At 36.3% G+C, this 144179-nt stretch overlaps 1 long non-coding RNA gene across 1 annotated transcript; it reads left to right on the top strand.

Annotated features, from left to right (window-relative positions):
- Positions 1-37988: 37988 nt before the first annotated feature.
- Positions 37989-104790, top strand: LOC135970774 (uncharacterized). The gene is made up of 3 exons (XR_010586625.1): positions 37989-38221; positions 39825-40167; positions 104679-104790. It is a non-coding gene; the product is annotated as an uncharacterized lncRNA (long non-coding RNA).
- Positions 104791-144179: the final 39389 nt, after the last annotated feature.

Raw genomic sequence — 144179 nt, 5'->3', positions numbered from 1 at the left:
TAGGCACATTACAGTACTTTTTTTAAAAAAAAGAATAAATAATATCTAACAATATTTTAACTTTTAAGCCAAAGTTAAAAAAATAAAGACTAACGCAGACAACAAAAGGCAGGTTATTTTCAAAGGAGGAGCTATAGTGCTAAGAAAAATAGTTGATTTGTAAACAGAAACGATGGAAGCCAGAAGATAATGGAATGACTTCTAAATTGTGGGGAAAAGTGTTTGCCAACCTAGAATTTAAATGTCACCAAAAACGTGCCTCAAAAATGAAGGTAAAGGTATTGCAAACTGCATTAGTATTTTCTTGTTGCCATAACAAATCGCCACAAATTTGGAGGCATAAACAATCCAAATTTATAATCTTATAATTTTATGGATCAGAAGCCCAACGTTAGTCCTGCTGTGCTACAATCTTGATGTTGGCAGGGATGCATTCAATTTTGGAGACTCCAAGTGAGAATTCATGTTCTTGTCTTATCAAAGTTCTAGAGGTCCTCCATATTCCTTCCTCCATCTTCAACATCAGCACAGCTGGCCAAATCTTTCGCAAGCTGCCACTCCTTTGGTTTCCTGAAACTGTCAAGGGTGCTCCACTTCTAAAGACTCATGTGATTAGACTGGATCCTCTGGATAATCTAGGATGATCTTCTTATCTCAAGGTAAATATTTTTAATCACATTTACAAAGTCCCTTTTGTCAGAAAAGGTAACACATTCACAAGTTCTGAGGATTAGGGTGTGATCATCTTCTGCGACCATTATTCCGCCTATCACATAGACAAACAAAACTGTGAAAATTTTTTTACCAACAGTCACTAAAATAAATACCAAAAGGAGATCTTCAGGAAGAAGAGAAATTATTCTTTAAAATAAGCATGACAATACAGTAATAAACAAAAGTCATCAAAAAGAATAAATACATGAATAGCATAAATGTTTAAGATGATAACATCTTGAGGAGTTGAAGGATATATAAGTTCCTGTGATGTACAGGAGCCAGCTAGCACTGGTTTGTAGAAACTTACTGCTAAACGTTCAATAATTCTGAAAGCTGGTTGTTAAATACCTTATTTTTTTAACCATTATTAAAAATTAAATTGTATACAATTATAATTAAATACATGATACGAAAAACAAATGTAATAAAAGTCATCACTTCCTAATTATTTTACTATATTTTATTATATCTGTGCTCCTGAGGTTATTTGCTTCTACTGAATCTTTATGATGATGGCCTGGGCATAGTAGCTCACACACGTAATGCCACCACTTTGGGAGGCCGAGATGGGGGGATCACTTGAGGCCAGGTGTTTGAGACCAGCCTGGTCAACATAGTGAGACCTAATCTCTTAAAAAAATATTTATGATGAAATTACTACATAATGGTATACTACTACTGCACATCTCTTCCCAACATGCATGTAGTGATGTTGCATTGTAATTTAGAGTTGGGTATCATGAAAGCATTTACATCATGGAAACTGGTAAACTGTACAACTCAAAACTTGGTTTATTGTCTTTATTGATTGTCCAGAAAGTAATGAAGAAAAAGTTGGTTATGCAGATTATTATTCAATTTTGCAAAGAAATTGTTCATGTCAATGTGTCAAATTCTGACATTGTTCAGAGTTTGATTTAAACATATCTTCATTGTTTCATTTTCATAGTGTTTATTAATATTACTAAGATATGAACCCATTCACATCATAACTATACTTTGTTCATCTATAACTACACTATATTAATCAATATCAACCATAGTTTAAGAATGCAAGAATTAGAAAAAATTAAATGTAGAGATTCTGTAAGAATCAATTGGCTATATGAAATTTACAATACACAGTACTATATATTTTATTATTTGTACACTTAGTACAAATATTCACCCTTTATATGAGGATAAAGTAAAATAAATTCATGCACATATATGGGCATGCACTTTCCCTAGATAACTGGTTGCCAAACATTTGCTAGTGCCTACTGAAACATCGTAGCCAAAAAGATAGTAGTAGCACTAAAGATGAGGTTAAAAGTCTTATTACTTGCATTGTCTGTGAGACAGTAAAAATTTTTAATTTAAGGTCAAGAATGCAAATTGTAATTTCCATTGAAGCTACTAAATGAATAGTAAATAACAGAGAGATGATAACCAAATAAGCGCTTCCATTTAGAAACAATAAGAGCCAGAAGGGTATTTCATCCATTTCCATTTAATGTAATTATTAATATATTTGGAAATAAAAAGATAATCTTATTATATGCTTTTTAAAAAAATTTGGTCTATCTTCTCTTTTTTTTCTTTTTCCTTTCTCTGTCTATGGAGCTAGACTTTAAAAAAATTGTTAGCATTTTTACATATGGATTTGTAGCCTCACTTTTTACTTCATGTCATACTGTATGCCATTAAATATTCTTTGAAACATTATTTTTAATGGCTACATAAAAATCTTATTATATGTACTATTATTTATCCTCTCCCTTATTGGTTGATATTTGCTTTTTTATGCGCTGTTATGAATAACGCTGAGGAACATCCTTTCCTGCACATTTCTTTGGCAAATTTCTGATAATTCCCATAGGGTAGATTTTTAGAAATTGAATAAAAAGATACCAATTGTTTTAAACTCTTCATACATATTGCTAATTTACTTTCAGAAAGGTTGTGCTAATTTATACATCCTCTAGTAAAAAGATGTTCCATTCTCACTACAATTTTTTAACATTGAATATTATTACTTTAAAATATGCTTGCCTGTTTTTAAATTGAAAATACATATATCGTTGCCATTTTCATTTTCATTTCTTTGATAACTGTTACAACGAAATAGTTTTGTGGGCTTATTGGCTATACACATATCTTCAGTGGATTGTTGGTTCATGTCTTTTACTTTTATTTTCTTTATTTTAATTTACCAAATGCCTTTATTCTTTTAAAATATTTTCCTGTATTTTTAGTGCTATAGATTGAATGCTTATATCCCCTCTAAATTCATAGCTTGAAATCTAACCCCTCATGTGAACATATTTGGAGGTGGGTCCTTTGGGAGGTGATCATGAGTGCAATCAGTACCTTTATAAAAGACACCCCAGAGAGCTCCCTCATCCATTCTGCCATGTGCAGACACAGTGAAAAGACAGCCATCTATGAGCCAGGAAGCAGGGTCTCATGAGACACAAAATCGCCAGTGCCTTAATCTTGGATTTTTTAGCCTCCAGAACTGTGAGAAATAGATTTCTTTTGTTTTTAAGCCACCTCTTTTATGGTATTTTGTTACAGCAGCTCAAATGAACTAAGACATTCATGACGAGCAACTGATCCATACAATTACATGTAACAATGTTAAGCAATTCATTAAATATCTACTGAGAGTTCCTAGTTTCTAGACCTGTGAGAGATACAAAAATATCTAATACTCCAAAGAGTCCATAAGCTTGGTGGAAGGATATTGATTCATCTGATAACCCTTCAGAATAGAGTTTATGACTAAGGGCCCAAACACATCATAAATAATAAACATACACAACAGGAAATAATAGGTATTGCGAACTCCAGGTTCTTCAGATTTGGAACGCAGACTGGCTTCCTTGCTCCTCAGCTTGCAGATGGCCTATTGTGAGACCTCACCTTGTGATCGTGTGAGTCAATACTCCTTAATAAATGTCCATATCCTATCAGTTCTGTCTCTCTAGAAAACCCTGACTAATACACTCCTTCTTTCCTAAAACCCACCCATGATGTCTCACCTCCAGGATATAAAACATCTACCAGGCATGAAATCTTCCACTCTCTCCATAACTACCTCTGTCCCCTACTTGCTTGTCCCTTTTTCACTCATTTTGAGTTACTTCAAGCCTCTGAAATTCCAAGCTCTTTCTCAAACAAGACAGGCCCTTTTCCTGAAACTCCTTCTCCAACATACCACCACCACCATACACACACAGATGTTCTCCTTCCCTCATTCAGCTTTCCACTCAATTCTTACCCATCCAGAGAGCCCTGCATGGCCATACATGACATTCCTTCCCCCAGCTCCTTACTACCTGCCATGCCTTAACTTCTGTTATTTTTCTTCATCATATTTATCATACCATTGTTGTGTTTGTTTATGGGGTACCTCTCTTCAGCAACATTTAAGCTTCATGAGTCAGAAATTTGTCTATTGTCTCTGCAGTTCTGTGTCCAAGGCTTGTATGTAGTAGGTGCTCAATAAGCATGTATTGAATGAATAAATGGTTGAAGAGAATTCCAGGAAGAGGATCGGTTAGTGAAGGGTTTATAGAGGGCTTAAAATGAAGAGCTCTGTTTAGCTTAAATAAAATGCCCAGAAGAATCAGCATGCACAACCACGTGAACTGCGGCACCAGGAACCAATTTTCAGATCACTTTGGCTACAGTGTGGGAGACCTGAAGGACAGCACCAGAAGACAAGCCAGTGACATGAAGAGTCTGGAATGCCAACTGGGGTCTTCTGTTCGTGGGCTTGACTTTTTAATGTCTCTGGAAGACCACAAGGGTAACTGACCCTGAGGGTCTTTAAGCAGGAAAGTGACTTGTTTAAAGTAATATTTCCAGAGGATGAATTGGGCATCAGAAAGCAGGAAGCTTCCTAAGTGTAAGACTCCAGGGGGTCGTCTGGGTTGAGTCCATTAGCGGGGCATGATGAGCACTGGCTCACTGTCCCAATAATACTGGCTTTGGTGATCAAAAGGAAAATCACTAAAGGAGGGAACTTTTTATCTCAACTGTTGTTTGCCAGGTATTAACTGTGGATTACCAAAGAGCTGCATACAAAGAAATTTGAAATATATTATTACCCTTGCAGGACACTTATAATTGTGAAAGATTTATTTTTTCTCCCCCAACTCCCAGGGACATCGTGAGCTCAATGCAAGGACCTAATAGAGACTTCTGCAAAAGTGTTCCAAAACCATTTGGCTGAGTCTCTCGAAGAAGAAAAATGTAAATTAGTGACCTTTGTGCTTTATTAGAATGAATAGCCCTTAATATGCAGATGGCACCTCATTTCCAACCTTGTTCTTGATAATTAGTGATTGGTCTCATTTAGTTATTTTTCAGAGTCCTTTCTGAGAAAGAGTTTCCATTTTACAGATGGGGGAACTGAGTCCCACAGATGTCAAGCAATTTTTCTGAAGTTCCACATTAAGTCAGCCTTAGGCAGGAAGTGGAATATGGCCGGTTTTTGTTGTTCTAAGATCTTTTTAGTCCATGAAGTCATGTTGACTTGGTTTTCTTGTTAACATAGAAACCCCGATATATATGCACTTGTACTGGAACATTGTACACAATTGTCAAGAAGAGACTAACGTTTTTTAGCACCTAGTTATCAATAATCAGAATTTATATTACCTAGGATAATAATAAGGTATTAAAAACAATAGCAATTAAATGCTAATAAAAGCCAGTTATTTGAAGCCTTCAACTTTCCAGACTTCCACATCGATTTCTTTCTTATAATATTTACTCTATCCCTAAGAGTTTAGTAAAGATCATCATTTTTTTTCTCCTATTTTACAGGTGGGTTAAACAAGACATAGCTTTGTTTGACTGCTTCCCAAATGTTTAGAAGTCCATATACTGTTCTTCCTTCATTCATTAAATAAAACATTAATTTTGTTTTTAGTTCCTTAGCAAATATTTGTGAGTATCAATTATTGTCAAACATTCTGATAAGCTCTAGATATATTAATACTTTAGTGAATCAAATAGATAATCCCAGGTCTTGTGAATCTTACATTTCAATTGGGAAGATAGGAAATAAGTAAACACATGGGTATTTGCAAAGTGAGTGAAGAGAGAGAAAGGGATCGGATGCAATAAAACATTGACATCAATAATTCTTCTTAGTTATCATAATTAGAGAAGTCCTCTCTGAGGAGATGATGTCAAAAGTCTGATCAACGTGGAGAAGAGAAAAGCTATGTAATCCATGGATGAAGATATTTCCAGGTAGTAAATGTGTGTAAACATCCTGGGAAAGAAAAAACTTAACCTCTGGGAATAATTGAAAGAAGGCCAATGTCTCTGGCGCATATGAATAGTATCGCAAGATAAGCTTAAAGAAATAGGCAGTAGTCCTATCATGAATGATAAGTCATAATGATTCGGGTCATAATAAGAAATTTGGCTTTCTTTCATATAGCATAGGAAGTCATTGGAGGCTTTAAGCAGAAGAGCGAGAAGATCAGAATTGTGGCTTAAAAAAAGAGCATGTTGACTGTAGTTCTAGGCGTAGATTGAGGTGGTTTGGGGAGGAGAGGAGTGAAAGCACAGTGTTAGTTACTTTGTGCTGCTATAACAGAATACCACAAACTGGGTAATTTATAAGAAATAGAAAACTATTGGCTCACGGTTCTTGTATTAGTACCTTGTTGTGCAGCTGTGGAGAAATATCTGAGGTTGGGTAATTATAATGAAAAGAGGTTTATTTTAGTTTGTGGTTCCACAGGCTGTGCAGGAAGCATGGCACTGGCATCTGCTCCCAGTGAGGCCTCAGGAAGCTTCTTATCATGGTATAAGGTAAAGACTGAGCCAGTGTATCACATGGCAGGAGAGGGAGCAAGAGAAGGGAGAGGTCCCAGACTCTTGTAAACAGCCAGATCTCACATGAATTAACTGAGCAGAAACTCATTCATCACCAAAGAAATGGCATTGAGCCATTCATGAATGCTCGGTCCTCATGATCCAACACCTCCCACCAAGCCCCACCTCCAACACTGGGGATTACATTTCAACATGAGATTTGAAAGGAACAAACATCCAAACCATATCAGTTCTAGAGGCTGGGAAGTCCCAAATCAAGGGGTCAGCATCTGTTGAGAGGCCATTTCCTGAGTCATCCCATGGCAGAAGGTGAGAGGATGAGATTGGAAGGGGCTTAAACACCTCTTAAACTTCCCACTTTTTAAATACTGTTGCATTTGGGATTAAGTTTATAACAAATGTTTTTATGAGAAACACATTCAAACCATAAGCTTACATCCCTGACTTCCAAAATTTTTGTCCTTCCCACATGTAAAATATATTCATTCCATCCCAATAGTCCTAAAGTCTTAATTCCTTCCAGCACCAACTCAAAAGATCCAAAATCCAAAATCTCATCTCAATCAGATATGGGTAAGACTCAAGGCATGATTTATTCTGAGGCAAATTATCCTCCAGCTGTGAGCCTGTGAAATCAAACAAGTTATCAACCTCAAAAATATAACGGTGGGAAAGGCATAAGGTAGACATTTCCATTCCAAAAAGAGAGAAATAGATCAGAAGAAAGGCGTAATAGGTTCTACTTAAGTCCAAAACCCAACTGTAAACCTAAGGCTCCAGAATTTTTCCTAACTCTATGTCCCACCTTCTGGGCACACTGGGGTGAAGGTTGTGTCACCAAGGCCTCAAGCTTCTCTGTCTCATGGCTTTGTTGTGATTAGTCTATGCAGCAGTGCTCACAGCTGGTAGCAAGTATCATGCCTGCAGCTCTCCCAGGCTGGAGTTGCATGCTGACAGCTCTACAGTTCTGGTGTTTCAATGGAAGCCCCACTCTTATGGCTCCACTAGGTACTGCCCTAGTGGGAACTCTTTGTGGTGGTTCTATTCTTGTGACAAGTCTCTGCCTGGGCCCCCAGGATGTCTGATACATCCTTCCAAATCCAAGTGGAGCCTTTCTTGGCCACCCACCTTGTACCCTCTGTAAAACCTGCAGAATAAACACCACATGGACATAGCTAGGGCTTATCACTTGCACCCTCTGGAGCAGCAGCATGAGCTGCACCCAGGACAACTTGAATCACAGCTGGTCTGGCCAAGGATCCCTGTACCAGAATGTGGAGAGCAGAGTCCAAGATGGCCTTGGGCAGCAAGCCTGTGGAGTGTGCCCTGGCTCAACCCCCAAATCCATTCTTCCCTCCAAGATCTCTTACATGTCTTTGGGGTCATTCTCCCATTGTTTTGAATAGCACCTGACCTCCTTTTATCTGTACTAATCTGCAAACTAAAAATAAAATCCTAAGCCCCCCAACTGACTGAATGAACCCCCTTTTGGACAAGGGAACCCCAGAGAAACCTGAAAAACAGAATTCTTGACAATGATGGAAAGAAAGGTCAGATATGCTTTATTATACCTCCTCTCTTTCGGACTTTAGGCACAACTAACCAGAAATAGAAACAAGACTGACAAAACAGACTCTTGTGGCAATAATTTAACAAGTTAAAAATAAAACCTAAGGCCATTGAAGGCAAGGGTTAAGTCATACCTGCAGGCCTTCAATCTTGCTACACAGCATTCTTAACTTAAAACATATGTTTCTGCTGACTCTAAATTTTAGACAGAGCCTTATTCCTTTAGCCAACTGTAAAGTAAAGAACCTCTAAATCCACCTGTAACCTGTGAGCCCCTGCTTCAAGATGTCCCGCCTTTTGGGGGCAAACCAATGTATACCTTCCATGTAGTGATTTATGTCCTTGCCTGTAACTCTTGCCTCCCTAAAATGTATAAAACCAAACTGTAACCCAACTGCCTCAGATGCACTTTTGCAGGCTATTCTGAGACCTTTTCCCAGGCCATGGACACTCATATAGGCTCAGAATAAACTTCTTTAAAATAGTGTACGGAGTTAGTTTTTTCCATTAACAAATCTCTTTATCACAGGGTCCCTTGGTGGCACCCTTGTAGGTTTTTTTTATTTTTTAAATTTTTTTATTTTTAATTTTATTTTTTTACATGACCAGGCTGCAAATTTTCCAAAGTTTTGTATTATGCTTCCCTTTTAATTATAAAGTCTGCCTTTAAGACATTTCTTTCCATTCTCATTTTATTGTATGTGGTTAAAGGAAGCTATACAGCTCCTTCAATATTTTGCTTCGAAATTTGTTCTACTAGATATTCTAGTTTATTGCTCTTAAATTCTGCCTTCCATAAAGCCCTAGGACATGGACACAGTTCTGCCAGGGTATTCTTTTTTTGTTCGTTTTTTCTTTTTCTTTTTTTTTTCAACTTTAGAGTAAAAATGGATTTTGCTCCAGTTTCCAATAAGGTATTCCTCATTTTCATCTGAGACTTCATCAGAACTGTCTTTACTATCCATATTTCTACTAGCAACCTGATTATGACCACTTTAAGTAATCTCTAAGAAGTTTTCCTACAGTTATTCTCTTCTTCTGACCCCTCACCAGAATTGCACTTACTGCTCTGTTCAGGGCAGTATCAGTTATTTCTAGCCTGCTCCTTCAAACTCTTCCAGCTTCTGCCCATTACCCAGTTCAAAAGATGCTTTCACATTTTTATGTATTTGTTATATCCATACTCTAGTTACTCTTGTACCAATTTTCTGTCTTATTTTATTTTGTGCTGCCATAACAGAATACCACAAACTGGGTATTTTGTAATAAACAGAAATTTATTTGGCTCATTGTTCTGAAGGCTAGAACATCCAAGACTGAGGGACCAGAATCTGGGGAGGGCCTTCTTGTTGCATCATTCCATGGCAAAGGGTGAGAAAGAGAGACAGAGAGAGAAGGTAAGAAAGCAAGAGAAAGAGAGAATGGGAGAGAAAGAGAAGGGGACAAAACTAGTCCTTTAATGAGGAACCCACTCCATTGAAAATGTTGATAATATAAATTTGAATGTTATCTACATTAGTGAGGGAGGCTCTGCTCCATGACATAATTTTAATACTGTCAATATTCCCACTTCTTAATACCATTGCATTGGGGATTCAGTCTCCAACACATGCTTTTTGGTGGAACATATTTAGACCATACCACACAAAAACACCAAGAGGGAAGTTTTCACGTGTGGACCAGGTGAACAGTGCCGATGGTAATAATGGGAAAGGTGAGATAGATTCAAAATATATTTTTGTAGGTAAAGCCAATAACAGATTTTAATGGATTTCATGTTGAGAAAAAACCAAATCATTATGGATAACCGCCAGAGTCCTAGCATCAGCAACTGATAAGTGGTAGAAACTTTAATGGCAATGAATGGGGAAAATCCAGGTTTTAGGAGTAAATACATTTTCATATTTGAGCAGACAAGTTTGGGGATGCCTACGAGACATTCAAATGGAGAAGAGGAGTATGTAATTGGGTATATAAGCCTGGAGCTTAGAGGGTATGTTACTGTTGATAATATGAATTTGAATGTTATCTACATAAAGGTAGCATTTAAAGTCATGGGAATGGAGGAGTTCGCTTTTGAGGAATTATAAGAAACAAGAAAGAGGGTTGAGGATGAAGCCCTGGAAATACTTCAGAATTAGCCAGTGAATAGAAGAGGAATATCCAGCTAAGAAAAATCATGAAAAATTATAAGAAAAGAGGCAGAAGGACAACCAGCAACGTGTTTTCATGAAAGTCCGGCAGAGAGTACTTCATACCCAAATCCTTACCATCTGCATGGCCGTCCATGCAAAGTTTAGCTCCTACTGTGGGTGTCCCCTCTTCTAGAATGTCCTTCCTTATAATCCCCTTTCCATTGACTCCCATACCCTTTTCGTTTGTTTGTTATTTTGAGAGAGGGTCTTACTCTGTTACCCAGGCTGGAGTGCAGTAGTGAAATCTCGGCTCACTGCAGCCTCAATCTCCCACCTCAACCTCCTGAGTAGCTGGGACTACAGGCGCAGGTGACCATGTTTGGCTAATTTTTATATTTTTTTTTAGAGATGTGGTTTCTCCATGTAGCACAGGCTTGTCTTTAACTCCTGACATGCTCCATTGTCGATTGACTTACAATGGTGTTACAAGACCAACCATGAGTGCCTGCCATTTATTAAACACTGAAAATGTACTAGCAGCTACACTATGCATTTTACATACATTTATTATCTCTTATGCTATAGTCACATACTTTTAATTTTTTTGGAGACAGAGCCTCACTCCATTGCCCAGGCTGGAGTGCAGCGGTGCAGTCTCTACTCACTGCAACCTCCACCTCCTAGGTTCAAGCGATTCTCCTGCCTCAGCCTCTTGGGTAGCTGTGACTACAGGCGTGTGCCACCACATCTGGCTAATTTGGTATTTTTAGTAGATACTTGGTTTTGCCATGTTGTCCAGGCTGCTCTCGAACTGCTAGCCTCAAGCAATCCATCCACCTCGGTCTCACACGGTGCTGGGATTACAGGCGTGAGCCACTGTGCCCGGCCCATAATTACATACTTGTTATGTACAATTGACTACATTTTCTTTCCCAACTTCAGATTTAGTAGATAATAAGATCTACTTTAGGACACCATTAGGAGACCAAAAATATTAAATCACATGCTTGGCATGTAGCTATCAAGTAGAAGAAACACAATCAGCAGTAGAAAATGATTATTATTCCTCTCACTAAAATACATAGTGCACTACAATTTATAAATTTACCTTTTACAATATACAATTATAAATTTACAATTTATAATTTTAGCTCCCTATAGACTGTGAGCTCTTAGAATGGAGAGATTGGTTTTATTCATCTTGAATCCTCAATACCTTTAACAACGCTATGTATGTTTTACGTGCACAAATAATTTTGTGAAATTATTTGTGAGTGGTTTCTTTCATATTGCAGAGGTAGAGTTCAAATTCTAGATGTGTGTGTTTGGTGGAAATGGATAATGTTGCTTTCCTTTTAGCATCTTTTTGACTCAGCATTAAAAATCACCATAATTTCAAACTGCATTACCTGATTTAATTACATTTTTTATGACTATATTTTGGAAAGGTGAAAAAGAAGTAGAGCTATCAAAATCCAGTTTGTTGTATAACATACAATTTTCTTCCAGCTTGACATGTTTGCAAGGCACCTTTGGAGCCAGAGAGTTATGCCCTGGTTGAATCTTATATTTAATTTTGAGGAAACTCTTGATACATCTCCATTTACATAAAGGAAATAATTCTTTCTTCCTCCTCGTTGAGAGACTAAGAACTTTAGTTATTCGCAATAGATCAATTTATGAAAGAGCATTTTAATAGAGCTTTATCTTAAGTAACAAGTGTGTGGTACAACCTGTTATGCTTAGGCTTATGTAAATCTTCCATATTACCTTTTAAATACATATTTTCAAATCAGTTTCATTTCTATTCTTTCCATTATTTAATTCTAGAACAAATAAAAATTGCTAGGATAAAACTCTAAATAACCCCCAGACATCGAAAATCAGAAATCTTTTCAAGAAAATTTTTAAGTGAAAAGATTTTTTTTGCATCATATCTGGAATATGTTACCCTGTAACAAACATGTTGGATGTTTGAAAGAAGACAGCGAAAGCCTAATTGTTGCCCCTGGATGTAGAATACACTAGAAGGCTGAGAAGCAACAGCCATGGCTGTGAGTGGCAGGAGCAACGGGCGAGATCAGTGGTCCCTCTGGAGTCATTTCTTGGCAGAAGAGATGCTCACCTTAGAAACTGGCTTGATCGAATTTGGTTTTCCTTTGTACTAAAGGAGTAAAGTGACAGGATCAATGGAAAACTCTAAAGTTCATTAGTTAGTTTTGCTGAATGTGTGCCATTTAATTCTTCCATTTTGATGGTTGTCACAGATGATTTCAGAGCTTAAATGGGGTTAATGTTTTGGGATGAGACCATCGTGTGGTGTATCATAAGCAAAAAGTGGGGTTCAAGGATGAGGTGAGGTTGTCTGTTGTGTATACCACTTGGAATAATAATTATGATAAAGTATCAATATTAATGAGTGTAGCTTGTAGAGCATCCTTGAAATATTTTTATTTGAGTATCATTAAAATAATTTAGTAAAACTATACATACATTTTTACATTGGTTGGCAGCTGAAATTTGTCATCATATATTTAAACACTTTCAAAGATGTCATTTCATGCATAGTGCAAATATTGACATTTAAAAATAAAACTGTTAGATCACGCTTTAAATTTTTCCAATACAATGTAAACACCATATTATTAAATACTCACCAGTATTCATTTAAAATACATAAACAGTTTTAAATATAACAGCATTAATTTTGCTCTTCAAGCTAACATTTTTATTCACTTTCTCCAAAATGTTTAATCCTAATGTCATGTATTGTATGCTTGAAAGGATTTTATTGATTACCTTAACATACTTTTCTAAAATATATTATGTGTATAAATGGAGACTTAATTTTTAAATGTTTCCTGTAACCAGAAGAGTGTTAAATGTTAAAAATATTTTCCACATTGAGTTATTGAAGTTGGCATAAGCACACCATTGATCAAAACAATGTATTATACTTCACATTTGATTAACAATGTTAAAGCATGAATTTAATATTTTATTGGATATTCATCTTGTAGTGAGGTAGATGTCTTTTATTTGTTCATTTGTTCTGATGTCAATGGGTGGAATATTACCAAGAATCACATAGTTGCTGCCTGAGTTCTGCTTCTATTTTGGGGTTTTACAGATATAAGCCCTGAGGAATCATATTCACATAAATAAGTGGGCATAAATGGAAGGAGCAATGTCACTCCATTCTTTGATCTCTTTTGGAGATATTTGCCCAAATTTACAGTCATCTAGTATAAATTACTTTTACTCTAGCTGACACCTTGATTAGGTCCTCCCCAATTTTGCTGAAAGCAAAGACTTGGAAACCATTTGACTTTCAAGAAAGATTTGTCAGGTAGTCATTAGAGTCATTCGGCTTTTTAGCATCTCCACCAAACTTTGCCCCTTTGTTTGGTGTCATAGAGGTTCATATACCCCAGGGCTCTTCACCAGAGGTAGATTCTAGATTAGTGAGGGCTACTCCTTTCCTTCCTAAAGTGGAAGAGAAAAAGTTTCTGTCAAAGAAGCTGGAAATAACAAATCTGCATTGTGCTTTTTGTGTTCTCAAGACTGATTTTAAGAAAGAATACCTAAGGAAGTTGGGAACTCAGAAGCTCTTGGAGAAATCTTGATGTAACAGTCGTGGTACGTGAAGCAGAGGTATCACAGACTGGATATCTCTAGTGTAGACCTCTTACCATTAGTTTCATGTGATTACAATCTGGTTAGAGTGTCTCTTATTGATTAATATCCACTTCATATATTCATATATTGTTTGGATATTAGTCACCTATGAAATATAAATTTGATAGTACATTGTAAAGAAGTGTGCCAAGGTGTCTTCGTTTAGAGAAATATTACATTAGCCAGTGGGAAATAAAGAATGTCCACAAGTATGGTAACTGATATCTTTGATACGGTTCCACATCTGAGAATCTACCTTAATAAAAATGTACTAAATAATGATAATCATTTGGAAGACAAATGTTTCTTGTAATATTATTTACAATGATGAAAAAAATTAAATCAATCTAAATGTTGGCTCATAATGTCCTCAAATAAAATATGGTATGGTTATTTAAGAAATATTTTCCAGACATTACAATTATGTTTATGAAGAATATGGAATCTTTTAATAAACATTATGTTAGTCAAATGAAAAAGTGGGATACAGAATTCTATGTGAAATATAATAAAATGTATTAGAAAAATATGTGTATGGGAAAAGGCTTCATAATATACACAAAGATAATAATAATAATCTTGGATTGATCTCCACGTGTGTTCTCCTCACCTTTAAATAGAGGCAATGTAATCATATTGCAAATGTGATTATGTTTCTTCTTCAAAGGTCTATATTATTAGGTGCATATAATGATTATATCGAACAATAAGAAGTTGTATACATTTACGTAGCATATATTGCACAACGTATCTATATTGTACCATAACATATATTGCACAGTGTATAATGTAATATATATTGTTATATATGATGTAGATTAATAGATATATATTTTTATTAATTTTTGTAAAGTAATAAATGGACATAGCCAAATAGACAAATCAAAAGCTTACAAAATAAAACTTTTTGTTAATTCAGCCTTTCAGGAAGCTACTATTAGTCACTACTTATTATACTTCAATGCATATACATGGATATCAATGTATATGCACAGAAATGAGAACATGTAATCCCAATTTATTTATGCACTTAACATTCTCCTTTCTAAAACCAATATTTCTCTAATTTGCTGTTTGTGCATTTTCATCCTGTTACTTTAAGAAGTTTATGTGCTCTTTTTAGTGTTTTGAAACATTGTCTTTAAAGTTTTATATATTAATTAGATTTAAATCTTTTTTTCTGTATATGTCAGCTTTAGATACCATAAATTGATCTCCTATCAACAAAGATGAGGTATCTAGTTAATTTCCATTCCTGTCTACCACATCTATTTCTCCAAACTAACCTCAAGTTTGGTTTGTCTATATTTCTATTTTTAATTTTTTTATAGGTTACTTCACACTTTTAAATTTCTAAAACTTGTATTATTTATATATTGAATTAATCTCCAGTTATTAAAAAGGAAGAGAAACAGCACACTTAAGATTTCTTTATTTTTTTCACCTTGAGATTTGTATTATAGTTGCATAATTTTACAATATAAATAATATTTGTACTATATTCCATAATTCCCATACCTCTTTATTTCTTATTATCTGTTTTTGTGCATTTACTACTCATTCCTATTTTCAGGCTTATTTCTTTCACTATGTGATTTATGAAAGAATGTACATCAACTTTTTTTCATTAAGAGCTCATGGGTGCTGTATTCTAAGAGTTCTTGAAAGTTGCATAAAACATTTGGGTTACACTTTTTTATTCTGAGGACTATGTAACATTGCTCTTCACACATTTCACAATTTTTAACTTAATAAAAGTGCCTGAAGCTAGCCTGAATTTTTCCCTTTTATGCATAAATTGAACATTTTTCCTAGATAACCCTTTCATTGTTTATACTTTATCATTTATTCTTTGTTTTTATCCTGTATAAAGTTTTTCTAAGGTACAATTTTCCTATTTGTTCTTTAGATTCACTTCTTTTTTAACTTTTGGAAAGTTTTCTTTTACTACATCCTTAATATTTCTCCTGTTTCATTTGTACTTTTTTTTTTTTTTTTTTTGAGACGGAGTCTAGCTCTGTTGCCCAGGCTGGAGTGCAGTGGCCAGATCTCAGCTCACTGCAAGCTCCGCCTCCCGGGTTTACGCCATTCTCCTGGCTCAGCCTCCCGAGTAGCTGGGACTACAGGCGCCTGCCACCTTGCCCGGCTAGTTTTTTGTATTTTTTAGTAGAGACGGGGTTTCACCGTGTTAACCAGGATGGTCTCGATCTCCTGACCTTGTGATCCGCCCGTCTCGGCCTCCCAAAGTGCTGGGATTACAGGCTTGAGCCACCGCGCCCGGCCTCATTTGTACTTTTTACTTCATCTGAAACACCAAGTATGTGCACATTATATTATCTTGTGACTGCCTTTCAGATCTGTCATTTTCTCTGTAATTCTTTTAAAATATTTTATTGTTTTATTTTGTTCAATTTTCTGAAGCCTATTTTGTTCACAATGTTTTTAGCAATGTCTACTCTTGTATTTGCTATTTTTAATATAATTTTAATAACTGAAGCTCTTTTTAAATTTTCCATTTATTGCTATCTTACTTTCCATCTTATTATTTATTTGTTTTTCTCTTTTTAATCACTGTTGTCTATACCTTTAACTCTCCTTTCAGGGTAACATTAATTTTTTAATTACCTTGATTTTATGAAAAAAAGTGCTTGTAACTCATTTTTAGTTATCTTTTGTGACCATTATGCTGATATTTATACTTGAAATTATTTACATTTCTTTGGTATTTCTCTTTTCTCCTGGCTGTGTCGTTGAGTAATTACAATGTTGGAGACTTTCATATTATTTTTTAAAATCTGGGACATTTATTCTGAGCCGCAGTTTGCTAAAGACTGTAGGTGGAGATTTACAAAGGGTGCTAAACAGCAGGCAGGTTGGATTTAATTTAGTTGACATAATCTACGCCAGAAACATGATTCTATTCCAAGTAATTAGAAGGTCTGCTAATTCTACAGCAAAAAAATCACACATTACAATTATTATTGTGGGCTTATTGTTTATGTTTAAGTAAACTGGCAAGATCAGTAGATTCGTATGTGATTACTCACTCTGGTTTTTCATTCATTTTGCCACAAAAGCAACCAGCTTCTTGCAAAGTTAGTTTGTGTGCTTGCCATCATTAATTTTATGTATCAATTTGACTAGCCCCAGGGTTTCCAGTTTAAACATTATTTCTGGGTATGTCCATAAGAATGTTTTTGAATGAGACAGGATCTGAACTGGTGGACTCAGTAAAGCAGATGGCATTTCTCAATGTGAGTGGTCATTCATCCAGTTCACTAAAGGCCTGAAAAGAACAAAAGCCGAAGGAAGGAGGAAATTTCCCCTTTTTTCTTGCCATACCACTTGAACTGGTACATCACATTTCATCTTCTCCAGACCTTGGGCTAATTTTATAGCACGGATTCACTGGTTCTCAAGCCTGGGGACTCAGTTAAATTACCTCTTTGGCTTTCCTAGGTCTCCCGCTTACAGACAGCAGATTCTGATACTTCTCAGCGTGTGTGTGTGTATGTTTGTAGGCAGTCATGTACCATATTTCAGTCAATGATGAACCACATATACACAGTTGTCCCGTACATATTATAATGAAGCTGAAAAATTCCTACTGCTTAATGATGTCATAGCTATTGTATGGTCATAGTGCAATGCATTACTCGTGTTTGTGGTGATGCTGCTGTAAACAAACCTACTGTGCTAGCATTCATATAAAAGTTTAGCACATACAATTATAGATAGTACATAATACTTGACAATGATGATAAATAGCTGTATTACTAGTTTATGTATTCACTATACTACACCTTTTAAATTATTTTATAGTGTACTCCTTCTACTCATTAAAAAAAAAAAAAGTTAATTGTAAAACAGCCTCAGGCAGGCCCTTCAGGAGGTATTCCAGAAGAAGGCATTGTTATCATAAGAGAGGGCAGTTCTATGCCTGTTATTGCACCTTAAGACCCTCTACTAGGACAATATATGGAGGCGGGAGACAGTGATATTGATGATCTTGACCCTGTATAGGCCTAGCCAAATGTGTGTGTTTGTGTCTTAGTTTCTAACAAAAAAGTATAAAAGTTTAAAAAATGAAAAAAAGCTTACAGAATAAGGACATCAAGAAAGAAAATATTTTTGTATGGCTATAAAATGTATTTGTGTTTTAAGCTAGGTATTATTATAAAAGAGTCCAAAATTTAAAAAAAATTAAAATTATACAAAGTAAGAATAGTTACAGTAAGCTAAGGTTATTACGGAATTTTTTTTTTTTGAGACGGAGCTTCTCTCTGTGGCCCAGTCTGGAGTGCAGTGGCTCAATCTCAGCATGCGCCACCATGCCCATCTAATTTTTGTATTTTTAGTAGAGACGGGGTTTCACCATATTGCCCAGTCTGGTCTTGAACTCCTGACCTTGTGATCTGCCCACCTTGGCCTCCCAAAGTGCTGGGATTACAGGCATGAGTCACCGTGCCCAGCCTACAATGGAATAAGATTTATTTTACGTTATGTTATGTTATGTTATGTTATGTTATGTTATGTTATGTTATGTTATCTTTTTGAGGTCTGTTGCCCAGGCTGGAGTGCAGTGGCAGGATCTCACCTCACTGCAAGCTCTGCCTCCCAGGTTCATGCCATTCTCCTGCCTCAGCCTCCAGAATAGCTGGGACTACAGGCGCCCGCCACCATGCCCGGTTAATTTTTTCCATTTTTTTAGTAGAGACGGGGTTTCACCATGTTAGCCAGGATGGTCTTGATCCCCTGACCTCGTGATCCTCCCACCTCAGCCTCCCAAAGTACTGGGATTACAGGCATGAGCCACCGCGCCCAGTGTGGAATAATTTTTTAAAATAAATTTAGTGTAACCTAAATGCACAGTGTTTATAAAATCTACAGTAGTGTATAGTAATGTTAAACCTTCACATTCACATTCATTCACCACCCACTGACTCATGCAGAGCAATTTCCAGTCTTGAAGGCCCCACTCATAGTAACTGCCTTATACATGTGTACCATCTTTTATCTGTTATGTCATAATTATACTGTACATTTTCTGTGTTTAGATCTATTTAGATACATGAATATTTACCATTGTATTTCAATTGCCTAGAGTATTCAGGAGAGTAACATGTTTTACAAGGTTGTAGCCTAGAAGCAATAGGTTATATCCATCCCTGACATTAAGCAACACGTAGCTGTGTATATATACAACAAACCTGACTAACACAGTGGTTATCTTCATTTGGCCCCTTCTCCACTATGGCTGAGGTTTCGATAAAAACTCATTGACACTCTTATAGTACTGTCATGTACTTTATAAGTCAATAAATGTACCCCTTAGAATAAGTCACCTGACTATGGAGATCTCTTCTAGCTTTCCATGTTCTGCAGGAGTACTTACATGTTTTTAAAATCTTCCTTCAGTATGGTCGTATTTCACAATATTTAGTGATGATTATTTATAGTTTATTGATTGACAGGATGGATGTCTTCTACATCAATTATAGGCATTTATCACTGTCTTTTTATGTCCTTCATTGTTTTCAGTTGGCTTTACAGGGGAGAATTTGGGTAAAATATGCTCTTCTTATATCCAACCAAACGCAAAATTTTTACCTTTAAAGATAAGAAAGTATACATTCAACAAATAATAATAATAATGAAAGAATTGGGATTGAGAGCTGAAAAATACGTTTTGGTATATCTACTAATCATAGCCTCATTTTTCATCAAATGTGATATCATTTTTCTTCTGATAATCATGCCTCTTGCTTGACATATGTGTTCTGTATTTTTAACTCTGCTAATCTTACTCATCCTTTGGGAAACATCTCTTCAAGGAAGTGCTCTCTGATTTTTCTTTTCCCAGAAAGAACTCAGAGCTGCTTCTGAACTACCATGGTTCCTTGTACATGCTTTGATTTTTGCACTTATCATCCTGTATTTAATTGTTTGTAGATATAGCAAAAGTATAGAGGCAATAATTGCCTAGATCATGTGTAAGAAGAGGGAATTATTATTTCATTGGAGTGGCATAAGTTTTTATAGAGTAGTGGGAGGTAGGTTTTGAAAGACAAATTGTAAGAAGATTATTGGGAATACAGACTATGGAGTTTTTCATTACTTTGTGGGAAATTAGAAGTTTTTAAATGGAGGTCTTTAGCAGAGAATAATACAATCATAGCTCTTCTTCAGAAAGATTAATCTAGGTGTGGCATAACAGATCAAAAGTTTAATGATAAATCGTATACAGGAAATTCACTTAGGAGGTTAGTATAATATTCTCAGTATTAGTTTTTTATTTTTCACAAGAAATTATGTATGAACCCAGCAACTTAAAACAATGTCTGTGGGTCAGTTGTGTGAGCACAGATTAGAGTGCAGGGCAGCTTGATCTTTTGTTCAGGGTCTGACAAAACTACAATCAAAATGTTAACAGAGGCTTGAGCTTCTCTTCCAAGTTCACTTAGTAGTTTTTTTTGTTTTTTGTTTTTTTTCAGAACTTATTTCCTTATAGCTGAAGAACTCATGGCCACTTGCTCCTCAAAGCCAGGATATTCTCTGACTGCAAAGAAAACCTAAGCCCTCTTTTCAAGGGCTTTGATTAAGTCTGGGGCATCCAGAATAATTTCCCTTTTGATTAAATTCAACCAATTTGGAGCCTTAATTACATCTGCAAAATCCCTCCACCTTTGCTCTATAATGTAACCTAATCAAGGGGGTGAGATCCCTCACCTTTGCCATATAATGGAACTTAATCACGGGTGTAATAGCAGTGGGAGTGGAAATCATGGGGCTGTCTTAGAATTCTGCTTACCATAGTCTCTAGGAGATGTTAGGCAGAATAAGCGTAGTGTCTATAGAGACGTGTTCTAACACAGTGTTCTAACACACACTGGTACAGAAATAAGCAAACACAGGATGATAAATGAATAAACAGAAGCAGGTACAAGGCACCATGGTAGTTCAGAAGGAGCCCTGTGTTCTTTCTGGGAAAAGAAAAATCAGAGAGCACTTCCTTGAAGAGGAGTTTCTTAAAAGATGAGTAAGATGAGTGGAGTTAACAAATGCAGAACATATGTGTCAAGCAAGAGGAATGAGTATTAGAAGAAAAATAATATTTTTGATGCTTACAATATTATATTTATAACAATCTTTTATTACAGATTTTTACATTAATTTTGGTTTTTAAAATATTGCATTAAAACATTATTTATTGTTATTGATTTTTGCCATTTTCTTAAATTTTGCACCTGAAGCAAATGCCTCACTCTCTCCACCCCCTAATTCCTGGCTCTGAGCATCAGGTAGCAGGACTACCTAGGGAACTGCAATTGATTAGGTATTGCTGAAGTGTACGGTGAAAATGGAAGAATTGCAGAAGGGTAGCTGGAGAAAACTGGCTGGAGTAAGATCATGAGAAGCCTTATTTTGCTGTCTGAGGAAGACCTTCAAAGACTTTACCCAGTGAGAGTCATGGTTTTAAACTGGAGAGTGACCAGACAAGACTATCACTTAGAAAGATTATCCTGGCAGAAGTATCAAGGCTAGTTTGGAATGGTTTACTGTTCTCCATTAAAGGAAAACACTTAGGAGGCTATTGTAGTGATCACACGAGGTAAGTAATTATAGTTATGTTACTCACAGTATTGGCTCACTGAAAAGTATTTTAATTTTGGGATTTACCAGCAGAAACCAAGAATTTCTTTTTAGAAAGCATGTTAGATAGCTTTTTTGACTCTTTAAATGGTAGACCTTTAGCTAATGTAATTTTTTATGGCAATCACATTTATGGCTGAAGCATTTCTGTAACTATAGGCAGCTTATTTCACCTGAGAAATGCTTTTGATAAGATAAAATTTTCTGATATGTGATGCCAAGATTGAGTCTGAGCCTATAGGTTTTATTGCATTTATATGCAGTGATGTTAGGTCAGACAGACGGCAAATGAGAATATTCTCACCATACAAAATTGAACAATCCAGCTTTGTAATTGCTTCAGGATAGTTGATTGCCTATTTTGTCTCTGTTCAAAGTACCCAAAGGAAATCCTGCTAGGGCCATTGAAAATATCAGACTCTACAGATGGAAATCATAACTATATGGTATTGGCTGTATATTTAATATACAGCTAGCAAAAACTGATTCAAGGGAGGGAGCCAGAATTACAATTGGATGCTTGATTGGAAGGACTGATATTAACCAAGAGGCCAATCTATAAAAGACTACTTCACATAGTAAAGAAAAAGCATATTAAAAAAGTATTTCCTGCCTTGAAAGATTGTAAATATGCATAATATAAATGTTGATAGAATTGTATAGCCCTTTATATGTCAGTATTATCTAATATCATTGGCACTAGTCCCTATCTACATCTCTATCCTTTGGCATTTTTTTTTCTTAAATTACATAACTATGCCAGTCCCAGATTGTTTTCTTATTTGTTGATAAAACGTAAACACCCTAATTTATTTATTTTGAAAGTGTTTCTTTTCCAATTAGAGCAGGACTTCAATGTTTTAGTGTTTTTTTGGTCATATGTAATGACCATTAGTTAACCGGTAAATGCTATAATTGGCTCTTGGAATAGAGATACAGTTCTTAATCTTAGAGTTCATTGGAAACTTTTGGAGACAAAAGAGGACTCTAAAGATCAAACCAAAAATGTTCATGCTTTCCTAGAGACTGCAGTACACATTGCTGAGCTAATCTGTTGTAAAGTTTTGTGACTGCTCTGAACATGCAAGTAAAGTGATACAGTACCCAGAGGAAATTGTTCACTCAACCCAAGAGCAATGAGGAAGAAAAGTGCAAATCCAAACCGCTACGAGATATTGCCTCACACCCGTTTTGACCTTTGTTGAGTCAAAAAGTCACAAATAAATGCTGGGGGAGGGTGTGAAGAAAAGGAAACTCTTAAACACTGTTGGTGGGAATGCAAATTGGTACAAAATAGTATAAAGTTTCCTAAAGAAATTAAAAATTGAACTGCTTATGACCCAGCAATTTCTCTTCTGGCAATATATGCAAAGAAAAAAAAGTCACTACCTTGTAAAGGTATCTGCAGCTCCATTTTTACCATTTTTGCTGCAGCATTATTCACAATAGCCAAGATATGGAAACACCCTAAGTGTTTGTCAACGGACAAATAGATTAACGAACTGTGGTACATGCATACCATGGAATAATATTAAGCTCTGTAAAAGAAGGAGATCTCTTCGTTTGCCACAACATGAATAAACCTGGAAGACATTACGCTAAGTGAAATTAGCCAGACACAAAAAGAAAACTAATTCACGGTATCACTCGTATGTGAACATTTTAAACAAAATTCAGAAACAGAGAAGAAAACAGTGGTGGGAAAGTGGAGAGAAAATGGGGAAATACAGGCCAGGGAATTCAATGTAGCAGATCTGTAGGACAAACAAGTCTAGAGATCAAATGTACAAATGAGGACTATAGGTTATAAAAGTGTACTGTATTTGGGATTCATGGTAAGTGAGTAGATTTTAGCTGCTCCTGCCACAAAAGCAAACAAACAAACAGATAAATATGTGATATCATGGATGTATTAATTCGCTTTATTCTAGTAGCCTTTTTACTATTATGTATCCCATAACATCATGTTGTATACCTTAAATATACACGACAACATTAATTTTTTTAAAGGAGCAGTTACTTCCATATTTGGCATATTTTTAGTAGCTCCAAAAATGTCTTCCTGACTCCAGAAAGCTCCATACTTAAAATCCCACTACGCACAACAAAATCTTTTATTACATAACAGAATTTGAAAAGCAAAACTCAAAACATAAATCTTCCTAGCAGAGTTTACATTTCAATTAGATTTTTATTAAAGTTAAAATTACTGGTAGCTGAGCTTTTCCTGGGAGACCACTGTGATCACAGAAAACTACTCATATCCTAAACTAAAGTGCCTTTGTGGAAAGAAGAGAAGGGTAGAAAAAGAGGAGAGATACTGGCCACAGTTCCATTTTACCTTTACTCATTTTGCTTAACAAAAGGAACCATAAAATCACATTTTTACTGGGAATGAAATAGGTTGATTTGCTAAAAACTTAAAACAGTACAAAGTGTATAAAAGTAAAATGCAACCTCCTCCCTCTACAGTGACTCTCTAGTCTTTAGTCTCTCTCCAGTCTTTAGTCTCTCAACCATTGCTAAGAAATTTTTAAATACATTTTTCCTGAAATATTGTCAGGACATATAAGCTTATATAATCTCTCCAGTTGTACAACTGAAAATGTCCCCAGACGTTGCCAAATGTCCCCTGGGGTGCAAAATTCTCCTGGTTGAGAAGTGTTGCTGTAGAGGATCCTATTGTGTAAATATGTACACCCTATTGATAAATATTTAGGTTATCTTCAACTTCGGAGATCATAAAAAAGGCTGCACTGAGCATTCCAAATCCATGGGTTTGAGGAAATGGATAAGCCTATCTGTAAGACAAATTCCTAGATGAATTCTCATATCAAAGGGAATGTGTATTTTACATTTGTATAGATATTGCCAAATTGTTCTTCTTCAAACATATTTTGCACTTTTGAACTTACCACTCTGCCAGAATCTTGCAGATTCTTGGGGTAGGGAAGAGGACAAGAGGATGCTTAATAAATGTTAAAATCATCTATTCAAAAGCTCAAAAGGTGATGGCAGCAGCACAGCCATCAATGGCATTAACCAATGTTATCCTGAAGGAGAACGTGACATGTCCAATGTTTAGTTTTCAAAGCAAGGGGAGAGTGGGAGTGGGAGAGAGAGGAGAAAAGCAGCAAAGTCGGAGTTGAAGAGGAAGCAAACATTTATTACACGTCTTCTATGTACAGGTGCTGTGCTATGCACTTTACATACGTCACCTCCAGTGTGTTAGAAATTATCATTATGGCCCCTGCAGAGACTGACTTAGGTCTCTGTACACAAATCCAAACCAAGTGATCAGGCTTATTAATAAGTTAAACACTTCCAACATCAGTGCAGGTGCTGTGTCCCTTCTGCACGGGCAAGAACTACCTCCTCAATGGCGTGAAGGTAAACTCTGTTTCATAGCTGCTATATTTCATTGAAATAGCCCATTCTTCCAGCCCCTCCAAGGGTCTGGTGATGGATGCCTATGCTATACATCAAGCCAAAAGTCACACATGAATTGGCCAGCAGACATGGCTTTCTTGGCCCCTACGATGTTACTAAAAATTGAACCAACATTAAAAAATTGAGAGATGTTATTCAAAATCTTGAATTCTGGTTTCTCTTTTAAAATATAATCTCCAACACTAGGCAGGCATTCCTCCTGACAACAATGGGTGCGACCTGAGTGAGTAGCAGATGCCCCTTCAGACAGGGCATATGCTCACCAATTTATCTTAATCCCTGCCACTCTCTATTGCCTCCTTGATAGATAGGTGTAGGGTCAGTTGCTATTGAAAGAGTAACAGTGATGTTCATCTTCCAGTTGAGAAACTTCTTACTGTACACATTCTTAAATAATGGGGAAAACAAAGCTAGATGGGGGCCACCTACTCCTAGAAGCGTAGGAGTGATGATAGCCTAGCTCAGTGGTTCTCAATCCTGTCTGCATATTAGAACTACCTGGAAAGGTTGTTTTTTGTGTGTGTGTGAGGATGAATGCCTGAATCTCACCTCCTCACCTTCATTCATTTGAGAATTATCCCAGAGATTTGCAGTTTTTAAAGGTTCCTTAGTAATACTAATATAATGTAGGGGAAAGATGGACCTGCCTGAGTCCTAGGTCACTGTGTGTATAACCTGGCATCTGTGAGCATTTCAGCTTAGAATTTCCTGCCCCAAGCCAACTACTTTTACCATACTGCTTTTATGACTTGTCACTTAACTCTAGTTCACCCCAGTAAAGCATATTTTGAAAGCAAAGCACATTACAGGCCATAATAGACATGAAATAAACTTTAGTAATTTCTTTCATGGAGTCCCGGTCATTTCACCTTTTTCCTCACAATTTAACTGACTGCCCCAGTCCATTCTGCCTTCAACATACTTATGTACTTCCTTTTCCTGTGTCAATTTCTTCCTCTTATTAGCAATTGCAGTTTGCAAATGAACACACTGGATCTCAGAGAGCTCAATCAACTTAGGGAAGATCATCTTCTTGGTAAGGGGCAAAAGTGGACTCAAGCCAAATCTTTCTGATTGCAAGAATCTCATATCCTTTCCATCATTCCAATTTGTCCCACAGTATTATTCTCTCTTCTTCTTTTTGGAAACGTTTTGACTGGAGACAAAGTATTTTATTGCATAATGAGAAAGAGAGTCTGAGGGAAAATGCCTCTAGAGAGGACAAAGTAATAAATAAGACCCTACTGACGCACATATGACCAATTGTATATCCTTTCAGAGTAGTGGATTGGTACTAAATATTATAAGAATACTTTTCACCAGATATAGGAGCTTTACATCTTGTTGGAAAACATCTGGAAAATAGAAAAAAAATAGAAAGAAGACATTTTGAGTAGCTAGGGAATTACCACTCTTGAAAACCGCTCAATATTTTGATGTGGGTTCTAAATATTTTTTTTCATACATTTATCTCAAAATCAAGGTCATACAGTACATACACCTTTCTCTCCAAATTTATCACCTAGTGTTATATGCTGACTATTTCACCAATTCACTGAAAATTCTTTGAAAGATTTCCAATGCCTACAAAACATCCTGTGACGAACTTCTATAGTTTATTTAGGCAGCTTTACTATATGATGCTAGGGATAATTTTGAAAGATGTGAGGGCATTTTATAAATGGACAAGAGAACACAGGGCTTCTATGCCAGCTCTGAATCAATATTCACTGACCCAGTTTGCTTCCCAAGAACCACAGCTGTGGCTGCTCTATGTTCATGGTTGACTATTTGATTTGGATTTGAACTACATCTTAGGGGAGTGTGGATTGTGCCAGAATCTTTCAAGGGACAAGATTGAACTTAGAATAAAGAAAAAAAGGAGGAAACGGAGTCAAAGTAGGATTATTTTATTAAGTTGAAAATGCACAGAAACTTATCCTTTCTTCTGAGAATAACTACAAGACAAAGGCAGTCAGCATTCTTTAACTGGCCACACATGGATCTGTAGAAGATGAATCCAGCATTTGAATATCTTACTTCTTGAGCTAACATTTTCACCAATTAATTCTGAGACTTTAAACTTAACATTTAAGCATTATTTACTGGATATATATACTTTGCTGAACCCTGAACATTATGTCTTAATGTTTAGCACATCTGTACTGTATTACACATACATACTGTGCTAAACTTTAAGGATATAATAATGGGCAAAATAGATACACAATTCACCTTCTGGTTGATGGGGAAGAAAAATAACAATATTTTATATTCTTATTTTCTCATTTATAAAATAAGGGAATCTCTGTAGCCCCTTTCAGTGATAAAGTCCTATTTTCTCACTTCATTCACCAATTTAAGGAATATTTATTAACTACGTAGTATATTTCATGCACTTTGCTAGTTGTTGCTGATGCAAAGTCACATTACTATGTTGTAAGAACTCATATTACAGTGAAAACTGGTTACAGAAACATAATTAACAATAAAGTGCAATGACTTGTCATTATTGAAAAATCCATAGGATGCTTAGGGTCACATAGGGGAAGCATCTGATTTTCTGAGAGGGAATGGGAAGTTGGGAAAAGTGTAGCAGAGAAGACAACACTGAGTTGTCATCACAACTAAAGCAAAAGCTTTCCATGAAGAAAACCTGGGAAGGGGCACATGGAATTTACAGGAGTACAGAAGTGTGAGATAACATTATATATTCAGGAAATAATTAGATTATTTGTTTATTAATTTATCAATTCCACAAACATTTATTGGATACCAAGAATGCTAGGTATTACACTGATCCCTGGAAGTGAAATAGTGATCAATAGAAATATGGGTCCTGATGTCACGGGACTTAAAGCTTGTGGGTGGAGTCATCTTCAGCAAGCTTCCCTGGGGAGGGTGATATTTGATCTATGTGCCAAATATCTCTGAAAGAAGATATGAAAGCGGTGATTTGGTGGGATTCATAGCATGATGTGGCTGAAACAGAAGAACCAGAGGGATTGGTGCAAGGTGAGTCTGAACTGGAGACCTGGGCCAGTTCAATTAAGCCTATGGGCCATCTTGGGTCATGATTGAAGCTTAACAAGGTCTTTGATTACACTTAACATTTACTAATTCACTCTTTAAGTCCTATGTTATCAGCCCTGTACCTATTTCCCAAGTTTCTTCTTTTATTGTATTTCTTCTCCAAAGTGGGCGTCTAGGATTTCCTACCAGCTTCTTTTTAGGAACTGCTGTTACCCCATTCTTATGGTTACTACTGGTACTCCCAGACTCATCATGCACATTGATTTTTGGCTATTGATTTTAGGAATACACATAATCCAAAGTAGACCAGAAACAATAACCTTTGCTTCAGGCCATAGTTCGTTGGTCCAAGTAGGTCCAGGAGATTATCCACTGTTTCTAATCTAGTCATTTGTCTTTATTTGTAACTGCAAAAGGTACATGATAACCCACACCATAGAGTTCTAGTAATATCACGTTTGTTTATTGACACCAATAACTTTTAAGTAGAGGAATAAAATGGAATCTCCTGAGTGTTCATAGTGGTGTCTGGACTATGGTTGGAACAATCAGTAGTGTACATGTGGAACAAAAATATTCAGAAGACAACACTCACCCTCATACCACATTACATATTTATAAATTAGCCTAAAGGAGGGTAGAAAATATCTAATATCTGCAAGTGGCTATCTATCTATCTATCTATCTATCTATCTATCTATCTATCTATCATCTATCTACATCTGGAGACTTCTGGACTCAGGAGCTGGAATAGGAAACATAAAACCACAGGGCAGGTCTGTACCCTGACTTCCCTGGGAAGAGCCTTGAGGACATGCTGGAATCACCAATATCATCCAAAGTCTTGGCATTTCTCTGCAAATTGGCTCAGCCCAGTTCACTGCTGAACTCTAAGGGACAAAAATAAAATAATATTCAACCCGCTTTGATTACTTAATAAAAATGGTATTGGTTAATCCTAGCATTTTCAAAGTAAAAGAATGCTTAAGAGACTCATTTTGGTAATCCAAACAAAAACTTGCATAGTATATGAAAAATCCCATTGATGAAAACTCTCTTTTCTAGGACTTCTGGGTCTCTCTGGAGAAGGTGGAAATTCCAGAGGAAAATAAAACTCATTTTAAACCTTGTCTAGACAAAATATCTCCTATATCTAAGAAAGCTATTTCATCAGATCATATGTGAAGAGAATGTCCAGAGCTCCCGAACATGGACCAGAGAATAGAATAAATGTCATAGCCAGACCACCTTCGTACTCCTAAGGAAATGGGATTTCCCATTTGCAATACAGTCTTAAGGTTACTGCTTCTAAATGGATACTTTGAATTATTACTCCGTGAATAAATTAAATATTCATTTGGAGTGGTTGGAGAGGAGAGATGCGCATAATGCAGAAAAAGCCCAATATGATTGCGTGGCTAATTAAGTTTAGAAAATGTTGTGTTAAACATATGCAAGACTTTTCAGAGCATTTAGTAAATTAATATATGTTGTGACTTTCCAAAAAGGTGAAACTACTATTATGATTTCAAAGATTTAGTTAACTAAGGGAACCTTTCTTATTTCTACCCAGATTATTGAAGGCCAATTCTTATAATAAGGCCAGTAGTACTAATTGAGCATTTAATATGTGCCAGGAACTGCAGTAATTGGTTTACACAGATTATCTAACTTAATACTCATGATGAGGCCAAGATATGGAATCTATTACTCCCCTTGTTTTATGGAGAGGAAAATTAAGGGTCAGTGTATTTAGCATCTTTCCCGAGTTCATATTGCTTTTGTATAAAGATGCTTTGATTTGAATCAAGGCAGTCTGACCCCTGAACCTGTGTTATTAACCACCTGATATTACTACTCATAGTTCCTCAGAATAGTATGAAGAAAAGCTAACATAGAAGGACTAATATCCAGAATCTACAAGAAACTCAAACAAATTAGCAAGAATAATTCCATCAAAGAGTGGGCTAAGGACATGAATGGACAATTCTCAAAAGAAGATATACAAACGCCAATAAACACGTGAAAAAATGCTCAACATCACTAATGATCAGGGAAATGCAAATCAAAACCACAATGTGATATCACCTTACTCACTCCTGCAAGAATGGCAATAGTCAAAAAATTGAAAAATAACAGATGTTGCCGTGGATGCAGTGAAAAGGGAAGACTTCTACACTGCTGGTTGGAATGTAAACCAGTACAACCCCTGTGAAAAACAGTGTGGAGATTCCCTATATAAATAAAAGTACAACTACCATTTGATCCAGCAATCCCACTACTGGGTATCCACCCAAAGGAAAAGAAGTCATTATATGAAAGAGATACTTGCACACACATGTTTATAGCAGCACAATTACCAATTGCAAAAATTTGGAACCAGCCCAAATGCCCATCAAGCAATGAGTGGATAAAGATATTGTGATACATATATATACACACACATACACACACACACACATATTTATATGATGTATATATATTTATATTTATATTATATATTTATATATGATGTGCATATATATATGTGGTATATATATGGGGGTGTGTGTGTGTGTGTGTGTGTGTATATACACACACACATATATATGATGGAATACTTCTCAGCCATAACAAGGAACTAATTAATGGCATTCACAGCAACCTGGATGGAACTGGAGACTATTATTCTAAGTGAGTAACTCAGGAATGGAAAGCCAAGCGTGGTATGTTCTCACTCACAAGTGGGAGCTAAGCTATGAGGATGCATAGGCATAAGAATAACACAATAAACTCTGGAAAGTCGGGGGAAAGAGTGGGAGTAAGGTGAGGGATAAAAGACTACAAAGTGTCTTCAGTGTATAGTGCTCAGGTGATAGGTGCACCAAAATCTCACAAATCACCACTGAAGAACTTACTCATGTAACCAAATACTGCCTGTTCCCCCAGAAACTATGGAAATAAAAAATTAAAGAGGAAGGATAAATAATTCAAAAAAAATTTGCTTTTTATAGCAATACTTCTTTTATTTACCTGGACTATGTTGTTTGGAACATAAAAGTTTCCTACTTTAGTCTATTAGAATCAGCAATCCCAAGTATATTTTAGATGGATCCACCACCATTTCTACAAGGAATGTTATCCAACACTTTTTTCTTAAAAGACAGTATCGTGGAAAATCTTAGCTGTATTTTGCCATTGCCTCTCACCTTCAGGTGGGAGGCATTATAACTAATTCCTTTGCAAAATTAACCTTTGGGTACCATACATACACTTACTAAAACAGCACAGAATAAAAAATACACTTGAATTCTTCCAAGGCTCTCCATCTCTTTTAGATCACATTCCAATCAAGACAAGCTTTATCTTAAAGTCGAAGAATTATCAGCTTTATTGGAAAAAAAACATATTGTTGACATTTTCCTGATGCTACAGTAAAGGTCCCGGCCTGTTGATGACAATGGGCCTCTTGACTCAATTGTCACATAGTACTGGGAGAGAAGGTTCTCTCAGTGGTAACTAGTGGAGGTTACTTGGTTTGATACCTGCCACTTATGATGTTTTAATTGTGTGGTACTCTAACCATTGTGTAAATCAGCCTGGGCTCTGAGAAAAATGGAGGGAGAAATTCTTGGGGAGAGAATCTCCTTGAGAATATCCTTGATGATTTTCTTCGTTCTTTGCAATGCTGCACTCCAATTTTAATATTGGTAAAACCCTGAGATGTAGATATAATTATGCTAAATTATGATAAAATGTTAATTTGTCTCCACATTCTCAGGTGAGAAGAGAGGGTCAAACTTGAATCAGATACCCTAGCAACAACAATGTCAGATTAGGCTTGGTCAGAGAGCAGGGACTCCCATACTTTATGTTAAGGTGCTGAACTTGTGTGAAAGTAGGTAAATAGATGAGCTTTTTTCTAGACGCCCCTCTCCCAAACTTCTAAAATATATTGATGTCTAAGAAAACCCTTTGATAGTGTAAACAGCTTTATAGTTCACAAAGCCATTTTATGTGTGATGATTTCATTTAGTCTTCACAGCACACTGTGGTGGTTATTTCTTTATTTTGTAAATGAGAGAAAATGCATAAAATGAGGTTAAATGACTTGGCCAGAGTTACACAGTTAAGAAATGGTCACACTAGATATGAGAATGAGGTCGCTGTCTGACATTCTTTCTGTGATATCTCTCAATAATCCTACAATGCTCACCAACATTCAAATAAATACAAAATGAAGAAGTATAACTTTTATCAATACAATGATTCCACTTGATTGTTAAATTAGTAAATGCATTTTTCAAGTTATAATATTCAAATTAAAATATTTGAGATGTACAATTCTCATATCTGCCTACAGGGGTATATATTGGACAAAACCAATTGGAAATCAAGTAAGGTTTGGATGCCACAGAGTTTACAAAGCTTCATATCTTTTTATCTAATAATTCCACTACAGGTACCCCATGTTTAAGGTAAAATAGAAAGAAGGTTATCAAAATTTATTTTTAACGATGATAAAATGTAGTAAATTCCCAGTGTAGAGACTCAGCAGTACTCTGAGAAATAAAATATTATTCAACCACTGAAGCATATTTATTATATGCTTTTAATAATATAATATAAAGATAACACAATAAAATTATGTAAAATTAATAATACAAAATTATTTTCATAAAGCTAACAAGCAGAATATACAATTATATACATTTAGGAAATATGCATACAAATAAAAAAGAAGGGAATTACAGGAATCTTATTTGGAATCATGGAATTATTTGGAACCTTAATTGGAATCATGAAATCGTGATTGATAATATATTTTTCTTTCTGCTTTCAATAAATTTTGAAAGTTTTCCAAATGACCATTTTATTCTGTATAATTTACAACTAAATGTTTGTTTCTTACAGTTTGAAAAATGTATTTTTTAAAACAAGATTAAACTATTTGGTGCACAAATGGAATATTTCGGCTAACACTTTTTCTTGAAATCGGAAACCTGGCTATGTAACTGTCAAATGTGTGAATTTTATTAGATGACCTCTAAAGTTCCTTTCTGCTTTTGTGAATTGTGACTACTTGATCAAAATGACCATTACCATTTTTTGGCTGATCAGCATTCAATTATTTCTTTTAATAGCGCTCTGAGATCACTCGGGGAAATCCCCTATTGTGTACAGTCTTGGTGTGAGAGATCAGACTGGCTTTTCATTTCTTCTTCTCCTTACTTTTACCCATATCCTGGAGCTTTGAATCTTTTTGCTTTTCATTTTTAAAATTCACTTTTATTTTTGTATTTTTTGGTGATACATTTTTTTTAAGTTGTATTGTGTTAAGAACACTTAACGTGAAATTGCTCTGAAACATTTTTTGTATCCAATGTATTACTATTGACTGTGTTGTATCCAATATATTACTATTGACCTAAAAATCTGTAAAGCAGATTTTTAAGGCTTATTCATATTACTTGACTGCAACTTTATACCCATTTAATAGTAACTTCCCATTTCTCCCTCTCCTCAGCCCCTTGCAACCACTCTTTGATCTATAACTTTGACTATTTTAGATACATTAAGTGGAATCACACAGTATTTGTCTTTCTGGGACTGGCTTATTTCACTTAGCATAATGTCCTCAAGGTTCATCCATGTTGTCATATAGTGCAGAATTTCATTAAAAAAAAAAATAGTATCCCATTGTTATGTATACTACAATTTCTCTGTCAGTTTACCTATTATGGACATTTAGGTTGTTTACATACCTTGGCTGTTGCAAATAATGGTGCGATAAACATAAGAGTGCTAATACTCTCTGAGATTCTGATTTCAGTTATTTTGGACAGACATTCAAGAGTGGGATTGTTCGGTCATATAGTAGTTCTATGTCTAATTTTTCAGAGAACCTCCCTATTATTTTCCACAGTGGCTGCACCATTTTACATCCCCACCAACAGTGTACAAGTTCCTAGTTTCTCTGCATCCCCACCAACATTCTGTTGTGTTCTGATGTTCTTAGATAATAGCTATCCTGACAGGTGTGAGATGATATCTCATTGTAGTATTGATTTGTACTTCTCAAATAATTAGTGACATAGTGTATTTTTTAATCTATGTTAGCTATTTGTATATCTTTTTTGGAAAAACGTCTATTCAAGTGGGTAACCATTTTTAATTAGATTTCTATATACACTATATTCACTATTGAGTTGCAAGAGTTTCTCATATGTTTTGGATATTAACCTCTTATCAGTTACAGGATTTATAAATATGGTTTACTGTTCTGTTGGCTTCTCTTTCACTTTGTTGATGGTTTTCTTTGCTGCTGTGCAGGAGATTTTTAGTTTGATGTAGTCCCACTTGTTTATTTTGTGTCTTTATTTTCTTTGCTTATTTTTGTCTGTGCTTAGTGTATTAACCGTAAAAGCCTTTCCAAAACCAACAACATGAAGGAAAAACCTATGTGTTTTTTTCTAGAGATTTTATAGTTTTGTGTATTACATTTAAGTCTCTAATCCATTTTAAGTTAATTTGCATACAGTGTAAGATAAGGTTCCAATTTCATTCTTTTGCATGTGTATATCCATTTTTTTCAGCACTATTTGTTGAAGAGAAAGAAGATTCTTTCCCATTGTGTATTGTTGGCACCCTTGTCAAAGATCAGTTGACCGTATATGGGTGGATTCATTTTGTGTCTCTACTTTGTTTTCTTGGTCTATATGCCTGCTCTATGCTAACACCATACTGTTTTGACTACTTTAGCTTTGCAATATATTTTGAAATAAGAAAGTATAATGTCTCCAGCTTAGTTTTCTTTCTCAATTTGGGTTTGTGACATTTTTGTGGCTCCAGATAAATTTTAGAATTTTTAAAATTTCTGTTAAAAAATGCCAGTGAGATTTTGATACGGATTGCATTGAATATATAGCTTGATTTGAGTAATATGGACATGAACAAATAGAAAATCTAAGCAGATGTGTAACTAGTATGGAGATTGAATTGGTAATCAAACATCTCCCAACAAAGAAAAGCCCAAGGCCTGGTGCCTTCATTGGTGAATTTTACTGAACATTCAAAGAATTTGTACCACTCCTTCTCAAATTTTTCCAAAAAATTAAAGAGAAAGGAATATTTCATAACTCACTTTATAAGATCAACATTCTCTTGATAACAATGTAGTCAAATAGATTACAAAAAAGAAAATTATGGGTTAATATTGTTAGTGAAAATAGACATGAAACTCCTCAATATGATACTAGCAAACTGAATCCAATAGCATATTAGAAGGATCATAAACTGTGACCAAGTGGGATTGATTCCTGAGATATAAGAACAATTCAACATATGAAAATTAATTAATGTGACGTATACACATTAGAAAGATAAAGGAAAAAAAAAACATGATCATCTCAATGAATGCAGCAAAAACATTTGACAAAATTTATCCTTTCATGATAAAAACTCTCAAAAAATTGGGCATAAAATAAATGTTTCTCAACACAATAAAGACTATATATGACAAGCCCACAGCTAACATACCCAACAATGAAAAAGTGAAAGCTTTTCCTCTAAAATCAGGAACAAAGCAAGAATGCTCACTCTTCCTACCCCTATTCAACATAGTACTAAAAGTCATAGCTAGAACGATTAGGCAAGAAAAAAAAATAAAAGTTATCCATCCACATTGCAAAAAAAGAAGTAAAACTGTTCCTATTTTCAGATGGCATGATCTTATATACAGAAAACCCTAAAGATTCCATTTAAAAAACTGTTAGAACTAATAAATAAATACAATAGTCCTTAACTTGTCCCTGGTTATTCTTTCCTTGGTTTCAGTTACGTGCGGTCAACCACAGTCTGAAAATACCGCATACAATAAGATATTTTGAGAGAGAAGAAAGAGAGGAGAGACCACATTCCTATAACGATGATTGCAATATATTGTTATAATTGTTCTTTTTTTTTTATTAGTTATTAATCTCTTCTTTTTTATTTTTTTGAGATGGAGTCTTATTCCATTGCCCAGGCTACAATGCAGTGGCACAAACTTGGTGCACTGCAACCTCTGCCTCCCGGGTTCAAGTGATCCTCCTGCCTCAGCGTCCCAAGTACCTGGGATTACAGGCTTGCACCACCATGCCTGGCTAATTTTTGTACTTTTAGTAGAGACGGGGTTTCACCATTTTGGCCAGGCTGGTCCTAAACTCCTGCCCTCAAGTGATCTGCCCACCTGAGCCTTCCAAAGTGCTGGGATTACGGCCATGAGCCACCGCATCCAGTCCTAGTTATTAATCTCTTACTGTTCCTAATTTCTAAATTAAACTGTATTATATTTATATGTGGATAGCACAAAACATAGCATATACAGGATTTGGTATTCTACAGCTTCAAGCAACTGCTGGCGGTCTTGAATGTACCACCTACAAATAAGCAAAAGCTGCTACGTAGTAAAGCTGAGGATAAAAAGTCAGTATACAAAAATAAGCTGTGTTTCTATACACTAACAATAAACTCTCTGAAAAGAAAAATATGGCAATAATCCCATTTACATACAATACCACCTAAAAGAATAATATATGTAGAAAAAACTAAAGAGTTTGGTGAAAGACTTGTATATTGAAAACTATAATACATTGCCAAAAGAAATTAAAACAAGGCACAAAGAAATGAAAAGACATTCATCCTGTGTTCATGGACCAGAAGACTGAGGTTTTAAAATCTTGAGCTAGTACAGTGGTACTAGAATGTAGCGTCAATTGGAGATCATTTTATTTCCTACTGGCCAGATATTTCCTGCTGTGATGCAATTGGCATGTTTCAGCTTAATACTTTGTGACTTTTTTGTTGACTGATCATTTATAAGCCTGGTTCTCCAGGTTTTCATAGGTTCTGTGAGTTCCTTCTTATGTTATCACGTCTTTCTAGGAAAAATCCTCCCATTTATCTAGAATCAGTTTCCTTTGTTCTCTAAATCTGAAACCCTGATGGTACACTGACAACCATCCTACATTGGAACTATTGGAAAATACTTTCTTTCAGCCCAATGAAACTTATCAAGGAAGCATTTTTAGAACATAAAATTAAAAATTAATAGTAAGGACTAAAATCTGTAACATGGATCTCACCTACAGGAACCTAGAAAAACATGAATGACTATGATTAATCAATTCAAAGTTTTACAAGTCTTTTAATGTCATAAACATATTTTAAGCTCTAGTATATATTAAGCATTAATTCTCATAATGACCACAAATGAGTAGTCTCAGGGGGATAAAATGTCATTTTTCAATTTGAAGCAGAAGACGTCAGTATGTTGTGGGATCGTTGATTATCTTATGGTCCTGAATTTTCTCAGAATCTTAGACCCAGAATATTTTTTTTTGTTTCCTTCTTTCTTTTTTTTTTTTTTTTTCAGTTGTTACCCTGCTGTTCTTCAAGATCTTTGGTTGCAAAGGACATATTCTTTGACCAGTTTAAGCTACTCTCAATGTTCTGAAGACAACCTGTTAATCCTCTAATTCCTTCGTATTTAAAATCTTCCTGAAGTGGTGTGTTGGGTTTTTAATAACTCTCATGACAGCAAAGCCAATCAGAAGACACGTCATTGGCCTGTTTTCTGTAGTCTTTTACATTATACTATTTTGCAATGATAGACACTCAGAACCTTAAAGCAGCTTTAATTCAATGAGGTAAGTGTTTTCTTAGATTCCAGAAACCAAAGCAGCTTTTAAACCAGGAAGTTGACACAATTCCCTTTGAGTTCTGTCCTGAAAAGATATTTTGTCAGCTTTGGCTCTACTTCCTTAGTTAGTGGATTAAACAGGATAACAAATATATTTATTTTGTATTGCAAAACTACTTCTTTGTATTGCAAATAAATTTATCCAAAAGAATACAAAGTCACCATTCCTTCAAAAGCAGTGGTGGGGCAGGAGGCTCCGGATTGTGTGACAGGCAAGAGAACTTGTGTTTGCTTAGTCTTGTATTGACTATTAGCCCATCTTCCTCTCTCTGTCCTCCCTCCTGTTCCAGTTTACCTGGGGTGAGGAAGCAGTAGCTGCTGCCAAGCTTCCTGCAGAAGAGGTTACAGCAGGAGAATGACACAGCACTTTAAGGACTCTAGAGAAACAAAAAAAAACCTCTGCTTCCTTTGTAGAGCGCAGGTAATATCCTTGTATTGCTACTTATAATTTTGTCTATTTTCAGGGATTAAAAACTCTCTTATTTCTTCCTACGATGACGATTCTCTTATTGAAACCCTGGACGGTGTCTCCTTACCCCTTTATGTCAGGTGACAACTTTATTACTAAACTTCAGTGGTTCTCATATGACTCCAGCCTGCCTCTCTCCACCTTCCCTTGCCTTCAGCCAACTAGGACTGTTTCAAGCAGACAATTCTCTTCCCTGCCCTCGTTCCACTGTGTTTTGCTTCAGAGATATTCCTTCTGGATGTTTTAACTTAAACAGATCCTCCCTCAATTTCTACTCACCACTAATACGTCACTTCCCTCATGCCTTCTTTTGTAGGTAATATTTTGCATTACTTATTTTGGGCTTTTTCTGTTCTTACTATGTACCAGGTATTATAAGCACTGAAGGAGGACCACAACAATGGTGAGATCACACATGGTCCCTGTCCTCAGAACTTCCGTTTAGTAGAGAAACAGAGAATTCATTATAGCGCATATGACAGGGGTGGAGGTAAACACAGGTCCCATAGGAGTAAGAGTAAGGCCTTTAAGGTACATTTCTAGGATAGGGCTGTATTACTTGATTTAATAAGAGCTAAATGAGCATGTAGGCATCAGCTAGGTGAAGCAGATGGCTGTCATAAACCAAGGAAACACGTGTTTTTATTCTTCTTATTTTTGTCAGCTGTATAGTTAATTCACATTCATTGTAAAATTTTTGAAAAATAGAAAATGAAGAAAAAGGAAAAAACCAATGATCTGTAGTCCTACCGAGAGGTGACAGCAACGTGCTAGCAGCCCTCACTCGCTCTCCGCGCCTCCTCGGCCTCAGCGTCCACTCTGGCCGCGTTCGAGGAGCCTTCAGTCCGCCGCTACGCTGTGGGGGCCCTCTCTGGGGCTGGCCGAGGCCGGAGCTGGTTCCCCCTGCCGGCAGGGAGGTGTGGAGGGAGAGGCGCCAGCGGGAGCCCGGGCTGCGCTAGGCGCCCGCGGGCTGGCGCGAGTTCCGGGTGGGCGTGGACCCCGCAGGCCCCGCGTGCGGCCGGCGCCTGCCGGGCTTGATGAGGGGATGAGCTCCCTCTGCGCCGCCTGGAGTGCCCGGGCTAGGTGCCCCAAAGTTCCGCGGAGAGTGCCATGGAGAGGTGAAGCCGGTTGGGCTTCTGGGTCAGGTAGGGACCTGGAGAACTTTTCTGTCTAGCTAAAGGATCGTAAACACACCAGTCAGCACTCTGTGTCTAGCTAAAGGTTTGTAAATGCACCAATCAGTGCTGTGTGTCTAGCTAATCAGGTAGGGGACTTGGAGAACTTTTGTGTCTGGCTAAAGGTTTGTAAACACACCAATCAGCACTCTGTCAAAACAGACCAATCAGCTCTCTGTAAAATGGACCAATCAGCAGGATGTGGGTGGGGCCAGATAAGGGAATAAAAGCAGACCACCCAAGCCAGCAGCTGCTGGTAGTTGAGGTTCCCTTTCATTTTGTGGAGTGTTTGTTCTTTCACTCTCGCAATAAATCCTGCTGCTACTCAGTTTTTGGGTCCGTGCTGCCTTTATGAGCTGTAACACTGTGAACGTCTGCAGCTTCGCTCCTGAAGACAGCGAGACCGTGAACCCACCAGGAGGAATGAACAACTCCAGACGTGCCGCCTTTAAGAGCTGTAATACTCACCCGCAAAGGTCTGCAGCTTCACTCCTGAAGTTAGTGAGACCAGCAATCCACCAGAAGGAAGAAACTCCAGACCCATCTGAACATCTGAAGGAACAAACTGCGGACACACCATCTTCAAGAACTGTAACACTCACCACGAGGGTCTGTGACTTCATTCTTGAAGTCAGCGAGACCAAGAACCCACCAATGCTGGACACACTATCATTTGAGTATCATTGACCACTAAAATGACAACACTTTGTTCCCTAATCTTGGGTAAGTGTTGTGTGTGTGGTGGTGGTGGAGGAGGAAGGGGGGAGGTGGTAATGTAGAGATATGCTAAATTTTATATATTTCAGCTTATTTACTGTATATACAATTTTGAATACTGCCTTTTTTTCACTTAAAATTATACTATAGACTTTGTTTCACTCCATTAGGGCTTTCAAAAACATCATTTTAAAGGCTCATTTAGTCTTTCTACATGAATTCCTCCTGGCTTCTCTTACTCCTGTGGTCACCCCTACCAGTAATCTGTCTTCTCCATGCGTCTAAATCAGACTTGCCTTCTTGGCACTGCTTTGGAATCGATAATAGTAGTCACAGCTGTAATCTTCATCATTTGTGTGAATGCAGAGTGGTCCAGTGTCCCCACGTGGTTAGGTCAAACATGCCTAAAGACAGGGCATTCCAGGCATCATCTTTCACCACCTTTGAAACTCCCTTCCATCGGTGGTATTCCTGACTCATCTATTGATGATGTTTCTTTAAAACAAACGGGAATCAAAAGGCAATGCACTTGGGTTGCGTATACTCTGAACCTTATTTGAGTTTTTTCATTGGGCAACATTTAAGTATCTCTCATTGTGAGTTATTGATTTTATCAGTCATCATTTATCCTAGAACTTTCCATGAAATCAAGGTTAGGGTAAGTATTAAGACATCAGTGATATTTCTGCCTATAACTTTTGAAACTCTCAATTTCAGTATTTAACTAGAAGCATGAAAAAGAATCTATGGGAAACTTTTTCAAAATGCATTATGGCCAGGTCCTACCTAAGATATATTATTTTGGATGTGACAGACTAGAAGAAAGACCTGAGCATATGCATTTTGAAAAGACAGCACAAATGATTCTAGTGGACATTCCTCAAAAGGAAGTACCGTCCAAATCTCATCCCTCAAAGGGTAATGTTTTCTAAGGTTTCACTTGTCCACTGTATTAGTGAATTTTCACACTGCTATAAAATGTGAGACTAAGTCATTTAAAAGGTTTAATTGCCTCACAGGTTTGCATGGCTGGAGGCATCAGGAAACTTATTATCATGGCAGAAGGCGAAGGGGAAACAAGCACCTCTTACATGGTGGCAGGAAAGAGAGAGAACAAGAGCCAGGAAATGCCACACTTTAAAACCATCAGCTGTCATGAGAACTCCCCCACTATCAAGAATAGCATGGGGGAAACAGCCACTATGATCCAATCGTCTCCCACCAGGGGCCCTCCCTCAACAATGGGGATTATAATTTGAGATGAGATTTGGGTGGGGACTCAGAGCCAAACCATATTATCTACCTTGTTTTTTCATATATGCTTTTATTGATAAATGTACTCCACCTTCATAGTGTTATAACCATCTATATGCTGATGAGTCCTAAATCTCTGTCTTCACCTTTAATTTACAGATTAAAACACATGTAACTGACAGCCTTCTGAGAAAATCCAATTGGCGGTCTCCAGCCTTCCCCAACTCTCTGAACGCACCATCTCATCTTCACTCCTCAGCCTACTCTTTCCCTGGACTCCCTTGCTCAATGGTATCCCTCTTTTTTTTTTTTTTTTTTTTTTTTGGTACACTCAAGTCAGAAAACTGGGAAATCATCTTAAGCTTTAAATCTTTAAATGACTATGATGTATAGAATGATTCTAAATTTCTTGGTCTCCCAGGACCGCCTCAAACCTATTTCTATAGCTTTAATTTCTGCCTTCATCAACTCACAGTTATGTGCTTATACTGCTCAACATCTTGGAGTTATTAACCATGTTTACCATTCTGTTTCCTACTTGATTCATTTTATACCAGCTATAAAAGTCTTCCCATGCTTATTTCCCTAAGTCTCATCTCATCTGTGTGTCATCTCCTCTCCTTTTCTGAATTATCAGGTATATCCAACAGCTCTCCTTGTGTTACTACAATGTTTTATGCATACATCTTTTATATGACTACTTTCTCCTCTTAGGCAATAAACACCTGGAGGGCGGAGCCTGTGTCTATTTCCTTTTGTACTCACAGTGCAATGTCGTGTGCTTGGCATATAGAAAGTGCAACTTGACTAAATTTTTATTGGATTGACTAAGCACTAGTATAGGATACATGCCTAGCCCTTATAAAACCTTAAAACTTAGAGAATTGGGAGGGATGAGGGTAAGGAGGGAGTGTATTGTGTGAATCAATTACTGCTGGCTGCCCCGGTGGACACCTTTGCTGGAACTACTATGGGTTTAGCCTGAAGTATATCTAGCTCCTTGAGACTGATTCTGAAGGCTTGTTGGAAGCAGTTCATTACTGTTTTGAAAATTCTCTCTTTCATTTTAAAGCCACAGCAGCGTTCAAGTTTCTTCAGTTATTTTAGCCATGTTTCCATCTAATGTCTTGATGTTACTTTAAAATCAATCAACCCAATGGGGATGGGGCAGTGGTGGGGGAGTTTATGTGTAGAGGTAATTGAAAGGGAGAAAAATCAGATAAAGACAAATGCATGCGGCCACACAGCAGGAATCCATAGTAACACACCTACCTATGCACCACTTGCTTGCTCTGCCTTCCATTCTCTAAACTGTCCACTGGGGTGACATGTATAAGAATATGAATGATGCCAGATGATTGCGGTTAGGATCAGCATTGCAAAAGGTCCCTTAATGATTGTCAGCTAAAACAAATCAGGCCTCAATTTTCCCCTTTTCATTATCTTTCAAGCAGGTTGCATTCACGGGTAATTAAAGATTATCTTGTATGTTTTCCTTTGATGTTTCCTTAGCTAGGGAGAACTATTCTGCACAAAGAAAGACAGAAACAATAGTACTGCATGCTTACTTTCTTTTTGTTTTCAATCATGAAATCCAGCGAAGGGTCAGACTCTAGGAACTTCAGAGCTAAATCTTGGTGTCAGCTTTGAAATGAGAGTTATTCCCAATGAGGTTTGAAAAAGGGAGAACCATAGCTTCCAGGCCGCTATTCATGGGATAAAAATTAAATCATGAAAGAACATTGAAAGGAAAACAAAGGCAATTAGGTAGACCAAAAAACAGACTCTATATCTTATTTCTGAAACATTTTAAAATTTGGGCTTCATGAAAATCTGTGTTTGTGGGAGAATGCAGTATGATTCTGATTCAGACAGATGCATTTAGAATAGACATATGTACTGAAGGATGACAGATGTGTTTGATGAAGCCAGATGTACAAAAGTAGTCAGATGTATGTGTCTCTTGAAGTGAAAAGTGAAAGCAAATATATATATATATATAATATTTAAAGCAAATATATATATATTTATATGTGGATGGTGACTGAGGCACCACCAATGTTCAGTCATAGGAGACATACAGCTATTGAGTGTGAAATCACAGAATTTACAAGTAGTGAATAAAATATATAAAACCCCTTAAAAAGATTATTTTGTGGGCCTAACACTATTAGACTGCTGCCACGTTAACACTATAAAACCACTGCTTTTTATGTTTTCACTGTAAATCTTAGATTCCTTTTCTATGCCTCTGTACCAACAATAGTTGTGAATTTCTAATTATTTTGTTAACTAATTATTTTACCTTAAAAATAACATTTTATAACTATTTACAAAATGGAAAAACTTAGTTTTTAAACCTAATGCCCATCTATTCTCGAAACAGAAAACGTTAGTAACGAGGTTATCAACAAAAACTGTCTGGCCGGCCGGGCGCGGTGGCTCATGCCTGTAATCCCAGCACTTTAGGAAGTGGAAGCAGGTGGATCACGAGGTCAGGAGATCGAGACCATCCTGGCCAACATGGTGAAACCCCATCTCTACTAAAAACACACACAAAAAAGTTAGCCAGGCGTGGTGGCGGGTGCCTGGAGTCCCAGCTAGTCAGGAGGCTGAGGCAGGAGAATTGCTTGAACCCGGGAGGCGGAGGCTGCAGTGAGTGGAGATCGCATCACTGCACTCCAGCCTGGGCGACAGAGTGAGATTCTGTCTCAGAAAAAAACAACAAAAACAAAAACAACAACAAAAAGTGTGGCAGCCTATGTTTTTAGTCTATGTCCTCGTCCTCTTTGCTGAGGTGAAGATATGAAAACTTTTTTACACACCGTAAGTAATGCAGAGAGGAAGAGGAGAAATTATACAGGTACAGGCCCATGAGTGAGTCATACTCAATGTCTCTTGTCACTTCCAAACCCCACTTGTACCCCTGGGGGTTGGAGAGAAGGAACAGCATAAACAATTGAACATTTGAAAGCACAGAAAACCATGAAAAATAGCACTTTACAAAATAATAATATAACAATTTACAGATGAATAATTACTGAACCCACTTCTTGCTGCTATTTCTATTTCTCCAGCGATGGTGATCCTTACAGTAGACCTAGGAGAAGATGGTGAGAGTTGAGCTCTGATTTAAGAAAATGTCTGGCAGATATGTAATTCCTTTTCTTATATAGCATGATATAAAATGGTATATATATAAAGATTTACTTGATTTGAATAGAACTTGAGCATTCATCATGATACAGCATGTGTGTCGTAATGCTGGTAGGAGTTGTCTGTTAAAATATGAAGTTAGCATTGTCATTTTTAGTTGTAATATTTCTTTGAAACAAAAGTTCCTGGACAAAATTCTTTGGCTTTCAGAAGTGGTATGGGGGAAGGGCTGGGAACATACAGGATATAGACTGGTGATTTTCAACTGTGGCTGCATAGTTGATGAATCTGTGAAGCTATTTACAAGTGCCAATGTGGCAAAACTTGAGTCCTGCCTCCAGAGATTCCAGGTCAATTGTTCTGGGGTGGGGCTTCAGCATCAGCATTTTGTCCAAGTTCACCAGAAGATTCTAATATGCAGCCAAATTGATAAAGCCTGGAAAAGATGAACCATTTTACTGCTAGTACACCCTAAACAAGTAGTTTTCCGTGGCAAGATGGACTAACGCGGGAATTGTGTTTCATTCTATTAACAATTCAAAACAATCAACTTACACTCTTGGCTCCAGTTCCAACCAGCCACACTTTGGGTTATCACATGGCTTTTCATGTTGGTGTTACTACAGCGTAAGAGCAGGTTGCTCATGTGTACACCAGTATTTTGCTTTATGAGATACTGACGTGTCTCATTACATATGAATAAATAAAATGACTTGTTAAATTCACTTTAGTCTCAGTTTGATTAGTAGAATTAATCTTCCAAAGTCTGCTTACTTTGAAGCCCTGAAAACTTTGGGTTTTATCTGTAGCCCAGGCAAAAACTGCAAAAATTAAATGGAAGCATTACACCACTCGAGTGAGACCTTCTGGTTTTCCTTTGGTGATACTCATTGGAAACATTTATCAGTTCTATGTGCTGTGCTAAATGTTACGTTGATAGACCTATCAATTTTTGACAATTCTTTGTAAAACTTGACTAATTTTATGGACTTTTTGGAAAGAATTACCGGATCAGAAATTATTTTGAACATATTCAAAAGAAACTTTTTGGATTCAAGTCACTCTGAGCTTGTATCTTAGCTGGTATCACCATTTAGGATAAAGTGAAAAATGATCATGATTCTGAACAAGTTTGGGTGCTAAGTGATCTTACACATGTCTATTATTCTCTCTGGACATCAGTTTTCCCTAATGCAAAATAAAAGGGTAGGGTTATACTAAAATGTCTCTAGATTTCTTCAAGGTCGAAAATAATATATATTTATGCAACTGTGCTCTATTTTTTAAATACACTTTTCATTTTAGCACAGTTTTAAGTTTACAGAAAAATTGGGACAAAATATTCATATATTATTAACTTCTCATATTAGTAAAGTGTATTTGCTATAATTAATGAACAAATGATGATACATTATTGTTAGATAAGGTCAATACTTTATTCAGATAGCCCAAGTTTTTACCTAATGTTCTTTTTCAGTTCCAGGATACCATCAAGACTATCACATTACATTTGGTAGTCATGTCTCCTTAGGCTTCTTTTGGTTGTGACACTTTCCTGATTTTCCTTGTTTCCGATGACCTTGGTAGTTTAGAGAGCACTGGTCAGATATTTTGTAGAATGTCCCTCAGTTTTGTCCGATGGTTTTCCCATGATTAGATTAGGCATGTGGGTTTCGCGTGAAGAATACAAGAGCAGAGTCATTTTCATTACATTAGATCAAGAGTATGAACTATCAATATAACTTATCATTGTTGCTGTTGACCTTGATCACTTGACTAAGGTAGTGTTTGTGCCGGTCCCTTTCCATACTGTCTGTACTTTAAGTCACTATGAACAGCCCACACTTAAGGATGGGGAGTTACATTCCACTTCCTGGAGGATAGAGTAACCACATAAACTGTTTGGAACTTTTCTGAAAGGAAGGATTGTCTCTCCTCCTGCATTTACTTATCCTTTATTTATATCATCATGAACTCAGACATATTTATTTTATATTTTATACATGTGTCTTTTGGTAGAACGTATGAGTGCGTGTCTTTTTGGTAAAACAATTTATTTTCTTTTGAAAATATACCTGGTAATGAGATTGCTGGGTCGAAGGGTAGCTGTGTTTTAAGTTCTTTGAGAAATATCCAAACAGCTTTCCTTGGCTGAACTAATTTACATTCCCACCAACAGTGTGTGAATACTATTTTATTTATTTTGTTGCTCAATTTTTTTTTATCTTTGTCTACCGAGAGTTCCTTCGGTTGGCTCTTGGGACATCTTCACATCCGTGCTATTGATTATTGTGTGTTGTGTAAGAGAGTATGTGTGTGTTTGTATGTGTGTGTGTGTAGTTTGTGTAGTTTTGAGCACTACGGTATGTTCTGGGAACTTCTTTTGTATTTCCAGCCCCTTTTACTTTATATATTTTTGGGTTTTTTTAATTAATTTCAACTTTTATTTTAGATTCAGGGGACACACGTGCAGGTTTGTTACCTGGGCATATTGTGTGATGCTGAGGCTTAGGTACAGTTGATCTTATCACCCAGGTACTTAGCATAGTACCTGATAGCTTCTCAACCTTTGCCCTTCTCCCTCTTGCCCCATTCTAATAGTCCCTAATGTCTATCGTTGACACCTTTATAAGTAACCAATATTTAGCTCCCACTTATAAGTGAGAACATGTGATATTTGGTTTTCTGTTCCTGTGTTAATCTGCTTAGGATAATGGACTACAGATGCATCCATGTTGCAATGAAAGACATGATTTCATTCTTTTTTTTATCGCTATGTAGTATTGCATAGTGTATATGCATCACATTTTCTTTATCCAGTGAGCTGTTGATGGGCACCTGGATTGATTCTATGACTTTGCAATTGTGAATAGTGCTGCAATAAATATAAAAGCTCATGTGTCTATTTGATAGAACAGTTTTTTTTCTTTTGAAAATATACTCAGTAATGAAATTGCTGCATGAAAAGGTAGCTGTATTTTAAGTTCTTTGAGGACTATCTAAACTACTTTCTTTGGCTGAACTAATTTGAATTGCCACCAAAGGTAGATAAGTTTTTCCTGTTCTCTGCAACTTTTTCAGCATCTGTTGTTTTATGACTTTTTAAATAATAACTATTCTAACAGATGTGAGTTTGTATCTCATTGTGGTTTTGATTTGCATTTCTCTGACAATTAGTGATGTTGAGCATTTTTCATGTTTGTTGGCCACTTATATGTCTTTTTTGAGAAGTGCCTGTTCATGTCTTTAGCCTATATTTAAGTTGGGTTATTTATTTTTTGCTTGTTCAATTGTTTAAGTTCTCACAGGTTCTATATTTTAGACCTTTGTTAGATGCAGTTTGCAAATATTTTCTTTCATTCTTTATATTGTCTTTTTATGCTGTTTGTCACTTCTATTGCTGTGCAAGAAACTTGTGAGTTTAATTAGATCCCACTGTTAAATTTTTGGTTTTGTTGCAATTACTTTTGAGGACTTAATCATAAATTCCTTCCCAAGGCCAATGTCAAAAATGATGTTTCTTAGGTTTTCTCCTGAGATTCTTATAGTTTGAAGTCTAACATTTAAATCATTAATCTATTTTGAGTTAACTTTGGTATATGATGAAAACTAGGGGTCCAATTTCAATCTTCTGCATATGGCTAGCCAGCTATCCAAGCACAATTTACTGACTAGGAAGTCCTTTCCCCATTTCTTATTCTTGTCAACTTTGGTAAAGATCAGATGGCTGTAGGCATGCAGCTTTATTTTTGGGTTCTCTATGTTATTCCATTATACTATGTGTCTGTTTTTGTACCAGTACCATACTGGTTTGATTATTGTAGCTTTATAGTATAATTTGAAGTCAGGTAATATGATGTCTTTGGTTTTGTTCTTTTTGATTAGGATTGCCTTGGCTATTTGGGCTATTTTTTGGTTCTATGTAAATTTTAAAATAGTTTTTTCTAGTTCTGTGAAAAATTACATTGATAGTTTGAGAGTAATAGCATTGAAAGTCTAGATTGCTTTGGGCAAGATGGCTGTTTTAATGATATTGATGCTTCCAATCCATGAGCATAAAATGTTTTTTCATTTGTTTGTATCATCTGTGATTTCTTTCAGCAGTGTTTTGTAGTTCTTCTTGTAGAGATCTTTTACTTGCTTGGTTAGATGTATTCCAATGCATTTTTTTTTTCCAGTTATTGTAAATGGGATTGTGTTCTTCATTTGGCTCTCAGCTTGATCTTTGTGTGTAGAAATGCTACTGATTTTCATATGTTTATTTTGTATTCTGAAATTTTACTACAGTTTTTTTATCAGCTTCAAGAGTCTTTTGGTGGAGTCTTTATGGTTTTCCAGGTAGGTCTAGAATCATATTTTCAGTGAAGAGAGATAATTTGACTACTTCTTCTCGTATTTCAATGTCTTTTATTTCTTTCTCTTGTCTGATTGCTCTGGCTAGGACTTCCTGTATTATGTTGAATAGCAGACTTTGTCTTGTTCCAGTTATTAAGGGGAATGCTTCTAGATTTTGCCCATTCAGTATGATGTTGGCTGTGGGTTTGTCATGGATGACTCAGTATTTTGACGTATGTTCCTTTGACAGCTAGTTTCTTGTTCTTGATGAAGGAATGTTGAATTTTATTGAAAGCTTTTTCCATTTTTATTGAGATGATTCTATGGTTTTTGTTTTTAATTCCTTTTATGTGGTGTATCACATTTATTGATTTGTGTATGTTGAATCAACCTTGCAAACCAGAATGAGGCCTACTTGACCGTGGTGAATAAACTGTTTGATGGGCTGCTGGATTCAGTTTGATAGCACTTTCCTGAGGTCTTTTTGCATCTGTGTTCATCAAGGATATTGGATGGTAGTTTTCTTTTTTCATTGTGTCTTTGCTAGATACTGGTATTAGAGTAATGCTGGCTCTGTAGAATTAGTCAGGGAGGATTCCCTTTTCCTTGAGTTTTTGAAATAGTTTCAGTAGAATTAGTACCAGCTCTTCTTTGTATGTCTGGTACAATTCAGCTGTGAATTCATCTGGTCCAGGACCTTCTTCATTTGGTAGATTATTTATTTATTTATTTATTTTTACTCATTCAGTTGTGGAACTCATTATTCGTCTGCTCAGGGTTTCGATTTCTTTCTGATTCAATCTTGAGAGATTGTATTTTTCCAGAAATTTATCCATTTCCTCTAGCTTTTCTACTTCATGTACATAGACGTGTTCATTATATCTGAGTATCTTTTGTATTTCTGTGGGATTGATTGTGATGTCACCTTTTCATTTCTGATTATGCTTATTTGGATCTTCTCTTTTCTTTGTTAATCTAGCTAGTGTTCTGTCAGTCTTGTTTATCCTTTCAAAGAATCATCTTTTGGTTTCCTTTCAAAGAATCATGTTTTGGTTTTGTTGATTCTTTCTATGTATTTTGGGGGTCTCCATTTTCTTCAGTTTAGTTCTGATTTTAGTCATTTCTTTCTGCTAGTTTTTTAATTTTTTTTTAGTTCCTCTAGGTATGATGTTAGATTGTTAATTTGAGATCTTCTAACTTTTTAATTTAGCTGTGTATTGCTATAGATTTTCCTGTTAACACTGCTTTTACTGCATCCCAGAGGTTTTGGTGTGTTCTGTCTCTGTTTTGATTCATTTCAAATAATTACTTGATTTCTGCCTTAATTTTTTTGTTTACCCAAAAGTCATTCATGGGCAAGTTGTTTAATTTTTGTGTAATTGTGCAGTTTTGAGAGATATTCTAGGTATTGATTTACATTTTTATTCCAATATGTTCCAAGGATATGGTTGGTATGGCTTTGATTTTTTTGAAATTTATTTGAGACTTGCTTTATGGCCATCTTGGAGTATGTTCCATGTGCAGATGAGGAGAATATATATCTGGTTGTTGATGTGTTGAGTATTCTGTAGATGTCTATTGGATTCAATTGGTGCTCTCAAATTTAAATTCAGAATTTCTTTGTTAGTTTTCTGACTTGGTGATCTGCCTAATGCTGTCAGAGAGGTGTTGAAGTCTTCTACTATTATTGCCTGGCTGTCTAAGTCTTTTTGTAGGTATAAATGTACTTGTTTTCTAATTCTGCGTCAATGTTGGTGCATATATATAGGATAGTTAAGTATTCTTGTTGAATTCGAACGCTTTATTATTATGTAATACCCTTCTTTTCCTATTTTTACTGTTCTTGGTTTAAAGTCTGTTTCATGTAACATAAGAATAGCTCTTTTTGTGTGTTTCTGCTCTTTTTTGTTTCCTGTTTGCATGATAGATCTTTCTCCAACCCTTTACTTTGAGCCAGTGGGTGTCTTTATGTGTGACATACATCTCTGGAATACGATAGATGTTTGGGTCTTGTTTCTGTATCCAACTTGCCACTCTGCCTTTTAAGTGGGACATAGAGTTCATCTGCATTCAAGGTTAATATTGATAAGTGAAGTTTTGATCATATTGTGAAGTTGTTAGCTGGTTGCTTTGTAGTTTCTATCATGTGGTTGCTTTGTAGGGTATGTGGGTGATGTACTTAAGTATGTTTTTGTGATGGCGGGTATCATTTATTGTTTCCATGTTTAGAACTCCCTTAAGGATGTGTTGTAAGGCTACTCCAATGGTAACAAATTCCCTTACCATTTGCTTGTCTTAGAATATTTTTTTTCTCCTTTGCTTATGAAGCTTAGTTTTGCAGGATATGCCATTCTTGCTTGGAATTTCTATTCTTTAAGAATGCTGAAAGTAGGCCTTCAGTCTCTCCTGGCTTGTAGGACTTCTGCTGAGAAGCCCAGTCAGCTTGATGAAATTCCCTTTGTATGTGATCTGACATTTTTCTCAAGCTGCTTTTTAGATTTTGTCTTTATTATTGATCTTGGACACTCTGTTGACTATATGACTTGATGATGTTCCTTTTGTATAGTATCTCACAGATGTTCTCTGGATTTCTTGTATGTGGATGTTTACATCTCTAGCAATATTAGGAAGATTATATTGAATTATTCCCTCAAATATATTTTCCAGGTTGTTTGTTTTTACTCCTTCTTTCTCAGGAATGCCAATAATGCACTGATTTAGATGCCTTACATAATCCCATATTTCTCAAAGACTGTTCATCTTTAAAAATGTTTTCTTTGTTTTTGTCTGATACGATTAGTTTGAAATACCAGTCTTTATGCTCTGAAATTCTTCCTTCTGCTTGATCTAGTCTGTTGATAAAGCTCTCAATTGCATTTTGAATTTTCTGAAGTGGGTTTTTCAATTCCAAAAGCTCTGATTGATTTCTTTTTATGATATATATCTCTTCCTTCATTTCCCGGATTGCTTTAGAAGTATTTTGTGTTGATTTTCAACCTTCTGTCATGTTGAGTTTTTTTTGCAATACATGCTTTGAATTCTTTTTCTGTCATTTCGGAATTTCCATTTTGGCTAGGGACCATACCTAGAGAGCTAGAATGATTTTTTGATATTGTCAGTACATTCAGATGCAGAATTCTAGAATTCTTGCTCTGATTCCTTCTCATTGGGAGAAGCTGGTACTTCTAATTTTTATAATGATTTTCATATGAATATAACGTTTTCTTTGTGTTTCTTTCCAATTAATTGTTTTTTTTTTTTTTCTTTTCCTTTCCCTTCTTCCACCCCCTTTCTAGGGGCTGTGACTGTAGAGAATGTTGGGTAGAGTCTTTTGGCTTTGCTTCTACACTCCTGTGCACTTTGTTGGCAGGTTTAATATAGGGTTGTGCAGTTTGACCTACAAGCCAGTAGATGGCAGTTATGGGTAAGAGCCAGCTGTCGCCAACATGGCTGGGTATATACTTGATCCTTGTTTCCGGGAAGAAGCTCTCTGTTTGCCTCAGGTAAGAGCTGATTTATGAAGTGCAATGGTCTGTACTCCTTGTTCAGCCCTGAGGAGTAGCCAAAAAGGGTGGGGCCAGGCCTGACAAGTCCAACTACAGGTCCTCTGACAGCAGACACAAGCACCAGTGCCAAGGGAGAATCCATTGGGCAACCACTAAGCACCCAGAGGTGTGCCTAGGTATGGAGCCGGGAAACCTCTTGGGCCCCAAGTTCTCTGCACAGGGATGGGGAGATGGCCTAAACTAATTCAGGAGAGTGAGTGCCCAGATTCCTGGAGACCTGCCTGGATGTAGAGTGGAGAGAACACATCCCTGCAGGAGGATCTCTGCACAGGAAGGGTGGCAGCCACTGTTCTTAGAATCAAGTATTTTCCCAAGGAACCCCAGTTTCATTAATCAGAGAATGGTACTACAAACCAAAATCTCAGTTCCAGATGAACTCCTTGCTTCTGGGGTGTCATTGCTTTCAGACTCACTCAGCTGACAAAGCAAGGATATATGTATTTGTGTTTACTAACCTGTGTGTATACAAATATCTATAAATATTTCTATGTGTAACCATCTGTATTTATATTGAGCTAGATATAAATTCATACAGATGTCTATGAGTAATCCCTTACAACATAGATCATTCTAGACTGTTTCACTTGCTTATCTATAACCTACACTCCTACAGTGAGAAAGCTGGCTTCCACCATCTGCCATTCATTTACTTAATTGTTCAATCACAGTATACATGTAAAGCAGGATAAGAACTGTTAACCTATATCTCTGTGGGAAACAGCTTCATCAACTAGAGTCCACTGCGTATGTATAATTTGTTTTGCCTTTAGACTTCCAGACTTCACTCATTTCCAAAGTTACTTAGATTAGCAACTTTCCTCCAAACCCTTCAGGGAAGTTGTTTCATACATTTGTAATATAATTAGATTGTATTTTGTCACATTCTCCATTCCATCCCAGGATCCTGTGGCCTCCTAATTTTTTTGCGTACATGAAGGTTTACTCATTGTCATATAAACAGCATGGAGTATTTTGGTCACTGTTTTGTTGGTTATTGGCTGTACTTCAGTGATTCCTCATTAAATAAAATCATGTGACTTTATATTGGTCAAATGAACAATATATATGTAGTTTTCCAGAATACATTTATAGAATGTCTTTCCCTGTGGAAAATCACCAGATCTTCGATATATATTTCATTCGTTTTCTTCAATTTTGCTGCCAGGCAGTTTTATTAGCACAGTTCTTGATCGCATGTAACCGAACAGTAGTTGTAAGCAAGTGTCTACTCAATAAAAGTTTGAGAAGAAAAAGAAAAAAAAAGTTTAGAAACAGAGACCTTATTTCTTCTTTGTTTTTGTTTTTAATTTAAAAAAATTAACATTTTTAGTACATTATCTGGGGTACTAACCTGGGGGATAATGTACTAAACTAATGTACTGAGTGAGATCTGACAATTATCCCAATTTTGTCTAAAATTTGCTTATCTATTCCTTTCTTCTCAAAAATGTTTTTCTTACATATTTTGAAGAAAGTATCAGATAAGTCCTCATCACATCTACCAGATTAAAAATATCATAGTTATATGATATTTTATCTATATTTTAAGATATTGACATCTTAATATCCTAGTTAGTTATATAATAGAACCTAGTCAAATTCCTCTGATTGTCTAAAAAATTATTTTTCTAGTTGGTTTGTATGAATTACAGAACAAATAAGGTACCATTACATTTGTATGTCACAACTCTTTATTTTTTTAATGAAGCGAATATTCTTCCCATTTTGATTTTCATGCGAAGGACTTAATGCAGAGACTGAGTAGTTGTTATGCAGAGTGCAATGCATAATGCATTTATTTGTTTGCTTATGTTTGCATCATTTAACTTGTTCCTTTTATTTTCTGGGCAGTCATACATGGAAGTTGGCCCTTGGTTCTATTTGGATTTTACTTTTTGACAGATTAATTCATGGTTGATGTGCTGTGTTTCATATTGAATTTCAGTAGGAGACTAACAATGTCTGATTTTCCTTACTTTTAATGATGCAAAGATTGACCCATGGTTCAAATAATAACAATTTGATCACCACAATGTATTCTCCATTAAACTTTCATCTAACAGTTTCATCTATTGATGATTATTGTCCCAGTCAACTACTTAACTGGATAGCTCAAAATGGTGATTTTCCAATTTTGTCATTATTCCCACATTTAGTAAATGTAAATCCTATTTAAAGAACAATTTTCCCACTTCATCTATGACTACTTGGTTATCTTTCAGTATATATTCTACAGAAAAAGGAAGCATAAAGAGTTTGTACTAAACTCTTTTCTTTTAATTGCTGATACTCAGAGAAAGGAATTGGTGTCCTAATTTCTTTATGACATTTATTGAGATGTATGCTGTACATCTCTGCAGGTATATATGTACGTATTTTCATTAAATTATTTTACTACTCTTTTAATTTCAATTTAAAATCCTTGTGAAGAAATAAGGATTTAAAAATACATTTCAATCGGTTCCATAGACTTTTCTTTTTGATGCACAAAATAAAGATACTTCTTGATTTTGGTCCTTGGGTTATTCTGATAACTCATGAGTCTTTGTTAGCTTCCTTGTTTTGGGTACAAAAAAAATAGCCAGCGTTATCTTCAAGGACTCAGGATTCCATTGAAGAATACTATTCAGGGACACAACTAAGTGATGGTTAGGCTCACTGATTTAGGGCTATAAAATACATATTTCTTTAACAGCAAATATGATTATATACTGATATTTTTAATTCAGATTTACTAATACAGTTTTTTTTTACTTCTTTAAGTAAATTTTTTTTTTATTACTCTGAAAAGCTTGATTTCTAGTAACATTAGGAAAATTATTCACTTGCGTTGTCCTGTAGCATATGTAAAATAATTATAAAATAATAGCATCAAGAATGCTATGAACAGTTAGATTACTACATTAATTTTAAGACTTCCTTTCAGATTTTATTGTTCTTTAAATATTGGCTACAGAGGATATATAGTCAAAATACTGTACTATACTATGTTTTTAAGTAACTTTAATTCAGGTTTTTGATTATGTCATCAACTCAATACATGGATACATTCACTTCAATTGGTTTACAATTCTTAGTGATTGTCTTTTAAATTTAATTTCTTTTTTGAGTTTGTAAACACATCAATGTAAAATAGATGTGCATAGTAATACACATCTGAAATAAAGACCATATTCAGAAAAGTTTGATTTGTATTGTAAAAATATCTGACTCCCTGTTTTTAGTTTCTCCTATAACCACTTTTCTTGTTCTTTATTTTTGCTACCCCTTTCTCATTGCAAAAAAAAAAAAAAGCAAATACATATTTCATCCCTTTTATTACACAAAAGAATCACAATATATATATATCATATTCTAGACCTTATTTACTATACGGCACAAATATCTTGAAGATTACTCCATATCAGTGTATACAGATCTTTTGCTAATTGTTTCATTGCATGTTACGCTTTGCTCAGCTTCCTATTAATAGACACTTGCCATATCAATAATATTTCAGTGAAGAACATTATACATAAATCATTTTATATTTTTGATTATACTTCAAAATTTATTTTTTAAGTTAAATGGTAAATACATGTATAATGTCCTAATTGTTAGGATATTAATAATTATCCAATAATAACAATTACTGAATATTATTATTCAATTATTATTGAATAGTTGATATTAGTAATTATTGAATAATAATTATTGAGGTATTAATATTTATTAATTATTATTGAATGGTTATTAATTCAATATGACTGATGTCCAAATTACTTCCATAAAGATGGAATCATCACATTCTTACAAGTAGTATAGAAAGAGCTTCTTTCTCCGTAGTATTGCCAACAAAATATACGTTAAAACTTTCCAATTTTGTCACAGTTGGATAAGGAAGAAACAGTATTTCAGGACAATTTTAATATTCAACGATATTGTTATAAATGAAGTTGACCTTCTCTTTTCATATGGTTAAGATTCACTGTCTATATTTTGCTAATTTTTATTATTTTCTTGTTTGTTGTTTCTTCTCAAGTTTTAAGACCTTGTCTTCTTTTGGAGATATTACTCCTTTATGATGGAATCTACAAATAAATTTTGTGGTTTTTCCTTTTTAGTTTGACTTTGGTTTTAGTGGAGGAATTTTTGCCAGTTTAGAAGTTTAAAACAACGTTTTTACAGTTGAGTGATTCCATATGGTCTTTTATTATTTTGGTTTTTGATTTAAATTTACAAGTGTTCTTCATTCTCATATATTAAATGAATTTACTAAATCTTTATGATTTTAGTATTTATGTTTAAATCTCTGATTCATGTAGATTTTTTCTAGTATCCAAAGTGAAGTATGGATGTGATTGGATATTTTTGTTCATGGCTATTTTCCCCAACACCTTTCCTCCTATTGTTACAGGTTGAATTATGTCCTCCCCAAAAACAGATGTTGAAGTCCTTCCCCCAGTATGTCAGAATGCAATGTTTTTTGGAAAAAGAGTCTTTACAGAGGCAATGAAGTTAAAATGAGGTCAGTAAAGTAGACCCTAATTCAATATGACTGATGTCCTTATTTAAAAAGGGAAAATTTAGATGTAGAGATAGATACATGCTAAGGGAGGAAAGATTATGTGAACGGGCAGCAGGAACAGATGGCTATTCCCAGGTCATGGATTGCCTGAGGCTACCTGAAGCTAGGAGGGCGGACTGGAACTGATTCTTCCCTAGTGTCTTTAGAGGGAGCATTGTTCTGCCAACATCTTGATTTCAAGCTTTTAGTCTCCGGAACTGTGTAACAATAAGTTTATACTGCTCTAAGCCACAAACTTTGTGGTATATTTTTATGACAGCCCTAGGAAGGTCATACGCCCATTGATTGGAGGTGCCATCTTTTCTTTATACTATACTTTCATCCTTAACTTAGATATTCTTCTGAATTTTCTATTGTGCTCCATTTAGATTATCTATTTACTCATGTATCAATACCACAATGTTTCAATTGAAGATGGCATACACTAAGCTTTAATATCTGGCAGAGCTCTGACACATGTCCTTTTTTTTTTTTCTTTTTTCTTTGTCTTTCTTTTCTTTCTTTTTTTTCTTTTTTTTTCTTTTTCTTCTTAGAAACGGGGTCTTGCTTTGTGAATTAGTCACTGAAGCATGCACATGCCACCATGCCTGGATTTTTTTTTTTTTTTTTTTTGTCTATGTTGCCAAGGCTGGTATCAATTTTTTTGCCTCAGCCTGTCAAAGTGCTGGGATTGCAATCATGAGCCACTGTATTAGTCCATTTTTACACTGCTATAAAGATACTACCTGAGACTGGATAATTTATGAAGGAAAGAGGTTTAATTGACTCACAGTTCTGCAAGGCTGGGGAGGTCTCAGGCAACTTACAATCCTGGCAGAAGGTAAAGGAAAAACAGGCACCTTTCACATGATAGCAAGAACAAGAGAGAGAGCAAGAGTGAGGATATGCCACACTTTTAAACCACCAGCTGTTGTGAGAAATCCCTTACTACCATGAGAACAGCATGGGGGAAACCACCCCCATGATCCAATCACTTCCCACCAGGCCCCTCCCTTGACACGTGGGGATTGCATGAGCCAAACCATATCAGCCACCATGCCTAGCCAAAATAACTTGTGTTATTTTTCTTTGCGTGGTTGTATTCAATACTCTTGCTTATTTTTCCATATGGAAATTAGTATTTTTAAAATAGACTGCAAATTGCAGGAAAAAGAAGTTGTTATTTTTATTGGAATTGCAACATTTTATTTTTTGAGACTCCCTCGCCCCAGCTTCTTTAACCAGCCCCCATAGGCTTTATCTTCCATGTCAGTGTCTCTGTTGTATCTATAGTTGCCTTGACTTCAGAAACGATTCCAGCTACTCTTGAATTCTCCATAAAGACTGAAAATTCCTTGGATGCAAAGGATCTCTTGAAAGTCTTTTCTTCCCATTTGGAGACATACCTAGTCTTGATAAAAATGTGTTGAATAGAACCAAGTTGCCTAAATGCCTATTTTAAAGTTTTAAAAGAGAATTTGTTATAAATGGTCTGTAATTCATACTGCTGAATAACTCAGGATATAATTTAGGGTGATATAGTACAGTGAAATTAGGGTGTTAGATGTGCTTTCTTAAAATCTGGGTTCTAATATTTTATTTATCTCTATCCATCTCTGTCTAGCTCTCTGTTTCATTCAAAATCATATGTAATAAGACAGTTAATAACTTTGAGATCAGCTTTCTGCATGTTTTGAATCTAGGATCAGAAAGAACCCCTCACCAGATTATTGTGTGAAGGGGTGGCCTGCCCCTCCACACCTGTGGGCGTTTCTTGGTACGTGGAACGAGAGACTTGAGAAAAGAAATGAGACACAGAGACAAAGTATAGAGAAAGAAAAAGTGGGCCCAGGGGACCGGCGCTCAGCATACCAAGGACCCACACGAGCACCGGTCTCTGAGTTCCCTTAGTATTTATTGATAATTATCTTTACCATCTTAAAGAAAAGGAAGTGGCAGGATAATAGGATCATCGTAGGGAGAAGGTCAGCAGTAAGACATGAATAAAGATCTCTGTGACATGAATAAGTTTAAGGAAAAGTGCTGTGCCTTGATATGCACATGTAAACATCTCCATAAACCTTTTTAGTGCATAAAGAGCGGCATTGCGCTAGCAAGTCCCGCCTTTTGCCCTAAGGTGGTTTTCTCCTTTCTCAGTAAACAGAACATACAATTGGGTTTTATACCGAGATGTTCCATTGCCCAGAGACGGGCAGGAGACAGATGCTTTCTCTCTATCTCAACTGCCAACAACCGCCAAGAGGCCTTCTTTCCTCTTGTACTAGTCCTCTTCAGCACAGACCCTTCATGGGTGTCAGGCTGGGGGACGATCAGGTCTTTCCCTTCCCACAAGGCCATATTTCAGACCATCACATGGGGAGAAATCTTGGACAATACCTAGCTTTCCTAGGCAGAGGTCCCTGGGACCTTTGGCAGTGTGCGTATCCCTGGGTACTTGAGATTAAGAGAATGGTGATGACTTTTAACCAGCAAGCTGCCTTCAGGCATTTGTTTAACAAAGCACACCCTGCACAGCCCAAAATCCTTTAAACCTTGAGTCACCACGCACAAGTCTCTTGCAAGGACAAGGTTGGGGGTAGGGTCACACATTAACAGCATCTCAAATACAGAACAAAATGGAGTCTCTTATGTCTACTTCTTTCTATATAGACACAGTAACTGTCTGATCTTTCTTTCTTTTCCCCACAATTGTGCAGATGAGGTGATCCAAAGTTCCTGCTGGGAAGTGTATCTCAGTCCATTATTTCTTCCCTGCCTGGCAATCCTAGCTTCTTTCTTAACATTTCTTCCTTCACACAGTCGACTTCATCAATATTGGCTTCTTTGCTCTTCCTTGACTAGACCAAGCTCATTCCTGCCTTATGGCTTATGCATCTGCTTTTCCCATAGCTGGAAAATATCGTTACAATTTTACTTGGCCTACTCTATGAATTTCTTCAACAGTAAGCTTAAAAGCACATCTTCATGTGGCCTTCCCTAACAGTGTGTGTACAGCTGCCTATCTTCCCAGTCACTCCTTAATCTTTTTTTCTTTTGAAATGTAGTCTCTCTCTGTTGCCCAGGCTGGAATGCAGTGGCGCAATCTTGGCTCACTGCAGCCTCCCCCTACTGGGTTCAAGCAATTCTCCTGACTCAGCCTCCTGAGTAGCTGGGATTATAGGCGTGCACCACCACATCTGGCTAATTTTTTATTTTTAGTAGAGACGCGGTTTCACCATGTTGGTCAAGCTGGTCTTGAACTCCTGACCTCATGATCCTCCCACCTTGGCCTCCCAAAGTTCTGGGATTACAAGCATGAGCCCCTGCACCCGGCCCATTCCTTAATTTTACCCTTCTTTATTTATCTTCATAGTACTTGTTGATACCTGAAATTGTATTGTATATTTATTATTTTATTTGTTATCTTTCTCATTGAAATCTAAGCTACCTGAGGCAAAGTCGTCTTCACTTTGATATCCCCTGGCTTATAATAATGTGTTATGTGCTCAATAAATATTTATTAAATGAATAAATAAAATGACAATTTGTGCAAAATGTTTGGTACATAATGGTCACTTCACAAATGTTATCTTCCCTTTTCATTTATTCTACAATAGTGATATTTGCAGTCACACTGAAGACACATGCAAAACCAGCTTAATTCCTTCCCCACAGTTAACATCCCTGAATTCTCAATAATAAAGACTTAAAGGATCGATTCCATTTACTGAATTGCATGTTTTAGGTGGTGTTTTTCCTAAGCCCAGGCCATTCTGTACTTGAATTGACAAGAGGTCATAGCATATTTTAGTGCTCCTTTTTTTTCATTAGTCATAATGATTTCTTAGGTTCTGGGTATGCTTATGTGTCCAATTATATTTGGGATGTTTGATTTCCAGATGCCAGCAGAAACTCTGCATCTCTGCATTTGCTTTTCACCATTGGATCTCCAGCCTGTTGCAATGTCTGTCTTGGTAGTTATTGTTTTGCCAGTTTGACTTCCCTTTTCTTCAAATGGAAAGGTCCTAGTATCACTGATTGTCTTTAAGATTTTTCAGAGTAATAGTCTAAGATTGAGGTAGAGAATTGCCTATCCTATTGAAAGTTTAGAACAGTGTGCAATTTGGGAAAGTTTCTGATGAAGTTTGACAGTTCTCTGAATTGTCAAGGCCTTGGCAGTGACGACCAGGAGAAGACATGAGATTCAGTCTTTGAGGTCATAGCCCTTTTGACAGATGTAGTGAGATGGTCTAATCACCAATGGAGGACATTTAAAATGCCAAGGAACAGGACAAGGGTCAATAGACTGAGAAAGGAACATGTAATCAGATATATATTCTGTGCATAGCACTATGCTGGGTGCTAAATAAGCACTTCAGTAGTTTTTGGAGCAATAAATGTATTGCAGCTTGTATTAGTTCATTTTCATACTGCTATGAAAAAATACCTGAGACTGGGCAATTTATAAAGACAGAGATTTAATGGACTCATAGTTTCACATGGCTGGGGAGCCCTCACAATCATGGTGAAAGGTGAAGGAGGAGCAAAGACACATCTTACATGGCAGCAGGCAAGAGTTCACTTGTGCAAGGGAACTCCCATTTATAAAACCATCAGATCTCATGAGGTTTATTCACTACCATGAGAACAGTATGGAGGAAACTGCCTCCATCATTCAATTATCTCCACCTTGCCCCACCCTTGACACGTGGGGATTACTACAATTCAAGGTGAAATTTGCGTGGGGACACAGCCAAACCAGATAACAGCTCTAATTAAATGTTGGCTCAGGAATATCCCACCGCTTTCCCTCTCAACCCCTCCATCGTGACTTTTGACTAGGAGAGTATTTCTTAACCTTCAGATATTCATTCAGGTATACCACTTTTACTACTTTTTTCATATGTAAGTGCCACATATACTGTTTATTTTTATTTTTCTAAAAGACATTGCTATAGTTCGAATATTTGTGTCCCCCACAAAAGTTATATGTTGAAATCAAATCAATAATGTGATGCTATTAGAAGAGAAAGCCTTTTGGGAGGTGATTAGATGAGAATACAGCCTCATGAATAGGATCAGTGCCTTTATAAAAGAGACCCCAGGGAACTGCCTTGCCCCTTCCATCATGTGAGGACATAAGAAAATGGCTGTCTTTGCATCAGGAAGTGGGCCCTCACCAGATTCCACATATGGAAGTGACTTTATATTGGACTTTCTAGATTCCAGAACTGTGAGAAATAATTTCCATTGTCAAAATGCTACCAAGTTTATTTTGCTTTGTTATAGCAGCCCAAAACAGACTCAAGACATCAATGTGCTACTTAAGTGACAGATTGTACTCAAATTTCTTGTCTGACTTTGTGGTGATTCTGGATTACCCAGATAGTTGGGGTCCAAAATTATCTGTGTTCCCTTATATCTGCCTGGCACTGCTATTTGCTACCAGGTACTTCCTTATCCTTAATCAATTATATGGACTCCTTTGAGCTCTGTCTTGAATAACATGAAGGTTGCTAGGAGTTGAAGCGGGCCTAACTCTGCCACTGCAAAAGACAACTCCTTCCCCCACCCGGGTTCCATCTTGCTTTCTTCCTTTTGGAAGATTTAATTTTCCAATCAAAGCTCAACATCTTTTGGTCTTCCCATCAGGTATGCAGAAGCCATAAAGGAAAAAATAAGAGGTAGAAATAAACTTATTTTCACAATGTAACTGTGAGACAAATACAGTTCTACATGCTCTATAAATCTGAATCTGTTCAATACTTTAAAACTATTCGCTGTAATCGCCATTTTACCGATAAGTAAAATATACTAAAGTGAATGTAGATATTTGCAAAGGTAATGCATGGTCAAAGCTGAGATGCAAACAAAATCATATCTGACAATACTGTATGTTCTTCTTCTAGTAAAAACCCAAAGAAGAGAGCCCATTGGCATTTCAAAGATATAATATGCACAGTTGATAATCCCTCTTAAACTGACAAAAACTCAATCATTTTTGTGATTCAAATAGCTACAAAATATGTATGTTTCTGATTCAAGTTGCACTTAAGGTATAAAAAAACTATTTTCAAAGAGCCATTTAATGTTCAAGAGCCTTATAAATAGGATCAGGCGACACATGGTGGCTAACTGAGAAGATCTATTTCTTGCTTCAGTCTTAAATGTGCTGAAATGATATCCAATTCATAATGCTACTATTGATATGCCCAAAGGGTAGAATCCTGTGACTACTTAATCTCATGTTCCCTCAGAGAAGAGAACTGCATAATTTTTCATTGTGTGAGTGTACCTTAATTCATTTGAGCATTTCTCTCTTTTTGGATATTTAGATATCTTTTTCATTTATTTGCTTATATAAAAATCATATTGTTATTATTTTCTGTGTTTAATTGGATAGGTAAAGATGATATTTTATTTCTTAAATGATGTATTGTTTGTGAGTTTAAAACTATGTGTGTGTGTTGGACATTTAAACATTTTTTTAAATCAGTTTCTATGTGTTCTTCATCTTTCTATTGGTATAATTGTCTTTTCTTCATTAATTTGCAAGCTCCTTGAAGACAGGGGCCTTATTTGAGCTATTCACTGTTGTATTTTCAGATTCCAAAACAGTACCAAGCGCAAATATAGGCAAAATTAAATAAGAAAGGTCCCTTATGGTTTACCTAGGAATTATGTCAATGATGTGAATAAGAACTTTTCTTAGAATGAAAAGCTTACACAGGTTAGTGCAAGTTTTCAATGTAAAGTACATCTTTTTCATGGCAAGAAAGATTATCCTGAGATTAGAATACATGATTTTCAGATGCCGCATAGATCTTAAACAGAGGGTGCAGTTCTGAATGCCTACTTTCTTAAACTTTAAAAAATAGAGAAACAGCTATTCAACACTTTCTTTGTGGTCCTTTGAGTTTTGAGGGACGAGGTTTTTCAGAGAAATGAAGAGTGAGGAAATGAATAAATATTAGTTTAACAATAAGAAAAGTCCAAATTGCAAAAAAAATTATGAAGGAGAGACAATTCAATAATGAAAAATTGTTATATAGGCCAAACTTTTACAAAAAAATGCCAAGAGCATATAAATGTTTACACTGTGATGGAATTTTGCTAAACCTTTCAACTTTGAAAGACTCATTACATAAGCCAATTAAAATTCTTAAAACACATGCATGCACTCTTTCCAATACACCTTACACATGCAATCATGTGAAAAAAAAAAAGAAAACCAAAACACCTTATTGCCTTCTTAAAGAGAAAGTGTATAGATATGAGGGGGCTTTCTTGCAGCTCTTACTATGGGCCAAGCACTGTGTTCACTTCACATTCATTAGCTCAGTTAATTCTCTGAGATAGTTACTGTTGTTTCTCCACTTGACAAATGTGACAATTGAGAGACGAAAGGTTTAAATAATCTATCCCAAGACAGAACGCTCTTGAGAGACAGAGGCAAGATTTCAACTTCGTCAGTTTGGCTCAGAGTCCAAATCCTTGTTTGACAAACATAATTCCACAACCTCAAGATTCTACTTCTTTGGAATGTATATTTCCAGTTGCTCTTTCTTTGAAACAATTGCTTATAATAGCTTATAATTTGTAATGTAAAATGTTTCCTAGCCACAAATCTAAGTGATTTGTCATATACGCTAACTCACTTAGACTTCAAAACAACCTTGTAAAGGAAATACTATGATTATAATTTCCATTTTGCTAATGAGGAAACGAAGACAAACTGAGGTTAGTAACTTGATCCAAGTTCTGTGTAAGGGGCAAATCTAGACTTTCATCAAGGCACCAAGGAACTGAAACTTTTACTCTTAACACCTTTGTATCCTCTACTCTTCTCTCCCTTTTTTCTCTTCCATACTCCCCCTCCTGTTCTTTCTCCTCCCCTCTTCTCCTTATCTCTCTAGTTCTTCCCCTTTAATGAAAAGATTATATCCAATACATACTTTTTTTAACATTTTGAGTTTATAATATACATTTGCTTTCCTAAATTATTGGCATATCCATGTCATTATTTCTTTTTCTTCTTTTTCTTTCTTTCTTTTCTTTCTTTCTTTTCTTTCTTTCTCTTTCTCTTCCTTCCTTCTCTCTCTTTCTCCTTCATTCCTTCCTTCTTTTCTTTTTTTCTTTTCTTTCTTTTCTTCTCTTTCTTCTCTGTCACCCAGGCTAGAGTACAGTGGCACAATAATGGCTTACTTCAGCCTTGACCTCCTGGGCACAAGTGATTCTCCAGCCTCAGCCTCCCAAATAGCTGGAACTACAGGCATGCAGCACCACGCCTGGCTAATTTTTTTTTTAGTTTTAAATTTTCTGTAGAGACAGAGTCTCACTGTGTTGCCCAGGCTGGTCTCTAACTCCTGAGCTCAAGTGATCTTCTTGTCTTGGCCTCTCAAAGTGCTGGGATTATACACATCAACCATTATACCCGGCCTTTTCTACATCATTACTTCTAATGGCTATGTAATATTCTTCTATGTGAACATGCCATAAAATGTATGTTATTTTTTTCAAAATGTTGATTTACATTTTCTTTTTGGTTTGTAAGTTCTTGTATAAAGTGAGTACATTAATCCCTTATTTTCTGAATGAAATAATATGCAATGAATGTAATGAATGAAAATGAAATGTAAATAATTTTCTGAAGCATGTTCTAGGGACATTTGCAAAATAATATTTCATTTTCTGACTGATTGCAGTGCTCATTTTTTATTCTCTAAATTTCTTTAGAAAAGGGCAAGAATGATAAACTTGAATCCCAACAGAGTCTATGTAAGTCATTTAAATACATTCAGTAGACATGTATAGGTAAATAGTAGGTCATAGATACATTGTAAAATTGGCAAGTCCTGTTTTACCCAGTGACATTCTAATTTTTTTTTTTCATAAATTGGGATGGGCAAAACTAAATAAACCCTGATGCTTAAATTGGCTTAAGTGACAAAGATATGAGTTTATCTTGCTTTCCTTTTATCCCCATTGGTGTTTATATCTATACTCCAGTCATAGACATGATCTTCTCTTAATATAACTCATTACCTTAAAAGGGACAATTAGTCAATTATTTATCAAAAAATTATTTGCTGTTTTTGTTTAGTTTGTCTTACTGACGGATTTTACAATCCGAAAGTAATTAACTAACTCAATAAATAAAATGGCTGTTGTTCTCTTTTAACTTAATACAATAATTTATAAATTAATAGCGAAAGAGTTTATACTTCATAATTTTTACACTTCGGGTTTAGAAACATACCTTTCCATTATTCAAATTTTTTAGATGATTCATAGTAAACTTTAATAGTGTACTTTATTCATCAGGCAAACATTATTTAGTTTCTAACATATGCTAGCTACTCTGACAAGTGTTACAGAGAAAGGGTTTTTTGTACTCCTGAAGTTTACAATCTATAGGAGAGATAAACATTATCATATTATCACACAATAGTGATAAACTGTAACATAATGAACACTAAGAAATGTGAAAAGAGAGAAAGAAAAATAATAGAGGGATACCTAAAGTTTTCTAAGTGGTGATGGAGTTATTCCTTAAGTATCTAACATTTGAACTGCAAAATCAAGATATACCTGGTCATTGAGTTATTAAACGAAAGACAACTTGGTTAGAGAAATGTTGAAAGCCGCATTTTTCATTTTTCATTTATTTGCATGAAAAAATGGAATGCTGTGTTTAAAACATAGAGATGTGGAGTTTGTTTTTATTATAGATTTAACCTCATGTACTCTGATTAACCTTATAACCAATGTTTTCAGCTAAAGCTTGTATTGTTTTTATTATAACATTAATTCAGAGAAGTACCAAAAAAGAAAATAATGGCCTCACTTCACTTATAAATGCAAATTTTTAAAACCTAATAGAAACGTATATTAAATTTAGTCATATATATTATACATATATAAGGTAAGTAAATACAACAAGTTTTATAAAATATATTATTGTCCCTAATTTAGGTTTATCTCTGGAATGTGAAGTTGGCTTAACGTCGGAAAGTATCCATATGATAATATAGTACATCAACATGAGAGAAAAATTATACAATTATCTCAATAGATGAAGAAATATATTTAGTATATTTTAGCATGCATTCATGTGAAAACATTCCTACTAAACTAAAAATATGAAAGAGCCCTTCCTATCTTGATGTCACTGGTGGGAAGCTGACTGAGACAGACATTTCCAAAGTTCCCTGGGACGTGCTCACATAAACAATACTTGCGGTTTGGAAGAAGTTTACAAAGTAGCACTGGGCAGGAGATGGCCCACTACTATGCATTTGTGACAGACCACAATCTTGTACAGATAATGGAAGCTAGTATGAGCTATTCAGATTTGAGGCCATCTGGGACAAGAGGACCAGGGTTTTAGGCAACCAGATCTATCCATCATTAGATAAAGGATGCTCCTGAGAAAAAGGCATGACCTTGTACAAGGAAGTTGTCTTCAGCTAAAGTCAAGTCTTGAACAGACTTGGAAAACAGCTGTTGGCCTTCAACATGCCAACAGCTGGGAGAACTAGAGCTTCAATCTGGGAGGAGAGGATCTGGCCAGTATACCTCGTATTCTCTATATTCGGTAAACATAGGTAACAGAATAGTTTAAATGTATTCTCTTTAAGTCAATGAAGCCCATTATTATGTTTTTCTTCAAAGCATAGCACTGGAAAAAATCTCTTCAAAAACAAAGAAATAATAGGTGTAGAGACTGAAAAGTCAGACCTAAAACTATCATTATTTGCAAAGAATATAATTATCTACACAGAAGAAATAAAAAGTGGAAACAACCATATCAAATAAAAAGTAATCTAATCAGTTATTAGATCAGTCTGAAATAACCTAAAGATCCACTTGCAATAAAATAAAAAATAAAACGCAATCTATATTTAAATAGAAACTGTTCTTAATCTATGAAATAATAAATATCTCACAAAACTACCAAGTAGATAATTGCATTCTATCCATGGAATGGCCTAATATTATAAACTACTCAAGACATTATTATATAGCTCAAATTTTAGAGAACCAGTAAGTACATTCTCAAATTTATATGGAAGAATAAAAATACTTAAAGAATTAAAATTCTTCTAATCCATCTATTAGAAGAATTGAATCAAAAATATGCTTCTAGCTACAACTTGAGTACTAACTTTAAATCATAAGGAAAGCTTGCTTAAGGTAGCCACATAGACAAATCAAGTGTACCTTCTAGAGTAAAACATTGGTATTGGTCTCAGACTCCTCAGAAAACTATTATAACATCTGCAAAATTCCAAAGGAAAAGTGTTACTTAAAATTGACAGAACAAAAGACATATAATCTTGAAAAAAACTCGGAGAAGGCAGCACCCAAATATTCTACTTGGAAAAAATATACTAAAAGCTAACCAAGAAGTGGAATCAAATAAAGAGCTCAAATATGGGGGATAATTCATATCATCTTAATTCTTTTTAAATGTGCTAAAAAGATGAAGTGACTGGGTATGGTGGTTCCAAAGCATAACATGAATGCTACAAAACGTAAAACAAAATACATGCATAAAAAGTGATAAGAACAGCTATGACGGCTCATGCCTGTAATCCCAGCACTTTGGGAGGCCAAGGTGGGAAGACCACTTAAGCTCAATAATTCAAGACCAGCCTGGACAACAAAGCTAGACTCTGTCTCTATAAAAATTTTAAAAAATTAGCCAGGAGTGATGCCACACACATGTAGTTCCAGCTATTCCAGAGGCTGAGGTGGGAGGATTGCTTGAGATCAGGAGGTTGAAGCTGCAGTAAGTTGTGATCATGCCACTGCACTCCAGCCTGGATGACAGAGGGAGACCCTGTCTCAAAAAAAAAAAAAAAAAAAAAGTCATAATTAGAGGAAGGATGAAGTATGAGGAAATGTGTGAATCTAAATATTTCATATTTGATAGAAAGGAATGATTCAAGGTCTCCACATTAAACATGTGTTTAAATATATCATGCCTTCAGCTTAATAATTTTAATATTTTTTTCCTTAAACTCAGAAGAATTTAAAGGATTTAATATTTCATAATTTAAAAATCAAATAAAGGCCGGGCACGGTGGCTCACGCCTGTAATCCCAGCACTTTGGGAAGCCGAGGCGGGCGGATCACAAGGTCAGGAGATCGAGACCATCCTGGCTAACACGGTGAAACCCCGTCTCTACTAAAAATGCAAAAAATTAGCCGGGCGAGGCGGCGGGCGCCTGTAGTCCCAGCTACTCGGGAGGCTGAGGCAGGAGAATGGCGTGAACCCGGGAGGCGGAGCTTGCAGTGAGCCGAGATCGCGCCACTGCACTCCAGCCTGGGCGACTAAGCGAGACTCCGTCTCAAAAAAAAAAAAAAAAAAAAAAAAAAATCAAATAAAAAGCCTTTTAACTAAAGTATATTAATTCCTTTAGCGTGACTACATTTAAGTCCAGGAAAAATGAAATTAAGTCCTTCTTAATTTAATAATAGCATATTAGCATGTCTTGGTGTGTATGTATCTCTCTACTCTTACTATGTCTGTTTAAATAGATGAAAAATACGAGTTCTTGTATGCATAAAGAGACATCAAATACTGATTGTTTCTGGCAAGCCAGAATATTTGGATAACTTATTTATCTTTTATACTCTTTTCTTATAATGTGAATATATATTACTAAAAAATAAAAAAGTATGCTCAATAAATCAAAATAATCAAATGAAAATCTATAAATAAAAAGAAAATATATTGATAAGAAAATTAATTAAGGAGACTACAAAATTAAATATAATTTACATAGGCCTTTAACATATCATCTAATAGCCAACTAGAAATATTAATAAAAAAAGAATAACAAAATTATAAAGATTCTGAGACAAACTTAACAAAATTTTCAAAGTTTACATGAAGAAACCCTAAAAGTCTACAGAAGGCCACAAAAGATGACTCCAATAAGTGAAGAGACATATATTATTCTTGAATAGTATGGCTTAATATTGTAAAGATATCATTTTTGTGTAACTTAATTTATTAATCCAAACCAATCTTAGCTGAAATCCTGATAGGTCATTAAAGTAAAATGGAGACTTCAGATATTAATTTAACTATATGCTGAAATTTAGTATATAATATAGATAATGTTTTATATCAGGGAAGATAAGTATTAATCAAAAATTTCAGAGGAAAACTGATTAAGCATTGAAAACATTAGATTTATAAGTAATTTGGTATAATGCAATGCATCCTAGGATGATCAAATATTTAAATCTAAAAAATGATGCTGTAAATTATTGAGATGAAAACATGGGTGATTATTTTTATCCTCTTGGAACACAGAAGGCCTTTTTAAACATGACGTGAAACCTAAAGGTTGTTCTTTAGAAAGATGATAAATGTGAATCCATATTTTAAAAACTTTAGTGTGGCAAAACAAAATTGAACCAAACAAAACGCCCAGCATTGGTAAGACTAAGATAAAATGGGAATTCTTAAGAATTTTGGAGTGGAGCTAAATTTGGTACAAATTTTAGGAAGTAAGTTTGCCAATTGTAGCACAATTTTATTTGATCCAGTAATTCCCCCAAGGCTATACAATTAATATTTATTGAAGGTCTAGTATGCATGTGTTGTGCCAGGTTTTATCTAAAAATACATGACTATGCCATAAATGGCCCCCACCTTCTTGGATGCAAAATGTTTTCTTAAAGAATGAGGCATATTTTTCCATGGAGGTACCAAAGTGTAAGCTTTAGAGTCTCTCATTCTCATGACTTCCTTCCATGTTCTTAGATATCTTAGTGCTTAATTTTGAATTTTACTTCTTAAAGATAGTGTTTTCAGGTCCCCAAAACCTGGTTCTAGTCCTGCTTAAAATAAAATCAAACTAATTTATAAAAAGCATGCATAAGATTTTTTTCTTCATTATAATTATATTCATGGTTGTTTATGGTTTAGATAACATTATGTTATATATAATCTAAATATAATGTTTAAAATATCAAATATTTATATAGCTTTTACTATGCACTATACAATTCTGTAATTTCTGTATCATTAACTCAGCTTATTTGTAAAGTAACCTGGGAGTAGTACTATTTATTTCCATTACACGAATGAAAAAACTAAGTTACAGAGAGGTTAAATGTAACCAGAGTGCTCATCAATACAGAATGCATTAAATAAATCATGGCATAGCCATTTAAGGTAATTTAATGAAATCAACATAATAAAACAAACGTATATTAATTAACAGAAGTATGTTCAATACCTTGTTAAGTGAAAATACATTGTTAATAGAGCATTGGCTGTATGATTCATTTATGAAAAATGTCTCTGTATCTATTTCTATCTCAATCTATTTCTGTATTTTTACCTCTGGTAAAATTCACATCTAATCTATATTTATAGGTTCCTTTTTCATAGAGAAATATCTTAAAGAATGATCTTCAAAATGGTGGTAGAATTTATTTCCGAGTCAACAAAATTTGGGGTGATGTTAAATTTTCTCTTATTGGTAATAATCTGCAATTGCTTGATTTTATAAACCATGAATATATTTTGACCCCAATGAAAAAATGTTGGTTTTGAAGAGAAAATCTGTAGTACAATTATAGACTAAGCAAATTATACAAAACATCACGCATGTTTTGTGTGCACATTTGTAAGTTTGTATAATGTAATTAATATTCATGTACAGTCTGCAGTGATACCCAACATACAGTTAATAATATTACCATATAATAGGATTGTAGCGAACTTTAAAAATATTTTCTTGTTTATCTACCTTTTTCAATTTTTCCCCAATGTGCATATTATATCATGTAATTTGCAGTAACATTGATCTGTAAACACAATTTTTAAAATGTCAGTCAGGTGTATTCCATGTATCCTTTATGAACTGTAAACTCACTGAACACATGCTATATGTATGTCTCTTCAAACATTTTTAATAATTGCTTTCATTGTGATTTGTGCTTCTAAAAAAAACCAAGTATCCTCATAACTGACCTCTCTTTCTCTGCCCTTTATTCCTACCATCAACATTTGCATCTTTAAGTTTTTCTTCATTCTGCATTTCTTCTATAGTTTCTGGAGCTTAAACTCATCATCACTAATTCTACAGCATTAATGTTGTTCTTTATTGCTTTTAATGCAGATTTCTATTCTATTATTGCATTTTTAATCTTCTTATAATTATTTATCATGGCAGACTTTCATTTTTACTTCTGCCTGCCTCTCAGTCAATTCCCTTCTTATCTCAACTGATTTTCATATAATCTTATCTTTCATCTCTTCATTCAGACTATAGTTTTCATATTCCATTGAGATTACAAAGAATATTTCTGCAATTTCTGCTTTCTTTAGTAACTTTTTAAAGTGCATTTTTTCTGCATCTTAATTGCCCTTTCCTTCTTTTAATGTGCAGAATATTTTCACTGAAAGAGGTTTTTTTTCTTTTTTTTTTTTTTTTTCTGTTTTCAGTGTTGTCGTCGTTAAACAAAGGAGCATCTATCCATGGTTGATGATAGACTATGTCAGTCGCTTCCACTCAGCTCTAGACTACTGTTAAAATACAGTTCTCAGATCTCAAGCATAAAGATTTGTTGATATTCATGGATCAGTCCCACATTTATGGTGTCTAGTAGTCATTTATCTTATGTGATGTTGGTCTTAGAAGAGACTCCCTATTCTTAAAGTATTGTTAACTTGCTGTGAGGCAGTATAGTATAGTAATTAGAGTATTAGCTCTATACATAAAATGGTGCATTAGGATTCTTGTTCTACCAATTTTTAAAAGAGTAGTTGAACCTCTTCAACACCCACTTTATTCTATCTGTGAAATGGGCATAATACCATAATAGCACATATATCACTGCGATCAGTCATCACCAGGATTGATATTAGTATCAAACATAACTCACAGAATCTTCCCAACTATTTTTTTTCTCATTTTGCAGATGAGGAAATTGAAGTAGCAACATGTTAAGTAAATTGTTTAAGGTCACATAGCTTGTAAATATATAAGTGAGATTAGGATTCATGTAACCTACTTTCCATTTTGTGTTCCATATTTAATGTTTGCTATTATTATTATTATTATATAAATATTTATGTATGATCTAAAGCAGTGAGTAGCTATTTCTTGTCCTGAAACAATATTGGTAAATTTAGTGTTTCAATTACATATTTTTTTCTCTTCCCCTGTCTTCATACTATTGGAGTTGTATTCTAAGATGCAAATATGCCATATGCCCTTTTCTGCCTTATAGTGTGTAACTTTCCTGAAATTTTTAATATCTGAATATATTTAGAAGGACAAGTCCAAATTGGGAAATCTGGGATGGGATATATGTGTGCGTGTAATCCTTTACATCTGCAATATATATATATATATATGTGGGTGTGCCTGTGTGTACGTGTGTGTATGCACACACAGACGGCTACTGTAGAATTTGTGTTCTATATTCTATTTGGTAGAGCTGTAGCTATGCAATCAATTTGTGGTTGGCAGTTTTCACAAATTCTGTATTCCTGGGCCAAGGCATAGACAAATGTGTTGATGTGCCTCTGCTTTGTCCTTCACATTGGCAGCTTTGATCTCTTGCAGGTGACAAGGTGTGTATTAATGTCACCTGACAATTGTGTTTCTCGTTTCCACTTCATGAATATTATAATTAGAGGAAATTCCTTTAAGATTTTGGCAGTAGATTAGTTGTCAATCTTAGTTTCTTGGTCTATTATGCACTCCCATCTATTTCTGTGTTTTTCTAGATATTTTATCATGCAAATCACAAATTCTGAGATAAAGAATGCTCTTCAAACACCTTCTTAAGGTGCCCTCTTCTCAATTCCACCCCTGCTTTTCAACTATACATATACACACTCACACGCAAAAACACACGCAGAGTTGGAGAACCCGAGCTTATATGAATGACAATGGCAGTATAACATCAAAGAGAGCAGTGTTAACATTATATAAGAGGGAAAAACGCAGTAAATTCCTTGAGAAAGTTTGCCTACTCACTTACTCAGCAATGGTGGGAGGGTCTAAATTCAAAATAGATGTGGATGGAGGTAGATTGGTGGGTTGAAAAGTATAATGGTTAATTTTATGTGTCAACTTGACTGGGGCACGAGATGCCTAGAATTTAATGAAACATTATTTCTGAGGTGTCCAGGAGGGTGTTGCTGGAAAACATTAGCATTTAAATTGCTGAACTGAATAAAGCAAATGGTCCTCTCCAATATGGATGAGCATCATCTCACTGAAAAGAAAACGGGACTGAAAAGAACAAAAAAGTGGAGGAAGGTTGGATTCACCCTCCCCGTGCCTGATTGCTTGAGCTGGGATATTGATCTTCTTCTGCCCTCAGTGCTCCTAGTTCTCAGGCTATCAGGATTTGGAATCTATACCATTGGCTGTCTGGCTTTCAGGCTTTCAAACTACGACACTGGCTTCTCTGGGTCTCCTACTTTCAGGCAGCAGATTGTGGGACTTAGCCTCCATGATCGCATAAGCCAAGGTTCTCTGGAGAACCCTAATACAGTTGTCTCTCAGTATCCGAGGGGAATTGGTTCCCGGACACCCTGCGGATACTGAAATCTGCAGATTCTCATGTTCCTTATATAAAATGGCATAGTTACCTAAGCACATCCTCCCAGATACTTTAAGTCATCTCTAGATTACTTATACCTAATACAACGAAAATGCTATGTATACAGTTGTTAAACTGTATTGTTTTATATTTTTGTTATTTTTATTAATGTACTATTCTTTTTCAAATATTTCATTTCATGGTAGGTTGAATCTGTGGATGTGGAACCCGCAGATACAAAGGGCTGAGTGTACACAAACTGGTACCAGGAATTGGGGTACTGCTTTAACAAATATTTTAAAATGTGGAAGTAGCTTTGTAATGAGTAGAGGCTGGAAGAGTCTGTAGTACATCTGTATTAGTCCATTCTCACACTGCTAATAAAGACATATGTGAGACCAAGTGATTTATAAAGGAAAAAAGTTTAATTGACTCACAGTTCAGCATGGCTGGGGAGGCCTCAGAAAACTTACAATCATGGCAGAAGGGGAAGCAAACGTGTCTTTCTTCACTTAGTGGCAGCAAGGAAAAGTGCCAAGCTAAAGGAGGAAAAGCCCTTTATAGAACCATCACATCTTGTGAGAACTCACTCACTATCATGAAAACAAATTGAGGATAACCATCCCCCACCCCAATTAAATTACCTCCCACAAGGTCCCTCCTATGACACATGGGGATTATGGGAACTACAATTCAAGATGAGATTTGGGCAGGGATACAGCCAAACAACATAATCCCTCCCTGGTCCTTCCCAAATCTCATATCCTCACATTTTAAAACACAATCATGCCCTTCTCTACAGCTCCCCAAAGTCTTAACTCATTTCAGCATTAACCCAAAAGTCCGAGTCCATAGTCTTATCTGAGACAAGGCAAGTCCCTTCCACCAATGAGCCTGTAAAATCAAAAGCAAGTTAGGTACTTCCTAGATACAGGGGGTGGAGGTCGGGGGTAGAGGCATTTGGTAAATACAGCCGTTCACAATGGAGAAATTGGCCAAAGCAAAGGAGCCACAGGCTCCATGCAAGTCCAAAGTCCAATAGGGCAGTCATTAAACCTTAAAGTTTCAAAATGATCTCCTTTGACTCCATGTCTCACATCCAGGTTGTGCTGATGCAAAAGGTGGGTTCCCACAGCTGTCGGCAGATAAGCCCCTCTGACTTTGCAGGGTTCAGCCCCCCTTTTGGCTGCTTTCATGGACTGGTGTTGAGTGTCTGTGGCTTTTCTAGGCACATGGTGCAAGCTGTCAGTGGATCTACCATTCTGAGGTCTGGAGGATGGTGGCCTTCTTCTCACAGCTCCACTAGGCAGTGCCCCAGTGGGGACTCTATGTGGGGGCTCCAACCTCACATTTCCCTTCCACACTGCCCATGAGGGCCCAGCCCCTCAGCCCACTTCTGCTTGGACATGTAGGCATTTCCATACATACTCTGAAATCAAGGTGGATATTCCCAAACCTCAATTCTTTACTTTTGTATACCTGCAGACCCAACACTACCCGGAAGATGCCATGGCTTGGGGCTTGCATTCTCTGAAGCCATGGCCTGAGCTGTACCTTGGCACCTTTTAGCTGTGGCTGGAGCAGCTGGGATACAGGGCACCAAGTCCTTAGGCTGCATGCAGCAGGAGGGCACTGGACCCAGCTCCCCAAACCATTTTTCCCTCCTGCACCTCCAAGCCTGTGATGGGAAGGGCTGTCATAAAGATCTATGACATGCCGTGGAGACACTTTCCCCATTGTCTTGGTGATTAACATTTGGTTCCTTGTTACTTATGCAAATGTCTGCAGCAGGCTTAAATTTCTCCTCAGGAAATGGATTTTTCTTTCCTGTGACATCGTCAGGCTGCAAATTTTCTAAACTTTTATGTTCTACTTCCAATTGGATGCTTTGCCACTTAGAAATTTCTTTCACCAGATACCCTAATTCATCTCTTTTGAGTTCAAAGTTCCACAGATCTTTAGGGCAGGGGCAAAATACTACCAGTCTCTTTGCTAAAGCATAGCAAGAGTCACCTTTGCTCCAGTTCCCAACAAGTTCCTCATCTCCATCTGAGACCAACTCAGCCTGGACTTTATTGTTTATATCCCTATCAGCATTTTGGTCAAAGCCATTTAACAAGCCTTTAGGAAGTTCCAAATATTCCTACATTTTCCTGTCTTCTTCTGAGCCCCCCAAATTGTTCCAACCCCTGCCTGTTAACCAGTTCCGAAGTTGCTTTCACATTTTTGGGTATCTTTAAAACAGAGCCCCACTACACAGTAGCAATGTACTGTATTCGTCCATTCTCATGCTGCTAATCAATACATACCCAAGATGGAGTAATTTATAAAGGAAAGAGGTTTCATTGACTCAGTTCAGCATGGCTGAAAGGCCTCAGGAAACTTACAGTTGTGGCAGAAGAGAGAGCAAACACATCCTTCTTCACGTTGAGGCAGCAAGGAGAAGTGCTGAGCAAAGGGGGAAAAGCCCCTTATAAAACCATCAGATCTCGTGGGAACTCACTCACTGTCATGAGAACAGCATGAGGGTAACAGCCCCCAAGATTAAATCACCTCCCACTGGGTCCCCCCTACAACATGTGGGGATTATGGGAACTACAATTCAAGATAAGATTTGTGTGGGGACACAGCCAAACCATATCAACATGCCAGAAAAAGCTGACATTGCCATAAAGGAACTTTAAAGTTGATTCTGGTTGTGAGAGTTCAGTAAAAGAAAAAAATCAGCATTCTAGAGAAAGCTTCTGTCTTCTTAGAGAATACATAAATAATTGTGTACAGACTCTTGGTAGAAACATGATCATTAAAGAAAATTTTGGTGAGAGACAGAAATAAAGAATATGCTATTGAACAATGGCAAAAAGGCAAACCTTGTTATAAAGTGGGAAAAGACTTCAATTACGTTAATATACTAGTGTTTTGTGGGAGGTAGAACTTGCAAACAATGAAATTAAATACTTAGCTGAAGAAACTTCTAAACAAAGTTTCGAAGGAGTGGCTTGGTTCCTCCTGGTTGCTTACAGTAAAAAGCAAGAAGAGAGAAATGATGTGAAGAAGGGATTGTTAAGCAAAAATGTCCCAGGAATTAAAGATTTGAAAAATTCTCAGCCAATCCATATTGCAAGAAATGAGAACGCATATTCTGAAGACAGCTCTAAGGCTGTGGCAGATAGACCATTTGATAAGATTAGTGTGATTCTGAACTGAGGACTTAATCACCCATCTCAACAGAAGCTAGGGATAAAGATGGGATTACACCAGCAGAAACACTGCCAGCTGGGGCTAAAGAAAACAGAGAAAATGGAAAAACGGCTGTGAGCATGTGCTGTCTGTCAAGAAAAGAAAAGAAGGTCCCCAAAGGTGATTCTGAGATCAACGGGGCTGCCACTCCCACTACAGGCCCAGAGGAAAGGATAATTGCTCCTTGTCTTCTAAGGGTGGAAATCCCTGTCTGATTTTGGTGGACCGGGATGCCCCCAGCCAATGGCTCAAGGACGGGCGTGTGGGGCTCTTGCAGAGAGCAGTAGTTTTAGGTAGAAGGAGCAGGCCCAATGCACCAAGCCATTGCTATCCAAGTGTGCCTGGAAGCCAGAGAATTGAGCAAAAGAAGATTATTCTCAAGGCTTAAAATCTCAAAGAGTTTGCCTTGCTGCATTTTGGAACTGTGTGGAACTCCTCACCACTTCCTTCTTTCTAATTTCTTCTTTTTGGAATGGGAATATCTATTCTATGTCTGTCCCATTATTGTATTTTGGAAACAATAACTTGTTTGATTTCACAGATTCACAGCTGGAGAAAAATTTTGTCTCGGTATTAATCACACCTTAGTCTTACTCATATCTGATTTAGATAATATTTGATGAGATTATGAACTTTAGACTTTAGAGTTGATGATGAAAAGAAATAAGACTTTCAGAGCTTTTGAGATGGAATGAATGTATTTTCCATACAAGAAGGCCATAAATTTTGAAGGGCCAGAGAAAGAATATGGACTGAAAGTCTGTGTCACCCCAATATTGATATGTTAAAATCCTAACCTACAATATGATGGTATTAGAAGCATGGCCTTTGGTGTATATATTAGTCTGTTCTCACACTGCTAAGAAAGACATACTGAGACTGGGTAATTTATAAAGGAAACAGATTTAATTCACTTACAGTGTCACATGGCTGCAGTGGCCTCACAATCATGGCAGAACATGAATGAGGAGCAAAATCGTGTCTTACATGGCAGCAGGCAAGGGTTAGTGCAGGGGAACTCCCATTTATAAAACCCTCAGCTCTTGTGAGACTTATTCATTACCATGAGAACAGAACGTGGAAACCACTCCCATTATTCAGTTATTTCCAACTGGCCCCACCCTTGACACATGGGGGTTATTACAATTCAAGGTGAGATTTAGGTGGGGATGGGACACAGTCAAGCCATATCAGGGGATTAGATAATGAGAGTGCAGCTCCCATGAACAGAGTCAGCGTCTTTATAAGAAAAGACATAAGCAATGATTTCTCTCTCAGCCATGTGAGGATATAAGGAGAAGAGGACTATCTGCAAACCAGGAAGAGTTCACCAGTTAGAATATCTGCCAACCTCCAGAACTATAATACATAAATATGTGTTGATTAAGTAACCCATAGTATGGTATTCTGGTATATCAGCTTGAACTGACTAAAACAGGGTTCAGATTTCTAGCCAGATCCCCTTAATTTCTAGAAGTGAGACATGCAGCCATTTACAGAGATAGAGCGGTAAGATTAGTCTTGAGCTGTTAGAGGCCCATCAAAGATTTGCAAAAGCCATTGTTTGAAATGGAGGAGGGCCAATGTAAGATAAAGATCTGCCTCATGTAACAAAGATCAAAATAACAGTGGCTTAAACAAAAAAGTTTAGGTTTCCTTCATGTAACGATCTGAGCATAAGCAATGCAGACTGGTGTGGTGGCCCCATAGTGTTAGGGAGCTAAACTTTTTCTGTTTTGTTGCTCTGCTTTCTCAAGTGTTTTGCCCTCACCTACGCCATTCAAGTTTATTTACCATCACGTCCACATTCCAGGCAATAGGAGAGAGAATGACGAGCAGAAGGAGAGGTCGTCTGCTGATTTTAAGGCTATTCTTAGGAAGTTGAACATGTCACTTTCACTCCCATTCCGTTACTTAGGATGGCCACACCCAGTTGTAAAGGAAGCTGGGAACTGCAGTCTTCAGTTGAGCAGCCATATGCAAAACTGAAACAGTAATTCCTTTACTAAAGTAGGAAGGAAAAAAAGAAAATTGGAGGAAAACCATGTATGCCACAGTCAATAAGAGTCATATGTTTATAGGTCCCAGAAAAGTTGTAGAGTGAGTCAAATTTGCTTTTTAAATCTTTCTCTTTTCATTTGTCCTCACCTCTAGTGTTTTCATGATTTCCCGTACTATATAATGAATTTTCCTGCTATGTGGGACAGGGAAATTAGTATCTGTTTCATATACTTATCTATAATATACATTAAGATGGTCAAATGACATTTCCTTAGAGATTATTTTGAGGGGAACTCATGACTTCTTTGGGTTGTTGGACAGTTTTAATTTGTGGAATTTTCTTACTCAATTAACTTGATGATGCTGTTATAAATGAAAATAGAATAGACCTTGTCCATGTCCTATTCAACAGTAATTTCCCTTTGTTTCTTGGTATCAGACTCTAATTGACTCAGGTAATTGGTGCGAATCCCTCGATTGCATGGAATTCAGACTCCTGTCCCAGAATGCATCATGATTGATATAATCCAGTCATCCTCTCATTTCCCTTGGCCAGTCATGTCACCCAGTTCTGGATAATGAGACAACAGCAGAAATTAGGGAGCTAGTAATTGGAGACTTTCCTTCCCAAATTAAAAAAAAAATGATAATATTAGCAATCTTGGTTAGAAATGCCAAATGTTCTAAGTTATGAAAAAAAGCAGGCAGAATGGGCTAACAGCTTACACTTGTTGGGACACCACATATATCAATGCTATATAATTAGCAATTTCACCCATGTAGCAATCAGCATTGGAACTTGAAAATCACCTAGAAACTGAGAAATTGAAGGGCCAATCACCTAGAAACTGAGAAATTGAAGGGCCAATGCCTGAGGACAGAACAACACACTGACCTAGTTACATTGAACGGAGGAATTCTGGACCTATCATCACAGTGATCCTGGAGAAAGTGAAGATAATATACCAAAGAGGTCCCAGAAATTAATGCAGAAATGACATGAGAGAGGCAGGTAGGAAAATAAAGTCCCATCCAGTAGACAAAGAGATAGGCAGGTAGACAATCCCTGATGGTTACTCACGGGGAGGCCAAAAGGCTTAAGCCACTGACTTTGTGAAATTCGAAAGTGGTATTCTAGCTCATGGGAGGCCTCCTGGTAGTAGGAGTAACTGGTGAAGTGGTAGGTGCAAGAATACTAGATTGAACGTAAGAAAAGAATTTAGATACAGGAGAATTGTTCTGAGGAATAGTTTTTGGAACTGAAGTGCTCAGAAAGAACATCATGTATTTGAACTAGGGTATAGAGGCAGATATTTTTGAGGTATACTTTTTTGTTGAACACATTTGGAGAAATACTAATGTAGAAACATTATACTCTTATCTCCTCCCATCTATTCCAGTAGTCCTGTCTCCTGATTTTGGATTCCATTTCTTAGCTTTACCTTTGCTGCCGCCTTCTAGGTTGGGCTTATACTTGACTCTCGGAACTACCTAAACACTTTGCTCTGTAATACCCTTTAGCTCTTGCCTTTTCTTGGCACCCTGCAAGTTAGACCCTGATGTGGATATAGTTCTATGCAGGTAGCTCCTTGTCTGGGTGCTGCAGCCTCAGTGGAGGTGGAATTTGACAAAGGGTCAGGCAGGTTGCTGTTGAGTGTCACTTACTAGGCTTTGTCGCTTTCCCCAGAATGGGGATAATATAGCAAAGATCAATTTCAGAGGCAGGAGACACCGTGTTGAAAGAGTAAGGATCCTTGCTTCGGTGCTGGGAAGCATTCAGGTAAAGACCAGCGCCTAACCAGTATTAAAACAAATGGCCTTCTAAGGAACAGGGTGACACACTGAAGAGCAGCCTTTGCCTCGTTGAGATTCCAACCCTTGTTTGGACATTTTTAGTGATAGACAGCGTAAAATGTTTTATTTTCCTGATTACATTAGTTGAGACAATAGCAGAGGCCTAATACTCCATTTGGCATCTAGTCCTATCATCCTGTCTTGTTCTACTTGTCAAACAAGTTTGAAACTGTCACCAGCATCCTGACCAATTCACCCTGCCTTGTATTCCTTGGCCCCAGACATCTGGAGAGTGGAGGCCTTGCCATCAGATCTCAAATTTTCATTCCAAGTTCCAGCAATGCATATCCCAGGTTCATATCTATATCTATATCTATATCTCTATCTGTCTGTCTGTCTGTCTGTCTGTCTATCTATGATACACGTTCATCCCTTCTCTGTACTCCCAATTCTCAGTCACATTTCATTTTCTGCTTCAAAAAAATGAGGAGGTGTTCTGCTAGGGATGGCCTTTGTGCTCTGACCTGGACTTTTTATTATGTTACCTGGCCTAACTCCCTCGTACCTTCCTCATGTCCCCTTTGACATCAGTAAGTTATTCCTGTTCTCTTGCCTAGTCTCCTCAAATGCTTTTTCATTCTTTCTGTCTCAGCCTCTGTCCCTCCTTTGTATGCGCTTCCATTCTCTAAAACTCCTTACACATCCTCTATGGCAATTTTTCCTCAGTGGTGGCAGGGAAGAGACAGATAAGCTATTGCAAGCTTTCTTTTCAAGATTCATAATTACATTTCAACAACAACAAAAAAAATTATTGATTGCTAAGCACTGTCCCAGACTCTGGTGATAAAGTGATCAAAAAGGCAATTCCTGCCCCCAGAGGAGCTCACGGTTCTATGCAAAAACAAAACACAAAACCAAAGCAGCAGCAACAACAACAACAACAAACACAGAGGGATGTGTACACAAATAGTTACAATACAGTGGATTAAATACTGTGCATAAAAACTCTAACAATTTCAATGTATTTTGGCAATATATTTTGTCTGTAGAGTAATAGAAACCTAGAGATGAAATCCAACAATGACATAGCTATTTGTTTGGCGTGTGTTTTCTTTTTCTTATATACTCAAGGAACTTATTACAAATTATAGAAGGCTTGAGAGAAGGGTATTTCCTTGTTTCATCCAAGAGAAAATAGACTCCAGAAGGTTGAATGATATTCCCAAATCACTGATCATGTTAAAATCATGCTGGGATCTTATGTGTGAGAAAAATTTAACACTAGCTGCTAAAACAGATGAACCCTCACAGTCTTAGTGGCTTAATAAAACACAAGAGTATCCTTCTTTTCTCATATGAAACTGATGCAGGTTGGGTGGTCTTATCCATCTTGGAGGTATGACATGTGGCATGTGTGGCCTCCAAAATTGTTCTAGTAAGGGAAAGAGAGATGTGAAGGAGACATACAGACTCTTAATTGCTGTGCTCTTGAAGTGATGGAAGTCATTTTCTTGCAATTCATTAGCATACACAATGTGTATTGCCCCAATATGAGAAATGACTGAAATTTATTGAGTCTTTGCCATATTTGACCTCCTGTGAGAATTTGGGGTCTACTGGGTCTACTGTCAGTGGTTATGCCTCAGTGTGTGCTGGTGATGGTGTGGCAGATCACAAAGATTATGTTTAAGAGAGATCGACGGATGAATGGATGGATGGATGGATGGATGGATGGATGGATGGATGGACAGACAGATGGATGAATATGAGATGCCTCATTGATTACCATTGTTTCAGATAATTATCTTAGCTAAGCTGGAGTTTATTTTCCACATTTTCTTATGAGTCCACTCCTATGCTCTTCAGCTGAAGGGCATGACCATCCTTTTCTCCAACAGAATTTAGGAGAATTTTGACACTGCAGCATGGGACATCATTGTGTTAATCATTTTGTAACTATTACTGCAGAATAAAATGCCTAGAATAGTAAATAATAGCATTATAGCTGTCTTTGAAAGAAAAGGTCAATATTATACCTGCTTGCTGATAGGAGAGATTAATATACTCTTGCTATTATTAATAATAGTAATTAGACTCTATTGCTTTAGCTGATCCGTAGGTCCCATTTATAGGAACAGCCTAATGTTCTTCCTGAGCATGACTTGGCATATTTTAGCATGTCATTGCAAGCATTGAAAATCAGTGCCAGGATCTTCTTATCATTTTATTAGCTTTTTGGCACTTGGATTTTGTATTTGTACTGGGCTTACTTTTCTACCTCTGAAACAGTTAGCACGGATTTTTGTATAAAAAAAAGAAGACTTTTTTTTAAATAGCATTTTCTACTGGGGGAGGTAACAATAGACTTTTGTGTATTTTGAATCCTTTAGCACGCCACTGCTGCAAACAGAGAGGACAGGCATCCCTGTCAGGACAATTAATACTTGCAGCAGAAAACTCTTCTTAGCTGTAGAATAGGAGAAAAGAGGAGCTTAAACTGAGTTTGTTATGCAAGAAAATCTTTTCAGTACTGGGAACAGAGACAGTGGAGGCTGTATGGCGACCACAGGATCAACTTCTTTTATGTTACAATTTTTCCATCAGGTCAACTTTGAGTACTGAGCAAAGGGTTTGGAAAGATAGCAAAATGTGCCAGAACCGTCCTTCTCTAAAAGTTAGCATGTAGAGCATCACTTTAGGGATTTCCTCATTCAAATGAATTTCTCTCCTTGTTTGTTTCTCTGCCTTGAATTTTCATGAATATTTCCAGTTTTGGATTAAGGCAGTAAATGTGCCTATTAAAATGAACCAATGTTACCTAGCAGGGGTAAACTACTAACTCTTTGTCATTAATGTCTTACTGTGAATAATTAAAATGGGTTTTCTTCCCTCAGCTAAGTCTTAAGAAATAATAATGGTAATGTTTAAAGGTCAAAATGTATTGTATGGTAGAGTTTACAATGCAAACTGAGTTATTCCTTCATTTGTTTCTTACAGTAATCTTATGAGATAAGGTAGGGAGAGGTGAGCTGTTACTCTCTTTTAACAGATGAAGAATTTGAGGCTCTGACTGGTCAATTGACTGTTCAAGGACGTTCTAAAGGACTGGATTGTAGAAGGAGTAAGTAGAGAGAAGGGGGAAGCAGAAAGTAGAGATAGCATTTGCAGGCTCAGTTCCTGTTAGACCAGCAGGGAGCATACTGAATAGCTAAGGTGTGTGTGCAGGTTTGGAGGGTGTGGAGTGGTTTAAGGTAGAGAGAATGGCTGCTAACAAGAGTAGCATTATCTACCTTTCCTTGACCATCTACGAAATGCTAAGCACCAAATTAGACTCCTGCATACACTGTTTCGTTTCATCTTCTTTATAATCCTGCAAGAAGGCTAATATTCCAGATTTACAGATGAGGAAACAGGGGTTTAGAGAAATTGAAAGTCTTGCTCAAGGTTACTCAATTAAATGAGGGAAAATATTTTCCTATTCCTAAGATCACTTTGTTGCACAGTCACATGCTACAGTGCAAGAAAGCAAGCAAAGAAAAGGTCATGGGAGGGCCTTGAAAACAAATTTCCCTGTTTCCACATCTGTCTCAGGCTTGGCTTCTCTGCCCTTCACCTTTCCATTAACTCTGTAATCCTGCAAAGAGCAGAAATTTTATCACTTTCTGACCAAAGTAAGGGCTTTAAAAATTTCTACCTGGATACCTTGAAGCTTTCAAAGGTTTTTATTCTCCCCTCAGATGCATTACATGAGACATTTCACATGTCCATTTCAGTAACTTTTCCATTGTTGATGTAACATAATGAGTTTTTGCTTTATATTTTTATACCAAGGCAGGTTTTCTCCCCTGACTGAATAATGTGACTGCCACGTGTTTTCCTCCTATGTCAAAAACTACTCCCAACTACTTTAGGTACAATATAACGTATCAAAAATTTTTGTCCAGATTTTTTTTTTTTTTTTTTTTTTTTCTGAGAAAGAAGTCATTAAGGGCAGATAGTGAACAATATAATGGAAGGAAGTCAGCTTAGCTGTCCTTAGCATTTGTTACCACAATTGCTATAAACCAGAATTACTTTCTCCTTGATGGAAAGGTAGTCACCTCTTGGGTGAAATGTGGCAGCTGCTTAACAGTGTACATCAATAAAACATGACCATCTAAGAAGCAGTCAGCTAGTACTGATGAGCTGATGCATTTAATTGACAAGGCAGACAAAGGCTCAGAGGTATTTTTTAAGTTTTCATTTCTTTATTGAGCAACATTGGGTTAATTTCTCCATGACTCAGTCTCCTCATCTGTAAAATGGGAATAATAACACTTATCTAGCTCACAGAGGCATTGCCAGTATTAATTAACTCAGGTAAAGTTCTCTGAGATCCCTTGATGAATGGTGCCATGGGGTTGCAAATGATTAGTGGCCTTATTATTCTGACACTCACCCATAAGGCCCATTGATCAAATACAGTTCTGGCTTAACTGGGCAGAGCAATGGATTCTGCAACTGCATTCAATGGCTGTTTGCCCTGAAGATAAAGTCTGTCACACACAATGTCTCCCCAGAGCAAGCTTAAGCTGGTAGCATTATTGATGTAGGTGATCTGCCTGCCAGGATGCACAGAGGCAGTTTAACTGGAGCTAATTATGGCTGGCAATAATACCAGAGCCAAGAACTCACCTCTGATTATGATGGGAAGTTCAAAGAATCTATTTCTGAGCCATATAATTGGGCAGAATTTTCTGCACTATTGGTGTGGGTAGCATTCTGAAGAATGTCAGGGCACCTCAAATTTCAGAGGAAGGAGACTTGTAATACTTTTCTAGAGAAGAAAAGAACTAGAGAGAATTGTTATCCTTGCAAATTGCCTTCTGTGATGTTCATTTATTTATTTGGGCCGTATTTTGTGGTTGTTGCACAAATATTACATGCTTGTTTCTAGGAGAGGAATGAAGGAATGAAAAGAGTTGGCATGCGAGATGGGTAAGATGGAGCCCCAATCTCATGGGAGCTTTTGATCTACACGGGCACAAGTGAGATGTTAACAAACATAACACAGAGAGTGGAAGAAGTGGAGCTCTAAGGAAGCTGGAGTCAAGGCTGAGTGCAGTTGCTTTGATGTGGTATGGTTGATGTTACTAATATTAAAATCACAAGCCACAAATATGTATGATATGTCACTCCAAATATCCTCAATTCCATGACTATCACCTGAATAAAAATTATCATCTTTTCTTATTGGACTACTTTGATAACTATCTGACTAGACTCCGCTGTTTCACCTCTTGACCTTCTGCAGGTTATTTAATACAGGCCAGATTACTCAGCGTAAGTTACATTCTTTTTAAGTCTTTCAAGCCTTTCTTCTACATTGAATTAAATTCAAACTCTTAGTTACTATTGCTTCCTGGTTTATGTTGCTCATCTCTAGACCAAAATCTACCTGTTTTCCAAGCTCCCTTTTTGCTAGTTTTCCTAGTTCATGCTAGTTGACTGAAAGCTCAGCCTTTTCTTGCCCCAGGGGATTTGCATGTGTCCTTCCTGCCTAGAATGTTCTTATCCACTTGGTTTCCACTGGTGAGACCCCAATTCTTAACACTTTTCCACTTAAATACAAATTTCTTTCTCTCATGCCCATATCCTGTTTATTGCTCTTCCCTTTCATGGTATTTTTTACAATTTGAAATTATTCATTCACTCTCCTTTTCATTCATTCATTCATTCATTCATTCATTTGCTTCTTAACTATTCTGTCTCCTACAAAAGGTAAGTTCTCAGAAAGAATTTGCCCTCACCCCTTACTTAACTGGTACCCAGAACAATACCTGGCACAAACCAATATAGAATTTCCTAATGTTGTTAAATAACAACTATCTTTATTGATCATCCACTACACATTTTATGTATAAATCTCATTTTCACATGCAACAACCTCGAGAGATTGGCATCATTTCACTGAAATTTTCATACAATTAAATTGAGTCATAGGAACACTAAGACTTGCTAAAAATCACAGCTTGCACTCAGTAAAAACTGGATTCTAACACAAGCCTTCCTGGCTCCAAAGTCAGGGCTGAGACTATTGCCCCTTGATTTTGGAGGCTGGACAAGCAATCTAGATGAAGAGGTTAGGCACAGATCCCCTCTCAATGGTACTGAACATGGATTGGCTTGAAGGCATTTTTTGGAAACTGGAATCTTAAGAGTAAGCCTTGAATTGATAATTACTTTTGTTAAATACCAAGGACTTGGTGATTACTTTCTAGAGGAGAATTAGTAAAAACCTTGAAAATCATGAGCCAGAACAATCTTCTTCTGCCCTTCTTAGGAAATTTTTCCATTTATTTTTAAACTGCTTCTTGCCTGGGGGCATCTTCATCTTTGGCTTCTGATCTCTGTTTCCTGGAGGAAAGTGTAGGGAAAGTGACAATCATTTTACTTTAGGTTCACTTCAATTCATTGAAGAGTTCTGCATACTGAATAGTCTAAATAAATACCAAAAATCTGCTTAATTATAATGTGACAAGATGGGGACTTTTCTCAAACTTTGGCATTTAACATGTGATATTTTATTTGTGGGTGGAAGTACTCTCATAATTAATGAAACAAACAGGATACCTTGTTAACAATGAGACAAACTTCAAATCGCAGTGTGGTTCTTTTCTTTGCCATTTTGTTTTCAAGTCACTTATATATAGATTAGCAGGATTTTCTACCACGATATAAATATCTGTCCTGAAAGATAATGTTTTATTTTTTCTTCCAAGACTGTTTTGCTGAAAGGTTTCCAGTTGCCTATGGTGGTAGTAAGAAGATGCTAAAGTAAATAAATGAATAAATAAATGAATAAATAAATAAATAAATGCCATAGATACATTTAAGTCATTACATCTTAACCAGGCCAATCAAAACAACCATAAAGACACATCGAGATGAAACTTCAAATACTGTGGCACAGCTGTGGACTGCAAAGAAACAAAAAGCTAAACTCAGATCAGAAGAGTTGTTAAAATAGAATAATATGTCTGTGTCTCAGAGACTAAAATACACCTGGCACCAAGAGAAGTACTGAGTATTGAAAGTTGAGACAAGTCACTCTTGACTTTTATGGACTGGTGGTGAAGACAGGCAGTGATTGATACATTATAAAATGGTCAGATTCAGAACAGAATTACTCACAGAATTCTACGGAAAGACAGAAGATAGAGCCCTAAATCCAGCCTGGAAGAATCATGACAAACTTCCTAGAAGAGAAGACACCTGGGCTGAATCTTAAAGGAACAACCTAATTGTCAAGAGGGTAACATGTTTTGAGAGTTGCCCTTGGAACAGAAGTCCCTGAAGCTTCCTTGACTTGTCAGCCTCATTCCTTTCTGTTACAACCGCCTTTCTCCTCAGCCACAGAACATCACTGTCACACCCAACTTTTAGGTTCGTATTTCTTTAAATAGGCAAGGAGTTCTCTTTCAGGAAACCATATGAAAACACCTATTAAAAAAATTCCAATTTGCCTGGCTTGAATTTCCTTTGAAATACTTAGTCCAATCATTTTGGCTGAGGTAATGGTGTTTTCTGATTGGTCTAGTTTGACTCATCCAATCTGCCTGGAACACTGGTTATCTAAGCGACTTCTATTTAAAACCTACAGAAGGAGAAAAGCATTTAACAGATGATGCAGAAAACATTGTTGATCAGATTGAATAGTTGACGCTTCTAGGGACTACCATTCAACCTACCAGTAAAAAAAGGAATTACGACTGTGGATACATTTTAGGTCATGTTTGCCTAATGAAAGCCTGTCGGTCTAAAAGAAATAAACATTTGCGAGTTACTTTTGAGGCCAACCCTTTGGGAGGTGCTTTTCTTTCACTATCTCATAAAGCTTCTCACTACAACCTTTAGAGACAGGTACTATTTTAAGTATGAGGAACAAAGAGGTTAAGTAACTCTTAGAAGATCATATGGATTTGGAAATCACAGAGATTTAATTCATTTTTAATTAGCATTCCATTTCCCCCCCGCCCCCCACCACTATACCATGTGGGATCTTTGGAAAACAATATTTGTAGCACAATGTGTCGTCTTCCAAATGACCAGAGGTGCACAAATAAATAGGAGCTTTGTTTTGTTTTCTTTTTTTGCTGACTTTATAAGATGGTTTTCTTTCTTCATATTTTAATGTGCTGCATCAGACAAAAATGTATAATGAGTGCTTTGTATTTTCTGTCTTTTGAGTTGATTCTGTAAGATGTGTCACATATCTCTTCCTAAGAGAGAATAATTAATGGGGTGTATTGTAATTTCCACATAATATCATCTCTGGAACCATTTGTCTTTAGGCCCATGGTGTAGAGGTGAAAAAGGGGTAGAAGGGGTGCTCGTAAATTTCTTCATTCTTATTGAACATTTTCCCAATAGAATGGTACAGAAAAATGTCAATAATTAATTGGGAAATATTTGTTTATCTTTATAGAGAGATTTTTTTATTAAGCTTAGATAAAACATTTTTTTGGGAGGGTCGTTGTCCCTGGCTCTCTAGTTGTGGACTGGCAGAGTACGGGGTATGTTGGGTGTGGTGCTGCAAAGACAATATTTAGATCATTTTGTGGGAGGCCAATCACTACTTCTTAGGTTGTCCTATCGTTCATTTCATTAGCACTGCACAGGGTTCCCTAGGAATGATATATTTTCCTCTCTCCGGTGAACATTAAACGTAGTTACAGAGATGAGTAAGATGTATAAATAGAGGGGAAAAGGTGTTTCTCATTTTATTACTCTTTTGTGTAATAGTAGTAAAAGTTTTGTAGGGAGTATTGTATACAGTAAAACAATCATTTGTCAATGGGTAAACTTACTGAACACCAATGTCTGCTTTTAAAAGATCCCTTGTGTGTCATGAACTACACAGTGTTCATAAAAAGTTGTACTCCAGGGTTACATATTCTTGTTTCCTCAATAACTGGAGTTTTCTGAAATCTCCAAGGAGAGAGGATTAAACATTTATTGTCAGGAAGCACCAGGTTTCACTTTGTCCTGTGCTTGGACACATTCATTATGCCAGGCTTTAAATTTTCGATTACGGAATCCATAAAGTACCACCAACACACACACATACACACACAAGCAAACACATAAACATACAAACAACCACCAAATAGTTAAAAGTAGTGAATTTTAAAAAGGCGGAAAAAGGGCAAGGACCAGTTTTGATGACTCTATTCTTAGTCTGTCATGTTAGTTTTACCATTACAGACAGTATGTCTCCTTGAGGAATGATACCTGGGGTTATATTTGATTATAAATTACTCTGATTATTTACCATTTGATGTCATAAGAATTGCTGTCTTTTAATCTGTAGTCGTTAGTGTAGAACTGATTTGACTCATGTAGTAGATGAGGAATATAAAAGAAATTAACAAAAATTTCTCATGATAGATTGGTGAAGACAGAACATCATTAGATAATGTTAGAGCTCAAGCCAATACCCAAAAATATGGTGTTTTGACATGCAGAATTGAAGAATTCTCAAGGTCCCTCTGACCTCACTACTTCCCCAGTCTCTCCCAAAGCATAAGATAAAGTTGTTCTGCGAAGGTCCTTCATCTGCCTTAGATCTGGACCCGCCAAGAGGAGCAATTGTTTTTTCTTCTCCCTCCTATATGACCAAGAATATATCCACACCTGAACAGAACAGACCCTTTCACTGTCAAAGAGAACTATTTACAAGTTAATCTGTGTTCCCGGGTCTATTCATTCTCCCTAGTAATTCTGTTAACAGAATTCCTCTTCTCCCTAATTCCATAACATGTTTTGCCAGGATGTTATGTAAGCTTCCAAACTTCATTGGAGGGGATTCTGAAGTCTCCTGTGTATACACGTTAAATAAATTTGTAAACCTTTTCTCCTAGGGACCAATTTGCCTCATATCGGTGACTTTTAGCAAATCTCCAAGAGGCCAAGGTCCTTGGCCCCCACAATAACAACGCATGCATAACAATCTATCTGAAGAGGAAGATAATAAGAAGGCAATTTCAAGGACATGGTAGTTTAGAAATTCTAATTTGAAAGACAAGTACAAATTATATATGAACAATGAAATGGAGTTTTAAAAATATAGACAGTTGGCCAGGCATGGTGGCTCGTGCCTATAATCCCAGCACTTTGGGTGGCAGAGGTAGGAGGATTGCCTGAGCTCAGGAGTTCAAGACCAGCCTGGGCAACATGGCAAAACTCCATCTCTAAAAATAATACAAGTATTAGCTGGGCATGGTGGTGTGTGCCTATGGTTTTAGCTACTCAGGAGGCTGAGGCTGGAGGATCGCTTGGGCCAGGGAGATTAAATAAGCTATGACTGTGATTGTACCACTTCACTCCAGTCTGAGTGACAGATTAAGACCCTGTTTCAAATATATATATATTTGAGAGAGACTGTTGACGTCAGCTCTGGCATGTGAAGTACTTGAATGTTGTCACCCACAATTCTTACAAGAAAAAACTAGATGCTTGAGTATTAATGACTTTTCATAGGTTAGCCAGAGAACTGAAGTCTCGGAGTAAACCATCACACTGAAATATCTAGATTACTTCTAGATGTAGGTGTGTCCAAAGAGATATAGCATGATCAGCTTACATGGAACAGAAACCCTGGAGCCATAAACAAGCGGAAACACTTAAGTGATGTCTTAGTCCATTTAAGTTGCTATAACAAAATACTATAAAGTAGGTGGCTTACAAATAACAGACATTTATGTCTTACAGTTCTAGGGGAAGCTAGAAATTCAAGATCAAAGCACCAGCAGATTTGGTGTTTGGAGGGCTAACTTTCTGGTTGATAGATGACGTCTTCTCACTATGTGGTAGAAGTGGTGAGGATGCTCGCTCATGCCTCTTTTATGAGACGAGACAGATTGTTTGGAAAGGTGAATTTCCCTCTTAATGGCTAAAGGTTTTGTGCCTTTTTTTTTTTTTTAAGAAGGAGTCTCGCTTTGTTGCCCAGGCTGGAGTGCAGTGGTGTGATCTCGGCTCACTGCAAGCTCCACCTCCTGGGTTCACACCATCCTCCTGCCTCAACCTCCCAAGTAGCTGGGACTACAGGTGTCTGCCCAGCTAATTTTGTGTATTTTTTTTAGTAGAGATGGGGTTTCACTGTGTTAGCCAGGATGGTCTTGATCTCCTGACCTCGTGATCCACCCACCTCGGCCTCCCAGAGTGCTGGGATTACAGGCGTAAGTCACCGTGCCCGGCGTTTTGTGCCTTTTAAAAAACTCTTTCAGTCATCGTTTTGGCCAAATAAATGACTTGGGATAACCTGGAATTCTATTTCATAATATCAAAGTGTTTTAAACCTTTAACATATTTGATAGGCTTTCCAAAATCAAATTTCAGCTTCAAAATTGTCTTTTCTAACTCCTAACTTTTGGATGCTACAGAGGGCCCTTGGAACATCCAAAAGAGATGTAAACGGGTCTGTTAGACTGTAGCAAGTAGTAATTTTGGTAAACTACTTGAGACTGAGTGGACTAGCTTGAGAGTGAGAAATTCCTGGTGGTCATAGTCTTGAGGGGGAACCCACAATTCTACAGGATTTGCCTTTAGAAACTCCACCACATATTCAAAGTAGAAATTCAGAAAAGATAACCCACAGGGCATGAGGTAGGGAAGAGTAATCATTGTGAAATGCACCCAGAGTCTTCTCCATAACAAAGGCCTACCTTTTAGGGAAAAGGTTTCGCTGGGAAATGTAATTCCTCCCACGTTGGGCCCCTTTAGTCTCCCTGTCTCACCTGAGGGGAGAAAGAGCATAGCCTACAGGGATCAATGCTGCAAAAAATAGATTGAGAAGAGTGAGGCTAAGGAAGGGAGTAGATAGCTAGTGGGAGAAAAGCTGTATCAAAGGAGAAACATCTGAGAAGTTAACAGCCCTGGGAGGAATTCCCAGTAAAGAACAGAGATTTAATTGAAATATTATAAAACATTCTGTATCCCCTCTCACTCTGCCATTGCATAAATAGGGCCCCAGTGTAATAATAGTGGGTTCCAGCTGAAAAAAAGATGTTAGACATGGACTGCTTCTGAGGAACAAGATATAGAAAGAAACAAAACAAGGGCAGTAAACAAATTTGAAGTTTCTGGGCATCTACAGCTACACAAACATTAAACACAGTTGAACGCCCACAGATTAACTGGAATCATCAACTTAACAGCCAGTTTATCTCAATTCCCAGTAGTTCATACAACTCGTCTGAGTTTCCAGAAAAACTTACAAGGTACGTCAAAATGCAAAAACAACCAAGCAAAAACAGTCTGAAGAGACAGAGCAAGCATAAGAACCAGGTTTAGATACAATACAGATTTTGAAATTATCAAACAAGGGATTTAAAATAATTACAGTTAACATGGCAAGGCTATAATGAAGAAAAGGGAAGACAACACACAAGAAGAGATGGATAATTTGAGGAGAAAGATAATTTTCTAAAAAATAATCAAAACGAAATGCTAGATATTAGGAACACTGTAACAGAAATGAAGGATGTTTTATATATTCATCAGTAGATCCAACATGAAAATGGAAAGGATCAGTGATCTTGAAGATAAGTCAATAGTGACTTTACAAACCGAAATTCAGCAAGATAAAAGCACTTTAAAAGCAGAGAAGACATCCAAGAACTTTGGACAGAATCAAAAGATGTAACATTCACATAATAATAGAATAATAATAGAGTAGAATAAATATTCAAAATAGTAGAAGCTGAAAACTTTTCAAAATTAATGAAGAACAGAAAATCACAAATCCAGAAAGCTCAGAAAACAAAAAGCAGAATGAAATACTACCGTTAGTCATACTTTATTAAAACTGAGGAAAAAAATTAACAGAGAGAAATCTTGAGAAAAATGAGAGGCGGTGAAATAATGTAAGCAAAAAGAGAATGGAGTGAAATACGTAAAGTATTGGAAGAAAAAAACACCGATGAGAATTTATATCCAACGAAATTATTCTTTAAATATTAAAGAAATAAAAACTTCCTTGGACTAATAAAACCTGAGATTTATCACCAGCAAACCAACCATGCCAGAAATGTTAAAAAGAAGTTCTTCAGCCATAGGGAAAGTAATATGTGTTACCAACTCAATGTTTGTGTCCCCTAAAATTTATATGTTGATGACCTAACCACCGAAGTGGCTGTATTTAGAGAGGAGATCTCCAGGAAGGTAATAAAAGTTAAATGAAGTCATAAGGATTAGGCTCTGATCTGATAGGATTCATGTCATTATAAGAAGAGACATCAGATAGCAAGCCCTCTCTCTCTCGGTCTCTCCCCACCCCCTCACTCATAGGAAGACACAGCAGGAAGTGGCCATCTATAAGGCATAAACTAAACTTGCAGCTTGATCATAGACTTCTAGCTTTCCAAATTGTGAGACAATAAATGTTTGCTGTTTAAGCCACTAAGTCTGTGGTATTTTGTTATGGCAACCCCCACAGACTAATACATGATAGGTCAAAAGTTTTGATCTACATAAAGAAAGTATAGCGGTGGAGATAAAGATTCCTCTTGACTCACTGAAAGTTCACTGAAAATGAACTTACAGAAGACAGATTAATAGGAAGAAAAGAATAAAAATTTATATTCATATGCAGAAAATGCATAAAGATATAATTGAATTATATGAATGTTCAGTTATAACCAGAGAAGAGAGAAAAAGAGGAAAAATGAAGAAATTCAACAAATAAAAAAGTTAAAAACATGGCATATATTAATACAACTATAACAATAATGACTAAATATGAACAGTCTAACTATATCAATGAAATGTAAGAGATTATCACAGTGAATTAAAAATTACAAGAACCACAGTATCAATATAAAGACACAGGTAAAAAATAAAGAACTAGGAAAATATATATCACATTTACTAATCAAAAAAAAAATCTAGAATAGCTATATTGATTGCAGAAGAAGCAGACTTCAGAATAAGCAAAATTAAAATGAGTAAATAAGAGTATTACATACTGATAAAAAAGTCAATTATCCAAGAACACTTAACAATTCCAAAAATATATATACCTAATAACTGAAAACACATGAAGCAAAAACTGACAGAATTAAGTGAAATAGATGAATCTATCATTATAGTCAGCGATTGCAGCATCTCTCTGCCAGTAATTGACAGATTAAACAGGCAGAAAATCAGAAAGGATATACACTACCGGAACAGCACCATCCATCGACATGATCTAATAAGCATTTATAGAATACTCCACCCAAAAACAACAGAATACTTATTCTTGTCCAACTAACATGAAACATTCGCCAAGATAAACCATATTCTGGGCCATAAAATACAAATATAAAAGAACAAAAATCATACAATGTCTGCTTTTAGGCCACAAGGGCATTAAGCTGTAAACTAATAAGAGGAAGATAGCTAGATCTGCAAACATTTAAAAATCTTCTAAATAACTCATAGATTTAAGAGATCTCCAGAGAAATGTTAAAATGTAATTTGAATTAAACAAAAATAAAAATATAACCACAAAATTTGTGGCACGAGGCAAAAGTATTGTATACAGTGAAATTTAGAGCACCAAGTGCATATATTAGAAATAAAACCAAAAATCTAAAGTCAATAGTCTAAGTTCCCTCCTTAGGACATTAAAGAAAAGGAACAAATGAAGCCCCAAACAAGAAAGAAATAATACAAACTATGGTGGAGATCATTTTAAGAACAGAAAAATGGTAAAGAAAATCAACAAAACCAAAAGTTGCTTCTTAGAAAAGATCAATCAAATTGATAAACCTCTAACTAGGTTAACTAGAACAAAAAATAAAGAAGGCATAAATTTATAATATATATGAAAGAAGGACCATCACTACTAATCACAGACTTTAAAAAGATAATAAAAGAATACTATGAACAAATCTAACTCACAAAATTGATGATTCAAATAAAATAGACCAATTCCTTGAAAGACACAAACTACTACAACTCAAACAAGGGGAATCAGATGATTTGAATGACACAATATCTACTAAATAACTTGAGTTAATAATTAATGTTCCAAAAAAAAGCATTTGGACGAGATGGTTTTACCAGTGATATGCCAAACACTTAGTGAAGGAATGATACTAATACTCCACAAACTCTTCTAGAAAATAGAAGCAAAGTGAACACTTCCAAACTCAGTCTATGAAGTTAGCCTTCTGTAATACCAAAACCAACTAAAGATGTTACAGAAAAAAAAATTACAGACAAATATCTCTCATGAACATAGATGTAAAAATCTTCAACAAAATATTAACAAATTGAATTCAACAATTTATAAAAAGAATTATACATTAGCTTGACTACATTTAAGTTCAGGAAGTTATAACATTATGACAAAATGTTATTTACTCTGGGGATGCAGAACTAGTTTAACATTTAAGAACCAACTAATGAAATTCTCCATTTTACGAAGTGTATAAAGACAAAACATATGATCACATCAATTGATACATAAAAGGCATTTCACAAAATCTATCGTGTATTCATGAAAAAAACTCTCAGCAAACTTCCCTCAACCCGATAAAGAACATTTAGAAAAAAACCTTTAGTAGGCATCAGACTTAATGGTGAGAGATTAGAGATTTTTCCCCTAAGATGGGGAACATGCTAAGGATGTTTTCGGTCAGCACTCCTAGTCATCATCACACTGGAAGCATAACTAGTGTAATAAAAGAAAAAGAAATGAAAGTATACAAGTGAGAAAGGAAAAAATAAACTATCTTCATTCGCAGATGACATAATTGCCTACGTAGAAAACCATAAGGAATCTATTTTTTAAAATAAGTAAATAAATAAAAATAGCTCCTGAAAGTAATAAGCTAGTATAACATGGTTGTAGGATATAATGTCAACAGGCAAACATCAATTGCTTCTCTATGTTATAGCAATAAACACAGGGATTTAGAAATTAACAGCAAAATACCATTTGAAGTAATACCAAAAATTAGGCCAGGCATGATGGCTCACGCCTGTAACCCCAACACTTTGGAGAGGCTGACAGGGGCAGATAACTTGAGACCAGATCAAGTGATCTGAGCTGAGATCACACCACTGCACTCCAGCCTGGGTGACAGAGCAAGACTTCATCTCCCCAGAACAAAACAAAACAAAATAATAATAATAATAATAGTACTAAAAATTGAAGTACTTAATAATAATTCTAACAAATTTTGTATAAAATCTAAGTATGTATAACAACAAGTAAATAAAATAAATCAAAGATACAAATAAAGAGATAATCTATATTCATATATTGGAAATCTCAACATCGTTGAGATGATAAATCTTCTCAACTTTATACATTCAACAAAATCTCAGTAAAAATCTCAGCAAGCTCTAGTGTAGATATAAACAAAGCTGACTCTAAAGTTTACACAAAAAGGCAAAAATTTAAAAATAGCCAACACAATACTGAAGAAGAACAAAGTTGGAAGACTCAGACTACTGAACTTGAAGCCTTACAAGAAAGATACATTAATCAAGATAGCATAGGATTAATGAAAAAATAGACAGATAGTTCACTGAATTAGAATGAAGAGTCCAGAAGTAAACTAACACAGATAATATCAACTGACTTTTATAAAGGGCAGAGGCAATTAAGAAAATGACATTTGTATTCAATGATATGAAACAACAGGATGTTCATACCCCAGAAAAACAATCTGAGACACAGACCTCATTCCTTACTCATATATTAACTCAAAAGCAATCATAGACTTAAAGTAAAATGCAAAACTATGAAAACTTCCAGAATAATATATGAAAAAAATTCTGTATGACTTTCAGTCTGTTGATGGGTTTTTAGATACAATGTCAAAAACTTGATTCATGAGAGAAAAAATAAGTTAGACTTTAATAAAGTTAAAATCTTATAAGCCAGGTATGGTGGCTCACGCCTGTAATCCCAGCACTTTGGGAGGCCAAGGCTAGTGGATCACCTGAAGTCAGGAGTTCAAGATCAGCCTGGCCAACATGGTAAAACCCCTAAAAATACAAAAAATTAGCCAAGTATGGTGGATTACAGATCCCAGCTACTCAGGAGACTGAGGCAGGAGAATCACTCGAACCCAGGAGGCGGAGGTTGTAGTGAGTGGAGATCAAACCATTGCACTCTAGGCTAGGCAACAAGAGCAAAACACTATCTCAAAAAAAAAAAAAAAAAGAAAGAAAGAAAAAAAGAAAAAAATTAAAATCTTTTCACCTATGGAAGTCACCATTAAAAGAAGGAAAACATAAGCCATGCACTGAGATAAACCATTTACAAAAATATGACTTTAAAAATATTTGTATCCAAAAATACAAAGAACTCTTAAAACTCAACAATAAGAAAACAAAAACTTATTTTAAAAAATGAGCCAATTTTATCAATGGATATCTCACAAAAGAAGAGAAGCAAATTACAAAGAAGCATATGGAAGTATGCTGAAAATCATTTGTCATTAGGAAAATGCAATAAAACAAGAGGCCACTACACACCTATTAGTATGACTAATATCCCAAAACAAATCAGATAACAGCAAGTGCTGAAAAGGAAATCGAACAGCAGGATTCATTGCTGGTGAGAAAGCAAAATGGCACAGCCAGATTGGAAAACAGGATACTTCTTACAAAATTAACTATAATCTTACTATACAATCTAGTAATTGCACTTCTAGGTATTTACCTAACTGACTTGAAAACTTATTTCCACAAAAATATCTGCACATGAGTGTTTGTGGCATCTTTATTTATAATCACCAAAAACTTACAGCAACAAAGATGTCTTTTAATAGGTGAATAAACAACTGTAGTGTATCCATGCAATGAAATACTATTCAGCATTTTAGAAACATTAGTATTGAGTTTAGAAAAGACGTAGATTAATCTGAAGTGCATATTTGAATGAGAGAAGTGAAAATGGATACTTACATCAGTAAAGGGAGACTGTGAAGGCTGTATATGGTAAAATTACATTTGTTTTGTTTCTTGAGATAGGCCCTTCAGGTCTCAGTTGCCCAGGCTGGATTGCAGTGGCACAATCATAGCTCACTGCAGCCTTGACCTCCCAGGCTCAAGCAATCCTCCCACCTCGGCCTCCCATGTAGCTGGGACTATAGGCATGTACCACCACACTCAGCTAACCATTAAATTTTTTTTTTTTTTTTTTTTTTTGTAGAGATGGTGTCTCACTATGTTGTCCAAGCCAGTCTCATACTTCTGGGCTCAAGTGATTCACCTGCCTTGACCTCCAGAAGTGCTGGGATCACAAGCATGAGCCACCATGCGTAGCCTTAAAATTCCTTTTATATGACATTCTGTCAGTAGTCACCAGGGGGTTGCAGAGTGAAAGGACTGAACAGGTAAAACAGAGGATTTGTGGGGAGCACTGAAACTATTCTGTGTGATACTATAATGGTGGATATATGACATTATGTATTTGTCAAAACCCATATAATGTTACAATACAAAGAGCAAACCTTAATGTACGCAAATTAAAATAAACTATTGATCAGGTCAAGGGTCTGAGGAGGGAATACATATTATGACAAATGATCTAACTGTATTACAGATGTACAAAATAAACTCACTAAATGGAGTGAGGGGGAGGTAAAGGGGAAGCCACTTACTATAAAATAACTTTGGAAATAATTAGAGTCTATAATATATAAGGCAAAATTAACTGAACATATACACTGGTTGATAAAGCTATTTCATTTGAGATATGTGTTAACAATTACAATACTGCTATATATGTATTCTAGAACTAAACAATTAGGTGAATGAATGGTGGATTGTAAGAGATAAGCAAGAATGGAAGTCCAGAATCATGTGTGTTAAGGGACTAGATCTAGAGTTGGAAACACCAGTATAAACTCATGTTTAGCTTAATAAAGGTACCTATAGAAATACATGTATATGTGTATACATACATATGTGTATATATATGTAATATAATATGCATAGTTACATGAGATTGTTGATCAGCTAAGAGGGCCCAGAAGCAACAACTTCCCAGTATCCACAAGAATGCTTAGCAGGCAGGCCTTAGTTTCTAATACAATTCTTCAATAAAAGGAAACATGATGCTTGGAGAAATAGCTAACTTATGACTCAGGCGGGAAATATACAGTATAAGACTGAGTTGCTGATTGTGTGTCAGAAATTAAGGAATTTCTCAAAACAAAACAAAACAAAAACAACAACAACAAAAAACCACAATGATGGGTATATGTCAAAGTGTCATGGTAGACCACCTAAAGAACTACCAGTAGACAAGTCTGGAACAATTCTAGGTCTTTCTGTAAAGATATTTTTTAGATGACATTAGCATTTAAATCCTTAGACTTGATTAAAACATATTATCCTCCATATGTGAGTGGGCCTCATCCAAGCAGTTCAAGGCCTTAGTCAAAAAAAGACTTGCCTCTCCCAAGAAAAGGGGAATTCTGCCAGCAGACTGCCTTCAGACCGGAACTACAACATCAACTCTCCATCGAATCTCTAGCCTGCTGGCCTATGTTTCAGATTTTGGATTTGCTGGTCTTCACAATCATGTGAGCCACTTCCTTAAAATGTCTCCTTTTGTAACTTACTACAGACACACACAGACAGACAGACACATTAATGTATATATACCACATATAGACACATGCACCCTTTTTATTCTGTTTCTCTGGAGAAACCTTACTAGTACAAGTGGCACTGGATTATAACCCCACATATAAAAATATTCATAATTACATAGTGGCATAAATAAATAATTAAATAAAAGACATGAAAGAGACAAATCTCTCATAGGCAAAAACTTCAAATAATGTAGATACTCCTTTTTCAAGTAGGCAGAGTTCAATCCCCCACTCCTTGTGTGTGGGCCTTACTCAGTGACGTGTTTCTAAAGACCAGTGTATGGAAAGAGAGAAAAAAGTAATTTTACAGTAGAGAAACCTGACAGACATTACCTTGTACAGGAGACCAAAATTAACCTCACTGTAAGTCGCATTGACAGCATGTACTGCTTATGCGTTTGAGAAGAATGACACTTGGTGTTTGTTGTCTTCCTCCTAAAAATTCATAAGCTCAGTCTGACTATGAGAAAAACATCGGACAAATCCCAACTGATAGATTTGGGATTTCTTTCACGAAACACCTGACCAGTACTCCCCAAAACTGTGAAGATCTCTAAAAACAAGGAAAGCCTGAGAAACTGTTACAGCCAATAGAAGCCTAAAAAAACATGATGACTAAATGTAATTCAGTATCCTGGTTGGTATTCTAAAACAGTGAGAGCATATTTAGAGAAAAACTAAGAAATCTGAATAAATGATGTGTTTCAGTTAATAAAAATATATCTTTATTGATTTGTTAATTTGGACAAATGCATCATACTAATATAAGGTGTTAATAGAAGACACCAGTTGTGGGCTATATGGGGATCCTCTCTATTATCCTCAAATCCTTTCTGTAAATTTAAATCTATTCTAAGATAAAAAGTCTATTTAAAATATATATGCACTAAGAGAGAACAATATTTCGAGTAAAAAGAATAACTATTTTGGGAAAACATTCATTGCTTCTTTCTTATGATTAAAGAACTGAAATTAACAGAAATTTCCACAAAGGCAAGATTCCTCAGGTAAAAGGATTCCTCAGCTTTTAGGATATAAAACTTTGTCTATCTGGGCAATCTGTACTGACTTGTGAAAACCACATCCATCTGACAAGTAATTAATAACCAGAATATGTAAAGAATTCAAACAACTCAGTAGCAAAACAAAAAATCATTGCAAAATGGGGAAAAGATCTGAATAGACATTTCCCAAAAGAAAACATAGAAATGGACAACAGGCATGTGCTCAACATCACTAATTATTAGTAAAATAAAAATCCCAACCACAAACAGCTATCTCCTCACCCCAATTAAAATGGCTACTATAAAAAAGACAAGAAATAACAAATGCTGATAAAGATGCAGAGAAAGGGGATTGCTCATACACTGTTGGTGGGAGTGTAAAGTAGCATAGTCATTATGGAAAAGGGTATGGAGGTTTCTCAAAAAACTAAAAAGAGAACTACCATATAATCCAGAAATTTCACTGATGGGCATATATCCAAAAGAAGGGATATTAATATATGGAAGAGATATCGGTACTCTCATGTCTATTCAAGCATTATTAACAATAGCCAAGATCTAGGTGTCCAGCAATGGGTGAATGGATAAAGAAAGTGTGGTATTCATATACAATGGAATATGTTTCAGCCATAAAAATGAATGTAATTCTGTCATTTACAGCAATATGGATGGAAACTGGGGGTCACTATGTTAGGTGAAACAAGCCAGGCAAAGAGACAAAAATTACACATTCTCAGTCATATGTGGAAGCCAAAGAAGTGGATCTCATTGAGGCAGAGGGTAGAATAGTGGCTACCGGAGGCTGAGAAGGGACGGAGGTAGTGAGGGATAAAAAGAAGTTGGTTAACAGATACAAAAATAGAGTTTGATGAAAAGAATAGCCCGGGCATGGTGGCTTATGCCTGTAATCCCAGCACTTTGGGAGGTCGAGGTGGGGGAATCACCTGAGGTCAGGAGTTTGAGACCAGCCTGGACAACATGGTGAAACCTCGTCTCTACTAAAAATACAAAAGAATTAGCCAGGCGTGGTGGTGCATGCCTGTAATCCCAGCTACTCAGGAGGCTGAGGCAGGAGAATCTCTTAAACCTGAGAGGTGGAGGCTATAGTGAGCCAAGATCACACCATTGTACTCCAGCCTAGGCAACAAAAGGAGACTCCGTCTCAAAAAACAAACAAATAAAAGAATAAATTCCAATATTTGATAGTACAGTGGAGAAATTATAATTAAAAATTTATTCTATATTTCAAAATAGCTAAAAGTTATTGTGAGTTCCAAACACAAAGAATAAATAAATGTTTGAAGTGATGGACATCACAATTACCCCGATTTTATCATTACACATTGTAAACAGGTATCAAAATATTTCACACACCCACAAAATATGTACAACTCATATACCAATAATAAAATATATAAACAAGCAAAGTCCTCTAGGCCATTCAACAACAAAAAAATCAAACGAGTTTAGAACTAATTATGTGATTTTTGCCATACTTTTCAGATATAAAGACTAATAAAAGCATTTGATTGTCATTTGTAAAAATGCATGCTGAATACACCCATTAGTACACTTTCCATGCTTCGTGTTGATGAAAAATCCATTTTTAACCATAAAGCAATTGATTTTCATAAGTGTCCTTTTCATATATTACTGATTTGTATTCTGTAAGCCCACTATTAAAAAATGGTTTGTTTGAGTGCAACTCCCTCCACTTTGCCTTAGGTTTTCTGGTTTATTCAAGTTACCAAGAAACAAAAATAGCTGCGGTTTTGGCAGAATGCATTCTCTTTTCCTATAGGGAATACTCACAATTTAGCAAGGAGCATTTTCAAATGCAAATGACCCTCCAAATCAGGGCAGTCCTCCTTCTTACAGCCACTACTAAGCCTCCACCTGCGCATGTTCCTATTCAAAGCCGGTCTACTCAGCCCATATGCATCTCCTCCAGTGTTTTATTTGACAATCTGTTTCAGCTTCGCAAGGGAGCTAGCAAATTATGTATTGCTCATTTTGTCAAAGTCATCATTGATGACAATTCCGGCATCAAGAGGCTCGTTTTATTCTGCAGATGTTTTTATCAAATAGAAGATAAATCATGGTTTCCCATTTTGTTTTGTGTTGTACTTCTGAGAATAACAGAGGGCACAAATAAAAACCTTTTCATTAATAAAGAAAGAAAGAAATACACTCAAGAGGTTCACCACTGCACGATTCTCAGATATGCAGAGCACACACTGGTAAGAGATTTTATATTTAGCACCAATAGAACAGCCTTCAGTTAGGAATGGTGAACGGGGTTGGCGGGGGTGGGGGCGGTGCATGGAAAGAAGAGAAAGAGGTAATCTTAATTTTTAAGAGATTAATTTCTTCTCATTTCTTTTAGAATACTGGCCCCAACTTAATTTGGGATTCCAATACAGAGGAAAGTTCACCATAGCTTCATCCAGAAAGAGGCATCACAATACACTTCTGAAAAAAATAATTAACCTCACTGGTAAGTCACTGTGAAATTGCCTTAGTGTCCTCATGAAACGTGGCTGAGATCCCTATAACTTTTAACGTAAGAACCAGGGTCAATAGGTCTCTTGATGTGGTCTGCTGAAATCTATACTTAGATTTGGAGGGGAAATGAAAAAAAGAAAAAAAGAAACACAATCATGCGAATCTATCTTGTTCTTCTGCTCCAAGGTGTAGGTAGCTGAACAAAGTAAAGTAAGGCTCTTAAATAAACATAAATATTTAATACAGGCTCACCATAAGCAAAACACCGTTATTCTATTGGAATTGCATATGTGTGATTCAAGTGGCCAGGAATGCTTCATTACCATCTCCATAGTACCTAGTTCCGTATGGAGTTCAATGAGGTTTAAATTAGGCCTGAGTGTAATAGTTATCAGAGGTGAATGAACAAATTCTAAGTGGATCGTGAGTTCTCCCTGATGCAGGTGGCAGCATTGTGAAAAGCAGCTGAGGGTAGATATAATTTAAGAAAATCTCTACCTTTACATATATCATCATCATTACCAGCAATGTTAATTATGTGCTAGGCACAATACTAAGCCCTTTATACATGTCATTATCCCTTAAATTCAAAACTGTGTCTTGAGATGCTCTCCCTCAGTATGAGAAACGGAGGCTCACAGAGGTTCGGCTGTTTGCCAAACGCCACACAGCTAGGACTTTCCTTTTTTTTGGTTTGTTTTGTTTGTTTGTTTTTGTTTTGTTTTTCTTTTTTTATTATTATTATTTTACTTTAAGTTCTAGGGTACATGTGCACAACGTGCAGGTTTGTTACATATGTATACTTGTGCCATGTTGGTGTGCTGCACCCATCAACTCGTCAGCACCCATCAACTCGTCCCTTACATCAGGTATAACTCCCAATGCAACCACTCCCCCCTCCCCCGTCCCCCCTCCCCCCTCCCCATAATAGACCCCAGTGTGTGATGTTCCCCTTCCCGAGTCCAAGTGATCTCATTGTTCAGTTCCCACCTATGAGCGAGAACATGCGGTGTTTGGTTTTCTGTTCTTGGCGATAGTTTGCTGAGAATGATGGTTTCCAGCTGCATCCATGTCCCTACAAAGGATACAAACTCATCCCTTTTTATGACTGCAAATGTGGCAGATATACACCACGGAATACTAAGCTAGTACTTTCTGAATCATGTTGGGCGTGTCTAAGAGCACAGGATTAGCATTCATACAGTCCTTGGTTTGAATCTGGACAATGCAACTATTCTGACCATTAGAAACTTTGTATAACTTTTAATTGGCTCGGTTGACATACTTGGTGTCGTATTCATTTGTTTATATATTCCTTCACATTGACCACTCATTTATTAGAGGTCTATGATGTGCCAAGCACTATGCAAAACAACCGTGTGTGTGTGTGTGTGTGTATTTGCATACATATATACATACATATATAAATGTATATATATACACACATACACATATGTACATACACATATATTTATACATGTATACATGCATATGTATACATTCCCATACACATACATATATATATATGAAGTACATTTCTGTCTTTTTCAAAGGAAGCAGAAAGAAATTAATGCAGCAACTCTTATTTTGCTTGGAGTGTTCCCATGGACAGACGGGTTATTTCTTTTGTATGTCAGTGCACCTTTCAGATGCTAGCCAGTCTCTCCTGGAAACCCTTAGACGTTTTGCATCAGCATTGCAATTTACTATTTAAGGGAGACGTTCCTTCTTATTTCCCAATTGTTCTTCCATCCAGTCTGAATAAAACATAAGCTGATCAATATATAAAGTATCCATAAAACTAGGCTGCTACAATGACTATTTGTGTTAACTCTATTCTCCTTTTTACCTTACTTCTACATGATTTAGCATTAAAGTTAAAGCAAAAACAATGACAAAGGTACAGCAAAAGCAAATAAGATTTTAACAAGCTTTCAATAGACTGACAAAAGGAGATGGGAAACTAGAAACATAAAAATAATAAGCAGTAACTCTGCCAAGAAGCACAGCCTCCAAATCGATCCTGAATGAGAAATTTACTTATTTATTTGCATCTTTCTGTTCAGTTTTGCATTAACTATTTTTTTCCCTCTTGTTATGAACACCATTTGGATTTATTGCATCTCCTGGTGTTCTTTAGCATTTTTTTTTACATCCAATCTCCTTATTTTAACATCTCTTTATGTTCAAATTTTTTAGACATCATTTACTCTTTTTTTCTACAAATAGTAGAAATCATGGAATGAACAGTTAGAGTTATTGTTAGTGCACAAATAGCTTAAGACAGATCGTAAAGTCCCTAGTGATCAAGGAACTATATAATGCTGACTAGCTCCAGCAGCGACAGCAAAAATTTTCATAAGCCAGATGCTTAGCTTTCAGCTCAACCCTATCAACTTATCCTCATCATGTGATAATCCCCCATTACTTTCCAAAAAAACCTATTGTCTTTCTGACCCTTGAAAAAATTCTGCAGTTTCTAAGGGTCTTTACGTAGCTTCATTCTTTCTGCAACTGCATATAACTCAAAATGATGAGGACACATGACAAAAAATAAAATAATGAGGACACATGATAAAAAGGCAAACACATTTTTTACCAACCATAAGCAAATTCAGATGCAAAATTTTAAAACAGAGGACACTAAAGGCCTTTTGGATAAGAAACTACAACTTACAGTTTTGGAACTTAAACCTTTCTTGTACACATAGAATGTGAATACGGCAGTTTTAATTTCCAAAAGAGCAATATTGGATTCCTTAATGAATGAATATTTTGAATATTACATATCATTATTCAAGGTACCAAGATGAAAGGTACCTAAACATGACAAAATACTATTTTAAAATATTTACTAATCTTCTTAATCTAAAGATTTTCTTTAGAATCAGTATTTATAACACAAGGCAAGCTCTTACATTTTCTCCAAGTTTTTAAACCAATTCTATATAACTTAAAAGTTCATTATAGAGAGGCATTGTATTTCTTAGTACCTCTTTCTCATAGAGGTGAGGAAATTAAATTTCAGACAGATTTCATGTTGAGAACATAATCTGCAGAAATACAAGGTGGATAACAAAATAGCCATGAGGGCAACAAGCAAAAATCAGTGCCCCTGACTTTTAAAATCCAATTAGGGATTTTAGACATTTAGCTCAATGGGAGTCAGCTTTGTGAGGCACCACCTGCCCCCTAAGGTGAACATGATTCATCGCTACAAGAAGAACAGAAGAGGAAATCTCAAATAGGGGAAATGATGGTTCTGAAATACTGAGGGCCAGTAAAGTCTCAATAAATATGTTAAATTTTTAGGCTTCATAACAAACTACCATGAACTGGGTGGCTTATAACAACAGAAATTTATTCTCTCATGAGTCTAGAGGCTAGAAATCTGAAATCAAGATCTCAGAAAGGCCAAGTTTTCTCTGACGAGTCTAGAAGAGGACTTTTCCTTGCCACTTGTAACCTTCAGTTGGTTGCCAGCAATCACTGGCATTCCTTGGTTTGCAGATGCATTATTTCATTCTCTGTTTCTGTTTTCACATGGCTTTCCTCACCAAGAGGCTGCATGTCTATGTGTGTTCACATTTCCCTCTTCCTATAAGAATGTTATTCTTATTGCATTTATGGCTCATTCTAATCCATCATGACCTCACCTTGACTTGTTCACATCTACAAAGATCCTATTTCCAAATAAGGTCACATTCAAAGGTTCTGGGTAGACATACATTTTGGGGGGACACTATTCATCCCAATACACTAGGATCCCATGTTCCAGTTCAGTTCACATATATCTGTGAGGCACCTTCAACTTATGTCCAAATCTAAACTCCTGATTTCCTATCCCCAAACACGTGTTCCACCCAGTGTCTCTCTTATCTCGGTTAAATAACAATAAAATCCTTCCAGTTTCTCAGGCCTAGAAACTTAGCATGATCTCTTTTTAGTGCCTTTCTTTCACAGCACACATCTAATACATAAGAAAATTCTCTTGGTTATAGCTGCACATCTATGGAATCTGACCACTTACCATGTCCACTACTGCAAATGCTACTATATGAGCAGCCATCATCTCTCATCTGGATCATTTCTAGAGCCTTCTGATCAGTCTCCTCACTTCTACCCTTTTCCTAACAGTCTACTTTTGGAACACCAGCTGGAGCGATTCTTTTGAAACATAGGTCAGATTATGTCACTCTTCTGCTAAAATTTCTCAAGTAGCTTCTCATTTCATTCACAGTGAACAACAAAACTGTTACAAGACCCTGTGTAACCCTGTCCTCAAACCCATCTGACCTCAGCTTCCCCACCACTCCCTGCTTCATTCAAACTGTCTCTCTGAGATTTAACACTGATTGTGTTCCCACCTTAGGACCTAGGCATGCTGTTCCCTCTCTTCAAAGACACCAGCGAAGTCACTCAAATATCTACATTGCTGGAGGAGTCAAAGGTAATTTGAACAAACTCGATAAAAATAAAGTGAAAGCAATTCAAGTGTCATTTCCAGTTAGAGCAGAAGAAAACCATTGTAGGCAACAATAAACACCTCGTTTCAATCATTTGAATGCTTATTACAGTAACAATAACAATAAAAATATTATACTTTCCAACAGGCATATATTAGACACTTTGTTAAAATGACTTTTTACATTATAACATGATCTATAAATGCTTAGTCTTATATCCATTAGGATACTAAAGAGATAACCTTTGGCCAGGTGTGGTGGCTCATGCCTGTAATCCCAGCACTTTGGGAGGATGAGGCGGGCAGATCACGAGGTCAGGAGTTCGAGACCAGCCTGACCTACATAGTGAAACCCTGTCTCTACTAAAAATACAAAAAAATTAGCCGGGTGTGGTGGCTTGCGCTTGTAATTCCAAGAGGCTGAGGCGGGAGAATGGCTTGAACCCAGGAGGCGGAGGTTGCAGTGAGCTGAGATTGCGCCACTGCACTCCAGCCTGGTCGACCAAGCGAGACTCTGTCTGAGAAAAAGAAAAGGAGATAACCTTTGAACTACAGCAAGGGAGAGGGCAAGCACTGTGGAATTATGTGAAAAATAGAAAAATGCTCTTCCTTATTCTATAACTTAAGCATATCAACTCTGAATGTCAAATCTTGGTCCCATAGGCCCATTGGTAGTTTATATGGGAAGTGTGGACTTACAGGAAGTCTCAAGCCTCCTCCAAAACTTTTCCAGCCAATACCCTTAGATCTGTTATCTGAATTTATTTTCTTAAAAGAACATAATTTAATGAAACAATTCTCAAAGGCTAACAGAGTTATATAAGAAAACATTAGATAGTTGCTTCAGACAACTACTTAGACACAAAATGCTAACAGATTGTATGTTTTTAAAAACGAAGAAAGTTTTAAACAAAAGATATGCATGTTTAAATAAGAAATTATGAAACAAAAGTCAGAGATGAAAACCAAGCAGGTAAAACTCAAGAAGTATATGGGAGAGATAAATGAAGATATAATAGAGAGCAAAGGCAAGTAAGAAACAACTAGAAGTTATAATATCTATAGAAAAAGCCATCAGGAATATGGCAAGTGGGTTTGAAAAAAACTGCATAAAATAAAACACAATAGAATAACATTTGAAATTGATTATTTTAAAAAAAACTACCAAATATGGAAGACTGAAAAAGATAATTGAAAACATGTAAAATATGGTCTTCTATTATAAAAATGAGAATAGAATATATGGAAAATAAAAATATACTAAAATATATAATGACAACAGCTACCTTGAAATTTAAAGAAAAGCTTGCATTTGCAAATAAAAAAAGTACATCCATAGTAGTAATAAAGTAATACATTTTGAGGATAACAAGAAAATTGACAAAAAAAAACCTCCTATTTTCAGTAATAGAGGGTCACATTGTTTGGACCAATAGTTTTGCTAAAAATAAGAGAAAATTATAGGTAATATATTTTTAAGGGTGGAGGGTTGGGAGAGGGATAGCATTAGGAGAAATACCTAATGTAGATGATGAGTTAATGGGTGCAGCAAACCAACATGGTACATGTATACCTAGGTAACAAACCTGCACATTGTGCTCATGTACCCTAGAACTTAAAGTATAATAAAAAAATTACTTAAAGTATTGAATATTTGAAAAGACAGTGAGGAGCTACTAAGTGAACACTTTGTGGAAATGTAGAAGCACAGAATTAGAGGTAGTGCCCTGCACTGGAATAGAGAAATATTTGCACTGAGGGCATTTGCTGCTGCTGGCAAACTTGAGCCGGCAAATATATATGTTTGAATTAAAATAATATACATGATATGGTATATATGTATATATGTAAATAATTTTCTTAGTGGTAGCATGGGGTTTATCATTCACAGCATCAGGAAAATTATATACTTTGGATTAATACCAAGTCAACAACTTAATTTCAGTAGTGTACAAAAATTTTGATACAATATAGCTCTGTTTTTTCCTCCTTTGTGCTGGTATTTTCATATAAAATATATTCTTATACATGATAGGCCCATCAACACAATTTTGTAATTATTTATGCACTCATCTTTTAAATTACATGGGAGAAGAAAGGGATTACAAACAAAAATATACTTGTACTGTCTTTTATATTCAACTATGTAGGTACCCTTAATGGTGTCTTTTATTTCTTCATGTGTTACATGGAGGGCAGGTTTACTAATAACTGATTCTCTCAGTTTTTATTTGTCAGGGAATATCTTAATTCATTCTTCATGTTTAAAGGATAATTTTGCTGGATGTAGAATTCTTGGTTGACAGCCTTTTCCTTCAGCACTTTGAATATATTATCCCACTGCCTTCTCGCCTACATGGTTTCTGTGAGAAGTCAGTTGTTAACTTTATTAAGGTTGCCTTGTATATATTGTGCCAGTCTTTTCTTGATGCTTTCACAATCTCTTTTTATTGTTGACTTTTTTAGTTACTATGATACATTTACTTAAGAATCTCTGAGTTTATTTTACTTTTTTATTTTTGAGCCTCCTGGATATGTAATTTTTATTGTTTTTTCAAATACTTTTTCCTGCCCTTTTCTCTCTTTTATCTCTTTGTCCCTTGAATTTGTGATGGTGCACTATATGTTGTTTTGTGTACATGTATGTGTTTGTGTGTGTATGTGTGTGTTTAATAGACTTACTTTGTATGAAGCTTAAGTTCACAGTAAAACAAAGCAGAAAGTACAAAAATTTTCCATACATTTCTTGTCCCTCCACATGCACAGCCTCCTTATTATCAACATTCCCCAGTAGAGTTGGCTGAGAGATATATTTCTTAAAACTGATGAAGCTACATTGTACAAATCATTATGACTTAGAGTCTATAACTTACATTAAGGTTCCCTTTGGTATTATATATCAATGATGAATATCCACCATTTTAATGTTATACAGAGCATTTTTAACTTTCCTAAATATCCTTTGTACCTTCTCTGTTCATACTCCCACTCTCATATCCACAAGTTTTTAAGGTTTGTTTATTTTGTTAAATTTTTTATTCTGATCTTAAGTGAGATAATTAGTTTATCTTCAGTTTTTTAATTCGTCAAGTTTATCAATTCTTAGTTCGATAGCTCAAATCGATTTTTAAGCCCCTTGTGAATTCTTTAATTCACTTACTGTATTTTTAAACTTTAGAAATTTCTACTTGGTTTCTTTTTACAATTTCTTTCTCTTGTTAATATTCTCTATTCACTTAGACATCATTCTCGTTCTTTTCTTTTATTATTTAGACATGCTTTTCATTAGTACTTTGAGTCTATTTATGATGGCTGATTTAAAGTCTCTGACTAATAATTCCAATATCTGGTATTCATCAGAGATAATTTCTATCAATTAACTTTACTCTTGTGCATGGATTAAACATTCAGTTTCCTTGTGTGTTTTATAATTTCCTTTTGAAAATTGATTATTTTAAATAACATAATGAGGTATATCTGGAAATTCGATACCGTGTCTCCTAGGGTTTGATGTCCCTGTTGCTGCTGCTACTGTTTGTTTAATGACTTTTCTGAGCAAATTGTATACAGTTTGTATCCTTTCTTGTGTATAGCCTCTGAAGTCTCTGTGTCAGTAAGCTTCGTAGTCAGCTAATGACTGAGCATAGATTTTCTTACATGTCTTGAACCCATAAGTCTCTCAGCCTTTGCATAAGGCTCCATGTGCCAGTGGGGCATACCTTCAATATTTTTGAAGTTTAAAACTCTGCTTTAGTCTTCACTTCTTACCTGGCATAGCGTAGAGGTCTGATAGTGGAAAGATAATAAAGCCTTCTTAGGGCTTTCCTGGGAAGGCACACAACTCTGCAGATTCTTATGGCTTTTTAGATATTCATAAATTTGTCAGTGCTTCTCAAAGGCCCCTGTGGACATCTCACTCTTCAATTTTTTCCTTTAAGGTTTTTAGTCAACCTCTTCCTTTCTCCAACTGGTATTGCCACCTCAGGCATCTGCAATGGCAAAGAACTAATGGTTTTTTGACAAACACCCCAAGGATAATGCTGTTCATACTGAATGAGCTCTGACTCAGGTCACATGAAGTTGTAGAAATGGGGATTTCCTACAGAGACAAGTCAAGAGTAGCAGTTCTCTGGGATGGCTTATTGGAGAGCCTCAAATCTGCTCTGCCTCCTCCAGTAACTGCTATGCTACTGTTTTTTGTTTGCTTGTTCCAGCTACCATGTTTGCGATGGTATGGTCTGTAAAGGCTACCTTGGCATTAGAATGTGTGATAAAAATAGGGCAAGTTAAGACATCACAAAACATGCTGTTATTACCAAGACATAGTCATTTTTCTTGATTTAATGCTCCTCAGATTATTGCAAGCTTTGGTTAATTTTTAGAGTTCTGAAAATTTTGATTTTTAATAATTCTGCCAGTATCATCATTGCTTTTATGGTCAAACAGATTTTCCTTGCTCCACAATTTCAGAATAATTTTTGTATGAGTTTAAATTTATTTTAAGAAACTGAAAAGAGCTTTCTCAACAGTTGTAGCATTTAACATTCCCATCAGCAATGTAAGAGAAGATCGGTTATTTTATATCCTTAGAATTATTTGTGTCTCAGAAAGAGTAAGAAGATTAAGTGTATAAGGAAAATTATCAATTAAATAACAAAGATAATTTTTAAGAATTAAATGATATAAATCTTACAGTTGGAAAAATATTACACACAATAAATGAAAACACACATGTACACACACACAGACACTCACAAACTGCAAGAAACTATTACATAATTTTAGAAGCATAGAAATTTTAGAAACATAGAAAAGATCATAAAATTTCAGAGGGGAAGTAGGAATCCAGGGTGCCTGCAAAAGAAAGAAAATCAGAGTCATTTGATTTACTTTTAACAACATTCATTTTTAGAAAATTACCATTACATTCAAAGATCCAGAAAAAAAAATTTTCTTCAAACAAGAATTATATAAACATACAAATTATCATCATCTATGAGAAGATAAACTACATTGTTTTTGAGAAAATAATTTAAAAAGTTATATTGCATTTTCCCCTCCTTAGAAAGTTATCACACCCAGGCTCCACTCTCCTATTCTAGGGAAGTATTTTCAGCATGCATTCTAAAATACGGAAAGAGAAAGACATACTTTCCAGGAAGCAGTGACTCCAATCCAGGAAAATAATGAAGGTAACCCCGAGAATGACATTTGTACAGGATGTCTAGGGGACTATAAATCTAAGGTAGAAGAGAAGGAGAAAGGATGCTTAAAGAAAATTATCCAGAAAAAAAAAAAAATGTACTCATTAGGAGATTCTTCAAGTTGAAAGAACTTAGCAAATAATATAAAATAGTTTCCAAAACAGCAACATAGAAGCAACCTGGCTTTACTCCCCTTCAAAGAAAACCAAAACCAAATATACAGTGCCGAGATTATCACCAACAGTAGCTCGTAACTCAAATATGAGGAGGAGACAGTTGCTTGAGCCACAGACTGGGTGTGTGTGAGGAAAGCAAACTCTGAGCATATGGCAAAAGAATTAAACTTCCCTCAATCTGCCCAGCACCAAGTGTGCAGAACACTTTTCCCCAACTCATGGTTTCTACCCTGGGAAAAGTGAGATCAAAGTCCACAACTAGTTTTCCCACCATCTCGTGCTCCCTGGCAGGAAGTTCATCACAGCCTCAACTCATTGGAATCATTAAGAGTGCCGGAGTGAGAAATATCCCTGAAGAAATACAGACACAAAGGGGGGAGTTGGGACTACCATCCTTAGCCCTGGAAACTCTATTCTGTAACTTGAGTAAATCAGAGTGGCTGCTCAGCAGCACCACACTGTAAAGGTTCATTCTCTTGGGCATAACCCCCTAGCCAGCCTTTCCAAACTACCAGGATATCCCCTTGGGAATCTTCCCATTCAGGATGGGCAGCACACTAATTGTTTACTAGAACCGAAGCAAACCTGGGCTTAAGCTGCAATCTAGTACCAATAAAGAGACAGTGGCCTAGCAGGGGAAAATAAAAAAGAAAATCAACAGGCAAATTACAATGAATCTCTAAGCAAATGTATTCAATGAAAGTCAACACAAGACAGAGAAAGAAGACAAAAACAAGTAACTACTTCTTCAGTGCAAAGACACAGCACATCCACATGAAACAACAGCAAACAGGAAACCATAATTTCCCTAAATGAAAAAGAAATGAACTAGAGATTAGCCCATAGGAGACTGTGATGTGTGAATTCTCTGACTAAGAATTCAGAATAGCAGCTTTAAGGAAACTCAGTGATCTCGAAGAGAGCATGTAAAATCAATTTAGAAATTTAACAGAGATCAAAATAATAAAAAAATCAAACAGAAATCTTGGAACTGAGAAATATTTTGCTAAACTGAAAAATTCATTGGAGGCTCTCAACAACAGAATGGGTCAAGCAGAGGAAAATCACTAAGGTTGTAGACAGGCTATCTGAAAATATACAGTCTGAGTGGAAAAAGACGAAAAAGAGTGGAAAGGAATGAAGATCACCAACACAATACAGAAAATTATCTCAAAAGACCAAAGTGGATAATTATTCGTGTTTAAGAGAAAGTTAAGCAAGAGCAAAGTGTAGAAAGCTAATTCAAAGAAATAATAACAGAAGACTTTCCAAAACTTGAGAAAGGGACAATATCCAAGTACAGGAAGGTCAGAAAATACCGAATAGATTTGATTCAAACAAGACTACTCCAAGACATATTATGATCAGTCTCTCAAATTCAAGGACCAAGAGAAGGTCCTAAAAGCAGCAAGAGAAAAGAAGCAAATAACATCTCTAGGAGCTCCATTTCTTTTGGCAACAGACTTCTTGATGGAAACCACAGAGGCTAAGAAGGAGTAGGCTGACATTTGCAAAGGGCCAACAGATTTTTTAAAAAACTACCATAATTTATCCAGCAAAGCTATGCTTCAACTATAGAAGAGAAATAAACATTTTCTCAATTTTCTCAACAATTCATCACACCCATCTTGCAAAAAATGCTAAACAGAATTCTTCAACCTGAAAAAACAACTAACATGCAAAAAGAAAGTATTTCAAGGTATGAAACCCACTAGTGAAATAAAGCACATGAACAAATCCAGAATACTCGAATATTGTAATTGTGGTGTGCAATCTGCTCATAAATTTAGTAAGAATGTCAAAAGACAAATCTATCAAAAACAATAATAACTGTAGCAACCAGTTAAGAGATAGTCAGTATAAAAATATATAAATTGAGGCAATATAAATTCAAAATGTGGAAGGGATGAAGTTAAAGTGTGGAGGTTTTAAGCTTTCTTGTTTTTTAATCTTTGAGATCTAAGATAAGTTGTGGTCTCTTTAAAATATTTTGTTGTATCTATGTTTCTTGCAAGCCTTACAGTAACCACAATGCAAAAAACAGAAATAGTTACAGTAAAAATAAAAAACAACAAATTGAAACATAGTACTGGAGAAAATCACTTAACCACAGTAGGACAGCAGGACAGGAAAAGAAATGTTATGAAACAACCAGAAAACAAGCAACGAAGTGGTTACTGTCCTTACTTGTCAATAACACTGAATATAAATGGACTAAATTATCCAAATAAAAGGCCTAGGATGGCAGAACGGATTAGGAAACAACACTGAACTTTATGCTACCTAAAGAGACCTACTTATGTGTAAAGACAGACATAGACTAAAAGTGAGGACATGTGAAAATATATTCAATGCAACTGGAAACTAAAAAAGTGGAGGAATATCTATACTTATGTCAGAAAAAAAGACCACAAGTCAAACACTGTAAAAAGAAACAAAGTTACTATGTATGATAAAGGGGTTAATTTAGCAATTGGCTATAACAATTATAAATATCCATTCACACAATGTTGGAACTCCCAAGTATGTAAAGCAAACATTAAGAAATCTCAAGGAAGAGATAGACTCCAATACAATAATAGCAGGGGACTTCCACACTACACTATCAGTAACGGAAAGATCATCCAAACAGAAAACCCGAACAAAGAAACATTAGAGTTAAACTACACACTAGAACAAATAGGTGTGACATTTATGGAGTATTTCATCCAACTGCTGCAGAATACACACTCTTTTCTTCAGCACACGGAACATTCTCCATAACAGTCCATATTTTAGACTACAAAGACAAAACGAGTGTCAACAAATTCAAAAAGGTAGTAATCACATCAAGTATATTTTCTGACCACAATGGAATAAAAGTATAAGTCGATAACAAGAACCTCAGAAAATACACAAACACATGGAAATTAGACAGCAACCAACCAATGGGTCAGCGAAGAAATTAAAAATAATATTTAAATTTTTTCTTGAAACCAATGAAAACAGAAATATACTAAAATCTATGGAATACAGAGAAAACAGTACTAACAGAGAAGTTTATAGAAATAAATGCCTGCATCAAAAAAGTAGAAAGACTTCAAATAAACAACCTAGTGATTCACCGTAGGGAACTAGAAAAGCGATAACAAACCAAACCCAAAATTAGCAGAAGGAAATAAGTAATAAAGAGCAGATCACATAAATATCTATAAGAAAGAACATCATTATACCAGAGTATCTACACTCCTATGTTTATTGCAGCACTATCTGCATAGCAAAAGTATGGATTCAACCTAAATGTTCACCAATAGATAGATAAATGGATAAGAAAATGTGGCTTATATATACAATGAAATATTATTCAGCCATAAAACAGAATAAAATCCTGTCATTTGTAGCAACACAAGTGGAACCAGAGGTCATGAAATTGTGTGAAATAAATCAAACACAGAAAGACAAGTATCTCGTGTTTGTATTCACATGTGGGAGCCAAAAAAAGTGGATCTCATGAAGGTAGAGGTTAGATTCGTGATTACCAGAGGCTGGGAAGGGTGTGTGTGTGGCGTAGGTGGGAATGGAGACAGGTTGATTCATAAATACAAATATACAGTTTTATAGAAAAAATAAGACCTAGTGTTTGATAGATCTGTAGGGTGAGTATAGTTTACAATAATCTATCGTATGTTTCAGCCAGGTGTGGTGACTCATACGTGTAATCCCAGCACTTTGGGAGGCTGAGGTGGGTCGATCACTTGAAGTCAGGAGTTCAAGACCAGCCTGGCCAACACGAGGAAACCCTGTCTCTATTAAAAATAAAAAAATTAGCTGGGGTGTGGTGGCATGACCTGTAATCCCAGCTACTCGGGAGGCTGAGGCAGGAGAATTGCTTGAACCCAGGAGGCAGAGGTTGCAGTGAGCTGAGATCACACCACTGCACTCCAGCCTGGGTGACAAAGCGAGATTCCATCAAAAAAAAAAAAAAAAAAAAAAAAAAAAAAAAAAATTGAAAAATTAAAAACAAATAAATAAATAAGGAAAATAATTTATTGTATATTTCAAAATAGCCAGAAGGGAATAATTGGAATGTCTCCAGCTTAAAGTAAAGACAAATATTTAAGCTGATAGATATACCAATTACACCGATTTAATCTTTTTTTTTTTTTTTTTTTTTGTTGAGACAGAGTCTCGCTTTGTCGCCCAGACTGGAGTGCAGTGGCCGGATCTCAGCTCACTGCAAGCTCCGCCTCCCGGGTTCACGCCATTCTCCTGCCTCAGCCTCCCGAGTAGCTGGGACTACAGACGCCCGCCACCTCGCCTGGCTAGGTTTTTGTATTTTTTAGTAGAGACGGGGTTTCACCGTGTTAGCCAGGATGGTCTCGATCTCCTGACCTCGTGATCCGCCCGTCTCGGCCTCCCAAAGTGCTGGGATTACAGGCTTGAGCCACCGCGCCCGGCCCCACCGATTTAATCTTTATTACTTATATGGATGTATTAAATTATCACATGTAACCCGAAAAAATAAATCAGTAAATACAATAAAAGGCATTGGGGAGCCTCCAAAATAAACAAGTTTTACATAAGGAGGAAACATGATTTGAATCTGTGAACAGTATGTATATGTTCACAGTAACTTAATTTTTAATTTTTAAGATCAAACTTTGTTCAATACTAAATCATCCCAAAAGTTTTTCTTGTTTACCACTTTGTAAATGAAGTTGTATTTCAGTGAATGAATGGTGACCACAATGTAATGCATGTATTGATGGTTTAAATGCAAATGTTTCATACAATTTCTAAGAGTGCTAAAAAACATTATACAAACCTGAGTAATTGAAAAAAGATAATTTTATTTAGACTGTTAAAGTACTTTTTAAGTGGTGTGCTTTAATATTTCTTACAGATCCATTTATACTACCTAGGTAAAAGCTAAACATTTTATTAATTTTCAGCTTTTAGAACCATACTTTGGGCAAAGCTAGATGTTATAATTATATTTGCAAACCTTGATAATGTGACAGTTATGGTACCGCTGAAAGAACACAGTTGAATAGAGAAGAAATGAGGGTGATATAACTGAAAAATACTTTATTCAAATTTAAAAAAATCGAAAGACCTGTTTAATATTGATAAACATTTTGTACATTTAGTGATCCCTATTTCTCCTGAAATAATACTTTCCAGTAATTACCTGATGAGAGTGGGAATGAGAATAAGTCAGTGGAATAAGAGGAGTTCCTGTTTTATATCTTCTGTTTTTAATCATTTGCTTTATTATTTATATGACAATCAACTCTAAATATAATATTAGTTTGTGGAAGCCTAGTCTTTACCTTTCCTGCAATCCTCGTCTTTGGTTGGGAAGATATTTGAACCTTAATACTGAAATTTCAGTGTTGATGATTTCAGGATTAAGTACATGAATTCTTGAATCGGACAGACATTATTTCAAAATCAACATTTACTACTTACACTTACATAGCAACTCCCTACTATTGTAGGATATTCATGAGATTATATTTATATAAAGCATTTAGCACAGTGACTGGAACTGACATGGGTTCAAATATGAAAAACACGATAAGACTTTGGGTGACTCTACTTTGAGACCCCACTCTTGGTCCAGTACACATACCTCCTGAGAGTCAATACAATAACTTTTGGCACTGTGCGTGTGTGTCTGTGTGTGTATGTAAATGTGTTTAGGGCTATTAGGTTACTTATAAAAAGTATTAAAGTTTGAGTGTCCCCCTTTATTCTATAGAAATATCAACATAATAAAATCAATTTGGAAACTTTTGACTCTTACTGTAAGGAGATATGACCTACAAAGAGTCACTTAAGGATGTGCGCTGTGGCCCATGCCTGTAATCCCAGCACTTTGGGAGGTTGAGGCAGACAGATCGCGAGGTCAGGAGTTCAAGACCAGCCTGAACAACATGGTGAAACCATGTCTCTACTAAAAATACAAAAATTAGCTGGGCATGGTGGTGCATGCCTGCAATCCCAGCTACTCAGGAGGCTGAGACAGAAGTATTGCTTGAACCTGTGAGGCAGAGGTTGCAGTGAGTCAAGATCGCACCACTGCACTCCAGCCTGGGTGACAGAGAGAGATTCCATCTCAAAAAACAAAACAAAACAAAACAAAACAAAAAACTTAAAAATAAACTATCTTCCTTAAAGCTTACAAGTATTTACCAATTAATTCCAATAATACTATGCTTCTAATGTGTCTTCATTCTGGCTTTTTCCCAGTGAGATTTCTTTTTTTTTTTTTTTTTTTTTTTTTTTGGAGACGGAGTCTCGCTGTGTCGCCCAGGCTGGAGTGCAGTGGCCAGATCTCAGCTCATTGCAAGCTCCGCCTCCCGGGTTTTTACGCCATTCTCCTGCCTCAGCCTCCCGAGTAGCTGGGACTACAGGCGCCCGCCACCTCGCCCGGCTAGTTTTTTTTTGTATTTTTTAGTAGAGACGGGGTTTCACCGTGTTAGCCAGGATGGTCTCGAACTCCTGACCTCGTGATCCGCCCGTCTCGGCCTCCCAAAGTGCTGGGATTACAGGCTTGAGCCACCGCGCCCGGCCCCCAGTGAGATTTCTGAGACACAAAGGACGTAATGTGAGTATCATGTCTTTGGTGGAAGAGCCTTGAGTTAGAATTAGGAGACAATCTCAAAACCCAGTTGTACTCGAGAAAGAGTTGTGAGGCTTGTGGCAAGTGTCCTAATCTCTACTGGACCTAGTATATTGATGTAGCTTGTGGAGTTAATAAATGGTTTACATAGTATTCTCATATGAGTTCATTGAAGTTTTATGGTGCAAAGAAAGAAATATACAAATGTATCATGTATCTTTTTTTTTATTCCTAGGTTAAAATACCTGAGCTTTTTTTGTAACTTACTTATTCTGAACTGACAAAATTTAGTGTGTTATGAAAAATTTCTTCTTTATGAATTGATGCTTTCTGTTGATATTAATAAAGATTACAAAAGAACATTTCCCCCACTCTTATTGAGAATAGGGATATTTAATTTTAAAATTGTATTGACCAGTTAATTAATTAAAGGTTGAACTCTGGAGTTGGCGAGGAGAAGATAACCCAAAATCTAAGCTATTTCTTCTTTTTTCACTTAAGAAACGGACAACTAACTATTGAAAGATTTGATTTAAAAAACAAACAACAACAACAAAAAACTTTCTCTTTTGTTCACCACCGGTTCCTAGCCAGGCCCATTGTGTAGGTGTATGAAGTATTAAACAAGCAAACAAAACTGAACAAAATCATCTTTAGGGAGAACCACATCAGAAATGTCTTAACTTCCTCTAACCAAAGGTTAAAAAATGCAAACTTACTTCTCTGGCATGCAAAATATTTTATGACTAGACCACTGTCTCCACTTGCTCATCTCCTGGAACTTGATAATCTAAAAATATTTAATATCTTTGAGTTTTCCCATTGTGGTTAATGCCTCCATGTCTGCTCTGTGTTTGATATAGAATCTCTCAATCCAAATGTACATACCTTTGTCCAAAAATGTCTATTTGTCAAATCATAGCTTGGTGTTCACCTTCCCCAAGATTTCCTCTTTCATACTTCTGCTTCTGACCATCCCATCACTCTCAGCGCTGCCCCCTCCCCACCACCACCCTGCGTCCTGAAACTCCCAATTTCAGATCCTAAAACCCTTTCCTTTTGTCACACTCAGCACCCTTCTGAGTATGCTCAATGGTGTTTTTGCACATCTGTCTTTTTTCCCACATTAAGGGCTGCGGATAGGGACTGATTCATATTCATCAGTGTAATTCCAACATTGAACCAACTATTTGATGAACAATATACTTAATGACTTTGTGAATGAATGAGTGAGCTCAGACTCTAATCATGTTGATGATTTTATTAGTATGAATTTGCTAGTTAGCCTAGTGTTTTAGTTTGTTTAGTGAGGTCTAATTTATGTACCATAATGTTCACCCATTTGAAGTGAACAACTGAATCGTTTTTAGCACATCTTTCTGAACTTGCACTCCTCCCCATTTGGGCAGACAAAAGTTTTAGAAATCTTGCATGGACCAACCAAATAGCCTTAACATAGGGATGAATAATGAATGATGAGAGACACGAAGAAGAGAGGAAGAGAATGGGCTATAATTATTTCAATGCCTTATACCACAACACAAGGAAGTGAAATATATGATATTAGTCACTAACTAGGAGAGAGGCAGTTTTATGTCAGATTTGTCATACATCTCATCTAGGAACAACCAAGTTAATTATCTTTAAACTTCATTATTTTCTCCTTTTGTTATAACCTTTTCCACACAGTGCCTGTTCTTTTGTATTTTGTATATGTCCGCATGAAAGAGCAAGAATTATATGACTAGACCACTGTCTCCACTTGCTCATCTCCTGGAACTGTGTTTCTCCTCAGGGCTTGAAGTACTATTCTGCACATAGTGGGAATGAAAGAAACATGCAGTGCATTAAATTAAAAAACAAAAGAGGAAAATAGAAGAGATTGTCTGTCATCTCACAGAAAATAGACAACAGAAATAATTTGGCTTTAAAAGTCTGAATATCTCAGGTAATAGTTTTTAAGGCTTACTTATTTCATTTATCCATTTCAGATTGCTAGAGGAGATTTGTCCTTTCGCTACTTGTCACTCCAAAGAAACAAGGTGTGAGAATGTAGCCCTCTATTTACAAAGATCGGTTCACCTGCTGTCTCCTGATGAGCGGTTGACAAGCTTTAAATAGTCTCAGGCAACATCCCCATTACATTTTATGCTAGGAACCTAAAGACAATGAAGTATTCAATTGGAAATCCCAAGGATGTTTTAAGAAATTATTACCCAAGTAGAAGTCCTAAAATAGCACCAGAAAAGTAAGGCCACCCTAAATCTGCTCCATAATACCCCACATCCTCCAAGAAAAAAAATACTGAATAAGAAATTTAAAATATAATTATTGGGATCCTGTTAAATTATTTTCATATCCTTGGAATTTGGAAGTCAGTATAAGTTCTTGATTAGCTGAATGTATATTAAGCTGGAACTCTGAATTTTGGGAGTTGTCCATCAATAATTAACAGCTAGTTAATTGTGCATAAATGTCTATGACACTTAACTTGGCAATGTTTTATTTCTCACTTTTGTCATTTAGGGTTTGCCCATATGTATTTCACATTTCTTGACACATTTTGTATTAAGTACCCATTTACTGGTATTCACTCCTATGTCATGAGCATCGTAATACTCTTTTTATGGCACCACTAACTGCATATTCATCTGCATTACCCATTCCTTGCCACCCTTGCCAGATATATTCTATTGATTGCAAAGCCATCTACCTTACAACTGCCTTGCAATGATCCTTTGTGGAAAGGCTTGTTCGACAGCAAAGTCATTCTCCCTGAAAAACACAAGAAGGGTACTACATCATGTCCCCTTTAAGCAATAATTGGTTGCTTTGCCAGTCTTTGGCCCAATGCTTCCTAATTTGCAATGCACGAGGCTCTGTTCAATAGAATAACATATTCCATTTCTGTTTACAGAACTAACGCTTGATGCTAAAAGAGATAGGAAATAAGATTGGCCCTTTATTGGTGATAATTATACCAACACCACTGAACGAGATATGGAAGGGTTAGATAAAAGCAAATCAACTTACTTTTTAAATTGAGTTTACTGGATGTAATCATATAACGAAGTACAAATCTTTTAGCTGTTCAATTAAAACTACCTTATTTTTTCCAATAATTTAGGGGTCCATTTTTATTTTATTTTGCATAAGTATTTCAACCAATTTCCATAAATTTGCATTTTTGTTCAAAAAGCTGTAATGCCAATTATGTAAAGTAAATGTAATTAATTAGTGCATTCCACAGCAACTGCATTGAAGCCTAGTTTGTTTGCAGTCAGAGACACCAGAATGACTGACTATAGGAATCTATGGGCTGGCAACTCAGCAAAAGTTCTACCCTTTCACTCCCCTGTCCCCCACACTAAAAAGTGAGTTTGGAAAACGCTCCCCGGAAAGATTAAAATATATCGAATATGTGATGCCTAAAACCCTCCATTTACTGAAAGTAAACCAAATTCAGTGCCTAAAATTAGAATGAAAGATCTGCTTGTGCCAGCATCATCATCTGCGTGTAACCATTTGTATCTAATCCTCAGGCCAATTTGTCCATGTTGATCCATAAGTATCATTTTGCTTTACTAACAGCACATCCTTCTGCCAAAGAGGGGTGGGAAGAAGGGATACTGCATGAGTGACTCATGCTATCAGAAGAAACTTAGGTTTTTCAATTCAGGGTTCATTCAGAAAGCAACAAAATACATGCTATTGTCTTTTAAGCACATTTAAGGGTATGTGCTGGCAGTTTCTCATGTTGTACATTTATTTATTTTTTTTTTCTGCAGAGTTCATACCACATAGGAATGTGTTGCATGTTTGCTAACATGAAGCAAAGAAACCTTTTGTGTTAGCAGTGACACTAGTTTAAAAAAAATTTGCTGCTTGTAAGCTCAGGAGTGACCCTCTCCTGATTCTAATCATCAGAATCTCTGAGGACATTAGGAAACTATAATTGGCTAAACTGGACATGTCCATTGGATTGCTTCAAGTTCAAGTCCATGTACTTAGAAATGGTAATGCAGTGGGAATTGGGAAAGAAGGGAATGACCGGCCTTCTCATCTAACTTTGAGTTGCATGTGAGGCATATCTTAGTTACTTCTTAAATTGATTTTTGCCTGAATGCTCCCTTAGGGCTTAAATATATTTTTTCATATATTGTCATTTAATGAAAATTCAGGAGGGCAGCGTGTCCCTACTTTGAAAATGTGGCAAGTCTGAATTGTTTGAACTTCAAGTCACAAGTGTAAGTAACTTCACCGTGTGGGAGCCACGTTTTTGTCTTAGTCTTTCTTTCAATTAGTGTTGACAACACCCTCAGGGGATCTAGTGGCTCTGGGGCGGTAGGTCACGACAGTGGGGAGGAAGCAGTCAGGTCTGTCCTCACGTGACTCCCTGGCATCTTACACTGAAAGTCTTGCTCGCACAAATGATAGATGGCTATGTAGCCTCCAGATTTAAATACACAAAGGCAGAGTTCTGTTATGCATTACACAGACCTGTTATGTAGGGCAAGGTTTAGGTTGTCAAGTTGGAGAAGGATAATTGAAAAAAATGCCCTGGCCTATTTAGACATGCCTTCTGGGAAGTTCTATGTAGGATTAAGTTTAGGCAAACATTTTTGTCTTATTCTCCATATTGGGGCCATAGGTTACTACAATCATTATTTCATATAAAGCAACTGGTTCTCATAGAATTTTTGTCTTACAGATTTGTAAATGCCTGATGTTTTACTGTCTTAGGTCAGCATAAATGTGAAGGACATTGCCTATAGTTTCAATATAATAATAACATATATTAACACTCCATTAAGCCCACTTCAGATGAAATCGATTGCTTGGACGTGACTGCTCATACGCACACCCCATGACAAGGCAGTGTAATAAACTGTGACCAACTCTTACGTATTTGTTAGCTTTAGATGCTCTAGTTGTCTGACACCAAATGCAGTGGCAGGGAAACCACACAGCTTTTATCCTATGCTTAATTTCTTGATGAATCTGATTTTGGAACTGCTAAGAGTGAAGGGGAATATATGTTACCCCAGAGGTAGCCCAACACACTACATCTCACGGATCTTCAACTGGATTTTAAGGTAAGTAAGTCCTATGCTGAGTTTCGGCTTGTTCTTGAGGAAGCCAACTCTTCTGGACAAAAAGTCTTCAGAAAGAATAGAGAGCATTCTCTTTCATCATAATCAACTACTGGAAAAAGACTCTAAGTTGAGCAGGTTTTCTGAAACTAAAGGAATGTATGTGCATGTGTGTATGTGTGTGTGTGTGTGTGTGTGTGTGTGTGTGTGTGTGTGTGTGTGTGTTTGTGCTGTTTAGAAGAGTGCTTGTTATAATGGAGCATTTTTAGTGTCATGAGTTTGCCTCCCTGCCCGTAATCTCACCCTTCTGGACTGGGTTCCACTGAACAATTAGGAAAAAGTGACCGTGGGTAAGAGCATTTGATTATATCATGCTGCGTTCCAAATGAATACTCCGGAATGAGAATATCAGGTTACTCAGCAGTGCTAAGAAAGCATCTAACTTCACAAGGCAAAGATGGCTGCTTTGAAATTCTTAGCGATGAACGTTTTGTTGCTCTCTCATCATTTACTTCTCACTTTCTTTTATGTAATGATTCACTTTAGCAAATAGTATCTTGAGATAACTTCAAGTTGACTATCTCAAACCACCACCTATTTTAATTTATTTTATTTTCCAACACATCTATGATATGCATATGACAAAGGCCTAATATCTAGCATCTATAAGGAACTTAAACAAATTTACAAGAAAAAAAAAAACAAGTCCATTAAAAAGTGGGCAAATTTTATTTTCTTACACATCTATGGCGTGGAGTGTTTTACAATAGTCAGAAGTTTATTTTCACAACAGACCCTCAAAGGAAGTAGGTCTAGGTTAGCTTGGGTAAAATAAAATTCAAGGAGGTTATAAGAATTGTGTAGACCCACATTAACTGGAAAATTTTAGGTACAGGCTGAGACCCACATCAAATATCCTCATTGTTACAACAAACATTTTCATACACCTTCACTGTCTTCTAAGGATGATGGATCCTACAGTCATAAGGTTATTTGCTAGTTAAAAACAGTAATGGGTAAGCTAAAGCTAATATGGACTCGTGATTATTTTGAAAACACTAGGTGAGAGGAGGAGAAATCTCAAGGAAGACATTTGATGGCAAGACGGGGAATAGACAAATTATTGTCAGAGGAAAGAACAAAAAAGGGGGGTTGAGATAGGAGACCTCTAGGGGGTGAGGCTAAGTTGAGGATATCCAATATAAAATCCTCCATTTACTCTCTAACACATCTTTAAGAAGTTTTATATTGGTGACACACATTGGTGTGAGTAGATTTTATGTAGGTAATGAGACATACTAGGTTCAAGTTGACATGAAGCCAAAAGAGTGGCTTACACCAGAGTACCCTAACCCTGGATCTGCCTGCCTAGGCCTCCCAAAGTGCTGGGATTACAGGGGTGAGCCACCACGCCTGGCCTTGCCCAGTTTTTAATGGAGTTTTTTTTTCTTGTAAATTTGTTTGAGTACCTTAGAGATGCTGGATATTAGATCTTTGCCAGACAGAGAGTTTGCAAAAATATTCTCCCATTCTGTAGGTTGCCTATTTACTATGTTAATAGTTTATTTTGTTGTGTAGAAGCTCTTAAGTTTATTTAGATCCCATTTGTCATTTTTTGCTTCCATTGCAATTGCTTTTGGTGTCTTTGTCATGAAACCTTTGCTCATTCCTATGTCCAGGAGGGTTTGGATAGGTTGTCTTCTAGGGTTTTTATAGTTTTTGGTTTCACATTTAAGTCTTTAATCCACCTTGAGTTAATTTTTGTATATGTGTAAGTTGGGTCCAGTTTCAATCTTCTGCATATGGCTAGACACCTTTCCCAGCACCATTTATTGAATAGGGAATCCTTTCCTCATTGCCTGTTTTTGTCAGGTTTTTCAAAGATCAGATACTTGTAGGTGTATGGCCTTATTTCTGGATTCTCTATGTTGTTCCCCTGGTCTATGTGTCTGTTCTTGTATCAGTACAATGCTGTTTTGGTTACTATAGCCATGTATTATCATTTGAAATCAGGTAGCAGGATGCCTCCAGCTGAGCTCTTTTTGCTTAGGATTGTCTTGGCTATTAGGGCTCTGTTTGGGTTTTATGCGAATTTTAAAATAGTTTTTTCTAGTTCTGCAAATAATGTCAATTGTAGTTTAATGGAAATAGCATTGAATCTATACATTGCTTTGGGGAGTATGGCCATTTTAAATGTATTGATTCTTCCTATCCATGAGCATGTAATGTTTTTTCATTTGTTTGTGTCATCTCTGATTTCTTTGGACAGTGGTCTGCAGTTTTCCTTGTAGAGATTTTTCGCCTCCCTAGTTAGCTTTATTCCTAGATATTTTATTCTTTTTGTAGTAATCGTGAATAGGAATTCATTTCTGATTCAACCCTCAGCTTGACTGTTGTTGGTGTATAAGAAGCTAGCAATTTTTACACATTGATTTTGTATCTTGATTATTTGCTGAATATGCTTATGAGCTTAAGAAGCTTTGGGACTGAAATGATGGGATATTCTAAATATAGAATTATGTCGTCTGCCAACAGGGATAATTTGATTTCCTCTCTTTATATTCGAATGCCCTTCATTTCTCTCTCTTGCCTGATTGCCTTGGCCAGAACTTCCAATACTATGTTGAATAGGAGTGATGAGAGAGGGCATGCTTGTCTTGTGCTGGTTTTCAAGGGCAATGCTTGCATCTTTTGCCCATTCTGTATGATGTTAGCTGTGAGTTTTGTTATATGTGGCTCTTATTATTTTGAGGTATGTCCGTTTAACACCTTGTTTATTGAGAGTGCTTAACATAAATGGATTTTGAATTTTATCAAAAGCCTTTTCTGCATCTACTGAGATAATCATGTGATTTTTGTCTTTAGTTCTATTTATGTGATGAATCACATTTATTGATTTGTATATGTTGAACCAACCTTGCATCCCAGGGACAAAGCCTACTTGATGGAGGTAGATAAGCTTTTTGAGGTGTTAGCTGGTTATTATGTTGGCCTGTTTGTGTGGTTGCTTTATAGTGACACTGGTATGTGTGTTTAAGTGCATATTTATATTAGCTGGTAGCATGTTTTTTCTTTCTATATTTAGTGCTCCTTTTAAGATCTCTAGTAAGGCAGGTCTGGTGGCAATGAATTCCCTCAACATTTTCTTATCTGAAAAGGATCTTATTTTCCTTTTGCTTATGAAGTTTGGTTTGGCCAGATATGAAATCCTGGGTTGGAATTCTTTTCTTCAAAGATGTTGAGTATTGGCCCCCCATCTCTTTTGGCTTATAGGGTTTCTGCTGAGAGGTCCTCTGTTAGTCTGATGGGCTTCCCTTTGTAGGTGATCTGGCCTTTGTCTGTGACTTCCCTTAACATTTTTTCTTTCAGTTTTATCTTGAAGAATCTGATGATTATGTGTCTTTGGGATGACCTTCTCGAGCAGTATCTTGTTGGGGTTCTCCGCATTTTTTCAATTTGAATGCCTCATTGGTTCTCATGCCTCAGTATCCCGAGTAGCTGGGATTACAGGTGCCTGCTACTACGCCTGGCTAATTTTTGTATTTTTAGTAGAGATGAGGTTTCACCATGTTGGCCAGACTGGTCTCAAACTCATGACCTCAAATGATCCACCCACCTCAGCCTCTCAAAGTGTTGGGATTACAGGCATGAGCCACCGTGCCTGGACTCATTCTCCCCATCTCTTTTAGATACACCTATCAGTTATAGACTTGGTCATTTTACATAACCCCATATTTCTCGGAAGTTTTGTTCATTCCTTTTCATTCTTTTTTCTCTGTCTGCCTGTTTTATTTCAGAAAGATGGTCTTCAAGTTCTGAGATTCTTTCCTCCACTTGGTCTATTGTGCTGTTAATACTTGTGATTGTATTATGAAATTTTTGTAGTGTGTTTTTCAGTTCTGTCAGGTCAGTACATTCTTTTCCAAACTGGCTATTTTGTCTGTCAGCTTCTGAAATTTTATTTATTTATTTATTTATTGAGACAGAATCTCACTCTGTCGCTCAGGCTGGAGTGCAGTGGCTCAATCTCAGCTCACTGCAACCTTCGCCTCCCAGGTTCAAGTGATTAACCTGTCTCAGCCTCCCAAGTAGCTATGCCACCATGCCTGGCTAATTTTTTTTTTTTTTTTTTTTTGGTATTTCTAGTAAAGATGAGGGTTCACCATTTTGCCCAGGCTGGTCTCAAACTCCTGAGCTCAGGCAGTCTGCCCGCCTTGGCCTCCCAAAGTGATAGGTGTGCAGACGTGATGCACCGCACCTGACCCTGAAATGTTTTATCATGATTTTTAGCTTCCTTGCATTGGCTTACAACGTGTTCCTTTAGCTCAGTGAAGTTTGTTTTTATCCATATTCTGAATTCTTCTTCTGTCATTTCAGCCATCTCAGCCTCAGCCCAGTTTGGAACCCTTGCTGGAAAGATGATGTGGTCACTTAGAGGAAAGAGGGCACTTTGGCTTTTTGACTTTAGCATTCCTGTGCTGATTCTTTCTTATCTTTGGGGACTTATCTACCTCCAGTCTTTGAGTTGCTGACCTCTGGATGAGTGGATCAGTTTTTTCTTTTTTTCTTTTAACAGTCTGGCTACTTTTTCTATAGGGCTGCTGTGGGTTTTGCTGGGGTCTGCTCCAGTCCCCAGAAACCTTGGATTTTCCAGTAGCTGGAGGTATCACCAGAGAAGGCTGTGAGACACTAAAGATGGCAGCCTGCCCCTTCCTCTGGGAGTCCCACCCCAGGGAGGTGTGGACCTGTTGCTGGCCCAAATGCACATGTAGGAGGTGACTAGGGACCCCAGTTAGGAGGAATGGATTGGAGACCTGCTTAAAGAAGCAGTCTGGCCATGCTTTTGTAGAGTGGGTCTGCTGTGCTCGGATACCGCTTCCACTTCTGATGGGCTTGGGATCTTCAAAGCCAGGAGGTGAAATGGCTAAGTCACCCAAACAGCTAAGAGGGCGGCCCAGCCCTTCCTCTGGGAGCTCTGTCCCAGGAAGTTTTCAAGTCTCTGTTGGCCAGAGAGTACCTGCAGTAGTGGCTGGAGGCCTCCCTTGGGAAGTCCCGCCCCGTGAGGAGCAATAGATCAGGGACCTGCTGGAAGAAACAGTCTGGCTACATTTTGATAGAGCAGCTGTGCTGTGCTAGGGGATTCCTTCTCTCTCCACTCAATTTGGTCTCTCCAAAGCCTGCAGGCTGGAATGGTTGAGTTGACCAAACAGCAAAGATGTCAATCTACCCCTTCACCTAGAAACTCTGTCCCAGGGAGAATTAAGATCTCTGTTGGGAAATTCTCCTTATAGCTGTCTTACAAAGGGATGTTCAGGATTAATAATACTTCCAATTACTGAAAGAACACAATATGCCCAAAGTTCATGTTTATACTTACTAGCCTTGTTCCAGAAATGACTTATGATGAATATCCTTCAGGATTTTTTTTTTGCTTAATTTGTTTGTTTTAGTTGCAAACAATAAAAACCTATACTGCTAGGTATAAGCAAAAGTAAATTTACTGGAAATACATTGAGTGGTTCATAAAATCACTGTATAGGTAAGAAAATTAGACCACACATATGCAGTCTTAAACAGAACAAGAACAACTAAGAAAGAACTATTCAGTTAGATGATGAGAGGGCCAGAGTTAGGATGAGTGAACACAAACCATGTTTTCAGATGTTGAATCTCTCAAAATTCCGGGAGAAAGAATCTGATTGGTTGAGCTTATGGCGTATACTAACTTACTACTTAGCTATAATCAGTTGCAGAAAAAGGATCTAGTCAAAAGAAGGGTAGTGGCTCCAAGAACTCGTTGGGCTCCCATAATTGAGAAAATGGTTTATCATCACATCAAGAATACAATCAATGAAAGTGGGTATATTCCACAAAAGGAAATTTAGGGGCTATTGGAAAACACCCACGGATATTAAACAGACAGAACAGTAAATATCCACAGCGTTTGGACACATTCTCCCATAGTTGTTTTTCTCTTCAAAGAGCAAAAACTCTGAAACCAGCGCAAAGCGTTAACCTTTGCAATTGGAGACCATGAGTTAGAGACACAATTACTAGCGAAAAACATATGTGCATCTTCACGTGTATGCACACACAAGCCACAAAGCCACCAGTATTCATAGAGAAAAGTTTTAGAAAGAGGAGAACACTGCCACTTGAGCAAAAAAGAGAATTTCAGAAATAAAACAAATGACCACTTCTCTGGATTGGTTCTTGGTGTTTTTCTTTTGTCATTGAATTGTTTTCCCAAGGTGCTTTGAAACCCAGCTTTCTTCTATTTACCAAAGAAATTGTAGTTTCTACCACATGGCAATATCCTCTCCCAATTTTCAACAGCTGTCTGTATTATATGCGTTATCTAGAGATTTAAGGGTATCTCAAAGAATGTTGAATCCTGATTATGAATGGCTAAGAAGAAACTAGTACCGGGCAGTTGTGAATACTAAGCTAGTGAAGGAGCCCATCATTTCTATGTCACAGACAAGTCACCAGGTCACTGTAATTCAAAATCATTAGTCATGTCTTCTTGAAGCACAAAGGCGAAGGAATAGAAAGGGAACAGACATTGGAGTGTGTCAGGAGGACAAATTCTTTCTTTCCATGCATTGGTCATATTCTAAAGATCCTAGAGACTTTTTTAAAGAAAACACGCTGGAAATACCATACTAGATTCATGCTAGTCTATTTTAAGTATGCAGCAAAGTTGCAGATTTTGCTGATTCAGAATTCTATACTAGGAAAATGAATTCTGATAATCTTGTTGTGAGAATACCATTCAAGAGTACTAAGAAAGGCAGCATTTGTTATTTCTTTGTAGGAAAGATTGGAAGGCTACTAAGAAAGTTTTTTAAACCCAGAAAAGTAAAATATGTATATAATATGCCAAAAAAATCAAACTGAAGCAAAACTGAATTTCCTAAATACATATGTTTTGCAAAAGCCAAACCATTTCCTGCATCCCATCTTACATGTATTGCCTACAAACAGCTTTTAAAATGTGCAGAGCATAGGCCGGGCATGGTTGTGCACATCTGTAATCTCAGCTACTTGGGAGGCTGAGGCATGAGAATTGCTTGAACCTGGGAGGCGGAGGTTGCAGCGAGCCAACATCATGCCACTGCACTCTAGCCTGGGCAACAGAGCGTGACTCCATCTCAAAAAAAAAAAAAGAAAAAGAAAAAGAAAAATTGTACAGAGCATTTAACAGATCACTGAAAACCTAAATAGCAAAAAGTCTATTGAGGTGAGATGAGATATATTTAGTCATCTACTGTGCCTATGTCTGTATTTACCATTTTTGTCTGATGCTATGTCCAGGGCTTTTAATGTGGCATTTTAAGAAATGATTCTTTTGCAGGTTAAAAAAAATCTTGATGCAAATCTGCGTTGGAGGATTTAAACCTTTTCCCCAAAAATGTGCATTTATGCCTGGGGGCTAACCTCAGGCTCTGTCAACGATACCACCAAAATGAGGAAAAAGCACTTTGCAGGACTAAAAATTTTGAAACAGTGCCTTGTGAAAAATTAACTCTCTTTTCCCACTCTATTAAATTATATAATTTTGTATTAAAAGGCACAACTTGTATTAAAAACTATTCTACAGTTGAAACCCATGTTAATATGAGAGTACATGTGTATTTAAGGAAGAGAGCAGCAGCAACTCCCAGAAGGTAGACCTCAGAACACTCTAGAAATGTGATAGTTCTTATGTTGGTTCTGATCCAGATGTCACTGAGGGGGAGGAGGGAAACATATTCTTTGGCAATATCCCAGTTATTTTCCTATCTCTGTTCCCGCCAACTAGATTCACTACATCACTCCATCAGTTACATAGATAGATTAACTTGTATAATATTAATCTATCTATGTAGATTAATATTGCATAGATAGATTAACTTGTCCCATTCAGTCACTAATATTGATTCCCTAACACAAAAATAAAATTTTGAGTTGCTTTGGCACCAAACATGGTCTCCATATGCAAAATTAAAGACAAAGAATTAACAGGTGCCCCAATCAAACATTTTTAGAATGAATTCAGAACCATATACTATTTTGCTTCTTCTCTAAATGCTGTGGAATAACCTCTGTTAGAGGGTGATATGGTTTGGCTATGTCCCAACACAAATCTCAACTTGAATTGTAACTCTCACAATTTCCATGTGTCATGGGAGAAACTCAGTGGGAGCTGATTGAGTTATGGGGGCAGGTCTTTCCTACGCTGTTCTCATGAAGTGAATGAGTCTCACAAGATCTAATGGTTTTAAAAAAATGGGAGTTTCCCTGAACAAGGTCTCTCTTTGCCTGCTACCATCCATGTAAGATGCGACTAGCTCCTCCTTGCCTTCCACCATGATTGTGAGACCTCCCCAGCCATGTAGAACGGTGAGTCCAATAAACCTCTCTTTTGTAAATTTCCAGTCTCGAGTATGTCTTTATCAGCAGTGTGAAAACAGACTAATACAGTAAATTGGTGCCAGTAGAGCAGATCATTGATGAAAAGACACCCAAAATGGTGGAAGTGAATTTGGAATTAGGTAACAGGCAGAGGTTGGAATAGTTTGAAGGACTCAGAAGAAAAGAGGTAAATGTGGGAAAGTTTGAAAATTCCTAGAGATGACTTGTTGAATGGCTTTGATAAAAATGCTGATAGTAATATGAACAATGAGGTCCAGGCTGAGGTGGTCTCAGATGGAGTTGAGGAACTTGTTGGGAACTGGAGCAGAGTGACCCTTGCTATGTTTTAGCAAACAGACTGGCAACATTTTGCCCCTGCCCTAGAGATTTGTGGAACTTTGAACTTGAAAGATTTGATTTAGGGTATCTGGCGGAAGAAATTTCTAAGCAGCAAAGCATTCACATTAAACATTAGAATGCAAGATGCTTTTGAAAAATATTTGAAAAACCAGTAGTTTTATAAGGCGTTGTTATAATGAGTGCTTTCATGTCAGAAAGGTATACCAATGGTTGCGGCAGTATTCTCTGAGACCCTGAACTATGTAGAAAAGAAGCTTTGTGGAAATACTAAAGGGGATTCTAGATGATGCAGAAAGTAGAAAAAGGAGTGGGGTCGTGAGAGACAGGATTGTTGGCCTTCTAGAGCTTTTTCTACTCTTGGATGGTGATATTTATTATAGATGTTTATTTTAGACAGCTGTAACTATTTCTATGTCTCTCCATTATGTTTTGGTTCACAAGCATTTGTTTTATGCATATGGTCTTGAAATAAATTATATATATATAACTGACAGATTCCTAGTGGTAGGAAACAGGCCAACCAAGAAGTCTGAGGAGGGCTGTGGCTGGTTAATCCTCTATAAGTTTGCTATTTGGTTATAATAACAGCAGATTTCAGACCAACATCTCTCACATAAACTATCGTGTTTTTTAAAAAACATTTATTTCGAAGCAGACTTTAAATACCCACATGATTTGTTATTTATTTATTTATTTATTTATTTATTTATTTATTTATTTTATGATACTTTAAGTTCTGGGATACACGTGCAGAACATGCAGGTTTGTTACACATGTATACACGTGCCATGGTGGTTTGCTGCATCCATTAACCCGTCATCTACATTAGGTATTTCTCCTAATGTTATCCCTCCCCCAACCCCCCTATCTCCTGACAGGCCCTGGTGTTTGATGTTCCCCTCCCTGAGTTCATGTGTTCTCAATGTTCAACTCTCACTTATGAATGAGAACATGTGGTGTTTGGTTTTCTTTTCCTGTGTTATTTTGCTGAGAATGATGGTTTCCAGCTTCATCCATGTTCCTGTAAAGGACACGAACTCCTTTTTTATGGCTGCATAGTATTCCATGGTGTATATGTGCCACATTTTCTTTATTCAGTCTATCATTGAAGGGTATTTGTGTTGGTTCCAAGTCTTTGAAATTGTGAATAGTGCTTCAGTAAACATATGTGTGCATGGGTCTTTATAGTAGAATGATATATAATCCTTTGGATATATATCCAGTAATGGGATTGCTGGGTCAAATGGTACTTGTAGTTCTAGATACTTGAGGAATTGACACACTGTCTTCCACACTGGTTGAACTGATTTACACTCCCACCAACAGTGTAAAAAGCATTCCTATTTCTCCACATCCTCTCCAGCACCTGTTGTTTCCTGACTTTTTAATGATTGCTATTCTAACTGGCCTGAGATGCTATCTCACTGTGGTTTTGATTTGCATTTCTCTAATGGCCAGTGATGATGAGCTTTTTTTCATATGTTTGTTGGCTGCATAAATGTCTTCTTCTGAGACATGTCGATTCATATCCTTCACCCACTTTTTGATGGGGTTGTTCGTATTTTCATGTAAATTTGTTTCAGTTCCCTGTAGATTCTGGATATTAGCTCTTTGTCAGATGGATAGATTGCAAAAATTTTCTACCATTCTGTAGGTTGCGTGTTCACTCATGGTAGTTCCTCTTGCTGTGCAGAAGCTCTTTAGTTGAATTAGATCCTATTTGTCATTTTTGGCTTTTGTTGCCATTGCTTTTGGTGTTTTAGTCATGAAGTCTTTGCCCGTGCATGTGTCCTGAATGGTATTGGCTCAGTTTTCTTCTAGGGTTTTTACAGTTTTCAGTCTTACATGTAAGTATTTAATCCACTTTGAGTTAATTTTTGTATAAGGCATAAGGAAGGGGTCCAGTTTCAGTTTTCTGCATATGGCTGGCCACTTTTCCCAACATCATTTATTAAACAGGGAATCTTTTCCCCATTGCTTGTTTTTGTCAGGTTTGTCAAAGATCAGATGGTTGTAGATGTGTGGTGTTATTTTTGAGGCCTCTATTCTGTTCCATTGGTCTATTTATCTGTTTTGGTACCAGTACCATGCTGTTTTGGTTACTGTAGCCTTGTAGTATAGTTTGAAGTCAGGTAGTGTGATGCCTCCAGCTTTGTTCTTTTTGCTTAGGATTTTCTTGGCTATGCAGGCTCTTTTTTGGTTCTGTATGAAATCTAAAGTAGTTTTTTCTAATTCTGTGGAGAAAGTCAATGGTAGCTTGATGGGGATAGCATTGATTCTATAAATTACTTTGAGCAGTATGGCCATTTTCATGGTATTGATTCTTCCTATCCATGAGCATGCAATGTTTTCCCATTTGTTTGTGTCCTATCTTATTTCCTTGAGCAATTGTTTGTGGTTCTTCTTGAAGAGGTCCTTCACATTTGTTCGTGCCCTCTCTTATTTCCTTGAGCAGTGGTTTGTAGTTCTCCTTGAAAAGATCCTTCACATCCCTTGTAAGTTGTATTCCTAGATATTTTATTTTCTTTGTAGCAATTGTGAATGGGAGTTCACTAATGATTTGGCTCTCTATTTGTCTATTATTGGTGTATAGGAATGCTTGTGATTTTTGCGTATTGAATTTGTATCCTGAGACTTTGGTGAAGTTGCTTATCAGCTTAAGGAGATTTTGGGCTTAGACGATGGGGTTTTCTAAATACACAATCATGTCATCTGCAAACAGAGACAGTCTGACTTCCTCTCTTCCTATTTGAATACCCTTTATTTCTTTCTCTTGCCTGATTGCCCTGGCAAAAACTTCCAATACTAAGCTGAATAGGAGTAGTGAGAGAGGGCATCCTTGTCTTGTGGCAGTTTTCAAAGCAAATGCTTCCTGCTTTTGGTCATTCAGTATGATATTGACTGTTGGTTTGTCATAAATAGCTCTTATTATTTTGAGATACATTCCATCAATACCTAGTTAATTGAGAGTTTTTAGCGTGATGAGATGAGCTGGGTACTTCAGGTGGAAATGCAGAAATTACCTGCCTTCCTCATTGATCTCACTGGGAGCTGCAGACCGGGGCTGTTTCTATCTTGCCAGCCATCACACGCGATTTGTTTAAATTTGATGAAGTTACAGTTTTAAGGACTTTGGCCGTATCTTGCATGAAACATTCACTCAAAGCAGATGTAACAACAGGCCATACAAAGGGATCTTTCATTTATGGTCTATTATAAGACAACCGAAAACCTTCCTGGCCAATATCCTGGCACAGAAACTTTTGGAAACATTTCTGTAACGTACTGGCTAGAGAATTATCTGCATTTATATACCCTGTTAATGCAATGGTGAGAATTTTTCTAAAATATGTTTGCTGGTCGATTTAATTTGAGTAATTTTACCAGAGATAACTCATTTCTATTATTAACCATGGTATTTAACAGGATACTAAATTTGATCTTTTTTTTTCTTATAATTACTTAGCTAATTAGTGAATCATTGTTACCGATCTAGATACAGTTAACAGAAGTGCAGATAAATGCCAATTCTAGAATAAGACTTTTCCTTTCAAAAAATACTTTTAGTCTAGAAGAAGAACACATTTATTTTATTCACATTCTTTCTAAAACTACTTTATTGAAAAAAGTGTGATTGGCATATAAAAAACTGCACATAAGTAATAAGTATGGAGATGATTATACACCTGTGAAGCCATCACCATCATCAAGGCCGTAAGCATATTCATCATCTCCAGAGTTTTCTCTTGTGACCTTTATTATCATTTTTTTGTAAGATCTCACCCTTTAGCAAATTTCATATACAATACAATGTTGTTAGCTATAGCCACTATACTGTATAGCAGGTCTCTGGAACTTATTTTTAGATCCAAGAGTTTCCTAATTAGAATGCTAGCTAGACACCACTGGAGTGAATTCCTGATTAGAGCAGCCATCTGCATGTGGGTTGTAGCTTAACCAATTAACAAACCCATAACGGTACCCTCTCTGTTGAAAGATTTAAAAACATATTTGTTCATTTTACCAATGGCACACAGTTTTTGTCATTCTGGCTCCAGGCACAATGGAAAACCAGTTTCATTTTGCACTCTTGGCTCCATAGATTGCCAGTGTCTAGGTACTTCAGTAATTCATCATCTGCTGTATTTGAATGTTTGTCTCCCCTCCAAAATTTGTGTTGCAATTTAATTCCCAATGCAACAGTATTAAGAGTTAGGGTCTTTAGGAGGCAATTAGACTATGGGGTCTTCACCCTCATAAATGGAATCAGTGCTTTATAAGAGCACTAAAGGGAACTAGCTGAGCTTTTTTGCTCTTCCAGCTTCTGCTCTATGAGAACACAGCAGTAAGGTGACATCTTGGAAACAAAGTTGGAGCCCTCACCAGACACTAAACTTGTTGGTACCTTGATCTTGGGTTCCCCAGGCTCTAGAACTCTGAGGAAATAAATTTCTGTTCTTTACAAATTTCCCAGCCTGTGGCATTTTGTTATAGCACCAGGAATAAACTAAGATGTCATCTTTACTAATTTTTTAATCTCTATAAACAACATCCAGTGCCAACTCTGCACAAGGCAGTGCCCAAGAGCAAAGCTGCCCTCGAAGGTGAATAAAACTCCAGCTTTTAAACTTTCTGAAGTTAAACTTTCTGAGTAAAACTTTCATTCCCTTATATATAGTACTAAAAATAGCAAGTCATAACTAATCATATGTCCTTTGAGGGTATGTGTAATTATTTTATTCATCTTTAATTAGGCAAATGGCAGTGTCATATCATACCCATTGACATGTAAAGATTTTACAGAGAACTACACCCATTAACCAATAGATATTTGTTTATGGGACTGAATCATGACTATAACTCAATGCCTTGCTTCTTTTAGTAGAGATGCCAAAAACAATAACAGAAAATACATCCTAATCTGTTCAGAATTAAACAGTTAGAGGCTAAATCCCAGCACTTTTGCGAAATAACTGTGTCTCCCAGACAACTCTTACTCTCTGTGAACCCCCATCTTTTCATCTGCAAAAGAGGAATGAGAATCTTCTGCTTAGTAGTTACGGTAAAGTTTAGGAAGCTATGTGACATTTCTAATGACATTTGTTTCACTTACAGAATTCACTCAAAACTAAGATTAAAAATGAATTAATTATCTAATGATAATGTTTCATACAGTTCCTATTCATGCTCCCTTGATCTCTGCCACTCACAATATAGTATATAAGCATTATTCTGGATTGGAGTGTAAAATTGATTTATGAATGTAAGTTTATTAAATTATATCTGTCTTTGCATACATAGAGTTTTAAGTGCTTCATTTTGACCACAACATATCAATGTATACTTTACTTATTTTTGATAGGGCTTCAGCACATTTTTATCTAGATAAATTTTATAAACTTTATGTGCTCAAAGGGTTGTCCTATGTCCTCATCATTAGTAAAATAATTATGAAAATGAGTTGCTATCTTCACCATATAAGTTAATGCCATCTTTGCTTTTAGCCTACATAAATTGAATTAAATTCTACTGAATTATTATGGCATTTCCGGCCTTGTAATGATAATTTTGAAAAAAAAATCCGTCGAAATATTTTGAGTAGCTACTGGATGCTTGATATTGTGTCAGAAGTCAGTGATCTTATTTAAGCCTTACATCTGTTCTTCAAAGAAGGTATGATTATATCTATTTTATAGATGGGATTCTGAAGATCTCTTTAACTTTATTTCATACATGTTGCAGCTCATTACAATTAGATTTCTATTGTCATCTGTCTATTGAAAGTTCACCAGCAAATGTCATTAGTGATTTCCTTATTACTTGGATTTGCCAAAATTTAATACTATAATCTCTTTTCTTTTGGAAATCCTTTCTGGGTTATTCCATAACATCATTCATCCCTGGATTTTCTCCTACCTCTTTGGGCAATGCTTCCTAGTTTCTTTCGTGAATCTTTCTCCCTGTGTCTATACTTTAAATATTGGAATTCCACAGATACCTCACATCATGCTTTTTCTCTTTTCTTTGTCTATGTAGCCACTAACTCCAATCTAATTTACTTCAATGACTTCAATAGTTATCTCTATGTTGATTATTCCCATATCAATACGTCTAACCCAAAACTCCACCTAGAACCCTGACTGGAACTGAATGAACCACAGGCACCTCAGATTGATGTATCCCAAGTTAAACTCATAATCCTTCTATGGACCGAGCCCTCAGCTCTACGCTTCACTAATTTCACACACGCACATCTCTCAACTCTTAATTTTCTCCTCTACCTCTAAATCGTTCTTCAGTGAAGGGCACCATTATTCACTTGTTTTTTCTCAAACAGAAGCTGCAGCCCATAAATATAAGCATTGGCCAAACCCGAATCCATTTTTCTCCCTAACATCATACAAATAATTGCCTCCTCTATACTGACTGCTACATTCAACCACCAGAAAATCCTTACAAAAGATTCCTCCCAGCTTAAATGTTTTTATTGCTTTTTTTGATTTTTCAGGTTAAATCTTTAGTTTGCAATATGCTAATGTTCTCTAAACTTGCTTAATCATAACAAGAAAATATATTCTTGCTAGTATCCAAATTTCTAAGTGTCACACCTGGAAAGTTAACTTCAGTGGTTCTGGGAGAGCATGAATTGCTATAATTCTATACATTTTAACAAGCCCCATGGATCCTAGTGAACAAGCAAATTTGATAAATAATCGTATATTACTCTCTTTATAGTCTGGTAGCTGCCCATTTTTTACTTTACAAACTGTCACTCTTTAGCAGTCCACAATATCTAACATCATGCCTGGCATTTTACTACTGGATGAGTTAAAGAATAATCTTGTCAAAATGGGATTCAAACCTAGGATTATCTGACTCCAAAGGGCATGTTTTTATCATGCATTAGACAAAGAGTGACGGAGAAGTAAAAGGAGAATACAGTGAAAAGAAAGAATTTACAATCACCTCGTTAGAAGCTGATGGTAGGGTCATATAAACTTATCACTCGCTATATTTCCTTGGGGTAAGTGCAAAACTTACTCATACATGCAGGAAATGAGTTGAGCATCTCCTATGAGCCAGTCGTTTCACCAGCACTAGCAACAGAGTGATGTTTAAGACAAACACATTCCCGGTTCTTATGAAGTTCCTGTTCTAGTGGGGAAGACAGACAACAAATGCCTAAACACACAAGTAGGATAATCACACACAGGTAAGCGTTTTGAAAAACATAAAATGCCTGTGAGATACACATGGGGTTGTACTTCAAATAGCCTGAGAAAGTCTGAGTATGGAGGTAATACTGAAACTGAAAGATGAGAATATACCATGTGACAAGCTAAAAAATGTTGGATTTTCCAATGTTAAACTTTTATTTCACCTGCACTTGGTATAGATGAAAAAATATCAAATAAAAGACTTGAACATTTTTAAGTACTTTATTTACTTACTAAATCATCCGTTTAGGTCGTAGATTATCGTGTCAGTGTTTCCATAGTGAAACAGCACATACTCTGGCATTCATTAAGAGGTTACACATCGATAATCCTTTTTTATAGTAGTACTAGGGAAATAAACTTTTTGCTTAATATTTTTTGTTCCTTTTTTGTTTTTTTTTTTTTTAACATGTATTTTAGGTTTGGGGGTATATGTGAAGGTTTGTTACACAGGTAAACATGTATCATGGGGGTTTGTTGTACAGATTATCTCATCACCCAGATATGAAGCCTAGCACCTATTCATTGTATTTTCTGCTCCTCTTCCTTCTCCCATCCTCCACCTACAAGTAGACTCTGTATCTGTTGTTTCCTGCTTTGAGTTTATAAGTTCTTATCATTTAGCTATCACTTGTAAGTGAGATCATGTGTTATTTGGGTTCTGTCCCTGCATTAGTTTGCTAACGATAATAGCCTTTAGCTCTATCCATGTTCCCACAAAAGACATGATCTCCTTTTTTATGGTTGCATAGTATTTCATAGTGTATATGTGCCATATTTTCTTTATTCAATCTGTCATTGATGGACATTTAGGTTGATTCCATGTTTTTGCTATAGTGAATAGTGTTTTAATGAACATGTGTCTTTATGGTAGAATGATTTATATTCCTCTGGGTATATATGCAGTAATGGGATTGCTGGGTTAAATGGTAGTTCTGCTTTTAGCTCTTTGAGGAATCATGATACTGCTTTCCACAATGGTAGAACTAACTTATGGAACCACCAAGAGTGTATAAGTGTTCCCTTTTCTCCACAACCTCACCAGCATTTGTTACTTTTTGATTTTCTAATAGCCATTCTGACTGGTGTGAGATGGTATCTCATTGTGGTTTTGAATTACATTTCTCTAATGATCAGTGATATTGAACTGTCTTTCATATGTTCATTGACCACATGTATGTCTTCTTTTGAGAAGTGTCTGTTCATGTTCTTTGCCCACTTTTTATTGTGGTTGTTTTTCTCTTGTAAATTTGTTAAAGCTTCTTATAGATGCTGGATGTTAGATCTGCATCAGATACATAGGTTGCAAAAATTATTCTCTCATTCTGTAGGTTGTTTGTTTACTCTGTTAATAGTTTATTTTGCTGTGAAGAAGTTTTTAAGTTTAATTAGATCCCACTTGTCAATTTGTGCTTCTGTTGCAATTGCTTTTTGTGTCTTTGTCATGAAATCTTTGTCTAGGAGGGTAGTTCCTAGGTTGTCTTCTAGGGTTATTTTTTAGTTTTGGGTTCTACTTTGAAGTTAACACATCTTAAGTTGATTTTTGTATGTGGTGTAAGGAGGGGTCCAACTTCAATCTTCTGAATATGGCAAGGCAGTTATCCGAACATAATTTATTGAATAGGGAGTCTTTTCCCAATTGCTTGTTTTTGTCAGCTTTGTTGAAGATCAGATGGTTGTAGATGTGTGGCCTTGCTTCTGGGCTTTCTATTCTGTTTCACTAGTCTATATGACTGTTTTTATACCAGTATGATGCTGTTTTGGTTACTGTAGCTCTGTAGTATAGTTTGAAGTCAGGTAACATGATGACTCCAGGTTTGTTCTTTTTGCTGAGGATTGCCTTGGTTATTCAGGCTTTTTTGT

Source organism: Macaca fascicularis, chromosome 5 (genome assembly GCF_037993035.2).
Source record: "Macaca fascicularis isolate 582-1 chromosome 5, T2T-MFA8v1.1".
NCBI lineage: Eukaryota > Metazoa > Chordata > Mammalia > Primates > Cercopithecidae > Macaca > Macaca fascicularis.
The sequence above is the reverse complement of the archived record's forward strand: the minus strand, read 5'-3'. Positions and strand labels throughout refer to the sequence as shown.